The 131312-nt window shown below is 40.6% G+C and overlaps 2 protein-coding genes and 2 long non-coding RNA genes across 8 annotated transcripts; 2 read left to right on the top strand and 2 right to left on the bottom strand.

The window, feature by feature from the left end:
- Positions 1 to 16486: 16486 nt before the first annotated feature.
- Positions 16487 to 20755, bottom strand: LOC121143738. The gene is made up of 2 exons (XR_005881056.1): positions 20489 to 20755; positions 16487 to 17186 (listed from the first exon to the last, which is right to left on the bottom strand). It is a non-coding gene; the product is annotated as an uncharacterized LOC121143738 (long non-coding RNA).
- A 5492-nt stretch (positions 20756 to 26247) lies between these two features.
- LOC121143459 lies at positions 26248 to 58144 on the bottom strand. 2 transcript variants are annotated; one of them, XR_005880640.1, is made up of 3 exons: positions 58101 to 58137; positions 41311 to 41390; positions 26248 to 26728 (listed from the first exon to the last, which is right to left on the bottom strand). It is a non-coding gene; the product is annotated as an uncharacterized LOC121143459 (long non-coding RNA). The 2 variants fall into 2 exon arrangements; XR_005880641.1 differs by lacking the exon at positions 26248 to 26728 and adding an exon at positions 30210 to 30549 and having other exon boundaries at positions 58101 to 58144.
- A 9283-nt stretch (positions 58145 to 67427) lies between these two features.
- LOC106022261 (putative ankyrin repeat domain-containing protein 19) lies at positions 67428 to 79033 on the top strand. Of its 2 annotated transcripts, XM_040755250.1 has the most exons (6): positions 67428 to 67537; positions 67690 to 67863; positions 72415 to 72521; positions 73051 to 73188; positions 75114 to 75175; positions 78950 to 79033. In XM_040755250.1, the coding sequence occupies exons 1-6, from the start codon at positions 67532 to 67534 to the stop codon at positions 78982 to 78984; spliced, it is 522 nt and encodes a 173-aa protein (XP_040611184.1). In that variant the 5' UTR covers positions 67428 to 67531; the 3' UTR covers positions 78985 to 79033. The 2 variants fall into 2 exon arrangements, with proteins under 2 accessions (XP_040611184.1, XP_012978535.2); XM_013123081.2 differs by lacking the exon at positions 78950 to 79033 and having other exon boundaries at positions 75114 to 76148.
- Positions 76956 to 100955, top strand: LOC101833796. Of its 3 annotated transcripts, XM_040755248.1 has the most exons (10): positions 76956 to 81221; positions 82140 to 82227; positions 83336 to 83418; positions 86442 to 86502; positions 87310 to 87338; positions 87429 to 87489; positions 89448 to 89533; positions 93567 to 93672; positions 99701 to 99799; positions 100648 to 100955. In XM_040755248.1, exons 1-9 carry the CDS (start codon positions 81174 to 81176, stop codon positions 99703 to 99705), a joined length of 567 nt encoding a protein of 188 aa, XP_040611182.1. In that variant the 5' UTR covers positions 76956 to 81173; the 3' UTR covers positions 99706 to 99799; positions 100648 to 100955. The 3 variants fall into 3 exon arrangements, with proteins under 3 accessions (XP_040611182.1, XP_040611183.1, XP_012978534.2); XM_013123080.2 differs by lacking the exons at positions 99701 to 99799; positions 100648 to 100955 and adding an exon at positions 96263 to 96422 and having other exon boundaries at positions 81090 to 81221; XM_040755249.1 differs by lacking the exons at positions 93567 to 93672; positions 99701 to 99799; positions 100648 to 100955 and adding an exon at positions 90832 to 91089.
- The last annotated feature ends 30357 nt before the right edge of the window (positions 100956 to 131312 follow it).

Here is a 131312-nt window from a genome sequence, read left to right as displayed (position 1 = left end):
CGGAGCAGATCCCACACTCCCCCAAAGGACTTTCTTTTTTTTTTTTTTTTTTTGGTTTTTTCTGAGACAGGGTTTCTCTGTGGCTTTGGAGGCTGTCCTGGAACTAGCTCTTGTAGACCCGGCTGGCCTTGAACTCACAGAGATCCGCCTGCCTCTGCCTCCCGAGTGCTGGGATTAAAGGCGTGTGCCACCAATGCCCGGCTAGAACTTTCTTATCCTAGATCATCCACACAAATGTTACAGAAAATGGTGGGCAAAATAGATGATAAGGGTATCAAATTTCCTTGCATGGGCCTGTATTTCTTTGTTATTTGGGCCAGGACCAGGATCAGCATCATAAATGTCTGTGATAAAGAGACCATATCAAAAAGGCCAGCTGCATTAAATTCTCTTCCCAATTAGCCTTAAGATATACATTATTCTTTTCCAAGAACAATCTCTTCTCTGGCTTTGTGTGGGGAGTGGATAGAAATTACACTGGAATAACCACGTCTATATCCTTTAAGGCTTGGGAGGATGTGCCAGTTCCTACAGAGCTTCAGGAACATGCCATTATTCTTTGAAAGTCTTTTACCAAAAAGAAAGTACTCAAACAAGTTTAACTTGGTCCTTCTCATCATAGATATCCTTACTCCATGGGTCAGAGAGTGATAGGGGATTTTCCCCATTGCTGACAGTAAGACCAAAGGAGGAGGTTTGTTATGAACCTTGTCCATCTATCTCTTTCATTCAGGATTCAAGAGCTGCTTAGTCTTGCTAGTATATTGACACTTGCTTTATTGACAGAATCTTGCTGCTGACCCCTACCTGCAAAGGAAACTAGGAGACCAAGTATTCAAATTGTCTGTTCCTATAGTAGAGGGCATGGGAGGAAGCTCTGTGGAATGATACATGGACTTTTCAGGGTTCTTCACAAGCCAGGGCCTTCTCACCTATCACGGCTCCATGTCTGTTATTCTCTGGCTTGCGTGAACATTCCTGTTTATGTATGTGGCCTTGTCAACTAAAAGTTTAGAGTTCTCTATGTGTGTGTTGCAGGGTGGTGGTGGGGGCACAAGCACTTCAGGGAATGTCCGGCTATTAAGTCATGTTTTTCTGCCCTTGTACTTTATTATCTTCCCATCAATAAAATGGAGCAATGACTTTCTGTTATGCATTGTCCCTTGAGGAAGGGTGGACACAGCTCAGCACAAGTGATCATCATTTGGCTTTCGGTTTCAAAAGGAAATATTTAATTCCTTAGCTGATGCAAGGTCTGAAAGCCAAGTGCTTTTGATTTTCAAGAAGCAGGCCTGGTTAAGAAAGGAAGTACACATGTTAGAAAATCACAGATTCAGAAACTAGAGAAGGGGCACATAGATTCCTATTAAAAAATCAGCTCTACGAGCATAGGAAGTAACTCCTCTTCCTACACTTGGTGAGATAAACTTGAAGAGATCAAAGGAGGTTTGTGGAAGTGAGGGGACCCAGGAGCACCTTCCTGTCCTGCAGATTAATCCTGTCCTTGTTTCATAAGAAGCCTGGAAGGAGCAATAGCAATCTTCCAAGAGGTTTGGAGTACCTCAGGAAGGCATCCAGGCTCTGCAGTCCAAGTAGTTGATGAGTCTGGTGCTGCCTTACATGGAGCCAGTGACAGAGTAGCAGATGGAGCAGAGCTCTGGTATTGTCTCAGTAGAGGAACTTTAGAGCAGCCCCAACAAGTCCAGCACACTCATAGTGGGTAAGGAAAGCAGGAGACACAAGCTTCTTAGTTTCAGGAGGTCCCATTTATTAATTGTTGATCTCAATGTCGGTGCTACTGGTGTTATGTTCAGGAAGCAGTCTCCTGTACCAATTCATTCAAGGGTACTTCCCACTTTTTCTTCTAAGAGGTTCAGTGTGGCTGGATATATGTTGAGGTCTTTGATCCATTTGGACTTAAGTTTTGTGCATGTAGATAGATATGGAAATGTCTGCAGTCTTCTACATGCCTTCTTTTTTTCCATTGTATCATTTTAGCTTCTTTGTCAAAAATCAGGTTGTGAATTCATATCAGCGTGTTCAATTCGATTCCATTGGTCTACCTGTCTTTTTGTGCCAATGTCAAGCTGTTTTCAGGACTATACCTCTAAAATACAGCTTGAAGTCAGGAATGGTGATGCCTCCATAAGTTCCGTTATATTACAGGGTTGTTTTGGGTATCCTGGATCTTTTGTTTTTCCATATAAACTTCTGTAAGACAAAGGATTCAGTCAACAAAAAACAGAATGGAAAAAGATATTCACCAACTCAATATCTGACAGAGGGCTGATTTCCAAAATTTACAAAGAACTCAAGAAACTAGTCACCAAAATACCAAATACTCCAATTAAAATTGGGGTACAGAACTAAATAGAGAATTTTCAATAGAGGAGTCTAAAATGACTGATAGAAAGTGCTCAATATCCTTAGCCATCAGGGAAAGGCACATCAAAACAACTCTGAGATACCATCTTACTCCTGTCAGAATGGCTAAAAATAAAAAAAAAAACTAATGACAGTTTATGCTGGAGAGGATGTGGAGAAAGGGGAACACTCCTCCATTGCTAGTGGGAGTGCCAACTTGTACAGCTACTTTAGAAATCAGTATGGAGCTTCCTCAGGAAAATGGGGATTAATCTACCACAAGAGCTAGCAATCCCACTCTTAGGTGTTTAACCAAAACCCAAAAGATGCACATTCATACAACAAGGACATCTATTCAACCATGTTCATAGCAGCATAGAAGCAACCTAGATGTCCCTCAACTGAAGAGTGGATAGAGAAAATGTGGTGCAGTTACACAATGGAGTACTACTCAGTGGAAAAAAACAATGGAATCTTGAAATTTGCAGGCAAACGGATGGAACTAGAAGACATCATCTTGAGTGAGGTAATCCAGTCACAAAAAATGACAAACATGGTATGTACTCATCCATATATGGATTTTAGATATGTATCAGAGGATTGCCATCTTATAATCTCACTGCCAGAGAGTCTGGGAAACAGGGAGGCCCCTAAAAGAGATATGTATGTTCCCCCAGAGAAGGGGAATGATGCAAGATCTCCTGAGCTATTTGGGAGCATGGGGGAGGGGAGAAGGAGCAAGGAGAAAGAGAAGCAGAGCAGAGGAGGGGAGAGGAGGACATGGAGGAGCAGGAAGGTTGAGTCAGGGGAAGAATAGAGGAGAGCAAGAAAAGAGATACCATAGTAGAGGGAGCCATCAAAAAGAAATCTGGCACTAGGGAAATGTCCAGAGAGCTACAAAGATGACACCAACTGACAATCTATTCAACAGTGGAGACGCTACCTTAAATGCCCTTCCCCTATAATGAGATTGATTACTAACTTATATACCATCCTAGAGCATTCATCCAGTACCTTTTGGAAGCAGAAGCTTCCAGCTAAACACTGAGCCGAACTCTTGGAATCAAGTTGCAAAGAGGGAGGAGTGTTGAGTAAAGGGGTCAAGACCAGGCTGGAGAAACCCACAGAAACATCTGACCTGAACATGGACCCCAGATTGATAACTAGGAAACCTGTATAGGACTGATCCAGACCACTGATCATGGGTATCAGTTAGGAGGCCTGGGAAATCTATGGGGCCTCTGGCAGTGGATCCAGGATGTATCCAGACAGACAGACAGTGTACAAGTGGGCTTTGGGAGCCCATTCCATAGAGAGATACTCTCTCAGCCTAGACACACAGGGGAGAGTGTAAGCCCTCCCCCAAATGATGTGACAGACTTTGAAGATCCCCCATGGAAGGCCTCACCCTCTCTGGGGAGCAGGAAGGGGATGAGATAGGGGGCTAATGGGAGACAGGGGAGGAGGGGAGGGAGAGGCAACTGGCACTGACATGCAAAACTAGCTTGTTTCTAATTTAGATGAACAAATCTGAAAAAGAAAAAAAAGAGAGCAGGAGACAATGGACTAACAGGTACTGGGAGGATGATGTGGAGGTGCATGGCAAGGGTGCTTGGATGGAGACACAGAATGAGTTGACTGGTATGGGGTGTAGCTCAGCTGGTAGAGTGCTTAGCCAGCATGCCCAAACCAGGTGTGATTCTCCCTCCTTACCCCCAACTGCAAAGCTGCATATGGTGACACATGTTGATAATCTCCATACTAACGGGGAGAGGCTGGAGAATCAGAAGTTCAAGATTACTCTCAGCTATATAGCAAGTTCTAGCCAGCCTGGGATACATAAGACCCCATCAGAAACAACAAAAACCAAAACAAAAAAGGAGTAGACACAGTGGTATTGCTAGAGGCCATGCCACTAATGACCTTTATCAGCAACTAATGCCAGTTCTGTATGCCTGAAGCCCTGTATGCCAGCCCTGTATACCCTTTCTGAATAAGCCAGCAAGAATTGGGAGAAGGCACAACACCTCACACTTCACGTGTCAATGTAGGCTGCCACTGATGAACTCACCCAGAAACAGATTAAACAAAGAGATGGAAAGTGGCAGAAAAATGGATAAGGTCTTAAAATAGCCTGTGTAGTTATTTAAAACAAACTCAGAAACACAGACAAAGCGATCATGTGCTGGGTAAAAACCAAAGTCTTTCACATTAAGAAAACACTGTACATTTCCATCGATAGTTAAGCTTTATTGTAAATAGTACGATAGTTTCTGTTGTATTACCACCAAAATTGTGATTATCAACCTCAAGCCTTCACCACAGACACATGAACCATTAACTACAATGCAGTGTGACCTGGCCAGAGGGAACATGATTAGAAAGCAGTAGGAACATAAAAAGGAGTCAATTTCTTTCTGGAGAAAAGAGGAAACCATTCAGAGAGGAAATTGCATTTGAGACTCATTTTTTATTTTTAGCTAGATGCACATCCTGTTATTTATTTATTTTCTCTAGTTTTGGAAGCTTTGTGATTTAATGATAGAAGGATGAGGAATCAGTTTTCCAACTTAAAATATTTATTTATTAAAATGATCTCAATACTTCAATAAATTATATAAAATGATAACAAGACAATACATACATGCACACTCTTGGACCTACTGGTCAGTCCAGCCAGAACCCTGGCAAGGGACCTCCTCCAACTGTGAGGACACAGAGCAATCCTTGTTTATCAACACATCATCCTATCCAGCACAGTCAGCCTCTGTCCTTGATGATTTCCATCTGTGGTGAGTATGCAAGCCCAGTTGTTAAAGCAGATGTTCACTTTCCTCACCCATCAGAAGCAGGCCAGGGTCTAACTGATGATTCTTAGAAGGCATTCCCTGATGGAGGTGGTGGTGGGGAGCCTGCTGCCCTCCCCCATCATCATCTGAAATCACATGCACTTCTGTAGCTGCTTCCTTTCTTCACATATTACTGAGGCAGTTTTGAAAATCAATGCCATGAACTTGACTATTCTCAGATATCAGAGATAATTTCCATGGGGATTGACCCAGCTCTCTGACATTTGTCTATTGGTGAAGTTTTATGAACTTTGGTTAAAAATATAGGTGCTGTCTTAGTTACGTTTCTATTATTGTGAAGAAACACCATGACCAAGGCAACTAATTTAATCATTTAATTGGGGACTCACAGTTTCAGAGTTTAGTCCATGATCATCATGGTGGGAAGAAAAGTGTTAGGCAGGAAGGCAGGGCACAGTACTGCAGCAGTAGCTGAGAGCTCACATATGATCTGCAAATTGTAGGTAGAGAGGAGAGAGAGAGAGAGAGAGAGACAGACAGACACAGACACAGACACATACCCAGACAGACAGAGACAGACAGAGGCAGACAGAGAGAGACCGAGCTGAGACTGGGCCTGGGCTGGGTGTGGGCTTTTGAAACCTCAAAGCCCACCCCCAGTGACACACCTCCTCCACACCCCCTAATCCTTCCCAAACTTTAGTTCATAAACTGAAACCAAATATTCAAATATATGAACCTATGAGGACCATTCTCATTCAAATCATCACAGGTACTCAGGGGTTTGGGTTGAATAAGGACATCCTTTCCAGATTAAACGATAAATAAATGGTGCTTCTTGAAGCTAACTACAAAGATGAATGTTCTAGCTGTATAAGTTCCTTCACATTTCACGTCTGTATATAGCACTCTAGTCACAGACAGGATTATTTGATTGACAGTTTTTAGTTAAACTTGAACCCCAAAGGACTCTTTAGCGCCAAAGCTGCATTAGATGAACCCTTGCCATTTGGGCCAAGATAGTATGTGGAATTTATGGAAAGTTCCAGAGAAAGAGAAAATCTTCTGTCTTTCTAGAAAAGCTCCTAGTATGTTAATGGATCCTATTTAACTGAAATGTCTTTGTGTAGTGTACGTGGGGTATGCACACATGTGTCTGTGAGGGCACACACTAGTGAGTACACAAGCATAGGAGCTAGAGGAGAGGTGTCCTTTTCTGTTGTGATCCACATTATTCACTTGATAAAACATCTTTCACTAAACCTGACGCTAGGCTGGCAACCACTGAGCCCCAAGAACCCCTTTCTGTCCATCCCCCACAGCACTGGGGATACACACACATGACCATGTCTGCCTTTTAATATGTGTTCTGGGGGATTGAAACATGTTCTCATGCTTGCACAGTGATCACACTGAGCAATCTCCCTAGCTTCTGGAATTCCTTTGCAGATATCTACTCCAGCTTGTAGCTTGGGTTTCCTTACTTTGATAGTAGATATACCTTCCTACAAAGGGATAAACACAGTATAAGAGAAAGGATCACTTTTGAAATGGATTGAATAGAAATAATTGCATACTCACATGCAAAAATGAATTCCATATACAGATCTTACATCTTTTCCAAAATTTAACTCAGAGAATCACAGACATAAATGTAAATCACAAAATTAGAAAGCTCACACAGTATAACAAGAGAAAACTCCAGTTTGATAGTAATGTTTTTAGATTAAATAGACATAGGCATTAACCATGTATAAATGCAAAGTCATATATATGTATGTGTGTATACATATCATCACACACACATATACATATACTATGTGGCTTGTATTGAATGTAAGAAGGAGAGTCACAGTGGTATAAGGTCTTGGAACTCAGAGAAGATGAGTCACAGGTCAAGGGAGACACCCTAGCTGGGAAGCTGGGGAGCAGAGTGGGCTGTGGCTGTTGGTGAAGGATGAAGAGTGGGAGGAAGGGTGAGAGACCTTGAGCAAAGTATTGGTGCCCATCTTCTCTCAGTGGAGGGCCAGGCAATGGGCCCACATAGAATCAATGGGGCAAATGTACATTTATCACCACTGAGACTATATTGAGCAGCTAGAATCTGCTATGGCCCTTCAGTGTGCTTTGGGGTATGTCAGCTCTGTGTCACTAGTAAGAGTGTTCTGAGCCGAGAGCTTCAACCATGATGTTTCTCACACAGAGTCTCCCATGACCTCCTTTAGAGTTAGGTTTCTCAACCCTGGTATTGCTAACATCTAGAGACAGTTCATCCTTTGGGAAAATGTAATTGTCTTGTGCCTTAGGCTGTCTGGCTTGTATATTCTGCCTAATAAATGCCTGGAACACCCAGTTTCCTCTTGGATAATGACAACTAAAAGTATCTCCAGATATCTCCAAAAGTCCTCAGGGAAGGAAGTGGACTTTTCTTGGAAAACCAGGGATTCAGAGCTGGTGTTAGCAGTCACACAGAAGGCCTGCTTCTTAGGAATGTACTTTCTGGACACAGTTTGCCTAACCTGTCTTTGTGGAGTCTGGGAAACCTTTGCTTCAGTTCCTGCCTCCAAGTCCCTGCCTTGTGTTCCTGTCTTGGCTACCTTGCTCGGTGGACTGTAGTCTGAAGCCAAATAAACCCATGTTTCCCATGTTGCATCTGGTCAGTGTCTTATTATGCAATCTGAGAGTCAACTAGAACAGAAAACATTTGCCTGTTAAACACCAACGAGAGACATCCTTACAAATGAAACATTCCAGTATAATATGGAAACTCTCTCTCTACGTTTTATTCTCAGATAGGTCAACAACCTTTTCCTTTGATACCGACTTTTGTTCTGGTTGGGGATGAAGAGCTGAGGTCAAAGAGAGGTAAATGAGGCCTAGAGGTTGAAAACAGATATATGCCTCAGGAGTTTCCTATAGTTTTGACATAACCTCTAAACTTTTCTTCATAATTTCCTATTCTTCTTCAACATCCCCCTTTCACGTTGATATTAAAACTCAATGTTTGTGAAATTTTCAGTTTCATTTTTTTCTTATAGGTTTTAAAGTGGGATACCAATGGCTGTAGAGATGGCTCAGCAGTTGAGGGAATTTGTTTGCTGTCCTCCCAGAAAATCTACATTTGGTTCCCCTCACTCACCCTGAGTGACTCACGGCTGCCTGCGACGCCAGCTTGGGCCCCTTCTTCTGGCCTCTGTGGCCAGCGGCACACACATGGTATGTATACACACACATACATGAAAATAAAAATACATTTTTTAATAAAGTAGGCTGCCCATTCATAATCTTTGATTCTATTGCATAGGATTTCTAATTTAGTGTCCAAAAATGTATGGATGGCAAATGTTCACCTCTGAGGTGGTGCACAGCTAAGGTATCTTTAGCTAGGTCAGGGTTTGGGTTCTCTCTCTCACCTCCTCTGGTTATTTTGGCTGGAGGTTTATAAATTTTGTTAATATTTTAAAAGAACTAACCCTTCATTTATTAATTTTATGTTCTGGTCTTTAGTCTCCATTGTTGATTTCTTCCCTCGTTATTAGTTTTTGACATTTGCAGCATTTGAATCTCATTTTTTTAATGCATTGGGTTGCATCACTGAGTTATTAATTTTCTACCTCTCTGAAGTTTTAATGTGAGAACTTACAGCTATAGACTTTCCTCTCAGGACCACTTTGGCTGTATCCCAGAAGTTCTGGTAAGTTGTGCTTTTGTTTACATTTGATTTTAGGAATTTTAAATTATCTTTCCTGATTTTATCAACAACTCATTGTTCATTCAAAGATCAAGTATTTGCTTTATTTCAAGTATTTTCTGAGTCCAACCTTGGTAGTGATTTCTAGTTGTAGTGTAGTGTGGTCTGAAGAATATAGGGAATTACTTTAATTTTTGTATCTGTTATGGTTTGCTTTGTGGCTATAATGAGATCAACTTCAGAGAATGTTCCATAAGAAGAATGTGTGTGATTTTTACTTTGAAAGATTTATGTAGATGTGAGGGTGGAGTTTTAGAGTTTGTTTTGTAAAATTTGGGTCCTAGAATTCATGAAAAAAATACAATAGTTTTATAATCTTGATGAATTACTCTCTTTATCAACATACACTGGCCTTCTTTGTTCCTTCTGAATAATTTTTGCTTTGATGTCTAATTAATCAGATAGGGGAATTCCTGTGACATCTTGTTTATACCTTCTGTTTCTTTGATAGGTTGATTTCCAAACTTTGACTCTTGTTTTTCTTCAGGGGCAGGGAGTATTTCCTAGGTATGTGGATCTGATAGAGACATCAGGTGTGTTTGTGTGTGTGTGTGTGTGTGTGTGTGTGTGTGTGTGTGTACATGAATGTTCCACAGCACTATATGGAAGTCAGAGGGCAACTTGTGGGTTCTCTTCTACCATTTAGGACCCTGGGATTAGAGTTTGGTTCTCAGCCTTGGCAGCAAGCCCCTTTACCCACTGAGTCATCTTGCCAGTCCTGGATCTTGGTTTTAATCCACTTGGTTAGTCTAAGTCTTTAATTGGTGAGTTAAAGGTATTTGATATTATTGATTATTGTGTTTGTTGTTGTTAGTTTGGCTGGATGATTAATAGTTCCCTTCTTCCTCCTTTTAATGTTAGATATTTACTGTGCTGAACATGATCGATTCCTTTCCAGTTCTCCTATTTTTACATGGATAAAACTGTATTTCTTTCTTTTTTTCTGCATGTATAGCATTCTTTCCAGAGTTTTCTGCAGTGCTACTTTAGTGAGCATGAATTGCCTTATCTTCTGTTTGTTTTGAAATAGTTTTATTTATTCATCAACATTAATAGAAACTTTGTTGTGCATAGCAATCCTGGTTATAGTTATTTGCTTTCAGGGCTTGAAATACATCATTCCAGCTCTAGGGAGAGAACTCAGCAGGTAAAGTTGTTGCTATACAAGTGTGAGGCTAAGATTCAGATCCCTGTCACCCACATGGTGGCCCACTTGTAATCCCAGCACTTGGGAAGTGCCAACAGGAGATCCCTAAAGCAAACTTGCTAGACTAGATGAATCAATAAGTTATTGGTTTGTGTGAGAGACCCTGTCATAACATATGAGATGGAGCCCCATCAAGGGAGACACCTGACATTAACCTCTGGCTTCCGTATATATGCACACACATGCACATAACAAAAAAACCATGATTTTCTGGCTTTTAAGGTTACTGATGGCAGATTTGATGTTACTCTGATGTTTCACCCTGTGTGGTTGTCATGTTCCCCTAACAGCTGTTAGTTTTGTTTCTTTGCTTTGTGTCTATTTGATTATAAATATTTCCTATGTTTGAACATCTGTTTCTTTCTCTAGCCGTGGAATGTTCTCAGTTTTAATTTCATTGGATATATTATTGAAGCCATTTGACTTTATCTCACCTCCTTCTGTCCTATGGATTCTTAGATTTGATTTGTCAAATCTATCCAATACTCCTTGTAAGCTTTGGTCATGATCAACTTTTTACTTACATGTCTTTATGTGCTGTTATCTTGACTTTATCCTCCATACCTGAAATTAACTCTAATTTCTTTTGCATGTTGATTACACTTTCTACTGTGTTTTTTTTAATTTGATTGATTGGTTCTTTCATTTCAGAAGTTTCTGTGTGGTTCTTTTTCAGCTTCTCAATTTTCTTGCTGAATTTTTCTTTCATGTTTTAAAAGTTTTCTTCCAGCTTCATATTTTTTCGTCAACTTTGCTAACTGTCTTAAGAGTTTCTATTGCTGTGAGGAAACACCATGACCAAAGAAACTTGGGGAGGGAAAGGTTTATTTGGCTTACACTTCCACATTGCTGTTCATCACCAAAAGAAGTCAGGACAGGAACTCAAGTGGGGCAGGATTCTGGAGGCAGGGACTAATGAAGAGGCCATGGAGGGGTGCTGCTTACTGGCTTGTTCCGCATGTCTTTCTCAGGCTGCTTTCTTACAGAACCCAGGACTACCAGCCCGGGGGAGGGCAGGGAGCATTTCCTCAACTGAGGCACCTTCCTCTGATGACTCTGGCTTGTGTCAAGTTGAGCCACAAAACCACCCGGTACAGTAATTTTATCATTTTGGTCTAGAATTAAATTCCTTGTCGGTTTATTTGAGTCCTCACTTTGTTTATTGAACCTTTTCAAAAAAGTAGTACTTTGAAGATTTTGAAGATTTCCTAGCATGTCAGCTGTCTCACTCTCCTTGTTTCCTGGAGTTCAGAAACTGTCAGCTTGTGGGTGTCATAGTGGAATACTGTCTCAGGTTTTATACCTCTGGTAGAGTGTATGTGTCCACTGAATTGTAACTCCCCACTATTGCTTTTTTGATTTATGTGCTTTATTCATGTGAGTCCTCATGTTTAGGTTGTCTTCACTTGGACTTAAGTTCCAGGAAAATCTGGCTGCAGTAAGAACCATGATGCTTGGCCAGCAGTCTTGGTGTGGGCTATGAAGGCACTTGTGTGCTTGAGTCTCCCATAATTCAATATTTAACTGTTACACACATACAAAACACATTCTGACTGTGCTCATCTCTATAACATGTCTTTCCCCCTCCCACACCTAATCCAACATCCCGTTCTCTCTACAAATCCCTTTCCTTCATCCATGTCTTCTTGTTTTGTAACCCACTGAGTTTAAACCACACAACCATGGATTTTAAAGTACTCATTGGAGCCCAGTGGATTCACCTAGTGGGTTTGTACATACACAACTAAAGACAATAACTCTTTGAGAATCATAGACAATAGTTTTCCAAGTCAGGCTCCATGAGGCCCTTCTCACCCATGATTGACTGTTGCCAGGTCCATGCCTGAGCAGGTCTAATTCTGACAACTTAATGGCTAAATCATGCCCAGAAGGTCACATTTAAAGCCTTTCCTCCTATAATCCAGCTCTTTCATTCTTTTTTTTTTTTTTTTTTTTTTTTGGTTTTTTGAGAGACGGTTTCTCTGTAGCTTTGGAGACTGTCCTGGAACTAGCTCTTGTAGACCAGGCTGGTCTCGGAACTCACAGAGATCCTCCTGCCTCTGCATCCCGAGTGCTGGGATTAAAGGCGTGTGCTACCACTTCCCAACCTCTTCCATTCTTTCTGCCCCTCTTTTCGATGATCCATGAGTCTTATAAAGTATGGAGACAGAGTACTACATGGAGAAAATGTAGTTTGTAGTTTTCTAGCTTGTTTGGTGTGAGTGTGTGTGATTGATATTTAAATATTGGCATGGAAGATAGATTGGGGAGGGGGACAAGAGTGGGTAAAGTAAGATTAAAGGGAGAATATGTGGGTTTGAGGTATGACAAGCAGTAGAGAAAATATTCTATATTAAGGTTAGAGAAAAGGGAGACAAACACAAAAGTTTCCAATGAGATACAAGTTGCAATCTATCAACTGAACACAGAAGTGTACATTCTAAAAATTTTGTAAAGGTATATTTATAAAATTAAAAATTAATTTAAAACAATGCAAACACAAATGAGCAATGAAATGAAAAGGAAGGCGTTAGGTTCTTTATCAGTGCCTCTTCCTGGTTGGGGAAGGCCTACTCCTACTATTTCCCTAGTTCTGTCTGCCACATTTCCACACTTCCCTACTTCCTGTGATCCCCATAGTCCTTTCTGCTGTGGCAGGGATGGGGGCAGAACAATTGTGATCACTCAGCATCAGACTCCCTTGCCATGCTTTGACTCTTTTCTTCAGAGTCTGTGCAGCTCAGGGTTCGATGCTCCTATCCCGATGCTACACAATTTTCCCCATTCTGCCATGCTCTTCCCAGGTCCCAGCTGCTCCTTTCTTCCATAGAGCAATGGGGGCAGAGAGAATGATGAGCATTGTAGGTACCACAACTTTAGAGTCCCATACCTTGTCTGGGACTGTGTCTGGGTTGTTATGGGTAGATCCAAGCATGCTACATCTAGCCTCCATGGAGATCTTGCCATGGTCCAGTCACTTGATTTTCTGAACATGGAAAGAGAGTGGCATGCTGTGCTTTGGAAATCTGTCAGTTTCAGATTCCCAGTCTGCCCTTTCAGCAAAACTGTGGTTCTTTCTGGACGCTGAGGTTAGCACCTGCTTGGTTTCCTGCAGCATGAACTGTCTTTTTGAGTTCTTGCTGCACCAGATGTTCAGAATCCATGAAGGCAGGATCCAGCTTACCCCATGCTGCTTGATTTCACTGTCTTATTTCTGCTTTTGGTAGTTGTTCTGATTAGCCTTAATTGTCAGGCTAACACAAACTAGAATTATCTAAAAGGAGAAACTCCAACAGCAGAATTTCCCAGATCAGATTGGCCTGTGCCTGTGTCTGTCATATTTGTTGTTGAGTGATATGGGAAGGCTTATCCACTGGGGGCAGCAGCATCTTGATCTACACGAGAAATCTAATTGAGAGCAAGCCAGAGAGGATGCCAACAAGCAGCTTTACCCCATGGGTTTTTCTCTGCTTCCTTGGTTATGAATAAGTCCCTTCAATGTGGATTATTACCTGGGAAGTATAAGCTAAGTAAACCTTTTCCTCCTTCAAGTTGCTTTTGGTCATGACACTTGCTATACAAACTGGCAAACTGCCACAATCTTAGAGAGTCCAGATGGACCTGTTCACTAAAGGTCATCGCAGCTGGGCTTGTTGACTGTTTACCTCCCTTCTGGAAGAAACAAAGGCAGGAAAGGAGGGAGGGAGGAAGGGAGCGAGGGAGAACCATAGGGCCCTCATCTGGGCATCCAGTCACCCCTCCTAATCAGGTCTATGTGATTGTGCCTTAACTGTATATGGCCTCTGGGTCTCTGAGAGCTACAGTATGTATAGGTGGGGGAGGATGAGCAAGGGGATCCAATTATAAAGCCTGGAGGAAGCCATCATTACCTTTGGATGCAGACCCTTCAGTGTGTCAGCTTTAAGGTCACCCATGCTCTTGCTCTCCCCACACACCCCACTTCTCTGTAAGTTGAAAACTCATTGGTTCCCTTGGGGAGCTTTGGTGGAATGTTATCTCTGTTTGTCCTGGGGATCTTAGAAGAGGGTAGACTTGTCAAGGGAAGGAATTTTAGCAGTAGAAAAGTAACTAATACTGTGAGTCTCTCACATTTTTCTGTTGGCAGCTTTTTATCTTGACTTTATTCCTCCTAATCTTCTGGTCTCACAGATGTTGCTTCTGATCCATCTTGACATTGGTATCCTCGATTTGTTTCTTTGTTTGTTTAAGAAAGCATATTTAAGTTCTCTTTTCTTTTTTCAGACTTACCATTTTTTAAGTTTAGATTAGAAACAAGCTTGTTTTACATGTCAATCCCAGTTCCCTTTCCCTCCCATCCTCCCATGGCCCCCACTGGCCCCCATCCCACCCCCTTTCTGCTCCCCAGGAAAGGTTGAGGCCTTCCATGTGGGATCATCAAATTCTCTCATATCATTTGGGGCAGAGCCTAGGCCCTCCCCATGCGTCTAGGCTGAGAGAGAATCTCTCTATGGGATCCCACTAGGTATAAATACTGATCTACTACCAGAGGCTCCATAGACTGTTCAAGCCTCCTAACTGACACCCATGTTCAGGGGGTCTGGATCAGTCCTATGCTGGTTTCCTGGCTATCAGTCTGAGGTCCATGAGCTCCCCATTGCTCAGGTCAGCTGTTAATGTGTGTTTCTCCAGCCTGGTCTTGATCCCTTTGCTCATCACTCCTCCCTCTCTGCAACTGGATTCCGGGAATTCAGCTCAGTGTTTAGCTGTGGGTGTATGCTTCTGTTTCCATCACCTACTAGATGAAGGTACTAGGATGGCATGTAAGGTAGTCATCAATCTCATTATTGGGGAAGGGCATTTAAGGTAGCCTCTCCACTATTGCTTAGATTGTTAGTTGGTGTCATCCTTGTAGATCTCTGGACATTTCCCTAGTGCCAGATTTCTCTTTAAACGTATAATGGCTCCATCTGTTAAGGTATCTCTTTTCTTGCTCTCCTCTATTCTTCCTCAGACTCAATCTTCCTGCTCCCTCATGTCCTCCTACCCCCTCCTCATCTTCCCTTCTCTTTCTTTAACTCCCTCTCCCCACCCACTCACTGAACTCCCAATTGCTCAGGAGATCTTGTCCCTTTCCCCTTCTCCTGAGAACCATGTATTTCTCTCTTAGGGCCCTCCTTGTTTCCTAGCTTCTCTGGCAGTGTGGATTGTAGGTTGGTTATGTATAAAATCCATATGAGTGAATATATACCATGTTTGTCTTTTTGTGACTGGGTTACCTCACTCAGGATGGTTTCTTCTAGTTCCATCCATTTGCCTGTGAATTTCTTTTCTGCTGAGTAGTACTCCATTGTGTAACTGTACCACATTTTCTCTATTCACTCTTCAGTTGAGGGGCATCTAGGTTGCTTCCAGATTCTGGCTATTACAAATAATGCTGCTATGAACATGGCTGAACAGATGTCCTTGTTGTATGAATGTGCATCTTTTGGGTATATGCCTAAGAGTGGAATAGATGGATCTTGTGGCAGACTGATTCCCATTTTCCTGAGGAATTTTCATACTGATTTCCAAAGTGACTGTACGAATTTGCCCTCCCACCAGCAATGGAGGAGTGTTCCCCTTTCTCCACATCCTCTCCAGCATAAACTGTCATTGGTATTTTTGTGTTTAGCCATTCTGATAGGAGCAAGATGGTATCTCAGAGTTGGTTTGATTTGCATTTCTGATGGCTAAGGATGTTGAGCACTTTCTTATGTGTCTTTCAGCCATTTTAGATTACTCTATTGAGAATCTTTATTTAGTTCTGTACCCCACTTTTTAATTGGATTGTTTGGTGTTTTGGTGACTAGCTTCTTGAATTCTTAGTATATTTTAGATTTAGTGAATATCTTTTCCCATTCTGTGGCTGCCATTTTGTCTTGTTTACTGTGTCCTTTGCCTTACAGAAGCTTCTCAGTTTCAGGAGGTCCCATGTATTAATTGTTGACCTCAGTGTGTTTGCTAGTGGTGTTATGTTCAGGAAGTGGTTTCCTGTAACAATTTGTTCAATGGTACCTCCTGCTTTCTCTTCTAAGAGGTTCAGTGTGGCTGCATTTATGTTAAGAGAAATTTCTTGCTAAATTTTTCTAAAGAATTCATAAAAATAAGCTAACCATGAGAACAAAAAGCCTTGAAACCTGAAACTAAACACAGCAAAGCTGTTTCCTCCTGCAGGTTGCCCACTAAAAGGGCTGTGTCCCTAGTAAGCCAGGCTTTCCCCATAAAGTGACCTTACTTCCTGTCTGCTGATCAACATTTCTGTTCAGCCTCACAGCTAGTCTCAGAGCCAAGCATTATCAAAAAAATACAAAAAAAAAACAAACAAACAAAAAACAAAACCAAGACCTTTTCCTTTGTTCAAATTTGACCTCATCACCCTTCACCTTAGGAGATGTGCCTTCCCTCTGGGTGTGTACCGCTGAGCCTGGATAACCAGGAAGGCTCTGGGGACTCCAGTCCTCAGCATCATTGACAGTTCTATACAGGACAGACTCATTGTTGCCCATATTTCTTTCTTTTTTTCAGAATTGTAATATGAATTCCTAAATTATTATTAAATCTGTACTCAGAAAAGCTTCACTGTGTAACAGACAGCAGGTAATGCAGTCTTGTAACTTGTCAGAGTGTTGAGAATAAGTGACTGGGTATGCTCAGCCCTCACTGTGACATCTGTGCCAGCATGCTCCCCACGTTCGGAGGGCACAATGAAAGCAGCGAGGAAAACAAATGTGAGAGCAGGAGATGGAAAGGGGCATGATGAGATGGTGCCTTCAGACATGGTGTGGCTGTTGCGTCCCCGAGCTCACAACCGCGGTGATTGTTCATGTACAACCGACAGAGGATCAAGCCAGTCAAGAACTCCAGTGTGGATGGATGAGGGACTCACAGGACCTCACCCCTATCCTAGGATCTGCTGGCAGTTGACAATAGCTGGGAAGGATGGTCATTTTTCTCTGAGTGTGGCCACTGGTAGATTGCCATGTTGCATTGCATGAGCCCATACCTATGTGTCTAGAGCACGACCAATTGGATGCTGTGGGACAGAAAAGAAGATATGAAGCTAGGATACATGTTGGGAGGGTCAGGGGAAGAAGAAAGGAGGATATCAGTGGATATGAAATATATATATATATATATATACATATACATATATATCAAAGAAAACACTTTTTAAAGGGAAACTTTGCATGTGAGAACTGAGCATTCAGATAAAAATAAAAGTGAGACCCAATGGAAACATTAAATATGTAATGCGCCATAGCAGAGCACCATGTTCTCAGGAGAAATTGCCACAGCAGAGTGCTACATCTCAGTAGCCCTTCTGATTAGAGGAGAGATTGCACCTGGAAGTGTCTGAACAGCAGTTCCTAACAGAACCAGGAACATAAGATTTGCCATAAATGTTCAGATGCTAACTCAGCCAACCTCAACTTTTGTGGCTTTAAATAATGCCAGTCACTAAAATGTAATTATAGGATAATTTTCTGCTACTAGCAAACTTTCCCCTCTTATGGGCCCCTGTCTATCTTCCTGGCATCTGCCCTCTTCCTCATCGATGGTATGTCTTAGAGGAAGCTAGGGGCTAAGCATTTCCTATGACAGGGAATATTCAGTGTTTCTCTCCCCAAATCTGGACTCCCTCACTTAATATTTTCTAGTGCCATACATGTGTTTCCTTCAAATTCCATAATTCCATTTTCTTTATGGAAAAATAAAATTACACTGTGTAGATTTACCACATTTTCATTATCAATTCATTACTGGTAGACGTCTGGGCTACCAGTAGTTATGATGAATAGAGAGAGCAACAATGAACATAGATGAACAAGTGTTTCGGTAATAGGATATACTCCTTAAGACAATCGTTGTTAATAATGAGTTCCAGAACAGCCAGAACTATAGAAGAAGACCTTGTCTCAACAAAACAACAATAACAACAGAGAGGAAGACAGAAAGGAAGAGAAAGGAAGGAAGAAGGAAGGAAGGAAGGAAAGAGAAAAAAAGAAGGAAGAAAAACTATGTTAAAAAACTTCCCAGGGTAGAATACCTGCCTGGGATGTGGTGTGACTATGGGCTTTATTCTCAGCACTGAAAATTAAACCAAAACCAAAAACCTTTCTTCTACCTGGGACTTAAATCACTCTCTCTGTTCAGAATTCTCAAATTCCTCACTGATGTCTGCCATGCTGGCCTTATTATTCTACACAATTTCTCCAAATTGCTATGCTTTCCAGACCAAAGCCCTTCAAAGACTTCTTAAAATCAACCAAATAAAACCCCAGTGGTTCAGGTGATACTTGCGCCTCTTTGCAGCCTGATCCCTCTGTCTCAGTAAGGAACAAAGGGAATGGTATTCTGGGAGTTTAAGAAGACAAGGACCTCTCCTAAAGCATCCGTTGAGGTGGAAAACCTGCCAACACCTTGGTCTGAGTCCTTAGCATTCAGCGACAGACTCTGAGCTTCAGAAGTGTGGGTTTGAAAATGTATTGCTGTATCTGACAAAGTTTGTGTTATTACAGGAAATAGGAAATTAATAAATCTGCCTCTAGATATCTCAGTGCATGCCCCAACCTGGGCTGCATGCCACTCCTCTGCCAAACCCTGACCATCTACCTCATATTAGAGCCACAGTGTGCTGACTGCACATTTTTTATTTTCCTATTAAGTTGAATGTTCCTGGGCACCTTGCAAAAAAAGTACCTAGAGATGATGGGGAAGTGGAAGTGCCCCACGGAGTAAAAGGTTGGGCAAGTCCCAGGGTGAGAGAACTACTCTCAGTTCAGTACACCTCTCTCCCTAGGATTGCATCTCCAGTGCTCTAGGTAGGGCTGGACACAACAAAACAGAGTGTGTTGTACAGAAACTAGACCCTCAGGCTATAACCAGTCAGTGGGACAAATAACCAAGAGGAAAAAATCTGTACAATGGAAAGAAAAACTACCCCATGTAAGGTGGTTATTGAATTACATTTGGGTAGAGCATTTTTTAGCCCTCAGATTCCTAGGCTGTCACTGGAATAGAGTGTGAACATCTGTCCACTCCTGTTTTTGAGAAATGGACAGACACAGGCTGTAGCTTTTGTGCAAGTAGAAGGGACTATGATATGAGGCTGCAATACACAGTAACAGTTACTTCTAAGTATCAGCATGATTAGATTAATAAACAATAAACACCGAGGGCACTGGTGAGCCATACCTTTGGGTGTGACTGTTGAGGACATTTTCAGAGATGATTAGCTAAAGGATAAAGTACTGCCCTGGAAGTGAGCGGCACTGTCCCATGGGCTGGGCTCCCACATTGGACATAGCACCAGCCCTCCCATCTCTCTGGCTTCTCATCTGCCCATCTGGCCACTGTCACAGCTGTGAACTTCCTGGGCCACCACAGTGGACTGTGTTCTCAAGTCAGGAACCATAGCAAGTTCTTCCTCCCTCAAGTGGCTTTGTGTCACGTATTTGGTCACGGCCATGAGGAAAGTCAGCTAGCAAACACCCTTACACAGATTCACCGGGGTCTGAGCAGACAGGCGTCAGTGACATGAGTAGGAAACTTACTTAGGTTCAAAGGAAGAGCTGCCTGGCCACATTTTCCAAATGTCCTTTCGTTGTTCTTTGGCAATTCCATACATGTGCATAATCTATAATCTACCTTGATCCTGTCCACCCCAACTCCCTGCTCTCCCTTGCTCAGCATCTCTGAAGGGTTCCCAGCAGCGTCCTCCTGAGGCCTCATTGCTCCATGTGTGTAGATACACTAACCCCTACTTGTTTCCTGTATTGTAAAAAGTCTATGAATTGTCATTACACGAAGCACTGTAGTGGTCACTTATGATCAGCCCATCGTTTGCTGCCTTTATAAGTTCCAGATTAATAAGATTTTCTTTTAAAAATGTCTGTCTTAGATGCAGCTTGACTACCTTGTGCCATAGGAACATGATATTTGCACTGATTATAACCAAGTCAGTAATGCTGGTAATGCTCATCTCTATCTGGGTGGGCCACGAATCACCAGAGCAGATTTCGGGAGAGTTCGCTGGTTCTCATGGCCACTGTGACCCTCATTAGTATCCACCCCATTAAAAACACAAACAAGAAAATTCTGATTCTCATACAGTTGCCAGAACAACAGAAGAAACTTTAGTCTGCCCTGACCACACTGCTGCAGCTTGCAGCTGGGAATGTAATCGCTCAGTCTCCTGCCGCCATGCTTGCGGATCACTGCCATGCCTTCCACCACGATGTACTTTTAGCCCTTGGGGATTGTAAAGCAAAATAAATTCTTTCTAGCTTAAGTTGCCTTTGGTCATGTTGTTTAACCCAGTGACAGAATACTTACTACAGATGTGTGCCTTGTCTTTATAACAACAAAATATGGATGGGGGAATCAGCAGACCACAGTGATAACTTCATCGTTGTTCCCAAGAAAGGGTCCATTTTCCACTTCATACTGAGGAAGGAGCCTGTGCATATAATTTGCAGACTGTTCAGTTGCTATGCTTATCCATGTAGGGCCTTCTATTTATTTAGTGAAATCTGGAGATGGCAAAGGAGTGGTTCAATATACTGCAGCTTCTGCAGAGACAGTGAAGGCATGGGATATGAATGGGATTCTAGCCAATGAATCTGAATCACAATGGTGTATTGATCTACTAGAACCATTAAGTGTTCTATGTTCCACAATACTTCCCATTCTGCAAGAACACCATGGATTTTTAAAATTGAGAATAATAATGAAGACACACTTTCTTGAGATTTAGTTATATAAGAGACACATATATGTATATACACATACATATATACATATATATATATTTGCATTGGTGTGAGGAAGAGAAATTGACAGCAAAAGTAATTAAATTGGTATGCGAGAGAATGTGTGCTAAAGTTTGCTCGCACTAATTGGGATAGAGGTCAGCAAAGCAGTCACAGAAAGAGGATTGACAATAGTGTCCATTACTGCACAGGTTTAACACAAACAGATGTGGGAAACCAGGAAAATAATCGTGCTAATTATTTCATTAAGAGTTCATGTTCCAAAGGAGAAGCCCTTACTTCAGACTTGGGGTGCTCTATCAGGTGCCTAATATGCTTAGACACTCAACAAAACTAAGTTAACATTTTAAGGCATTGAGGAGGAAATGCATTATTCAACATTAGAAGACACATCTGTGTTTGGAGTCTGATGACTGTCTTGAATTATTTTGAAAGTGTTTTGTTTTGGTAACATATCTGAAGCATCCTCTCCCGTTCACTTTCATACCCATGTGTATTTAAGGGAGAATTTAATCTGTATGTCCCTTATTCAATTATACTTGACTCATCCCAGCATTGCTTTGTGAAAGCAATTTGAATGCCAAGAATTTTGTGTGTTTCCTAACAAACTCTGAAAGGTTTTATCCCCTGAGGAACTAAGAAAATTACTGCTTTTTTTCCACCCAAAATTCTGAGAAATTTTAAAAGAAATATGTTTATGGTTCTGTTAGTATTTAGTTGCAACTTGGGATGATAAGTGTCCAAAATGATGAGATAAATGAAATAGCACTAAATTTTGGTGTTTTCCTATCGCATAACTGTCCCCAAAGATACTGACCTTGAAATGATGTCATCGCAAGAATTTAACTTTTGATTGGCTCCCACCAATTAAACATGTGGCTTCTGCTTGCAGGGCAGACAAGTTCTGGGACACTTACTCCATTCACAATTTAACTGCCTCCCAAACCCTCCTTCCTCCTTACCATTCACCAGGGTGGCTTCTGCCCACCGTGTTGATTATTGAGCTGGGTGGGCAGTTAACTGGAATGGTGTCCTTCAAAGTCTCTTGACAGTTTGACATGGGAAATAGGGGATAAAAAGAGAGAAGAAGCAAGAGGGAGACAAAGAAGGAGAGAGGGGAGGAAGGATAAAAAGAAGGGTTTGTTTCATCTGTTTATGTGATTACTGTCTGTACTATGTAAATACAAGAACCAAAAGTAGGCATTGATACCATGGTGTGCATGGCACAGAGAAGTCAATACACCAAAACCTAGCATAGAATGAATTAAAAAATGGATGTTATGAATGTTTCTGCCCCCTGATACAGTCAGTTCATTACTAAAGCTGAGAAATTCAGTGTGCAGTATTACATTTGGATGAATAACAAAGGATGTTATTTTCCCTTCAGGAAATGGGAACTAATGTAGTAGTACTTTCTTGTTGGGACCACCAGCCTGAAAATGACATGGAGATGTATTATCAATTATGAAAGTTTGGCCTTTAGCTTAGGCTTGTCCCCAACTAGCTCTTATAACTCAAATTAACCTGCTTCTATTAATCTACTTTCTGCCATGTGGCTTTTGCCTTTCCTCAGTATTGCATATTCGACTTACTCTGAGTCTACTGGTGAAATTGCCTTTCCTCTTCCCAGAGTCCTCTCTCTTTCCTAGGCAGACCCGCCTATTCTTTCCTGCCTAGCTGTTGGCCACTTAACTCTTTATTAAACTAGTCAGAAGGCATCTTACGCAGAGACATGTCTTTATAGGATAAACAAATACTTCACAACAGACTAAGGGTTTTAGATGTATAGAATATAATTTGTTTTTTCATGTATAAAATATAATTTGTTATAAAAACATTGAGATACATTAGGCTAGATAAATTCAATGAAAGTAGTAAGATATGCATAGTATTATGAAAATATCAACCTACACAGTTGAAGGAATGATGTTCATTGGCAAAAGCTAAAATTAGCAAAACATCACAGACAGCTCCATTGAACACAGGCTGAGCCACACCCACTATTGTGCCTTCTACACCATGACAGACAAATCTCTCTGACATCATGACCCCTAAAAAACCTTCCACTCTTTAAAAAATAAATTCTATCGCTAGAAATTCCTCATGGTGTAAATGGATTGGAATTCCTGGAAAAAGAAACACAGCAAGATAAGCTGGCATAACATAATACGTCCCACTAAACCATCAACTTGCCAGGATTCTGATGATCATATGGTATGTGTTGTCTCATCTTTCAGCAAGTCACTGTGGAACCTTAGCACTGGAATAGGCTAATAGAATGGCATAAAATGTTGTTTTCACGTCCAAATATAAAGATGGCTAAGACAGACATGAATGGAGTAAGTACTGAACATTTTCTCCCGTGACTTTTTCCAGGAGAATGAAGGGGGAGTCACTACTGTGACCAGAAGCTCCAAGCAGACTGAGGTGTAAGTCAGAGAACCGTACTTGAAGGACATTCTAATAATTGATCATTGATTAATGGTACCTGAGACCTGATGGAGTAATGTGCTAAGTAAGCCAGGAGTGTGGTGGTGAAGGAAGTAAGTCAGGTATGGTGGTGCACACCTACAATAGCAGCTCCTAGGAGGCTGAGGCAGGAACAGCGTGAGTTCCAAACCACCCCAAACATGGGCCATGCCTTCTGCTGGCAGCCTATATAAGCATGGAAGAAGGAAGCCCTCACTCTTGGCTTGTTCGCCCTCACTCTCACTGGCAGGTTCACTCCTTCACCGGCATCAGAGCCTACTTCTTCAGGATTCTGACACACATTGAAGACCAGTGAGACATCAGCCTCATAGGCCAAGCAACTGTTGGAGTCTTAGGTTTTCCACTGGGAGACAACCAGTATTAGACTAGCCAGACTACAGCCTGCAAACCACTCTAATTACACACACACAAACACACAGACACACACACACAGACACACACACACAGACACACAGACACACACACACACACACACACACACACCAGTCCTAGTTCTAGAGAACCCTGACTAATACATATATACATTGTCTTTAAGCATGTGTTTCCATTGTGGAAAATTCATTAATTTGAAAGTGTAGAAGAACATTTTAGGATGTCCCCAGAATTTATTAACTCTTGAAGTCTGGATTATCAGCTATGTTGGTTTTCTTATTTATTTAGATATTTTTTTTCTGTACCTGAATTTTTGTTCTGTTTTGTCTGGTTTTAGACAGAGTCTCCCTATGTGTCCCAGGCTGGACTGGAACTCAATATCCTCTGCTTCCGTCACAGAGCAATGGTTAGGCTGCTGCCCTTAACGCAAACAAAGGTCACTATGAGTCTCATAAAGAAGAGTTAAATACACTTTATGTTCTTTCAGAAAAAGTTTCTCAAACTGTGACCTTTAGCCCCTTCCAACTGCAAATATTCTATACTTTCAAAGTATAAAAATTTATTGATCTGATATGCCTTATTTATTTACTTTTTTTACATTCCAATCCCTGTTCCTCCTCATTCCTCTCCTCCTGCTCCCTGCACCCTCCCCCACAACCTCCCATCCACTCCTGGAGAAGGTAAGGCCTCCCCTGTAAGTCTGCGAAGTCTGTCCCATCATCTCGTTGACGCAGGACCAAGGCACCTCTCCACCCCCCTCACCCCTATGTCTATGCTGGGCAAGGTATCTCTCTGTATAGAATGGGCTCCACTAAGTCAGTTTGTACATTAGTGTTCTGATATGACTTTTACAATTGTTCTAAATTCATTGGTTGAACCAGCTTCATGGGATATAATATGAACACATTTTCCCCTATGTTCCTGGCCTACACTTCTTGGCCATACTATTTTGTGGATTTACATGTAGGTCCTTGAAGACTCTCTGCCTCTGTACTAGTCAGTTCTCTAGAGTCACAGAACTTATAGAATGAATCTCTCTCTCTCTCTCTCTCTCTCTCTCTCTCTCTCTCTCTCTCTCTCTCTCTCTGTGTGTGTGTGTGTGTGTGTGTGTGTGTGTGAAATTATTCTAATGACTTACAGGCTGCGGTCCAACAATGGCTAGTTGTGAATGGAAATTCCAACAATCCAGTAATAGCTTGGTTCCACAAGGATGGCTGTCTCAGCTGCAATTCTGTATATGCTGAAATCCTTATGAAGTAGTCTCCAGTGCCAGTGATGTAAACAGATGTGCTGACAAGGCCAGGGCAAGCAGGAGAAGGACAAACACACCTCCTTCCTTCTTCCATTGTCCTTCCAGCAGAAGGTGTGGTCCAGATTAAAGGCGTGCCTTCCAGCCTTAAATTCTGCACTAAAGGCATGTGTCATCCAGCCTCAAGTTCCTATCGTCTTCATGCCTCAAGGATGGGATCACAAGTGTGCCCTCTACTTCCGGATTATAGTTCATTCCAGATAGAGCCAAGTTGACAACCAAGAACAGCCATCACAGTCCCTACCTGGATCTCTTCAGCTGTTTTCCCCTAATTCAGCAAGTGACCTCCAGTCCTCTGATCATTGAATGACTGCCCCAGGGTTTCTAGGCTGAGTCTCCAGTTTAACTACAGAGTCCCACAGTGGGAAGGGAAACATTCCCTCAGACTTACCACTAGAGGGAGCACGGGCTCTTCCCAAACAGCCTCTGTCGGCTTCTTTTTTAGATGGTTTCTTTCTGAAGCTCCTGTGGAATAGACACCATCTGCTTGGGGGCAGTCAGTCATTCAAGCCTCCCATTTGCCAGAGGGACAATCACAGCACACCAACTTAATATTATTTAATCTTCAGCTGCAAATATTTTATACTTTCAAGGTGGGAACTGGGTTAAAGACCAGTTTGTGAAAAGGAGCTCTACAAGCTCTGACCTGGTGGCCACGCCTTCACTTTGAGAATTGTCTGCGGTTTGCAGCTGGAGAAGAGGCACAGACATGGAATCATTTCAGTATTTTTCGTTACACTTCTGGAAAGAAGCGGAGGGATAGACCACAGAGGGGACTATTAGCAAGTGGTCCTCAGGCCCAGGGTGTGAGCATCCTTGCTTTAGAGAGACAGTGGATGTTGTATTTCCCCAGATACTTCCAGAGTTGGAGATAAGGAGAAGACTTTGCTACTACTCCACTTATTAGCTAAAGGATATGCAAGAGCTGCTGGGGACCAGGCCCTGGGAATCTGCGCATTTGAGGAGTCCTGAGCCTGTAGTTTACCAGGCAGCCACCTGACAGAAACTCCCAGACAAGAAGGAGCTTGCACAAACTTATACTTGTCAGAAATGATGGGCTCCTGGTTCCAGCTGGCCCTAAATCTGGCACTCTCACCCTCCAGACAATTCTTTCTGTACTGTTCTAGCTCTGCCTGGCAAACCATGGCTTAGTTTTGGTGAAAAGCAACAAAATTGGTCCAAAGTCTTATTCTGAAACATTTTTAAATGTGTTCTTCCTAAAGAGGAAAAGCATGGCAGATGAACATTGATCATGTCAGTCCTACCACCAGAGACAAGTGACCAGGCCATTCTACTGTCCTTTGAAACCAGCTGATGAGCAAAAATTTTCAACTTCTGAACTGGCCTCTTGGCTAGTTTCTTGTTGCTATTCCAGCAAACCCGCTGTGGCAGAGAGCCTTAAACTCATGATTGTGAATGCAACGGGTGTTGTCTTTGTTAACAGATGAGGATAGGACTCTGGTGGGATTTTAGTTTTACAGTGTTTGCCATGTATATGCAAGACCCTGGGTTCAGATCTCCTGCACCACAAAGCAAACACACACACACACACACACACACAGTCGAACAGTGCTTGCCTTAGAGGAATGAATGAAGTAGTCATAGAATGTGTGGCTCTGTACAGAGGACTCCCTGTTAAAAGAAGAAAGGCATGGGGTGAGACATTGCTCTCTTGAAGTTGAAGATCCGAATCATTATACTGTGTCCCTGGGAGAGCAAGACATACTCAAAGGATAGGTTGTGTCTGTCAGAGTCCTAGCCTAACTGGGGTAAATATAGGGTATCTAATGATGGACAAAAGTCCTCTAAATTGTAATGGTAGAGGTGCCGGTGTTGTCTTTTGTCTTGGAAGCTATATAGAAACAAACAGAACTGGCCATGCAGAGAGGGCTGATGAACTAATGGTGCCTCCTCCAGGAAACTCCATGGAGAAGTACAGGAAATGAAACCCCTGACTTTAGTCTCCTCCTAACCACAGCAGGAAACCAGAGGACATCTTAGCCTCCCTAGCCTCTGGATGGGAACAGAGAGTGGGGTAGGATTGCAAGGAGCAAATGGCCATCTCTAATAGGGTGAGAAAGGGTCTTTGTCTTACAGCAGGAGAAAAGGTGGCACAGGAGTGATCCAGGGTGAGGAGCGAGGGAAGCCAAGGCAACTGGGACATTAGGGCCCTGGACAGACCAGGTGGGCATAGTGCTTGAGAAACTGAGAGAATGAGCAACCAGTGAGGGTATTTTCCTGGGCTGGGCCTAAGAGAGGGGCCGTTCTTCTCTCCAAAGTGCTTAAGGGAGAGAAGCAAAGAGGTTGCTTCTTCCTCTGCCACTCCCAGGCCTGGCAGGGCATGTCTACTGGAGTACCCAGTCTCTTGTCATGGGGTTATATAGAAAGTATTTCATCACGGCTGTGCAAAGCCTTTTGTGGACAAGTTCGTAGTGCCAGAGGTCAAGAGACACCACACGCTGCAAAGAGAGCAGGCCAGAGTCGCCCTGCAGACGTGGGGGCTGTGAGGGGAACGCCTGACACGAAGGGTGTCACAGTCTGTCCACATGCCTGGAGGGCCTGAGGAAAGAATCCATCACAAGCAACTTCAAATGAGCAAGAAACAAGCCTGGCCAGACAGACATTTAAAAGGTTTAACTCAGGAAAGAACGGAGCATCCGGGATGTAATGGAAGCTCACAGTCATTAGTGGAAACTGAGGACAGCAATGTCCAGCGACAGGAGTACACACAATGTGAGAACACTTTGTATCTTGTATCATTCCTCTTTAATCAATATTCTACCCAGCAGTAAGTGTGAACTTTTAAAAATAAATTTTTAAATGACATACATCTGCTTAGCTGCTTTCCCCTAAGCTTTGCATAAAATGCAAATCCCCATCCCCATCTGTACTGCTGTTTCAATTTTTGAGACATGATGTCACTACATAGACCAGGTTGGTCTAGAACTGGCAGTAACTCTCTAGCTCATGGTCTAGAACTGGCGGTAACTCTCTATCTCATGCCTCCTAAAGGCTGGTCTTTACAGATGTGCGCCTCCAATCCCTGACTCATCACAGTCCTGATGAGCCCTGCATCCCTGTGCGCTTGCCGTCACAGCCCCTGCGTGTTTCCAGCCTCTCTTGCTGTGTTCCGTCAGTGTTCAACACTCCTCTCATAAAGTTGCCAGATCCTGACAGTGTCTAGAGCATCACACTTGTGCACCCTTCTGTCTGGGCTGCCGGACATTTCCTCCACCAGCAGACACAGAACCGAATCTTTCCCTGACTAGTCAGTTGCCCTAGCTCAGCAATCTAAAATATCAACATGTAGTTTTTGTTTAGTGGGTTATTTATTGCCTCCTGTACTAGAATATTAGTTCCATGAGTGGGACTGAGGGATAGTGCATAGGTAGATATGTGGATGGATGGATGGATGGATGGATGGATGGATGGATGGATGATGGATGGATTGATGGATGATGGTGGGTAGATAGGCGAGTGGATGGATGCTAAGTGAGTGGGTAGATACTAGGTGATAGATGGATATTCTGCTTCCTGCATAGGCAGATGGATGGATGGTGGGTAGATGGGGAGGTAGAGGTAGATGTATGTATATATGTACATATATATATATATATAGTGCATAAGTGCAGAGGTAGGGTGATGGGTGGTTGTGTCTGCCCCCAAATAGTGCTTGGTGTGTTTTTGCTGACACTAGAAAACTGCTGTTTGCATGTGATTTGTTTAGACTTTGGTCTGCTAGACATTGCTAAAAGTTTCTTGGCACTTCAAAACTCAAGAGAACCAAACAATTAGATGCAAAGCAGAAAGTGATTAGACACGGCGGGAAGGTCACATTTACCCATTCCTGAATAATTGTTCCAGAAGTAACAGCTGTTATGTTACTCATTTTAGAATTTAATGTTTGCCTCACAAAAACTTAAAGGGCAAAAGCCCATTTCCCATGAGACAGACTATAAATGACTTTCTGCATGCATGTGCTTGTATACATGTCAAAACCTCACATGCACACACACACACAACAGAAGAATCTGAGGCATATAGAATTTTACCGTGTGCTTTTGTAGGAACAGAATGTTCCCTCTTTGCAAAAGACCAAAAATTTCCAAGCAAACCTGGAAAATCTGTTTTTGTCTGAAACGTCTTAGAGCACTTTCTCAAGGATTTATGATGTCTGAGAAATTTTATACTTTGGGACACTTAAAGCCAAGATGGACAAAAGTTGGGAGTAGTTGGGAAAAATTCTTCTTCTCTATGCCATTCCATCTCCAATTTTGTCACTTAATATGGGTCTAGGAAAATGTTTTAAAAAAACCCTGAGTTACAGCAGGGTTGCCAGGCATGGTGATGTGCCTGTAATTCCAACCCTGAGAAGGTGCAGGCAAGAAGATCACAAGTTCGAAGCCATCCTGGGATGCATAACAAGAATTCATGTCAGCAACAGGAGGCAAATAAAATGAGAAAAGAATTTGCAGCAAGATGGTTGTACAAGAGACAACTTACAATAAAGCCATATATTCAGTCAGGGGACAGAAGGAAGGAAATCACATCAAAAGAAGTGGCCCTACGTGACAACAGAGACCTTGGTGCTTTGGAGAAAGGCTCTGGGTTCAAGTGAGCCCAGACCTCCAACTGTGGTCCCTGCTACCCCTTAGTCTCTGTCACCTGCCTTAAGATGGAATGATAACAGTGCACATTTTATTATGGTTGCTGTGACAACAGCTTTAGTTAACATGGAGTGTTGTTTTAGAGAAAACACAAAGGGAACCACAGGACTTTGGCCATGACAGGTCAAGCTTGGGCATGTGTGACAAGAAAATTATTTGAGCAATGCCTGTCATTTAAAAGTTTTTCTAGTAAGCCAGACATGGTAGCTCACACCTTCTATTCCCCCACTCAGGAGGCAGAGACAGGCAGCTCTCCTCTCCATTTCTTGGAGGCCAACTTGGTCTACATGGTGAGTCCCGGGCCAGGCAGAGCAAGAAAGCAAAATGAAAATTGTCTAGTGGCCACATTAAAACATGAATAGATGAAATTAATTTAAAAAATGTGTTTTATTCCATTAGGCATATCCAGAAAACTATCAACCTTGGGAGTATATAATAAACACGAATAATGGAATTAGCAAGGCGTTTTTGTTTGTTCCTTTCACGATGGTACTCAGTACCTTACATGTCCAGCCCATCTCAATTCAGATAGGTCACTTTTCATACAGAACCACGGTCTCCTGCGGCCAGTGACTACTGAATTGGACAACACAGATCTCGCATCTGTGCCCGAGTCCTTCAGTTACCCCCTCACTGCACACAGCTCCGTTTGGCAGTCACGCAGAGTCCAGCTGGAAACATCTCCACACTCTGCAGCCATTCTCATCGAAGGGAGATGACAATGCTGACACAAGGGTGAAGCGTCTTCTCGTTTGCCTCACACTGATCACGCTCTGCACACACGCTCTGTGGAGAAGGGCTTTGTTTTATCTTAGCCTTAAGGAGTCTGTTACCATTTAATGGTATGGGAGTGCATTGTCGCCTTACTCAAGAATTTGTCAAGGATCCAGAGTTAGAATTGTGCTGCACAAAACCCAGAGAAAATGTTTTCCCACTGCCTTCCTCAAGTTTAGGATTAGCTAGTCTGGGAGATTAAGGAAAAAGTGGACGTTTCTTTCACCATTAAATGTGGGTCTTGTGGATGAATGGATAACAAGTGAACGAATGGGTGGGTGGATAGTTGGCTGGCTAGCGGGCCTATTTTAACCTCATTTTCTGAAAAATTACAGGAAAAGTGAAAGTTTCCCTCTTTTGTATTCCATTTCTTTCCTATAAATGTTGGTGGGAACCAGCAGGTGGCAGTCTGATGCTTTAGATTCTGAATTCAGCCATTGGACCTGGGGAAGTTGGCAGCCCTCCCCTTACTGAGCAGAGCAGTGGTCAGTGTTTGGGGTTTTGCTTGGAGCTTATAATTACAGAAACATAGCACCGTTAACTCTGGTTTGTAATTGCTAATAAAATTCCATCTTCACTCACTTGAAATCTTTGGTTTTTATTTCTCACTTAAAATCTTGTTTGGATTGTTATTCTTTCTCACATTTTAATTTATTTATTTGTGTGTGAGGGGTATGTACGTGTCACCACAGGCATGCGGAGATAAGAGAACGATCCACAGGAGCTGGTTTATTCCTCCCTCTGCATTCTAGGATTGTTTTTTCACACTTACTTCAGTTTGTTTGTTTAGTTATTGTGTGGCTGCATGCGCCATAGCATGAGCATAGAGGTCAGAGAGCCACTGTGATAGTCTATTATCTCCCTCTACAATGTGAGTTGACAGGAAGGAACTCAGGTCATCAGAATTGGGGGCAAACACCTTTGCCTGCTGCAGCCTCTCACCAGCCCTCATATTTGCCCCTCCCACTCTGGAGATGATGCACTTGATTGTAATTGCTGAATTCACATGCACAGAGAACCGAAGTGTTTCTGCGGTGATATTTTATTTGTGATCCAACAAATAAAGCTTGCCTGAGAGTGCAAAGGTAGCCACACTAGCTAGCCATAGAGGCTAGACAGTGGTGACATACACCTTTAATCCCAGAAGCCACACTAGTTACATAGAAGCTGGGCAGTGGTGCTGCAAGCCTTTAATCCCAGCACTAGAGAGGAATATAAAGTGGGCGGAGACAAGAGTACAGTGTAGTATTTAGTCTACAGTTTAGGCAGTTTGAGAAGCAGTGCAGTTTGGAGATACAATCATAGGATATAATCCCCCTTTTGTTCTGAGCATTGGTAGAGATAAGAACTCTCTAGTGGCTGGCTGCTTTGCTTCTCTGGTCTTCAGCTTTAATCCCAATATCTGTCTCTGAACTTTTATTATTTGTACTACATGCTTCTCCAGTTAGTACCTTCCCCATCTTGTTAGCTTTCCAACAAACTGAAAGTATTTCTTGTGTATGCTTGAAACTATGAAACTAGGTTGAGACCTACTACCCTCAAGACAAAGTTTAGAATTCCAAGCAGTGTACCTGCCCATGGCTTCTTCATTTTCCATAGTTACACAACCGCACTGACAGCTGTGTGAATGTGAGTCCTGCAAACCCAGAAGACAGTGTGGTTGAGAGTTCTGCAACCCCAGCAGGCAGTGTGTAGACAGACCTTCACACATATGTAGAAAAGCTTCAGGAATAAGCATTCACTAATGCCACCCTTTAGGTTTTAATGAAAGATGTTGTCTTATTTTAACTCAATGGAACAATTAGGAAGCAACTAAAACATTACCCAATTATATTGGTTCATTATTTTGGTTAATAGAGACAGGTAGATAATTTATATATGTTTCCTTGAAAATTTTCAAATAGAACTTAGAGAAATTATGTAGTAATTAGTGAACACCAGTTCCAGAAGGCAGAACAGTGAGCACCCCTGACTTGTATTCTTGTATAACACTAATATCTCTCACTCAAGCCTTCAGTGCATTGGCATTCTGCCCAGTTGCTGGCTTGGCTAGTTTGGGCAGAGAGAAAATGTCTATTCTGTGAAAATCAATGCACTCAGCATGATGGGCAGAGGAAGATGAAGGAGGATGTCTTTTTTCAGATCAATGAAGAAAGCTTAAATGTCAAAGCCCACATCTTAAAAGATAAAAGCCCATCCCATTAACAGATGAATGGTTAGGATAAATGAGGTATAGCAAGCACTTCAAAGTTATTCAGGCAGAAAAAGGAGAGAGAGTGTCCGAAGGCAGTCTTGAAAATACTGAGCTAAGTGAAACAAGCCACGTGGATAGCTTATTTCACGTTGGCTGGGCAAAGGCTTAACTGGGAATGTTTACAGGAGTGTTTCAGGATGAGGTTAACATTGAATCAGGGGACTTAGTGCAGTAAGTGTTCCTTTCCAACATGGAAGGACTTCATTTATCCACTGAGGGTCGAAACAGAGAGAAGACTAAGGAAGGAGAACTACGGTAGTCTCGCTTCCTGCCTGTGTGAGCTGGGGCCTCAGTCTTCTGTGCTTGGACTGGGACATACTCCAAACTATTCTCTCCCTTCTTAGCCTGTATAGTCACATGAGCAGTATCACATGGAACATCTTGACAAATACATAGATACAGATGGACAAATCTTACATGGTTCTTTTTATACACGGTTCCTAGAAAGGTCAGATACATAGAACCAAAAATCAGACTTAACAGCTGAAGTGAGGGAAATAGATGATTGTTGTTTAATGAGTAGCATTTCTATTTTGGACGATAGTCCCATGTAGACCAGGCTGGCTTCCAACTCACAGAGATCTGCCTGCCGTGCCTCCCAAGTGCTGGGGCTAAAGGCATGTGTCACCATGCCCAGTGGATGACAGCTCTAGCCGTGAGTAACAGGACAACTATACAGCTCTGTGAATGCACTGGGTGTCACTGAATTAGATACTGCAAACTATTTAAGTGGTAATATTGATATTATGTATATTTTACCACCATTTTTAAACTACAAAAAGCAAGTCTCTGAAGAGATGGCTCAGCAGTTAGTAGCACCTGTTGCTCTTGCAGAGGCCTGGATTCAGTTCCCAGCACCCCTGGTAGGCTCATAATCATGAGCAGGCTCAGTTCTAGGGGATTCAGTGCTCTCTTCTGACCTATACAGACAGCAGACACACAGCAGACACACACAGAGCAATACACTCAAGCAAAACACACACACACACACACACAAACACATACTCACACAAACACAAAGATAAGCAGAAATGTCTTAAGTGTTCACTGGAGTGTTCTGGGCAAAAGAAATGGTGTCACCAAAGGCTTGGGGGGGCACAAGGAACGATGAGATCATAGGAAGTACCCTAGGTCCCTTATGTAAAATTTTAGCACCCTAAGGCTGACAGGGAACAGGGCAGGTCTGGAAGGGCAGTGTGAAGCAGGAAACCAGGGCCAACATAAGAACTTCAAGTCATTCTCTCTTTAGGGCTGTAGGTCCTAGGGCAGGAGTCTGAGAGTCCAAGTAGGTGCATTTTAATGAACATGGCACCATGAAGGGAAATTCACTGCTAGTGTAATGTAAAAAGGAGAGAGCTGCAGAAAATCAGTCCAGAGTTGAAGACATCTTTTCTGTTAGGGACATAAATGGGGGGACGGGTAGAGACACAGAACAAATAAGCCCATAGACAAGGCTACCTCTAGCCGAGAAGAGGGCCTGGCAGTGCTGACTGAGCCTCCCTCCAGACTCGATGGCTCTGTTTTGACAGATTGTGAGGGCTAACAGACAATGCTCGGGAGCCAGGTGCTCTGCCCAGGCTAGTGATCTTGTGCCACCAAGAATCAAGTCTAATTTCCAAGGACACCAGGGCCTGGGCTGAAGCAGCTGGCTCCCTTCTTTCAAGAATGCATTGGTACCTAAGCTATGTAGAGCTTGGAAGAATAAGGAAAAGACAATGAGACAAGGCTGATATGATCATCTGGAAGAAACACAAGGAATAAGAGGGAGACCAGACAAATGTAATCCTAGACAGAAGAGATTGAGTTGAATTCTCTGACTTTGAATGGCCACCCAGAATACTATGTCATGTAAGTTATAAAATCAACCCTTACCTATAAATTGCTAAGCCCACAAGTTAATCACACACAATTCAATATCCCACTCCTTTCCATATGTAACTGAAAGATAAACAAACAACTAGTAAATAATTTACTTCTTTAAAGATAATAATTTATACTTAAAAAATAGAATGAGGTAGAATTCCCATGTCTTACAAGCATTTCTAGAGTCACTGAAACTTGTTTTACAAGATGATGGTAAAATCATCCCCGTGGACTGTACCAGAAGGGAGACAAGAACACAGGGCAGACGTGGGTTATTGCTCAGCCCTGGCTTCTTTCTCTTCTGCTTGTGAAACCCTTGGCTAGCCTTGCTTTTAGCATCTCCCATTTGCAGGTCTGTCTTGTTTCCTACTTGGGTAGCCTGTTCTACCTTTTGTTGGCACTGTCTAAGGAATGCCCTTTCCCACTGCCTTACTTCTGTTTTGCAGGAGCAAATGCCCTGCAAACCCATCCTGGCTCTTCCTTCACTGTTCATTTAGGTGTCTCCATAAAGTTCCATTACCCCTAACCTCGACTGCCCTTAAATATGATTTCATAAGAGTTGCTTTCAAATGTGGATATCTGACACGAGTGTTAACTGTCTGGGTGACCAACTGTTTGTCCCTTTGTTTTCTTAGCAGTAACTATATTTTAATCCCAGCACTCAAGAGGCAGAGGCAGGTGAATCTCTGTGAGTTCGAGGCCAGCCTGGTCTACAGAGCAGCCTCCAAAACAATACAGAGAAGCCCTGTCTCAAAAAAAACAACAAAAAAGATGGTAACTATAATTACCAAGGACTTCATGGAGTTGTGAAGATTAAATGATCCAGCTGTGCTGAGACACAAGCATCTGACCTACAACGCATACACTGCACATTGCACTAATTTGTTGTAAAATTTTGGCAACATATTAAGTGTGAGATATTTGCTTTTCTTACTTTTTAAAATAGCAGGTGAAATCATAAATAACTGCAGTCTCTGTAAGCATTTTGGACAGGTCGGGAGGGACAGGTATTCTGGCACTCGGGAGTCACAGAATACTAAGTGTTTCACAGAATACTAAGTGCTACACAGCTCAAATGGAAAGGTATCCTGGATCTCAGGAGCCAAGGACTACCACAGGTTGCAGTAAGCATAGCAGCTTACAGCCCTGTCTCAGGTAAAGGCTTTCCCAGTGTATCCGCTCTGCTTCTGCAGAAGAGGGTATTCCACCTGGGGATGTTTGCCAGGTGTGGCAGTTTTACTCAGGCAGGAGGTTTCCCAGGAGAAGTTGCTACAGTTCAGCTCTGCTCCCGGGAGTGGAGAGCCAGGGGAAGGTTTCCCTGCTGGCTCTGCTCTGCCCAGGGTGGTCTCTGCTCTGCCACAAAAGAAGGTGTTCACCCAAAGGGGTTTATTGGAAAGGAAGAATCCAGGAGAGGGGCTGCCCTCTGCCAGGACAGCCCGGTAGTACAAACAGCCACAAACTGAACAGACATAGAGCTTACATAGGGCTTCCAGGGTGGGGATTGGTTAGATTTTAATCTCGTGCTCAGGGATTAGCTAGTTTTCTGCACATGGTTAGGGTCAGATTTGGCTCTGGTTTCAGGGCCAAAGTGTGTTTCTTTCACTGGTCCTTTTTAGCCTTTTGGCTCTAGTTTTAGGGCCAGGGTGTATTTCATTCACTGGCTCTGATTTAGGGACAAAGTGTGTTTCTTTGGCACTGTTTTCAGGGTCAGGGTGCATTTCTTTGGTTCTGGTTGCAGGGCCAAAGTGTGTTTCTTTGACTCTGCTTGGGGTGTGTTTCTTTGGCTGTTCCTTTTTCCCTACAGTCTCATCAACACCTGGAAGAAAGCAGGGGCAAGTTTAGGAGGAGGAAGAGTATTGTTGAGGTTTCAGGGTGTCCAGTTTTGGCTATAGGCAAAATGTACTTGGAGAGCCAGAGAGTCAGAAGGGGAGATATGTAGATTTAGGGGACATTTGCCTAGAGGTGAGAGTCAATATAAAGATGGGATTGCTACCCTGGGTTCACTGGCCAGTCTAGTCAAACCATGACAGTCTCAAAACAAGGTGGATTTCTGAGGAATGACTCTTGTGACTGGTCCCTAACCACCATGAAAACATATGTGCACACTCACACACATATCACACATACACACACACAAGATCACTTAAAGAAAAGTGAAAGTGTTCAATTCAAAATTTGAGTAAATACAATTTAAAAACTGAAAGGTTGAAAAGATCAGAATGGAAATGATTAAAGGAAGAGGGGGAGGGTCCAGTGAGGTTTGGTCATGGGAGCCGTATTTCTCTTGTTGTAACTGAGCCCTAGAATGGCAGAGTTTGACTACAGAGATGAGCCCCTCAGGACCCTGGATGAACTTTGTCAAGAACCTCTTCTAATCCTCTTGCCCTCTTGGGGACAGCTGTAGCCAATCGGGTGTTAGGATATAGCTCTGCCTGGCTTCAGTTCTGTTCTCCTCACAGCCCCTGTGTCTCTTTCTCTTTTCTCCAGGCTCTCTGTGCCCTGAACTCTGCTGAGCCCCAAGTTGACTAAAGTTTCCACACAAAATAATGTATATATGTTTGGGTATTTTGCCTGCATAATCGTGTGTGCACCATGTTCATGTAGTACCTGAGGAGGCCAGAAAAGGGCCTTGGAACTGGAGTTACAGATGGTTGTGATCTACTCTGTGGGTGCTAGAACTCAACCTTGGATCCTCTGTTAGCAGCTAGTGCTCTTCACTCCTAAGCTGTCTTTCCACCACCACCCCTGATTATTTTTAATGTAGACACTTACAGCTATAAACTTCCCTCTTAAGACTGTACTCATTATTTCTCATGTGTTTTGTTATTTTGTATTTGCATTTTCATCCCACTTAGGAAAAAAAATTCCCTTCTTGATTTCTTCAATGATTCATTCATCATTCAATCATCAGTCATTTACTTCCCATGAGTTGGTTTAGTTTCTGTAGTTTTCTCTTGGTATTGGTTGTTAGCTTTATCCCATTGTGCTCCCATAGTGGAATACAGGACATTGCTTCAGTTTTCCTGTATTGGTTAGATTTGCTTTGTGTCCTAATATGTGACCTAGTTTAGATGATGTTCCTTGGAATGTTAAGAAGAAAACATACTGTGTTCAAGTGAAATGTTTTGTAGACATCTACTAGGTCCTTCAGATCTATAATGTCATTTAATTCCATCCAGAATTTCTTTGTTCATTTTATTTTTTGTTCACTTGGTCTAATGGTGAGTGTGGTATATAGCAGTTACCCACTATTACTACATTGAGGTTTGCCAGTGACTTTTATTCTAGTAGTGTTTATTTCAAGAGTTTTGATGAGCCTGTATTTAATATATATATATGATTATAATTTCATTTTGCTGGATTGTTCTCTTGATCCCTAAGAAGTGACCCTTTTGTGTCATCTGCCTTGAATTTGCTTGAAACCAGTCTAAGTCAGATACTAAATAAGAACACCTGATTGTTTCCTGGTTCAATTTGCTTGAAACACCTTTTTTCCATCCTTTCACCCTAAATTAGTGAATAATATTTATCTTTGGTGGTGAGCTATGTTTCTTGGAAGTAACAAAAAAATCTTAACATTTTGTTGGTTTTGTTAGTGTTTAATGATTTCTTGGTCCCTTTTTGCTTGAAGAGTATCTTGGTGTTGCTTATATTTTCCTGCTATAGCCTCTTAGATGTGCTTGTCTTTGTCTTCAATCTGATGTATTCCATCCAGTATCTTCTGTAGGGTGACTTCATGGTAACATTCTGCTTTTATCGTGGAAATTTTTCTTTTACTTCAGTTATGATAGTTTTGCTGGATATATTAGTCTAGGTTGTCAGTTGTAATCTTTCCACATTTAAAATACATCATTTCAGGCCCTTTTTATGTGATCATTAGTTATTCTGATAGGTATCCCTTTGTATATGACTTTGCCCTTCACTTTTTCAGATTTCAATATACTTTAATTATTCTGTATATTCGTATATAACATGAGAAATGTCTTTATTGGTCCTGCTTGTTTGGTGAACTGTCTGCCTCTTATATTGTATGCGTGGAAGGGCTTTTCTTTCCCTAGATTTTCTTCATGACTTCATTAAAATATTTTGTATGTCTGTTGTATGGAATTATTTTACCTCTTTTTTGTGCATAATTACCAACTTTGCCTTTTCATGGTGTTCAAAAGTTCTTCTGTGGTCCATTCCTACTTATGTTATTATCTTAACTGAATGACCAGTTCCTCTATTTTGTCTTCCAAAGATGATCTGTTCTGCTATGTTTTCATTTCCAGTATCATTTTAGTTTGGGGTTTATTCAGTATTTGTCTTTATTGAATTTTATTTCTGTGTCATGAGTTGATTATTTTATTCAGCTATTTGTGTTCTCTTAGAAAATATTCATGTCCTCATTGGATTGTTTAAACATATGTTTAACCATTCTCTGAGCCTTTCATGTGGGATGTTATATAAGTAATTTTCATCAGGGACCATTGCATTAGGATTGATAATTCTGGAGGAAGTATGTTGTCTTGGTTTTTCTATGTTACTTGTGTTTTGAAGTAGGATCTGCCCATCAGGATTTATATCTTTGGTTAAGATTTGTGTTGTTACTTTTGCTCTTTTAACTCATGACATATCTTTTTCAGTTGAGGGACAGTCTAGAGACAATAGGGTCTAGTACTCTTGTGTTGATGTGTTAGACTGGTAGCTGATACACTACCTGCAGCAATAGTTGCTACCTAGTGTTTAACTCACTCTGAACAGAGTAGCAGTTGACTACAAAACAAACACTTATTAAGGACCAATTTTTGTTTGGGCAATAAGGGACCCAAATAATATTTTTTATATTAGATATGTTCATTGTTGTGGGTAAGAGTAGAAAGGAAAAGCAAGTAAAAGGAAGTGAGCAATTACAATGGAGTCATTGATTAATATAAAGTTATTAAATGGGTTTTAGGGAAGGGAGCATACAAAGAGTGGGAATAATGAAAGCAAAGGAAAATGAGAGGTGTGGAAGTTCTGCTTAAAGGTGGAAAAGAAGATACAGTAAAGACGTGTACTCTGATCTCAGAAACCTGGTCAGCCTTGGGCTATGAGAGAAGTCACGGTAAAAGGAAAGGATATGTGGAAAAGATAAATGTTGTTGCTGTTGTTTTTATTAGCATTAATTGAAGAACACTGCTCTTAGTTTTATGGACATTTTTCATCAGGCATATCTTTTGTACGTCTCCAAAAGATCATATAGTTGTAGTGTTTTCTTCAGTTTTACTTCCATCATTGGTTTTATTTATGCTCTGCTAGTAAGAAGTGAATGTTAAATTCTCCCCACTGTGCTTACAGATCATTCTGTGCCTCCTGGTGGGTGTGGCAGATTTGTTTGCATATCTGGAAACTAGAAAATCCACGTGTGTTAACTAGTTATATGTAATCTACAAGGTTGTTCTCTGTGATGAGATGCTAGACTATACTGCAGTAGGACTGCTGTGAGCATTCAATTTGATGCTGACATAGCTATTTATGCTTTTGTGTCTTTTGTTGCCTTTTTTCCTTTATTATTTTAATATTTGGTGTCTTAAAACCTAAGTGTGTCCTCCCATACCCATGTTTCTTACCTCTATTTTATGTCATAATTTCTTATACACTCCTTAATAAACAGTTCATGCAGAGGTTCCCATGTTATCAAAGACCATAGGAAAAGCCTGGCACTTTCTTGGTCAGTTAATTATATCTAACATCTTAGCACTTGCTGGGTTCTACACACAGTTGTAGGGAACACAAATAAATACCAAAAGGCGTCATTGCTGGATCGTGTGCTTAGAGTGTATTTGACTGTGCACTCTTGAACTGTCTTACAGTGTCTGTAGTGTGTTCTAGTCCCACCAGCTATGGTTGCACATTCCTGTATTTCACATCTTTGCCCCCATTAGTGTTCAGGGTGTCTTGGGCTTCAGCCTTGGAACAGGGTATATGTTAACAACTCAATATAGACTTAGTTTGCAACTCTGCAGTGATATATATGTTGAGCATCTGACTGTCGTCTTGTTTGTCACAGGTCTTGCTGAAGCATATCTTCAACTCTTCAGCCCATGTACCCATGTCGTAATGGGCCCTGTGTCCAAGCACCTTCTTCCTGCCTATGGCTTGTGTTTTCATTCTTTAACACTGTCTTTCACAGAACAGAAGCCTTTTATCTTAAGACGATGTAACATGAATTTTTTCCCCATGGTTGTGGTTCCTGTATTTTCTCCTGTGTTAATTTCATGGAGCGTATAGGTCTGCATTTTATATTTATGTTTGTGATCCATTTTAAATTAATATATATATATATAGATATATAGATAGATAGATAGATATATCAGGTCTGTGTCTGGATGTAGTTTTTTGCTGGTTGGTAGTTATCTGTCACTATTTGTCCAAAAGATTCCTTTGCTTCTTTGTCAAGGGTCATTGACCATGGTTGTAGGTTTGCTAGTTTCACTGTAGTCAAGTTGAGTCATCAGTCTTCCACTGGGCATGCTGGTTTCTATCACTGAAACTAGGTATCTGAGATTAGCAACTTAGAAAGAAAAGAGGGTTGTTTAGAGGTGTAATCTGTGATGTATAGGCTCTGTAGCTTGGGGTGTGGTAAAGCAGCATGCCCTCAGTTCCCAGTGAATAACTCAGACTCCAGGTCTTACCTTTAACATCTGTGCCCGGGAAGGTATCCATGTGGTTCTTGACAGGATGTGGAGGCTGTTGTCTGAATAGCTCCTATGATCTGTTGGCAAACAAAATTTAACTCCCACTTTCTGGTTTTTTGAAATGGCGCTCTTAATAGTCATCATGCTACAGTATCTGAATAGCTCCTGAAAGAGGTAATTTGTCCTCACCATACAACTCAGGAGAGAAGAGAGAGTACACTGGGCACAATTATGTAGCTGTGGATCCTAGTAGCCTGTGTACAACATGATCGTTCCAAGCTTTTACTATTCAGAGAGTCAACCGCCAGTTAATGGGACTGTGTATTTATGAAGAAGCCTTTTCCTTCAGAACAGTCTTGGCACCAAGAAAGAAGCTTCTGTCCTGTAGAAGAGTACATCAATTGTTTGTCCAGTGCCAAACAGTCAGTCCTGAAAACATACATACAACTAACATTATATGGACTTCATAGGTTAGCTTTACAAATTACGTATCTGTATGTATATACAAATACATATATGCTTACAATAACAATTAATGAAAAAAGAAGCCATGAATTTAAAGGAAAGCAAGAAGGTTTTGGATGGAGGAAAGTGATGAGAGAAACTTTATAATTAAATTGCCATCTCAGAAATAAACAGCAACATATAAAGAAAATCAGGGTGTGAAGGAGGCTGTTGGTGCAGCGAGGCCAGAGGAGGGGTGCTCTCCCAGATCTTGGCTACTCTGGTCTGTCAGGGTCACACATTTGGCCACAGTCATGGGGGCTGCTTGAAGATGAAGTCATAATTATTCATTTTGTCATCCACCTGGACTCGAACCTCCACATCTCCCAGGTCTAAGACACTACAACACTATTTTTGCTTCAATGTGGCAAGCTGTGTCACTCAATTTTCCCGTTCTGGAATACAATCAAGGATGCTGAAGTTTCTACACGGTAACCCTGGGATACTTCATAAAACACTCTGTAAGCTGACTGGATAATGGGTCTCCTGTACCACATCATCTTAACCTCATATGAAGTTTTAACCAATTCCAACATAGCACTTAATATCAGCCAGTGCATCTCAAGAGGGAACATGGATCAGTGCTGAGGGTAAAGGCAACATATTACAGCACCAATCTGCTAAGGAGTAATAGTGGCCCTTATGCAAGCTGGCATCAGTTTAAAAAACTAGGAAGCACAAGAATGTTTAAACCTGCAAAATGGACTTCAGGCTCCGAGTGACCATTGTGTCAGGTTTTGAATACACTTTGTCCATATCTTCACAACCTTTGGGGTTGGTACTGAGCATGAAATAGATAGTCCTCCATCTTAGTGATCTCATCCTCCAGACTCACCTTATGGGATTTTGGTGCTGTGTTTACTGGCATCACACATGGTGAGCTTCTGAGAGTCCCACCACAGTGTTTGCAGTTTCCCTGCCCAGATTACCAGTTCTTCCTTAAACATACACAAAGTATCTACTGGATACATCAGTGCTGACTTCCAGGAACAATGTGTGTAATCACCCTGTGATCCTGGAGGGTCTCGGCTTGCTAAACACTGGTTTAGAGTCAGGAGTTTTGTAATCCTGAAGTATAAGTACAAATTTCTGGCCATCCCTCCTCAACCCCTATGGCCAAACCTCTCCCTGAGAGACTAAGCCACCTTCTAATCTCAGCAGGTCTTCTGAAGAATGCCCACACTTGGCCTGTGGTCATGGGCTCACAAGGGGATTTACAGTGCCTCCTGGAGGCCTTGTCCTCTCTGACCTCCTCAAACAGAGCAATAACTCTTCCTTTCCATTCATCTGTGGAAGCAACTCCCACATCTTCCTGAGTGGAGCAGTTCCTGCACCTTCATGCTACCGATGAGCAAACCCACGTCTGCTGGCTGCTTAAAGTCAAACCAACACTTCAGTCTTGCTCTGTATAGGTGTTGGGAGTTCTCCGGATATAGTGCTTACAGTTGGCACCCACCTCGAGTTCTTCCTGGATGCTCTACACACTCAGCTTTCTTCTTCCCGTGTCTCCTCTGGTTCTCCTTCCCTATCTAGGAAAGACAGCTCCAGGACAGCCTTTCAAGTTGCCAAAACACATACAGATGATTGTAGGAAGAAACGACAAACTCCTGCTGTACTTTGGTACTGTTCCTGACCAGCCTCATCCCTGCCCCACCACACACACCTTGTGTTATCAGAAAGACTGGCAGCCTGTCCTGGCTGTGCTGGCAGTTCTGAAGGGTACGTTATATGTGCACTGGGCCTGCCACTCCTCCAAGGACTCCCCATTTCCAGGGAGACAATGGTGTCACTGGAATTCTTTACAGAAGAGAGTGTAGACAAACTGCACGGATTGACAGTCCATTTGCATTAAAAGCACTTCTTTCACCCAAAGGACTGCTAGGCAACTCTAGACAACACTCTGTCTGGTCTGGGATCACATAGTAAGGGACTTATGTAGAAGTCCCATGTTGCTGTAGGTAACTGCCAGCCAGACCCACCCTAGAAAGTAGCAGCAGCAGCAACCTTTCCTACTTTGATGACATGCCAACAGAGCTCCACCCTAGCTGGTCACCCAAAGAGTTGGAGGCACATATGGAAGGCAGTGAACGCCAGGCCTGACCTCCCCCACCAACCTCACCCAACAGAGCCACTTTAGGTGTCTTCCTATATTGTTTAGCATTTCTAGTATGATGGAGAAGAGGAATGACAGGGATGCCCTCACTCTGTTCTGATCTTAGAGGAAACACCTGTTTTTTCACTAGTAAGAAGTTCCCTATTCTGGTATGTTATTTATCATATGAGGTTCTTTCGGTAGAAACAGAGGGCACAGCTTCCCACTGTTACCCACAGCAGCCTAAGCGTCCCCTAGACTTTTAGAAACCTTGATAAAACAGTCCAAACCAGAGTTAAGAGCTTCAGCACAGAAAAGTATCTCAGACTAAAACAAAGCTGGGGGTTAATAAAGTCGTTTTCTTATGGACACAAAAGCCATACTGAGCCATACTGAGAAGAAAGTAAGACACACCCCAGAGCCTGGCTGCGGGCTTCTCAGAATCAGTGCCCCTTGTTTCTTACAACAATCACATGTAAGGTTTGGGTGAGGTTTGGAAGTTGCTATCCTCAAAGTGTCGCTGAGGAATTAAATGGCATTATCAGGTGGCTCTTGAGGGCCCCCCTGTCAGGACAGCAATGGATAAAGTAAAAGTCTAGCTCACAAAAGGTGGGATATCCTTACTGCAAGCAAAGTTAACAATTTTGGTTAGGATTCTCGAGAGATGTCTGGTAAAATGAACAGGGTCTTACACAAGCCCAGGCATTCAGGCCATACGCTGGTCCATTGTTCCATTAACCTAGGATGTCAGAGGTGGAGCTCTGCCTGACTTGACAGCTGTGAGGCAGGGGGCTAAACATGTCCTAGGGCATTTGATCATTTACAGATGTCTGCAGGTGAGAAAGTGTGAGCATGGAGGTGACCATGAGCACATGGTTGGAGGAGACCATAGCAAAGGGGAAAATCTTGGTGTCTTTTTTTAAAAAAGATTTATTTATTTATTATGCATACAGTGTTCTGGCATACACACCAGAAGAGGGCACCAGATCTCATTACAGATGGTTGTAAGCCACCATGTGGTTGCTGGGAATTAAACTCATGACCTCTGGAAGACTAGCTGGTGCTCTTGACCTCTGAGCCATCTCTCCAGCCCCAATCTTGGTGTCTTTAAATGCTGTCTGTTTCGTTTTTGTTTTTGTCTTTAAACAACCCAACTCAAATAACAAAGCAGTTGTATTTCTGAGATGGCTAGTAACGGTATCCATACAGGTAAGACTGGTCAATGGAGAGCCTAGGGGGCCTATGCTCTTTCATCCAATGGTCTAGTCCCACAACTTCCTTTACCTGTTTCTGCTAATGACTACCACTCTCTTTTGGTGGCAGGGGCAGGGGGCAGGGAACTTGTCTCTAACCACCTGGAGCCCCAGTGGGCTCTGTTCACCTATAGTTCTGCAATTTAGACAGGATAATTGGGACCCACCTCTGGGGGGTTTGAACCCACAGTAATGATGACGTGGATGAAGCCAGTATCCCAGAAAAGCAAAGGGTGTAAGAGCAGACTGTTTCTCTTGCTGTTATTGTGAAAAGTACCCTTGATGACCTTGGAGGCTTCAGGCCTTATGCGTGTTACACTATTTCTATTGTGTTCATTGGGTAGAGTGACTATTATGATCTTTCTTCTTATCCTTATAGTCTGGTGGGGAGCATTGCTGTGAACTGCCCCTGGACCAAGAATGGAGATCCTGAACATCTAAGAATAACAGAGGGTGGGGGATGTATGGAGTGAAGGGACTCGTGGGGGAATGAAGTCCCAAGTGAATGTGTGCTGGGGACATTAGCTTAGCCATATCAAGAATCCAATACTTCAGCCCATGGGCAGTAGCAATGTCTCCCCCAACCCAGAGTGAAGCTCAGGGAGGATGGCAAAGCCTTCCTCGGAGAGTCGAGGAAATGTTGATATTGTGTGCAGAAAATGCCCACCATAGCTTTCTTCCACCAGATACGTACAGGCTAACGACAGCTCTCCTACAGAGACCACCACTACCAAAATTAGTTTAACCTGCCTCCTTGATTCAGCTGTGTGCAACAACTCCATGTCCCTGGTAACTGTAGATAACAAATACGCTGAGCTTCCAGGGTGCTCTAGCTTCTCCACCAGAGCCCAGGGCACCGGATCCCGGCTTCGCTCTGTGTCTGTGAGTTCGTCTTTTCTTTCCAGTCGGATCTCCATCATCCCTAGAGACATGCTGGTTAAAGCAGATCAGAAATTGCATCCTATATAACTTTTGAAACTTGTTAGACAATGTCCAGAACTCAAAATGAGTGAGTAGCATATGGAGTAGGATTGTTAAAATTTTATACTCTTCCTGTTCAGTGTCACAGCTGGGAAAGTCCATTAAGTCTAATTGATAGATGATGATTTTTAATCGCATCAGTGATAAATGAGGCTTTATATTACTACATCCCCGCTGGCTTGGAGGGTGGCAAATTAGGGCCATTGTAATGGTATTTCACTGTTGTTTTAATTCATACTTGTGGGCTAGATCAATGACTCAGTGGTTAAGAGCACTGGCTCCTCTTGCAGAGCACTTGGGTTCTGTTCCCAGCACCCCCATGGTGCTCACAGCCTTCCTTCATTCCAGTTCCAGGGCATCTGATGTCCTCTTCTGGCCTACATGGTGCCAGGCACATATGGTGCATAGACATACAAATGAATTTTAAATTTTTTGGGGGGTGGGGCTCAAGACAGGGTGGCTTTGGAGGCTGTCCTAGAACAAGCTCTTGTAGACAAGGCTGGTCTCAAATTCACAGGGATCCTCCTACATCTGTCTCCCAAGTGCTGAGATTAAAGGTGTGTACCACCAATGCCCAGATGAGTTTTCAAATTTAATTTAAGTTTAATTCACACTTAAATAGTACATGTATATCGTTTGGGAAAAAATGAATTAAAACAGTAATAAAATGCCACTGTGACTCTTTATTCCACACAGATACGACAATCTTTGTACACAAATTGTTTTTCCTTTCCTATGTGTACACTTCTTATTACATTATGTGGATTACCTTATGTTGGATTATCCAAACATCCTTTATGGATGCTGAGAAGCAACTATGTTTGGGATCATCCCTACCTTGCTCTTGATCTTAATGAAAAAGCTTCTAGTTTCTCACTATTAAGTACAGTAATAACTATAGGTTCCCACATTCACTGTTTAGCAAGTGGAAGAAATCCCCTTCTCTTCTCCTTTTGTTGGTTGTATATTTTGTGAATGGGTATTAAATTTTAGCTAAGGCCTTTCTGCATCTATGGAGATTATCATGCGATTTTTTTCCTTAGTCTGTTACTAATGATAGATAAATAATATTCAGATAAAGTGCTTCCTTGTTAGTCTGAGTTAAATCCCAGTGGTTTCTAATTCTTTGTGTTTTTGGAGTCAGTTTATTCACATTTCATTGAGGGTCTATATTGCTGAGTGGTATTGCTATGTAATTTTCTCTTATGTTAGAGTAGTGCTGGCTTCAGAGAAGTAGAAATGGGTCTATCTTATTCTGTCTTCTAGAAAATGTGGTAGAAGTTTGGTATATGGCTTGAATGTTTGATCGAATTAACCAGGGAATCCCTTTGGCTCTGCTATTTTCTGTTATGAATAGTTACTACTTATACATTCAGTTTCTTTAATAGATTCATTTTAACTATGTTTTTCTTGTATTCTTATATATTTCTGGTAGCCTGCATGAGATTAACCTAGGCACTTTGCATATATGTTACAGTTGTGTAGATTGGTTCTCAGCCGAGACTCCTAACAACAGGAACATTGTTTGTTTCCAACTGATTAATTGGCTTTTAGGACCCTACTACTAATACAAGGTGGCCTTTGCACAGCCTTAATAGATGTCGAGGTGTTTATTCTTACTGCAACTTGATATGCCTTCTCTTTTTGATACTCATGGAAGAACTGCCCTTTCTTGGATGGAGACAGATGAGAAAGGTTTGGGGGCTCAGAGGTAGGAAATGGGGAGAGGGACTGTGAGGGGATGATGGGAGCTGGGAAGCAGATGCTGGGATGAAAAAAATTGATGAATAAGGTGCCTGGAGACTGCCACTGAGTCTCCCCTTGCAGTGGGAGCCTACACACCCCAGATTCCTGGTCTTCTCCACCCAGGGGACCAGGCAATTCAGGGCCTGTTTATGGGCCCACATTCCAATGCCTGGAGACTGCCACTGAGTCTCCCCTCCCTGAGGGAGCCTATGCACCCTAGCTTCCTGGTCTTCATCCAAGAGACCAGGACAAGGACCAGGAAGAAGAGTATTGGACTTGCTTGCAACCACTGAAAGGGAACTCTGGTTCCCTAACCACCAGATCAGGAAGAGGCTCTTTCTGCACCCACTAGAAGAAGGGATGGGAAGGAGACAATACAAAAACACACTCAGCAACAAAACAACAAACATGACACTTTCAGATTCTAGTGACCCCACACCAGCAAGACTCCAACATTCCATTGCAAATGAGGCAAAAAAGAATGACCTTAAAAACAACTTCATGAAAATGATAGAGTCCCTCAAAGAGGATATGGGAAAATCCCTTAAAGAAATAGAAGAAAAAACAACCCAAAAATGCAAGAAATAGAAGAAAATAAACCAAAAATCAAAAAAAATGCAACAAATGGAGGAAAAGACAAAGCAAAAATTGCAAGAAAAAATTCAAACAGTTCAAGGGTTGAAATCAGAAATAAAAAAATCAGTGATACACCCTTCCCCCGTGGGGGTCTGTTGACCGCTTGTTACTAGGAGCTTTTAGCAAAACACTTCTTGTCCCCTCCTCCCAGTAAGTCTTGCATGCAAGTTCCTGTTTATTGTCTAAATGCTAATTCCTGTTTTTGGCCCACCCCTTTGCTGGAGAGTCCTGGGAACGTAGGCTTCTGACCTTGGTGTTTTTCTACCATACCTGACTTTGGTATATAAGGCTCTACCCTTGTAAAAATAAATGCCATTCTCTTTGTAAGAATGAGCCGCTGTCTTTGTCTTTATTTTCATCCTTAGCACTTAGCCTCAGATCGTTGTGAAGTATGGTAGCACTGTAGCTGCAAACGCACTGGCAGCTCACTACACACAGTCTGAAGAAAGGCTGGAAATAGAAAATCTGGGCAAACGGTCAGGTACTACAGATGCAAGTATAACCATCAGAATACAAGAGATGAAAGAGAGAATCTCAGGAGTTGAAGATATACTAGGAGACATAGATTCATTGACCAAAGAAAATCTTAAGCCCAACAAATCCCTAACACAAAATACCCAGGAAATATGGGACATCATGAAAAGACCAAACCTGAGTAATAGTTATAGAAGAAGTTGAAGATAACCACTTCAAAGGGGCAGAAAACATATTCAACAAAATAACAGAAGAAAACTTTCCCAACCTAAAGAAAGACATGCCAATGAAAGGACAAGAAGCTTACAGAACACCAAATAGAGTGAATTACCAAAAAAAATCCCCTTGCCACATAATAATCAAAACCCTAACATACAGAATAATCTCACTAGATACTGAAAAAGCCTTTGACAAAATTCAACACCCCTTCATGATAAAGGTCTTAGAGAGATCCAGGATAATAGGAACATACCTAAACATAATAAAAGCTGTATACAGAAAACCAGCAGCCAACATCAAAATAAATGGACAGAAACTCAACATGATTTCTCTTAAATCAGGAAAAAGACAAGGCTGTCCACTCTCTCCATACCTCTTCAACATTGTACTTGAGGTTCTACCTAGAGCAATAAGACAACGAAAGGAGATCAAGGGCATACAAATTGGAATGGAAGGGGACAAACTTTCACTATTTGCACATGATAGTTTGTATAAAACTCTACCATGGAACTCCTAAAGCTGATAAATACCTTCATTAAAGTGTTGGGATACAAGATCAACTCAAGAAAATCAGTAGCCCTACTCTATACAGTCGATAAAAGGGCTGAGAATGAAATCAGAGAAACATCACCCTTTACAATAGCCACAAACAACATAAGATACCTTGGGGTAATGCTAACCAAATAAGTTAAAGACCTGCATCACAAGAACTTTGAGTCTTTAAAAAAAGAAACTAAAGAAGACACCAGAAAATGGAAAGATCTCCAATGTTCTTGGGTAGATAGAAAAAATGGCAATCTTGCCAAAATCAATCTACAAATTCAATGCAATCCCCATTAAAATCCCAGCACAATTTTTCACAGACCATGAAAGAACAATAATCAACTTTATATAGAAAAACAAAAGACTCAGGATAGCCGAAACAACACTATTCAACAAAGCAACATCCAGAAGCATCACCATCTCTGATTTCAAGCTCTATCAAAGAGCTTTAGTCCTGAAAACAGCTGGGTATTGTTACAAAAATAGACAGACAGACCAATGGAATTTAATTGAACAACCCAATATTAACCAATACTTGTATGAACAATGAAAAAAAAAGCATCTTCAACAAATGGTCCTGGCATAACTGGGTGCTGGCATGTAAAAGAATGTGGATAGATCCATGTCTATCACCATGCACAAAACTTAAGTCCAAATGGATCAAAGACCTCAACATAAATCCACCCACACTGAACCTCTTAGAAGAGAAAGTAGGAGATACCCTTGAACGAATTGGTACATGAGAGTGCTTCCTGAACATAACACCAGTAGCACAGACACTGAGATTGATAATTAATAAATGGAACCTCCTGAAACTGAGAAGCTTCTGTAAGGCAAAGGACACAGTCATCAAGACAAAAAGGCATCCCACAGAATGGGAAATGATATTTACTAACTCCACATCTGACAGAGGGCTTATCTCTAAAATTTACAAAGAACTCAAGAAGCAAGTCTCCAAAACACCAAAGGATCCAATTAAAAAGTGGAATACAGAACTAAATAGAGAATTTTCAATAGATGAGTCTAAAATGACTGAGAGGCACTTAAGAAAGTGCTCAGTATCACTAGCCATCAGGGAAATGCAAATCAAAACAACTCTGAGATACCATCTTACTCCTGTTAGAATGGCTAAAATCAAAAACACCAATGACAGTTTATGCTGGAGAGGATGTGGTGAAAGGGGAACACTCCTCCACTGCTGGTGATAGTGCCAACTTGTACAACCTCTTTGGAAATCAGTATGGAGATTCCTTGGAAAAATGGGAATCAGTCTACCACAAGACCCAGCAATTCTACTCTTAGACATATATCCAAAAGATGCACATTCATACAACAAGGATGTCTGTTCCACTATGTTCATAGCAGCATTATTTGTAATAGCCAGAACCTGGAAACAACCTAGAGGCCCCTCAACCGAAGAGTGGATAGAGAAAATGTGGTACATTTACACAATGGAATACTGTTCAGCCGAAAAAAAAAAACAATGGAATCCAGAAATTTGCAGGCAAATGGATGGCACTAGGAGAAACCATCCTGAGTGTGCTAACCTAGTGACAAAAAGAAAAACATGGCATGTACTCACTCATATATGGATTTTAGACATGGATCAGGGGAGTGCCAGCCTACAATCCCACTGTCAGAGAGTCTGGGAAACAGAACCTTCAACCAATGACTGATGGAAGAAGAGGCAGACACCCACAGCTAAACACTGAGCTGAACTCAAGAAACTGGGCTTGTTTAACCCACAGAAACACCTGACCTGAACAAGGGGGGCTCTTGAACCCGACTGATGGCTGGGAATCCAGCATGGTAATGATCCAGGACCCCTGAATGTGCGGGTAAGTGAGGAGGCCTAGGCAATCTATGGGGCCTTGGGTAGCAGATCAGTATTTATCCCTGGCATACAAATGAACTTTGAGTGCCCATCCCACAATGAGAGATGCTCTCTCAGCCTGGACTCTTGGGGAAGGACCTAGACCCTGCCCTGAATGAAATAACAGACTATAGATACCCCCTATGGAGGGCCTTACCCTCCCTGGGTAATGGAGTAGGGATTGGGTGAGGGGGGATGGAGGTTTGCTTGGAGGGTGTGGGAGAGGGGAGGGAAAGGGAGCTGGGATTGATATATGAAGCAACCTTGTTTCTAATTTAAATTTAAGACTAAAAATTAAATAAATAAAGAAAAAAATAGATGAATAAAAAATTAAAAATTAAAAACCAACTAGCAAATGAGAGGAAGAAAAAAGTCTGAAACTTTCTCATTAATCCATTATAATGTGCTAAGACAAAAGTAGACAAGAAAACACAAAACAAAAAGTCTGAAAATCAACGATGGATAATGGGATTTATAGAAGGATGGAAATTGCTGTGAGTTCAAGACAAATGTCATGCTCTTTGTGTTCAAATAAAGGCACTGGGCTAGAGACCTCTCTCAATGAATGAGCACTACTCTAGCCCACAACAGCCAATGGTTGCATTCCAATGTAATGAAAGTTCTGTATGATGAATTCTTCTAATATCGTAAATAATAAGAAAAACTAAATAACATTTTTGAATAAAGGTAAATACTGGTTTATGGGGCATAGTAATTAAATGTTATGTAATGTTTGCAAATACTTGAGAGACTGTGCATCTTGACATAGTCCTCTACCATTTCATGAGAAAATGGTTCTCATTCTCAGAAAACTACACTCCATTCTGCATGTTTTCATGGACATTTGGATCCTGTTAGTTTCTGTATATTTAATGACTTCCAGATAAATGTTCCTGATGATAAGAAGTCTGCTGTAGTGCTACAACGTTTCTCACAGATTTGGGCGAGGGGCTGGGGATTTCAATAAACACAGCAGGTCCTTCATGCAAGGAGAATGCCCTTTATTGCAACAAGAGGGGAGCCTTGTATACCAGTCAGCACGCACAGTGGCAAACTACCCAGGTCGGGATTTTATGTTCCCAGGCCCATCTGGCAATAACAGGAACTTGTGTGGTCAGACCTTCTCAGAAAAAGGGAAACATTATATACTTGCTAGATAAGCTCCTAGTCACAAGCTGGTCAGCAGATCCCTATTGGAGAAGGGCCCAACAGTCCCCACCATTAATGAAGGTCTTTCAAAGCCTTCAATTCCAGGTCTATATGTGGCTCACTTAAATGTAAATCATAGTGAAAATTGTGGAACAGACTTCATAATAGTTTTTATAAATTATGAAATTTTAGTTCAATTATTGATTTATTGTGAAATATTACTCACTTTATATTGCTTTACTTTTTAGTATAGCACATTAAGAATGAATAAAAGTTAAAATGTTAGGCTGTAAGATGGGTTTTTATTCTGATGAACTTCTTGAAGTTTATTGATTTCACTATAAGATGTTGTTCAGGTTTTTTCCTCTTTTTCTCAAATAATTTATTATGTCTTCATTTGGGGGAGCATTTCATTGTTTATGGAGCTTCAAAGTCTCAGAATTTATACAAATAGACATGACAGAAGTAGCTGTTTCAGGTCATTAACTCTCAGGATAACATCAAAGATTTAAAACGTGGACAAGAACAAACGAGATCATATTTATATTAACTGACCCTGGATTACTTTCAAAAGTATCTTGTGTACCATGTTCAAAAACATGCAAACACACACATACACACACATACACACACACACACACACACACACACATCAGGTGGGTCAAGAAGCTTTCTGCTTGTTTTCTTAGCCTAGAAGACAGAGCTGTACATGTGAGCTCTCAAGATACTAAACTTGTTAATAAATTGTCAATTGTGTACACATGGGTACATTTAATTCTCATAAAATAAATTTGTTTAACAATTGAAATCTGTTATCTCTCTGTAACTGTAGAGCAACCTTCGTTTAAGGGATTAAGTAATTGGAAAGAAATTTTGGAGTTCATCTTGAAAGAAGATGTTATTCTCACGTTAAGGAATGTAATTGGGGTGCAATTCATAATGCTTAAGACAGACAATGCAAAGTGTAAGTGTACATATTAGAATGGTAATTAACACTAAATTTAGGCATAAAATAATTGCAACTCTTGTATTTTACGAGGTGAGAGTTCATTGTTCCACTGAAGTAGCTTTAAGTATGTTGGACAAGTCCACCTGCCAAGGAGCCAGCTAAGGGATAGATTAGTCAGAAGTAGCAATGTGTGCAGGACATTTTATCTCAGGGCTGATTTAGGTTATGGTGATGGTGGGATTCACATCCAGGGACCTGAATGCCCTGTGCATGTGTTCTAGCTCTGAGAGACACAGTGGCCTCTCTTTCTGATGCACAGTTTCATAGAAAATCCTGTTGTTTTCCTCTGGGGGCTCTTTTATTTTATCTATCCTACTCCTTGATTTCCAACAACATAAGAGGTTCCCTAAGTCCTAGGAAGGGAAAACTCTTATGTAGTATCAGATATCTGTGGCAGACATGAGGAGAACCTAATCATTGTTTGTTCATGGGGATTTGACTTCCCTAGGAAGATAAAAGTATTGTATCTCTGATTTCTTCATCAGTACATTTGTATTTGTGATATTAAAGTTGCTGTTTTTCATGTGCTAATTTTCTATGCTGCTAGTTTCCTGAAAGTGTTTACCATGGTAACTCGGTGTAGAAGTTTTGGGGGGCATTTCTGCATGTACTCAAATCATCAGCAAATGAAGTTACTTCCGTTCTTCCATTCTTAAATGTATCTGTTGATCTCCATCAACAATAAGAAAGGGTTAAGCCTGACCTTCAGTTTGGTGCTGATTAACCTTGCCTATTAGGCTACACCTACTGATAGTGATCTTTGAGTCTTCATCATAATAGTCATGGAGCAGTGAGAGCTAGGTAATTCACATGCCCATGTGTTTATCAATTCAGAATTTACCCCTTTATAATAATACTGTACTCTGGTAGCCAAGACTCTGAGATTTCCGAAGACCCATTGCTAGGCATCTGAATCTGACCATTCATTCAAAACATTCAGCATCCTAGAAGATAATCTCTTTTCCTCTGTGAGATGGGTTTGTGGATACACTGAATTGTCACACAGGTCCAAGCATTTGCAGAAAGAGTTCAGACATGCCTTCCCTCTTTGACAGTAGAGATATGAACACAAGGCTTTCTTTGTATCCTCCTCTGTAGCACAGACTGTGGTTGTGACAGATGTCCATCACCTTCCTCAGGAAAGGTGACAGGAAGTCATTGGTCTACCAAGTTCTCGTCCATTCTCCTATGCTGAGCAGAACAACATTGCTGAGTCATCCCTTAAGGGGACTGAGCAGAAAAAAACCTTGCTAAGACTTTCCTTTTGGGGTGCTGAGAAGGTTGACCAGAAAAAAGTAACAAGTTTTCTCCGGAGCTGGAGAAGACTTCTACATTTCCCCAGGGGCTTCCTCTCTAGCAGAGTGCAGCAGAAGTACCATCTTTGACTGCAGGGAAGAAGCAGATAACTCTGCTGGGACTTTCTCTTAGGGAAACAGGGCAGAGCTCAAACTTCAAGGCTCTCAAGAGCAGGACTGCTATATCCTGCAGCGAGAACATCCCCCACCTCACCCTGACTTCAGGGAGCCTGGATTCCTGACAAGTCAGGACACCTTTCCCTCCAGGGCTGAGCTGTCCTATTGAGGGTTCAGCCTCCAGAGCTGTCCTGTTGTGGATCTACCACCCAGAGCTGTCCTATTTCAGCTCTAGGATAGCCTGGCTTCCTGATAAGTTAGGATATATTTGCAGCTCCAGAGCTGTAACACTCACTCTTAAAAATATACTAGTGGCTATCAACCTTGGCTTAAAAGAAGCTATTCTGTGAAATCATACATAGAAAAACTGATATAGCCATATTCATGCCCCCTTTAACTGTGTTTTTTCTTTATATCATTTTTATAGTTCTATGATCTTATATGAGTTAATAGGCTTTGTATCAAGATTTTATAAATTACTCTTCTTTGAGAACTAGAGGTGGGCAACCAAAATCACAGCATAACACACCCAAATGGCCGCCATGGAGGGTAACTTTGCAACCTGACTTGTATTCAAAACAAAACAAAACAAAGAGAGATCAGAGAGAAACCACACCCACCCCAGAACCACAGCTGTCTGTCCAGACTCCATCCACACATGGACCTGTGTGCACGTATATATCCATGGTGGTTGCAGGCACGCCTGCCTTTCTCAGATTCTTAGGACGTGGCCCCACCAGCTCCCATGCCCCTAGCCCGGTCCACGTGGGGTCCAAACCCGGAGGTCCCCTGCCTGCTCCTGGCTAATGTGAAGGTGATGGAGACCCCCAGGACAGGCGCCCCGTTCCTTTCTCATTGGTTTTAGGGGTCTTAGACAGACTTTAAATTCTCTCTGTCCACAGTAAGTGGACATCAAAATGGTCCCCGGCTCCCCACCCTCCTTCCTCAGGGCACTTACTAAAGACGGGGTGTCCCCTTTGCCATCCTGCTCCGGTCCTGCCTGTCGCCTAGCACCTCTGCACACCCCACCCTGGGCACCACTGATATACAGGTCTATTTATTTCCAATCTGGGTGGCCCGTGCTGGGATTTGGGGGACAGCCGAGGTCCTGCCATCCTCTTTCACTTCACTCGCGCCTGGCTGGGTCCTTGGAGCCACTGCTCCGGGTGACACCCCACCCTCCCGCCTCAGCTAGCTGACCCCTTCACCCCACGCCCTACTTTTTAACGCACTTTTTAGATCTATTTCCCCTTTTCCTCCTTAAAGACTATATATATATATATATACATATATACATATATATATATATATATATATATATTACTCAGAGTAGCACACAACAAACAGTTGGAGGAATGTAGCCAAGATCAGAGGGAAACCCAGTGACTCAGGCAGGGATGTGGGAGGGGCAAAAGAGGCCACCATTTAATAACACAAAACAACAATAAAAATGAGCAAAATTGCACCCAGTTTCTATGAACAATTGCAGAGAGAGAGAGAGAGCAGTGGAAAGTAAGCCAATTTATTTTGTATAAAATAAAAGAAACCCAACCCATTGGAGAAAAAAATAGGTGGGGAGAGAAGTCCCCTTGTATCTAATTACATGACTCCTACACATAGTCAATGTTACACATACAAAAGTGTCAAAGTTAGACAACATGTATCATTTGTTTTTCTGAGCCTGGTTGGCCTCAGCGAGTATCATTTTTTTCCAGTGCCATTCATTTCCTTGCAGTTTACATTATTCCATTTTACTTCACAGCTGAGTGACAGTCTATTTTGTACATGTACTACATTTACAGTAACCATCCATCACATGATAGATATATAGGTTCATTTATTTTTCGGTGTATGTCAAAGTGATTTTTCAGTATGTTTGTTCTTGGTATATAAGGCAGCTACTGATTTTTGTGTGTTAATATTGTAGTCTGATAATTTGATAAAGTGATTTTCAACTCTAAAGTTTTTGATAGAATCTTTACAGCTTATAAAATCATGTCTACAAATATGGAACTTTGAGTTCTTTTACTATTTGTATCCTTTAATTTCCTTCTTGTCTTACTACTCTAGTTAATACTTCACCTCTTTACTGATAGACATGGAGAAAGCTAACATCCTTGTCCTGTTTCTTATCTTAGTGGGAATATTTTTACATAAAACTATTTTATTAAATCAAGAGTTAAAGAAAATTTCAAAGATGAGCCACTTGCTGGCTTTATAGTTCCGAAGCTCTGGAGTTTAAATATGCCTATGTTATTTTATAAGAAAAGTTACTTGTGGTTTCAAAGGCAACAGAATCAAATGAACTTGGACACATTTTGCTTTAAAAGGCAGTGAAATCAGACCTGGGATGCTGTTTTAGAAGCAGAATGGATGGTCAAAGAGAAATGTACCAATTAGATCTTAACTGTGGGCCTGCAGTTCAGCCATCACCCGCTCTTCAATCAAGAACAAGTCCTATGTGCCAGGCTGCTCCAGCTCTGTGAGTCTTTCCAGGACAGGCAGAAGCAGGGTTTAACTCAGCTGCTTTATGAGAAGGTGAGGGGCCTCCTGTCAGCTTTCTAGGGCCCAACACTTAATACTGGAGCAGGATGCTCTTGGAATAGAGCAGTAAGCAGAGAACATTCCCCCTTAGTGCTTAAATATTTGACCCATTACAACAGTGATCTGAGAACAAATTGGAAGGTTTGACTTGCTGAGGAGACAGCCTCAAGCCTGCCCCACTGGACCTTAGCCACAGTTAAAGCATCTACCAGTCAGTGCTACTCTTGGCCCTATGATGCAAGAATAGCATGTGAAATTACAGTGGTGTCTTAGTTAGAGTTTCTATTGCTGTGACACCATGACCATGGCAACTCTTATAAAGGAAATTATTTAATTGTGGTGGCTCACTTACCATTCAGAGGTTTAGTCCATTATCGTCATGGTGGGAAGCAAGCCAGTGTGCAGGCAGACATGGTACGAGAGAGGGAGCTGAGAGTTCTTACATCTTGACTCACAGGCAACAGGAAGTAAGTGTGGCTTGAGCATCTATGAGACCTCAAAGCCCACCTCCACAGTGACTCACTTCCTCCAACAAGACCACACCTACTCCACTTAGTGGGAATATTTTAAGTTTTTTTCTCAATTTACCAAGATGCTGATCACAGGCTTGTTGTTCATAGCTTTTATGATATTGAGGTATGTCCCTACAATCCATAGCTTCTCCATGACTTTTAGCATAAGGATCCAGACACTGAATTCTGTTAGTGGTCTTTCCTGCACATATTAAGATGAACATGTAATTACTTTTATTCTGTTTTGTGAGGGGGTAATATTTATTTATTTACATATGTTGATCTCCCCCAATATCTCTAGGATGAAGGTGACATGGTCATGACATGATGTGGCCTTTTTAATGTGATTTCAAATTCAGTTTGCTATTATCTTTCCCCCTTCATACCATTTTTAACCTACAATTTTCCATAAGATATATTCTGATCATTGTTTCCCTTCCCTGATCTCTACTCAGATCCTCCCCATTCCCCTACCCACCCAACAACATGGTTTCTCCTTACAAATCATATGGGGGATAAAAGAAAAAAAACACAAACCAGAATAAAAAAACGAACAAAGAAAATTCATTAGCTAATATACATACTTAGAGATACACACACACCCACCAAACTCTCAAAAAGATAAGAGTTGGAAACCAAAATATTTATGGTAAAACCCTTAAGATTAAAAAATGTCCAAGCAAAGCATTATGAAATAAAACATGTACAAAAATCCAATCGAGTTCATTTTTGTGTTGGCCATCTACTGCTGAGCATGCTGCCTGCCCTTTAGTGTGGTCTGTATATCCTGTGAGGCTCCATTGCAGGCAACTGAGCGTTTCCATGCAAGAAGTTGTCAATTGTCAATAATTTAGGGGTTAAAGATGAGGGATTCTATCCAGTTTCCCTTTCAGCATTGGGACCCCACTGCAGACTCTGAGCATGCCCTCTCCATCTGTGTGAGGTCATGTGTGCATCAGACTTCGAGTGTCTGTGAGACACTATTTCCCGCCTATCTTCCATCCCCACTAGGTAATATTATCCGTCTGGTTCCTCTTCTGCATACCTCTGTAAACCAAGAAGGGAGGGATGGGATGACGATATTCCATTTAGGGCTGAGGATCCCAAGATCTCTCCCACTCTGTACATTGTCTTGTGGGAATCTGTATTTGTCCCCTTATACTAAGTGAGGAAGCTTCTCGGAGAGGATGGTGGAATGAGTCACTCATCTAAGGGGATAGTCGAATTTCATTACATTTCTTCAGCAGGTTTTCCCTCTAGGTCCACGGCCTATCTAGTCTTGGATTCTTGGCCACCTGAGCAGTATAAGGAATTGGTTCCATGACAGAGTAGGAGTGAATGCTCTAAAAGACCACCATTACTGAGTAGAAGTAAATGCTCTAATTAAGTTCCATTACAGAGTAGGGGTGAATGCTCTAACTAAGCACCATTTGACATCTCTGTGTTCAATGAGGGATATTGATGTTGATTTCAGGATGTGCCATTACAATAAGTTTGTAGAAAGCAACAAATATCCTTAATAAGAGCCTGAGTTGTTTGGGGCATTCCATTGGTCCTCTAAAGATAATATCTCAATTAGATATAAACTATTTTTGGCAGTAAAGGCTACATTTTGTAGTAAGAAAAGACTGGTTGGAGCCTTTTTCCCTTGTTAATTGGTGATTCTGTTTAAATTTCTCACATACATATGTATAAAATTTAAGAAGCTTTTACTATTGTATTCCTTAAATGACACACTTCTTTCCTTTTCCTCTCCTTTTGATCATTCCAGTATTCCTGTCTGTATCTCCATAATCATGTATTCTATTCCTCTACCTTATCAGTTTCTTCCTTCCCCACTCTATCCTTATTCTACACCTAACCAGTGTAGTTATATTGATAGTAGCATCCCTATGGTATACTTAAAAGCTAACATCCACATATAAAAATACATATCATATTTTTCTTTTGGGTCCAGATTACCTTAGTCAGTGATTTTCTTCTTGCTTCTTCCGTGTACTTGCAAAAATCGTTATTCAATTTTTTTACTACCTGAGTCATATTCCCTGGTGCAAATGCATCACATTTTCTTTGTTCATTTATCCATTGACAAACAAGTAGCCCATTTCTCATTTTTGGCCATTATGAATAGAGCAGCAATGAACATGGATGAACAATTATACTTGTAGTAGGATCTAGAGTCATTTGGTTATATGACCAAGAGAGATATAGGTGGATCTTCTGTAGATCTATTCCCAGCTTTTTGAGGAACTACCACATTAATTTCTATCTTGCCTGTAAATATTTACATTACCACCAGCAATGGAAGAGTGTTCTCATTGCTCTTCATACTCACCAACATCAACTGTCATTTGTTTCTTGGTCCTTCTTAATTGTGTCAATTTAAATCTCAAATCATTCTTGGTCCTTCTATGAGTTGAAATCTCAAAGCAGTTTTGATTAACTTTCCCCTGCTGATTAAGAATGATGAACATTTATTTCTCGGACCATTTGTATTTCATCATTTGAAAACTGTTTAGTTCTGTATTTCATTTTTTAAATTGGTTTATTTGTTTTCTTGATGTCCTTTGTTTAAAAAAAGTTTTTAAAAATATTTTAAAATATATTAGCACTCTATTGGATGTTTGATAGGTAAAGATCTTTTCCCATTCTGTAGCCTGCCGCTTTGTCTAAATTTTGGTTTCCTTTGATGCACAGAAGATATGCAGTTTCATGGCATCTCATCAATTGGTTGTTTTTAGCAACCTATGCTATCAGTATCCTGTTCAGAAGGTCATTTCCTGTACCAAGGAGTTTGCAAATATTAGCCACTTTCTCATTTATGAGATTCATGGACCTGTGACCTTGTGTTGAGGTCCTTGACCAATTTAGAGTTGAGTTTTGTGAAGGGTTATAAATATAGATCTTTTTGTATTCTTTTACATGAGACCATTCAATTCAAACAGCGCCATTTAGTGAAGATGCTGTCTTTTTTACAGTGTGTACTTCTGGTTGCTTTATCAAAAATCAGGTATCCATAAGGTGTATGGACTAATGCTTGGGTCTCCAATTGGATTCAATTCAACGTGTCTGCTTCTATGCCAAAACTGTGCAATTTTTTAACTACAACTCTGTAGTATAGTTTAAATAGTCAATACTGATACCTCAAATGCTTCTTTTATTATCAGGAATGTTATAGCTACCCTGGGTGTTTCCTGTTTCCAACTGAAGGTAAAAGTTGTTCTTTCAATTTTTCTGAAGAATTGTGTTGGGATTTTGATGGGGATTACTTTGAATCTATAAATCACTTTTAATATATTTATCCTTCTAATCCATGAACATGAGACATTTTTCCATCTTTTGATATCTTCCTTAATCTTTTTCCTCACTGTCTTAAGGATTTTATTATATGGGTTTTCCCTTGCTTGACAAGAGTTACCCCCAAGACATTTTTGAGCCCATTTGTAAAGGTACTGTTTTCCTGATTACTTTCTTAGTCCATTTTTTATTTTTATGTAGGCAGGTTACTGAGTTTTAAGTGTTAGTTTTTTATCCTATTACTCTACTGAAAGGATTTATCAGCTGTTGAGGTTTCATGGTAGAGTTTTAAGGTCACAAATACATAAAATCATATTGGAAATCAAGATGCTTTGACTTCTTTGTTTCTTATTTCTATCTCCTTAAATCTTCTTTATTTTTCATATTGCTCTAGCTAAGATTCTAAGTATTTATTCAATAAAGTTGGTATAAAATGGACACCATTGTCTTATTTCCCAGTTTAGTGGAATTGCTTTGAAGTTTCTCTTTAGTTTGGTGTTGTCTGTCAGCTTGCTATAAATAGCCTTTATTATATTTAACTATGTTCCTTCTAGCCCTAGTTTCTCCAGGAACTTTATCATGAAGGTATATAGGATTTTGTCAAAGGCTTTTTCTAAGTCTCTTGAGATGATCGTGTGGTTAATCTCAATGCTTTCCTTAGTCTTTTGAAGCACTGTGGTCCCATTTTTGAATTTAAGACTATGTTTTGTGGTATGATTAGGACTAAGGTTAGATGGTTGAAATTAGAGTCCATTCAGAATTTGATCTGAGGGTTAGGATTAAGGCTCAGGCTTGCTATAATGCTGCACATAGACCAACAGTGAATAATAAACGAGCTAGTTAGTAGACAGAATCTGCATGTGGTGGATCAAAGACAAAACACTCAAGGGCTTTTCAGAGAATTCCCCATATTTACAAGTCCATGAATTTTAAAAATGAAATGCAATTACTTCATTTTCTTCCCTCCTCACCCTTTAGTGACTTACCTTCTTTTGTGCACTCTCTCAAATTCATGGCCTCCTTTTGTTAATGGAAAATATATAAATGCGTAGTGCTGAGTCTGTTTTGTGTTCCTAGTATGTGTATGTTTTTAAGTCTACTAGATAAACTGTCAAGACACTCATCTCTGGAAGTGACAAATTCTTTTTGTAGTCCTTAATTTCCTGTAGCTTCTTCTCTATAAATGCCTATGAGATTTCCCCATTCACATTAACATGTCACCTGATGGTTTCATTATTCATGTCTTCTTTAAGCATCCATATTGTTGACATACTAGCTGTCACACATAAAAGACAAACGCTTATCTGACTTCTTTTTACTCTTACTCTTATAACTTTTCCACCTCTTTTCTGGTGATGTTCCCTGTGCTGTAGGTGTAGAAATTGTATTGTGGATGCTTTATTAATATGTATGTATTTATAACTGCATTTTATAAATACTCTATCCAGCTCCTTAAACCACAGTGTGTACAAACCTTTAAAGTGCTATTGATTATATGTGAATGTAAGATGGACATTTCTCCTTTGAGGTGAAAGATTTATCACAAAATGTTTCCCATGAAATGGAAAGTTCTTCTCTAATTTCCTTCATCACTGGTACTACATTTCAGAAATGTCTTCTTTCCACAAAACCAAGTGGTCACAGATGACCTGTAATGGCCAAAAATGAATGCACACTCATAAGAGTAATCTGTTTCTCCTATGTTAGTGATGAATCATAACAAAGCTTGTCTAATTGGATGGGACAAAATGCACACTCTTCTCTAACTTTGTAAGAACTGCATTTTATAAATTCTCTAATTTATAATGAATGTATAATGAGGTATAGGAAATATCTAGATCTGAAATAGAATCTTGTTGAAGCATTCATCATAGACTCTTAGCTCATGGACTGAAAGAATGCCACATCTTTGCAACTTCTGTTTGGAAATCAACTCTAAGTCTTCGTGTGACAGTGCATTTGGCTGATAATCACATAAGGAGACCATGTGCTTGGAAAATATATCTTTTATTCCTAGACAATAGATCCTCAAAGTAGGTCAATAGTGTGTAGTAGTGAGTATGCATTTACAAAATAGAATTTACTCATCCTGTATGAGCCATGCCTCATAGACAACACTTCAACTACTGAATGGAAGTTTCTTACAACTTTTTATGTATCCCATTGTAAGTTCCTGCACTTACTTACTGAGCCAAGGTTAACTGCTATGACTGATGAGAAATTAAACTTAACCAGGTAATGTTGGAGGGAACCCTGCAAGACTGAGGCTATGACAAGTTTAGTGCAAGCAATCAGACTTTTTATAGCCTTAAAGACTCAGAATACAATGGATGCTGCCAGGACCAATACAATGGTAGTTGCCAGGATACAATGATACATGCAAGCTATACAGGGTAAGAATGATGTTTAAAGACATCATTTGTTGTCCAGCAAAGTTTCTTTATGCTTTATGCTTTGATGACTTCCAGGGAACACAAAGAAACAGGGGCAGCCGGAATGCTTCATTGGGACTTTTCCTCCAGGGACACATGTCCTCTATCAACACCCCATCTCCGAAATGCACTGCCACCTCTCCAAATAGCACCACCACCGGGGACCAAGTGCTCAAATATCTGAACCTGTGTGGGACAGTCTCACTAAAAGCACTGCAGTGACCAAATATAAACATCTGACCCTAGAGATACTCAGGGATAGAAAGCATGTTCTATGAGATAATAGCAGAAGGTTCCCCACATCAAGGGAAATATATGGACCAGGCTATAGAGAAGACATTTAGAATTCCAACAGCCATGGCTGGAAATAACATCTCAGCAGTTTATTATAATCATGTTAAAAGCATGTGCCTCCACTCCCGGGCTCACAAAAAGTATAACTTCAAAGCTTTCAGTACACTGAAAATTCCAAAAACACCAAACGAAAACCACCCAGAGAGAATCTTCAAGAGAGAAGTTCCATTTTCATCGAAAGGCAAACTCATCCATTACCTCTTAGAGAAGAAAAAAAAAACAGACAAGAAAAGATTTTAGAATGAAGATTTACATGGCCCAAACAAGTCAACTGCCATGCAAGATTGCTGTAGGGAATAAAACAACCCTTCGACTTTGGAGAGACAAAGACCTTGCAGACTAAGCATAGACTAGCCAAAGAAGACTGCGATGCTTACACTGCACATGCGCACTGAGTACTTTGCCTCCTGAGATGTTATCCTCGAGGAAGACTAGACAGGCTTTTGTTTACCAATGTTCCTTAGCAACGGCTGTTCATAACTGTAGACTTCCATTAGACTGGTCAAGCCAGAGCTCATCATTTCTGGGACTCACAGAGTTAGGCTCTGGTAGTTTGACAACCAGTAGTTAAAAGTTCACATTTCTTAAAGATACTTAGTGTTGAGCAGACAAAAGGTAGCCACAGTGATGTTCACCACCTTCAGGAAGCTCTTCTGCTTCAAGAAAGAGACAAAAACTCCTTTGGGGTTTTGTGATGGCCCGAGCAGTGGAAAGGGGAGCTTGTCCTGTTGTGACTGTAGTACGGAGGATAGATACCAACATCCCTATGACCCGGAGAATAAGTTTCATGAAGCAGTGTGTCAAGGAAGGACCAAACTGGTGTTGCGTCTCCTCTCTAAGAAGAAGTTTCACGTAAATGACCAGGACGAAAGGAAACGGTGAGAACGGTTAAAAGCTAAGGATGATGGACCATGAGAAAATCCGGTGACGGGAGAATCCTACCTTTCCTAGCTCCATTGAGGACAACAAGGCTGGAATCTGTGCCGCAGTCTCTGTGGCACCTGTGATCACAGAGCAATCCAGTGCCCAGATCATCTTCTGGGGCAGGAAAGCCTGAGACCAACTTTCCAGCAGGTTTACCGTCTCCCCATAACTCCCCTAGAGGGCATTGTATTGAATATGCACTAGAGTAACATAAAAAATGTAAAGAAAAAAGATTTAACTTCAATGTACACAATAAACACAATGTTTATAAATTGCAAAAGCTCCCGCCCCCTCCAACTTCTAGGTTCCATCACAGAATACTCTAACTGCCCTAACTGCTAGGCTCTGCCCCTACCGGCCGGAGTAAAAAGCATAATCTCTGGACTTGAATTCCACCAGGGAAAGCTTCACCCTGAAAAGTTCCACCTCCCTCACCAACAAACTCTATAAATTCTTCCTTTGGCTCAGTTCTCTGTTGTTCCTTGCACAAAGCAGAGGAAGCTGCCCTCCTGGTTTTTTCCCATCCCAATCTCTTGTGTCAGACTTGTTGTATGATGGGACTTTGTGATGCTCCTTGCTCCTGACTGCCAGGATACTTTTCCATCCCAGATGTAATGTTTACATCTTCTTTCACCTAAAGTTGTCCAAATAAAATTCAATATGAATTTTACATTAATGTGTACTAACATTTATATTCCTTAGTGAAGAAATAATACAAAAAAGAATCTTGAAAGATGGCTGTATGCTCCTCCCTTATCATTTTCTTGTTTTTTCTCACTAATGTCCTAGAGGTGTCATCCTTGTATGTCCATAGATTTCCCAGATTTGTTGTTTCTCTTTAGCATCCCCCTTGTTACTTCATATCATTCTGAAGGGTTAAGTTCAGCACTGCCTTGATTAGCCACGGTTTTCATAACACCAATGGCTGACAAGCTCCAGGCTATCTGCAAGTTACTTCTGACATCTTTAGTTACTCCTGGTAGAGGAGAATAAAGCTTGGTAGGAGTTTCATAACTTACAAAGCAGCAAACTCATCTTGCTTTTCCAATTTGGGCCCAACTTGAGGTGGCCCACTGTGTCCTAAGTCTCCCTTGTGAAATTACTATTAGATACTGCCATTAGGCATAGCAAATATCTGATTTTCTTATGGCGTATGAATTTAACTATTGTAAAGAATGAGCCACACTTACTGATTTGAACTCCAATTTCCCTTTGGTTTGAATTCCTTAAAAATCAAGCAAAGCTTTCTGTGCATTTAGATTTTGCTATTATCCATAGTACTTTCATAGCTAGCATTAAAAAAAATCAGTGTAAAGACTAGGAATATCATGAGTATCTGTCACATTTCACTTAGTGTAAGACACCATGGATTGCATGATGACACTGGACTTGTTTTTAAGTATTGGCAATAATTGTTGTCATTATGAATTGTAAATGATTTTCCAATTTTAAATGAGTTAAAAATTGAGAAAAACAGAATCCTAAGCTGGGTACTGTGTCAGATCTACAATCCCAGCTACCTGGAGGTTATTGCAGCAGGAGCATAAATTTAAAGCAAACCATGCTTCAAGTTTTGAAAAGATTATCTTAGACCGTGTGAAATATATAGTCCTTAATATATTTGCAAAATAGATATAATGGGGCTAACATTGACTTGGAATATATTACAGAGTTAACATCAAAGAATTAAATATCTAGCAGATTTTTAACTGTTATTCAAGAATATTTTCTGACTCATTGCAATGATTCTTATTGATGCATCCTAATGTGATAGGAGAGAAGTACTGCTTTTAACACCCACTTGAGGGACAAGGAAATCACAACACAGAAAGACTAAGAAGTAGTTGGTCTGTAATGGATCCTAGAACAGGATAGGAGTTTCAACCCGATAGTCCTGTTCATTCTGTTCAAATAGGCTGCTCTTAGCTACCTAGCTGCAAGAGCTGTGGGTTGTCTTCACACTACCATAAAAGTTATATATAGTGAAATTTCCCAAAATAGTAAATAATAACCACAAACAAATATAAATTTATAAAAAATTAAATATTTGTTTGTGGGTCAGAGACCCTAAATGTTATATGATATTTGCAAATGCATGAGTCTATGTTGACATAATGCCCTACAGTTTCACTAAAAATATGTATCATTTCCACAGAACTGCACTCCACTTCGCCTGTTTTTATGGTCATCTTAATCTGGTTCAATTACTTTTACAAAATGAGTGCAACATAAATGCATGTGATGACAACAGGTCCACACCACTGATGAAGGTACTTCAATTTCAGGAATGAACTTTATATAAATAGCATACAAGTAAAATTAATGTCACTTAAATATAAGTCACAGTGAAGAGGGGATGTTGGGGGCCATTTTTGTTGAATTCTTTGAATTGACAATGTTTTCCTTGTTATAATACCCATAGGCTGTACAAAGCTGGGAGACAAAGATTGTTTCTGTCCTCCTTGATAACGAAGCAGATCCCAACATTAAAGATGCCAAGGGAGAAACAGCATTACATCACGCAGTGTATGTAGACAGGCCAGACATTGCCACCTATCTTATTGAATCTGGGGGAAATATCGAAGAAACTACAAAGGTAAAGATTTTCCAAATTGAATTCGCAAGTACTTGAAAATTAAGTACTTTAAAAACGCCATGTGTAGGGGCAATTTTCCATGTTTAGAAGTTCAACTATCCTTGCCTGACACTTTGAAATAACTTGACAGATATTGGTCTAAATATTGACACTTTGTTACTGTTTGTTTCCTAACCTATTGAGTCCCACTGTGCAGTCCATATACTCTTGAGTATTTAACCATCCACTTGAACATGATCAGCCTATAAGGGGCCACACCTTTAATAAAAATGACTAGCCCCTCCCAGCAGCTGTTAATTGTCAATAAATCCTCAACTAGGAGCAGAATTTCATGCTAAATTCCTGTCTTCATACTGAATTTTGTATCTCTTTACTCGGACAGTTTTTGTGAATGTTTTCACAGTGACTGTGATGTCTTATCTACCTCTGCTCTGTTGTGCCTAGAAGACACTGTTTCTTTGTGCCCATCCAGTTTCCCTGGCTCTTAGTCTTTCCCCTGATCTTCTGCAGTGACTCCTGAGACTTGAGGGGAGGGTTCTATCAATGAGGACATAAAGACAGCTGGGTAGAGGAATGGGTTAGATTTGGGAAGTAGTTGAGGAAACGGGTTAAATGTGAACAAAATCGTTGTGTGGATATCTTCAAAAATGATTTTAAATGGGGAAGAAAATAAATGTTGACTTATTGAAAGGATTATTGGAGAATACAGCTTACTTTTATGCATCTGTGGAAAATATTTGTGAAAAAGTTTCTGTGACTAACAGTTCCAGGTTACTGTATATTACTGGGGAAATCACAGAGGCAGGATCTTGAGACAGCTGTTCACAACTCATGTAATCTCAAGAGGGCTAGAAATGAGTGAATTCATGCTGCCTGTTTGCTTAATTTAGCTTGCCCTCTGAAATCTTACAAAGAGCCCTGTTCCCAAACCGGACTATGGTGCCAAGCAAAATAGACTGGGGCCACAATAGATCATCAGTTAACCATCAAGATAATTTCTCAGAGCCATATCCATTTGTCAAACTGATGTAGACAATCCCTCAACTGAAACTTTCTTCCTAGGTCACACTAGTTGGTGTTGGTAAAAAGTAATCACCACAATGACTTTACTATACTAGGGTTATGTTACAGTATGGTAGATTGCACTACCAATACTTGGTTTGCCCACATACCAATGGATGTGTGCACATGCATCAAAGGTTAAATTTTTAACAAACAAACTAAAGAGCTAGGGAGACAGTGAATTTCATATATACCCTCCATAAATCTAATGCATACACAGTCTCCAGAAAGCTCCGTCCTCCTCCTGATCTTAAGAAATCCAATCCTATCTCCACTGAGCCCTGCAGGGAACACCTCCAGGATCTAGCATCCAAGTGTTTTCTATTTGCTAACAAACCACAGCAATAGCTCCTCATTACACATGTTTTGCCTACACAAGTGTTTGGGTCTACTGCTCTTGTGTCTTGATGCTTTTGGCATCAATTTAGGATGTCTGATGATTAGTTTACTCCCTGGGCAGCTTTCATAGAACCCTCTCACTCTCTATGAGAACTAGTCCTTGGGAAAGAATCCATGGTTAGTTCCATCTCGATTCCTTCCAGTCCTTTGTCTGTAACAGGATCTTACATTCAAGTTATGGGAGGCAACCAAGAGCAGTGGCAATAGCTTATATTGTTTGGGAAACCTTTGGGAGTGGCAATAATTCCAGAGAAGTTTTCCATTGCCTGGCTTTGGCTATTTTATTAGTTATGGGTTTAAGGAAAGCTTTTTCACCCCTTGTGGCATAACATCTATGTATACTACAATAGATGATTTTAATATCACTGACAATGATAATCCTAAAATCATGATAGACTTCAAGTATTTAGGTTTTTAATTTAAGTCTCACTATTTAGCCCAGATTAACCTAGAAGTCATGATCCTCTTCAACACCCTTCATTCCCTTGATGGGTTTACAATTTTTCCATCACATCTGAATCATCTACTGTTTATTGCTCCATTTTGATTACTGCTTAAGTTGTTTTTCTAAATAAAATATAAATCAGAAATAAAGCAATGCTTTGTCTATCACTAAACCCTTGATTTCACTGGTCTTGATGTTCTATCTTTAGAACACTACAGTCACTCAGTAACTCAGACTTAGGCACAAAACAGACAGAATGCGGCAGATAGAGAGCATAATAGAAACCTACAACATCTCAAAATGCAGAGAGTACATGCCCATGAGAGCCTAGACACAATGGTCACATCTATAATATAATGCCTAAGGCTCAGGGAACACTGAGAATGGAGGGGTGTCCTAAAATACTGTGAAGTCTACAGACCAGGATGGCTGCTGCAAGTAGTGTCTTCTAGATGTGACAAGGATATTGCACCTATGAAATCTCAGTAAATATGGTTGCCTAAATAAGACCAGCACAATGTAATCACCAACTGACATGTAAACACTGATAGTAGAAACTATAAAAGCTCCACCCCCTAAATGAAGAGTTGCCCACTATGCTAGATTTATGAGAGAAAAATTCATTGTTCTTCGGGGATAAACTTCCTTCCTGATAGGTTTTCTAACCCCAAAGTTCAGTTGTAAACACACACACACACACACACACACACACACACACACAGAGAGAGAGAGAGAGAGAGAGAGACAGACAGACAGACAGACAGACAGACAGACAGAGGTGCAACATTAAGTGGAATTAGTAGGTTGTTTATATACACACACGTGTGTGACAGTAATAAAAAGGTCATGAATTTGAGAGGGAATGGGAAGCACAGAAGAGTTGGAGAAGCAATGGGGTAGAAATCATATAAATATAGTCTTCATGTAAGAACTTATAAAACAAATAGCTTAAATGAAAAACAGTTTTAGAAATTATGTTTTGGGCTTTTGAAACACTTAGAGGGCTTTCATCTTATAAGTAGGCAGAATCCATTTTAAGGTAAGCAAAGTTTCTCTGAGGCCTCACTCATTTTGAGTCCATTTATTCAGTGACCTATTTGGAGAAAGAGCCTGACATTGTTACTCCAAGACCTTTCCCAACACAGAATCAAGCAGAGCTTCCTCTGTGTCCTCAGGAAGCTTCCATGTCATTACTGGTCTCTAGTAATTGTGCCTCTTAAATTACTTCTGCTGTTGCTAATGGTGGCCTCACAGAAGGCTTGCCAAACAGTATTTTGGAAAACATTTTTCAAATGTTGGACAATTCCACAGTTTTGTCACAATTTTTAATTTTTATTTCTTCCTTTATTTCAGCCACATCTTCCTTTCCCTGTAAATCTCCAAGTCCCCCTCCCCTTTTTCTCTCCTCCAGATCCACACCCCCAGCCTCATCAACACCACCCTCTTCCCCTCACCTCCATGTGGCCCCTCAGAAAAGAGCAGACCTCTCAGGGATATGAACCAAACAAAGCACAACAAGATACAATAAGACCAGGCACAAAACCTCATATCAAGACTGGGCAAGGTAACCCAATAGAAGCAATAAGGTTCCAAGAGCAGGCAAAAGAGTCAGAAACAACCCCCCACTCCCACTCTCAGGCGTCCCTCCAAAACACAAAGCCAACAACCATAACGTGTATGCATCGTATCTAGCACAGACTCGTGTATGCACCGTGTTACGCTCTGTGAGACCCCATGAGCCCTACTTAGTTGATTCTTTGGGCCTTGCTCTCCCTGTGTGCTCAACCCTTCTGTCTCCTACAATTCTTCCTTCCCCTGTTCTTCAGGGTTCCCTGAGCTCCAGGTGAAGGTTTCCAATGGAGGCCTTCAACCTGGGTTCTCTCTCTCTACCTAAAGTTTGGCTCCCACTAGCTGCTGAGGCAGCCTCCCTGATGATGACTGGGCTAGGCACTGAGTAGAGCAGAATTAGGAATCATTCCACTGATTTTTTTCAAGGTCTTTGGGCTCTCCAATCTCCAGTTTCTAGTCATCCAGGCTGTGTCAGGCATGGGTTCCCTCTCATGGCCTGGGTCTCAAATTTTACCTGTCATTGGTTGGCCTCTCCCACAAACTCTGGATCACCATGGTCCCAGCGAATCTTTCAGGCAGGACAGATTGTAAATCGAACATTTTGTGGCTGGGTTGGTGCCATCATTCTCAATCAAATTTCTCTGTTGGAAAATGGTGCATCTGCCACATGTCTTTTGAAATGCAGAACTTCTGTCAGTGAAGAAAATGTAGCCCATCCATGTAAAAAAGGATTGAAAACCTTTGCTGCTTGCTTTGCATCTCTTGAGATACACTCGGGGAAACTTTGATTAATTGGGACTCCAAAATACCACGACAAATACTGTGACAGGAACCAGTGTTTCAGGGGACAAAAGTGTTTCACATGAGTATTGGAGAAGACTAGATGTCTTGAGATAACTGTAAAGGGTTGGTTGGATTACTGCAATGCTGAGAATGTGAGAATGCACAGTGGGCCAAGAAATAAAATTCTACTGCTCTCTAGTCTATGGTAAACATGTTCACAGGGTTAGCCATGTGGTTTTCAGTTCAGTTACAAAATATGCAGTATTGTGAATTATTCATTGATGTAATTGCAGGATGGATTTACACCTCTGTTGCTAGCACTCAGAGAAAGGAAACTCCTCATGGCAGAACATTTAATAACTCATGGTGCAAACATTTATGTACATGATGCTTATAAAAGGTACTGTGTTTTGACTTTTTAGGACACTACTTGTGATATAGTAAAAATCACTAAAGCATAAATATTATAGGAATATGCTAGATATATCAACAAAACATCAGTTATAATAAAAAATATCTTATTGAAATGATTATAGCAAAGAATATATATTCAGGTTCATATTCCCTATTATGAGGTTTTTCTTATTTAGAATCTTACCTTGTCTGTAATATCCTATATGAGCAGATAAATTTCATATTAGTGTTTTAAAAAACACTAATTGAACACCATTATGTCATCATGAAATTCTTAATAACTTTGTAATTTAATTTCTTCTATTATGTATAAAAGTTAAAAGCATAGGTTGGATGACTCTTTGCTTTAAATTTCTCTCTTTGAACAATACTTTAAAAACTGAACTCTGAGCTTTCAAGATGCTTAAGCATGGTTAGTAGATGTTCAGTGCTACACACACAAAGGCCATACATGGAACTGGTAAAAATATACTAAATTTGCTGTTTAAGTAATTTAATTGTCTCTGTCATTCTAGAACAACGCTCATGTATGCAGTTAAATGGGATTCTGAAGCTATCGTTGAGCTTTTACTGAAGAAAGGTATTGATCATACCTCAACGGATGCATTTGGATGGAACGCTTTGCAGTATGCCAAAGCAGGAAAACGCAAAGTGTAAGTATACACATTAAAATACTAATTAACACTGAATTTTGTTACAAATTATTTGAAAATGTTGTATTTTACACTAGGTGAGACTTCATTGTTTAAATAGTTTTGGAATGGAGGTATTTTAGTCAACTCCACCTCCCAAGCAACAAGCAAAAGGATAGGTTATTCAGAAGTAGCAGTGAGTGCATGGGATTCTATCTCATGGCTGATTTGTGTTATGGTGAGGCTTAGAATTACACCCAGGGACCTGAATGTACTGGGCACATGTTTTACCACTGAATGGCACCCCTAGCCTCTCTTTCTGAAGCTTAAGAACTTTCTTTACCTTTGGAAATACCAGCATCCTCCATTTCATTCCAGTATAATATTCATGCATGGTGTAGAATTTTATTTTTTGAATTATTTCTTTGAGTCTCAAAGTCTGTAGTTAAACTTAAATCCTGCTACTTTCCTCTGGGAAACATTTTGGTCCTCCTACTCCCAACAACCTAATAAGTTCCCTAAGTCCTAGAAGTCAAAACTCTTACATGTGTCATATAGATGTGGCAAGCATAAGGAACTTAATCATCATTTGTTCATGGGGATTTAATGTGATTAAGCCTGTTCTTCAGTCTGGTGCTGATTAACCTCAGCTATCAGGGCACACCTCCTGATTGTGATCTCGTCTATTACAATATTTATGGAACCTTGAGAGCTGGGGGTAGTCCATGCTCAAGTGTTTGTAAATTCAGAATGACTCCCATTACAATAGTACTGTACTCTGGCAGTCAAGACTCTAAGATTCCCCCACACTCATTAATAGGCAACTGAATCTTACCACGTATTTAAAACATTCCAATGTACTATAAGATCATCACAGTACGTTCCTTTGGAGAAGTCTCCTGTCCTGAAATGGGTCCAAACCTTTGCAGAAAGAGGCCAGAGATGCCTTCCCTCTGTAATAGTAGAGATCTGAACACAAGGATTTCTTTGTATCCTCCTCTGTAGCACAGACTGTGGTTGTGACAGATGTCTATCACCTTCCTCAGGAAAGGTGACAGGAAGTCATTGGTCTACCAAGTGTTTCTTCCATATCAAGGAACATTTCTCAAGACACTTTGAATCTGTGCCTCAAGAGTTCAGGATCTTTTTCAACTCTGCCCTAGAGGGAAGGCAATGAGTGCAATTCTTTGAATCTAGATTCTACAAAATGTATTTCATAGCTAAGTCCCATTACATCTTGTTAGTATGCTTATGCACGTATGAAAGATGACTTTGTCTTTTGTATCAGCTGGGGATAAGCATGGAGATTCAGAATCAATATGACAAAAATCAGCTACCTTAGTATTTCATTGTCAAGAAAAGGAAAACAGCAATAAACCAACCCATGTCTTGAAATTCATTATTGTTCTCAGCTTGAGCTAACTCTTTAGTTCAGTAATAATAATATCTTACATTTGTAGCATTTAATATTAGGCCCATTGATGAAATACACAGTGATTTTCATTTGAGATTCTAATCATTTCAATATTGAGAAGAAAATTATATACCATTTTACTACTTCTGTGCATATTTTTAGGTGGTGAAATTTTCATAGCAACCTGGTGAACTCAAGTAGTAAAACCTGCAATTTGGAGCCTAAGAAAAACACTGTCCCAGAACAAGAGACTTAGGAACCCTCCTAGTATCAGGGTACATTCTATCCTGTCAAGATAATCTAGATGGTTTGGGCTGGATTGACATTGACTCAACATTTCACTTTATTCTTTCCTTCTTCAGTGAGAAACTTTATAAAAAGTTTTAGAGCTTATAAACTTGAAGGATATAGCAAAATGTTCTGACAAAAATCCCTGATACTTGTTAATACTTAAGAATTTGATATATTGATAAATGTTTTCCTATCAGTATTAAATTAGTAATGTTATTACAAACATTTCTGTTCATGGAAGAAAGAGTATAATTTTAGAATATGAGGACACACTACTCTCAAGTCAACACAATATCTCCTTAGGTAAGTCTTCATCAATTTCATTCTCTATAGTCCTTCCTTAGATTAGAAAGGTTGGAGTAAGACATGTTCTGATTTTCTATAATAGTATATTATTTGGGAATATGCTCATGAGTGATATAACTGGATCTTAAGACAGATCTATTCTCAGGTTCCTGAAGAACTGCCACACTGCATTCCCTAGTGACTGTACAAGTTTGCACTCCCACCACTAGTGAATGAGTGTTCCCTTTACCAGTTAGGGGGCTCAACCCTGATAGATACTAACTCTTACGGCCTCAGCAGTTGTTAATTTTCTGTAGTTCCTTATCCAGGCACATGACCCTCTGAGATCCCCTCACTCCTTCTTTGCTAGCATGTCTTTTGTTACTGTATTTGTTAAGATCTTTTTTATAAGGCCATTTCTATGAAAGATTGTTTCACAATAAGACTTCCAAACTTTTACATTCTTTCCACCTGACTCTTCTGTGATGTCCCCTGAGTCATAAATACAGGAGTTGTGATGTAGGTGAGTCCATTGGGACTTGGGTCCATACATTCTGCTTTGTGTCTATCTATTGGGAAAATTGTGGTTTTGAAATCACATACTACTATTGAATTCATGCTCTTCTGTGCCTTTAATTCTCTCAATCTGATTCTTAAGAAGGTGGATTCACCAAAACTTGGTGCATTTATTTTAAGTATTGTAATATTTTCTTGATATAAAGTGCTTTTCCTTGTCTCTTCTGTTCATTTAGTTTGAAGTCTATTTTGCCAAGTATTAAGGTGGCAGTACCTGCTTGCTTCCTGACACTGTTTTCTTAGAATACCTTCTCCATTCTTCCATTGTAAGATGGTGTCTGGTATTAAAACCAAGATGATTTATTTTTGCTTGTTTCTTAATCTATTTAGGTAGATTTTGTCTTTTTCTTGGAGTGTTGAGGCCATTAATATTTGAACATTATTGAAAGGTGTGTGTAGTTTGTAGTCTTTTTTTCTTGCTGTCTTGTATTGTTAGCTATCCTTTGTATTTTATTAAATTAAAGCTTTTTCTTTGCTTTCTAAAGGTTTCTAGTTAAATTTATTCTTCTCTTCAGTTGAAAGTATTCTACGTACTATTCTGCTTAGAGGTTTTTTTAATTTGATGTGATTATTTTAGGATGTTTCATGTAAAGGTTTTCTTTCTCCTTCAGCTATGGCAGACAGTTTCACTGGGTCCAGGAGCATTGATTGGCATACATGGTCTTTAGTATGTGAAGTGCATTGCTTCAGACTCTCCTTGCTTTCAGAGTTTCATTTGAGAAATCAGCTGTTATTCTGATGGGTTTTCATTTCTAAGTGATGTGTGTCTTTTTTCTCTTGCAGCTTTCAATATTTTTCTTTGTCCTGTATATCAGGTGTTTAAATATCATATGCTTTGTGGTATTTCTTTTCAGGTCTTGTCTAGTCATGATTCTGATTGCTTCTTGTATCTTTACTTGATGGGTGAAGTCCTTCTGTGTATATGTTTTCTTATTGGTTGATAAATAAAGCACTGTTGGCCAATAGGGAAGCAAGATAGGTGGGACTAGTAGTTGAAGAGGAATCTGGGAAATGCAGTCAAGAATAGAGAGTCACCATGTGATCCTGGGAAGAAAGGACGCATGAGGTTGGCGTCCTTGGTAAGATAAGACTTTGTAGAACTATATATTGGTAGTTATAGGTTAATAATTAAGTCAGAGCTAGCCAACAAGAAACCATAACAAACAGCCAACAGCTTCATAATTAATATAGTGTCCTATGTGCTCATTTGGGACTGATGCAGCTCTGGGACCAGACTGGTGGGAAGAATGCTCATTACACTTACTTGGGTAAAGTTTTCCTCAGTAATTTTGTTAAAAATGTGTTCTGTGAAATTGACCTAGAATTATTCTCCCTCATCTATTCCTATAAATTCAAAGACATGACTCTGATGATGTCTCATATTTTCTTCGTGGTTCTTTAATGTGCCTTTTATGTTTTCATATTGTTTGTTCATTTCATCTAGACCTTCTACTTTATCTTCATATCCTGATATTCTGTCTTTTGCCTGATTCCTTATATTGGCAAGGCTTTCCTCTGAGATTTCTAACTGGATATTGAATTTTCTTCAATTTTTGTCTTTATTTTAGACATTGATCTTGAGCTAGGCCTTTGGGTATGGAGATGGCCCCAATAGGAATGGTAGGGGGGACAGGAAGTGAAAGAATTGATTTATCCAGCAAATGTGGCTCACAAACAGAGGATTCATAGCCCTGGTTCCAGAATAGGCTTGTGAGTTTGCAGAGAAAGTTGAGAAACTAGGAAACATGGAGGCCATGCCTCCTGCATGTCTAAAACAAGGCATATGGATTTGGAGCTAGAAGTAATGGGGAATGGGATGGAAAGTAGAAGAAACTTACCCAACAATGGTTACTGTTTTACAATTTGTTACTGCAATGAAACACCATGACCAAAAAGAAAGTTGACCAAAAAGAAAGTTGAAGAGGAAAGGGTTTTTTGGCTCACACTTCCAGACCATAGTCCATCATTAGTGGAAGTCAGGACAGGAACTCAAGCAGGCTTGGAACCTGGAGGCCTGAGCTGATGCCGAGGCCATGGAGGGGAGCTGCTTACTGACTTGCTTCACATGGTTTGCTCAGCCTGTTTTGTTATGAAACCCAGGACGACCAGTCCAAGAGTGGCCACACCTACACTGGGCTGCACCCTCATTGATCACTAGTTGAGAAAATACCTTACAGCTAATGTCATGGAGGCATTTCCTCAACTGAGGCTCCTTTCTCTCTGATGACTCCAGTTTGTGTCAAGTTGACACACAAAACCAGCCAACAGAATGAAAGTACTTTCTCGAGAGTAATGCCAATACAATCTCACTGCATTGTCTTTTTTGCTTCATATAAAAGAAAAACTAATTTTCTATCTCAATGGAAAGAATTTTAGTGATTTATTAAATGATATATATGAACACACCTAGGTATGCACCTATAATTTTATATCATTTCACCTTCCATAGCAACTTTCTCTGACCTTGTCTTCAAGTGCATATTTTTAAACTTCTTCTTATGCACAATATGCACAGTGGATGTGTTCTGAATGAGGTGATCTTACCCATAGTTATTTCCAAGGGTGGCAACAATAGCAATTGAGTTTCTAAGTTATTGCATCATTGGTTAGAATGAGAATTACAGCCAGATAAAAAAGTGCTCATGACCACCTAACCCCAGAAGAAATCAGGGAGGGTGGGCAGCATTGATTTTTGCTTTAGCTGTCTTTCCAATTCCTTGAGTATATGTGAGAAACATTGTCTCGAACAGTTCCCATCATTTCAGGGGAGATTGAAAGGTACAATGCTCATTGCCTCAGCTTCTCTGATAGCTTCTTTTATCCTTACCTGAACAAATTCAGCTTTATACTTGGAGAAGCATTGTTGTGTCACAAGAAAATATTTATTTTGTATTCAAGTGACCCTAGACCATTTTTCCAGACAAACTACTCTCTTTGCTGGTACTGATTCTGGCAATAGTAGTATTTTCCTTCAGTCTAATAGTTCACTGGGATTATGATCACTGTACATGGTCATTTGATTCTAGGTATCAAATGCTAATGATTGTTTCCATTCTTTTATTCAATAAATTCAAAGGAGGTGAAGATTTCTTGATGCATTAATTATGTCAGCAGTGTAGTTATTACTTACCCTAGAAGCATCTTCAGATATAAGTATTGCATTTTGTAGAGTAATATCATCTACTTAAATATGTTTTACTATTGCTTCAATCACAGATAATCAGCCTGAAGACATCCCTTCATCAGGGTAGGATTTTGAAGTGTTTAAGAAGGAATGTTAAGTTATAATTTGAACCAGGGATAAGAAGCTATTATTATTGAATGTTCTATTCTTTACTGTATTCCATGTGATTCACTTAATGAACTTTGTGTCTTAGTATAATCATGTTTTAAGCATTTATATTATTTAATTAAGTGTATCACTAGTTTAGCAACTGTAATCCAAAGAGTTGATTAATTCCATGACCCCATAGTGTACAAGTGGCCAGCTCATGAATTGTCAATCTGTGCATTCTCTTGCTTCTCTAACTATATTGAGATGATCCCACATAGAAAGTCAGTGTTTCTTAGGTGCCTGCTCTAGGTTAGAGTTTTCCTGAGAAAACTATCTATAGCTCAATAGCTTATCTTAACCTTTTGGCAGTTGCTGCTAGTCAGTTCATGGTACTACCATCAAAAACTGGAGGGAAAAACTTCACTTAACTGTGAGCATAATGTCATAGGTTTGAAATGAATAAGAGAAGTCTTGGAATTATTTTAGTGGAATTGTACTGCATGTGCACATAAACGTTGTATTTATCACATCCAGCATCTATTTAAAGAGCATTATTAATTTGTCCTCAGCTTTGTTTTCTCTTCAAACTTCCTGAGTAAAGGAAGGTTTTCCTTCTTACCAAATCTTGGTTTCCCCATGACACCAGACTTCTTGAAATTTTAATGTAAATTTTACTTCAAGTTACTTTGTATGTAGTTTAGGATTTTATTAGCCATGTATTGCTTCTTATTTTTAGTAGAGAAGCTCAGATTCCCAAAATTGTGAGTTTTCAGGGAACCTTGAAAACTAGTAAAAGTATCCTGAACATTGCAAACTAGATTCAACATCCTGGGTAAAAAGTTGTTCTGATGGAGTACCTGAAGCTAAAAGACAGTTCTCTGTGAGGTGGAAATAGAAATGGCCCAATTTGGATGTACATATTCCTTAACTAAAAGACCAGGCATCTTCCTTACTGACCAGTATTTGATTGAGTGCTTCTGTAGGAGAACAGGGGAGTGAATCAAGTGTTCCAAGTGGAGGAGAACAAGAATGACATTGAAAAGTGAGCCCGATGGAGGAAGATTAGAATGGCTTTAACAGGGGAAGGGCAATATCGAAAGGAACAACATGATGGTCAATAGAACTAGGAGTTTGGCCTTACAATTAAAATAATAAAGTTATTTATAAGTACACAGGATATTGAAAATCATGTATAACTGGATGTTAAAACAGGACTGAAAGCAATTTGTAAAACATGTTGCCTTTTGGTTTAATTGTAAGAAATGACAAATTCCAGGTCTCTATTGAAATTTACTTGAGCCACAGTGAAGTCTATTTAGAAAACAGAAATATATCACAGAGGGTGGGCTAGAAGGAACAGAAAGAAATGTATCTGTGACCCAGGGCAGTTTTACCTTCCCTGTGTATATTTTCCCAAGTCATATAATATATCCTTTATAGATTTGAATGTGCACCATCTTCGTAGAAAGTAGTAACATGTATTGACTTGGGGGTGGATACTGCTGACCATCCATTTACCTCATTTGCCTGGAGCAGGGAACTAGTTGCTACTCAAGTTCTTTGAGCCCCTGTTTTCAGGAATCTGCACCTTCCTGGGATGAATATGTAAAGGCTGGAGAGCATCACTGAAGACTGCAGAAGAGGGAACATGCAGTGGTATCCTATAGAAGAAAGACATCTAGAGAATGTAGAGGGAGACAGAGGAAAAAGTACAAGGGATCTGCTTCTCCAGAAGTCTCTGATGTCACCTGGGCACATTTGAAAGAAGGTTTTTAAGTCCTTGATGGTGGTGGAATAATCCTGAGCCAATTTAGGAAGAGAAGCTGAGTTATCTACATTGTAATGGCTAAACCTCCCTGAGAAAAGCATTCCTAAAATCATCAGGACAGACAGTTTCCAAAATAAAGGATTTTGGCTTCCACCAATTTATTAGTTGACACTATTTGATGTGGGACTATGTGCCAATCTGCAAGTGCAGATTGGGAGAAGTGGGAGCAGAAAGTAACAACTGAAAGAATTGTATAAACCAAATGTTTAATAACAATATAAAGAAACACCATTTGCTAATCAAATAACTAAACTTTCAGAATATTTTATAGCCCCATTACTCACCTGTTGTGTTGTGTGTTTTTGCTTGAAAGAAATTACTTCGAATCTGAGTCACTGATGTCTGTGTGTTCAAGAATTGAGGACAAAGCTAGTTTTAAAACTCAGGTAATCAGAGCCTGTTTGTGATTCCTCTGTTACCAAGTATAAGTAAGTTCCTGGAACATTCCAGACATAGAATGAATGTTCTGATTCTTCCCTTCATATTAGGGCTTATTGTGATCTAATGACAACCTCTCCTCACTGTTCTTAGTATTTCATTGAATTTTTACATACTTCATGAAAACATAAAAGATTAACGTGCTGCTTTTTAATTCTGTTAAACTATTTTCTCTATCTCTAGAATTTCCACAAAAGCATTTATGTTTTGCACATCCTTTTTTTCCTCAATAAAACTGATTCTAAAATATTTAATTTTTCTCTGCATGGCATAGTCTGTATTTCCTTGCCAAACTAAGCATCTTATTTTACTACTAAATTCATTTTCTCAATATAATTATTTCTAGAAAATCAAGAGCTTTAGTATAACAAACATAATAATAATTATTACATAAATATGTATTGAACTATTTCAGTTTTGGTGAGGAATGTAAGATTCATATCATGAGCTTAGTTTCTTGTTGAATTTTACAGGTGAGAACTTTTCTAATTCTGTTTTCAAGGTTAGTTTTTTATCATATGTGACCATATAAGGAGAACAGATAAGTTGATCTCAAGAGCATGCAAAATATTTTCTATGAAAATATGCTCATTTGGGAGTGGCGGGAGTATTTGAGATAGGTTTTTATCTGTGTAACAGTCCTAGCTGCCCAGGAATTCACTGTGTAGACCAGGCTAGTCTCAAACTAACAAAGATCCCACCTGCCACTGCTTTGACATTGGTGGGATTAAAGGCATGTTATACCATGCCTAGCTGAAAATATACTGATTCTGAATTACAGTCTTATTTTTAAGTTTAGCTGAATTCAAAATAGGAAATTCAGCTGTGTTTTCATTACGATGTCTCATTATTGTTATCAATTATAGCAAGACATTCCTGAGGACATTCTCAAAAATGGTGCAGATGACTCACCAATACCTTCCAGACAATACAAAAGTATAGAAGCGCAAGAAGGTAATGTACACACTTAGCACATAAGATCATGGTAGCAACATCCAAGTCATGCATAGAAGATGCCATGTAGCAGGAAAAAGTGCTGCACAATCTATCTGCACCTAATTTTGCTATTTTCCCCGAACCTTAGATTTAGTGTTTTATAAGTGGGGGCTGGGCACCTTATGGTCGCTTCTTGCAGTTTTACTAATTAGAGATATTTGTAATACCTCTGTCTGCTGAGTAAAGGACCATCTTTGATGAGAAATAAGAGCTACATTTGGATATAACTGTGGCTAAAAGAATCATATTTAGAACACAGTAACTATACTGATATAAGAAAATGATAGTAGTATATTATCCCTAGGGTCAATGATTTCTTCAATCATGGGTAGTTGACTAGATTTACAATATTAGGCATGAATTGCTCATGAGTGGGCCTTAAGACCAATAATACAGCTGTTGGTTACTCCAAAAATAAAAGTACCACTATCACACCACTGGGGATATCTTGGGTTCCTTTTTCTGCTGGTGGAACTATGGATTGCTTATCTCTACTGGCACTTTGCACAGTACTATGAAAGCAGGTTTTCAAGGAATTTAGTTTCAGCTAAATCCCTAAAAATCCTGTGTCTGAAACAAATGGCATCTTCAGAAACAGGGTCTTACAACTAAAAATGTTTTACTCATTTCAGTGAAGAAAATCAATTATTTCCAAATTCTTATCCAGTGTCCTTTGTGTGTGTGTGTGTGTGTGTGTGTGTGTGTGTGTGTGTGTGTGTATGCTTTCAAGCACTTAATAGATGTGTTCAATTCTATGATACCTTAAAATGTGGATTTTAGAAAGCATTGTCACTTATATGAGGTTTATTAATTTCTAGATTAATTGGTCAGATAGTTATATTTCTTGAACCTGACAACATGGAGTGTCCACACAAGTGATTACTAGTATTTCTATAGTTGGGACATTTATATAAAGATTTAAGTATTCATCTACAGAGTACATTTAATTGAAATATTTGAATAAAGATTTTTTTCTAAATTCTAATTTATTTCAATCTAATGTCATAGAATATTATTTAGCTAACTGCTGTTTATATTTTTTTAATAAACTGCGTGGATTTGCCAGAAGAAGCAGAATTAGAACCAATACAGGATTTAAATCTGGAAAGTGAAAATGTTTATAAAAAGAGTGAAGGCTATCAAAAATTGGTATGTAACTGTTCAAATTAAAATTTCTATAATACTGTTTTGTTTAATGATATTACCACAGGCCAAAATAAAATACATTTCAGGGTACTATATGCAGTCAATAGATGATAGTTTAACATTAAAATGAAATTCTTTTACCTATCATAAAACACATAGTGTTCTTAGAATCCAGTGACACAGATAATTTTCTTTTTTTGTTCAGTAAATTATGTGATTATTATCTGTGCTTTGTTTTAAGCTCCTTATATGGCTGGAGAGTCTTGAGGCTCTCCATTTGGAATAGTAGGTGATATAAAATTAATGATTTCAGAATTGGATTCATTTTGTAAAGGTTATTCTTCCTGCAGAAGCTAAATATGTGATATAATGATTGCACTCGGTTACACCAAGGAGCAATTTTTAACGTCATTGGATTATTTTAAGGTCTTCATCTGAGGAGATATGGTCATATAATCAACTAAACTGCCCACTAAAAGAATGTTTGCTTCCACAATGGAGGCCTAATTGTAAAGGAACAACTGAGAATATTTTTTTTCGTTTCAAAGAAGAAAATCACTTATTTCTCAACTCTACTCCAGTGTCTTTTTTGTGTATTTTTTTATTTTAATTTTAAATAGCTTGTTTTACATGTCAATCCCAGTTCCCTCTCCCTCCCCTCCTCCCGCACTCCCCTTCCACCCTCCCTCCCACCCTATTGCCAAATCCTTCCACATAGGGGATGTCTAGAGTCTATCATTTTACTCTTGGTAGGGTCAAGGTACTCCCCTAAGAGTCCAGGCTGAGAGAGCATCTCTCTTTGTGCTATAGGCACATGAAGACAGATTGTATACCAGGGATAGACACTGATCCACAGCTCAGGGCCCCATAGGTTGTCCAGGCCTTCTCACTGACACTCACATTTGGGGGGTCCAGATCAGTCCCATTCTGGCCTCCCCACTGTCGGTCTGGGGTCCAAGAGCACTCCCCTGTTCAGATCAGCTGTCTCTGCTGGTTTTGCCAGCCCATTCTTTGCCAATTTGCTCATCATTCCTCTCTCTCTGTCACTGGGTTCCTTGGGTTCAGTTCAGTGCTTAGCTGTGTGTTTGCCTCTGCTTCCATCAGTCCCAGGATGAAGGCTCCCGGATAGTTATAGACATCAAGTTCATTATCAGGAATGGGCATTCGAGGTGGTCCTTCCACTATTGCTTAGCTTGCCAATTGATGTTATACCTTTAGATCACTCGAGGTCACTCTGGTGCCTGATCTGTCTTCGATCCTATGATTCCCTCTTCCCCCTATTCTACCCCCACCCCTCAACTTCCTGTTCCCCCATGACCAACTCCCTTCCTCTTTACCCCCTCTATTCTTCCCAGGTCCCACTACCCCCCCTCGCCCTGTTCCCCATCCATTCAGAGGATCTTGTCTCCATCCTCTTCTCTTGGGTACTATGCATATATGCATATCTTTTAGGTTCTTTCCTGTTTCCCAGACTCTCTATCTGTGGAAGTGCAGACTGGCACTATCCTGATCCATATCTAAAATCCATATATGAGTGAGTACATACCATGTTTGTCTTTTTGCGACTGGGTTACCTCACTCAGGATGGTTTCTTCCAGTGCTATCCATTTCCCTGCGAATTTCAAGATTCCATTGTTTTTTTCTGCTGAGTAATACTCCATTGTGTAAATGTACCACATTTTCTCTATCCACTCTTCAGTTGAGGGGCATCTAGGTTGCTTCCAGGTTCTGGCTATTACAAACAATGCTGCTATGAACATAGTGCTCCAGTGTCTTTAATGAAGATATTCTGTTAGAAATTAAGTTAATGTAGAGAATTCACATAGATTCAAGACCACTATAGGTTTCCCTTTTCCATGATCTTTTCAGAGACACAGCACATACTAACATACTTACTGCAGTGTGAGGATGTGAGTATTTGAACTTACATAAATCTTTATAGTGAATATCTACTATATTATGAAAAATTAAGCGCTGACTCTTCCAGATGGAAGCCTATGCTATAATGACAGGACACAAAACAAGTAAAAAGCAACTGTTTGGGGTCAAAGAGGTGCATTTTGGTGTAAAGAAAACATGGTAGTGAGGACACAAAACAAGTGAAAAGCAACTGTTTGGGGTCAAAGAGGTGCATTTTGGTGTAAAGAAAACATGGTAGTGAGGAGGGTGATTTAGGGATGATTGTAGTTAGTACAGGGTAAGAGTGAGAATAGTATTTTGTCATGAGAGATCTAAGAGTGAAGGCCAAGATGGCTTAGAAAATGAGTGTGGGTCTACTCGTGGATGTCAATTAGGATGGCATTACTGAACACATAGAAAGCAAGATTTGGTTATTCTTGTAAACATAATAAAATGTGGGAATTTATATTTGGGGAAGATTTCTGAGAAACATTTGCTTACTACTCATATTAAGTATTCCAATATTATTCTTTAAGGATAATGTAGAAGGACTTTTTGGTCTTCTTCATCATTTTGTTCCAGTTTTTCTCTTTCTATAAGAAATTAACAAAATGTCAGTTCTGTCAGCTCATTTTTACTGAAATTAAGCATCATCTGCCTTGTTCCCTTCACACTCAAGATGACAAGATAAATACATTTAACATGATACATATCTTCAATTATGCCTAACCACAAAGTTGTCATTGTTATAAAACTTCATGGAATGGAAACATTTATTAGTAAACATCCTCCAACTTTACTAGGAAGTACAAATTAGTTTGATGTATTGTAACATAAATATAATTGCCTTATTGATATATACACATCAGATATTACTCTTCTATAAATGTGTTTCCTCCATTCTATATTTCTTATACATATGGCTGTCATGAGATATGAAAGAAGAACTTAAACTTGAGTGTATACATAAGATCTCCCATTCAAATATCATGGTCTTCAATATATACTGTATATATTCTCAAGTACAGTTTTTTTAAGTCAGAAATAAAGGTATATTCCTGAAAGAAAATATGAGCTTTCTGATACACATTACTAATACCATTTAACAGAGTGTCTTTCCACTGCAGGAAACTTCCAGAAAAGTTACCCATTCATTCAATATAAGAAATGATACAGAAAAAAACCAAGGTAAGATTCATCATGAAAATATTTTATGTCAGACAAATACTAGTGTGTTACACCATCCAAAGATATCATCGAATAATTTTGTAGTAATATAAAAGACAATCAAAACAGTAATAAGACCCATCTATATATTACTAAACTTGAGTAATGTGTAAAATTGAAATAGTCACAGAAAGATCTATGGGTTCTCTTATATCTGCGATATTTAGGAGTTTTCTTGGGGTCCCTTTGTCTATTCACTCACCTAGGTGTAACTGAAGGTTTCATATGGTGGCAAAAGATGTTTAGTTGGGGTATGTCTCCCCTGTTATTTGAAAACTCCATTTGGATTTATTCCATATGCATATATATACATATATACACATATATATGTATATATATATATATTAAGAAGCTTCTACACTAGTAGGTTTCCATATGGTTTTTGGTCTTTAGTGAATTGTCCCTCCCCTTATCCCCACCTAATCCCCTTCTTCCATTGTCCTTCCCACTGGGGTGGTGATGCCTACAGTCGTTTTTACTATTCAGGATTGTGTTAGCTACTCTGAGTTTGTGTGTGTGTGTGTTTCTATATGAAGCTGAACGTTTCTTTTTCAATTTCCATGACAAATTACTTTGTAATTTTGTTGGGGATTACACTGACTCTATAGACTGCTTTAGTATATTTCAGTATATTTCTGTCAGCTGCTTTCCTAAACAACAAAATAACAGATGGAATGAGAACTCATTGCCATCCACAGCCTTCATATAGGTAGTTTTGGAGCTGTCATTGTACATGGGATTGATTATTATATATCCTTTCCCTTTCAGTATGGGCCTACAAATGTCTGCACCCAGAGGTAATTTCATTTTAATACTTATATTGAATAACTACATATTGACGGAAGTCCAAAACATTGATTAATTATCTCATTTTAAAATCCTTTCAGCTGAGAGATTATTCTCATCCAACCTCCAAACCTGAATCTGAACCACAGGAGTCTCAACCAGGTAAATTTCCTAAGTTGCTTTCTTCTGATCGAAATATTTTAATACATTTCAAATTGTTCACAGTCTTCTTGATGCCAATTATTTCTTGTTGATAGTGACAGTTGGGTTTTACATAAGCAATACCATCTCACTAGTGGTATACATGCTTCAAAAATATTCACAAAGACGACAATATGAAATATTTATAAATGTAAACTCAACATCAATATTTAATACTCAGGTTTGATCGCCTTACCTTTTCCAGTGTGCAATTCCTCTGTTTACTAGTGACTTACAGAAGTCAATTATGAGACTTCCCCCAAAGTCTAAACATGATTTCTGGATACCTGGATGTCAGAATGTACACCTATATTCAAAGCTGCCTGGAAGGCCAAGGCAAAGACATACTTGAACTCAGAGATTCTATTCCAGCCTGGACAAATAGCAATATACTACATCTTCAAAAAAATAAAAACAATGCTTTGTTGTTCTAGAATTTCATGTGTAGTACATTGTATGTTACTTACAAGGAAAATGAATGGTATTTATAAAGCATGTCTATAATCTGTTTTAACAAAAGAGATTACACTGTTATAAGGTGAAGCAGCCATTTGAAAATCCCATTACTCACTTACACACATCTCATTGGCCTTTATAGTTTTCATTTCTCTGAACTCTATTGTCTGAAACTCAATCTATCTGTGTCAGAACAGGCATTGTCAGTATAAAAATGTTTTGTATGAAATGTCTTGTTTACTTCCAAATTCCAATTTCAGAACCTATGAGGAAGCAAAAAGTAATTAAAGCAAAAAGCAAAAACAAAAGGGAACTGCTGATATAAAGTGATCCAAAATACAGTTCTACTGTCTAGGGGAAAAAGACACACCGGGAACACAGTGCATTTTAACTGAAGTAGGAAAGAAAAGCTTCAACAGTAACAACAGACTAGGGTAGCCACAAAGAAAGCAACAATGAGAGATGCTCTCTCACCCTTAACTCTTGGGGGAGGGTCTAGGCCCGGCCCTGTATGAAATGACAGACTATGGACACCCCCATGGAGGGCCTCATCCTCCCTGGGCAAATGAGGAGATAATGGGGGGGTTGGGGGAGGGCACGGGAGTAGGGGAAGGAAAGGGAGAGGGACCTGGAACTGACTTGTGAAGCAACCTTGTTTCTTATCTAAATTTAAACTGAAAAATAAATAAAAAAACAAAGAAAGCAACATTCATTTTTTCTATGAAAAAACACATAGAGTCCATGTGCTGGAATGAATCATAAAAGGGTAATTTGTCAATAAACAATATCGTTCTCAACCTGTGGGTTGTGACTCTCTCATAGGGGTCACCAAAGATCATTGGAAAACACTGTATTTACATTATGATCCATAGCAGTAGCAAAACTACAGTTATGAAGTAGCAACAAAAGATGATTTTACTGAGGGATCACCTAACATGAGGAACTTAAAAGAGTCACAGCATTAGGAAGGTTGAGAACCACTAGTATAGAGCATACATATGTTATCCTATTCACAGATAAATATGTGGTAAACTAATAATAGTTTTGATGAAGTAATTGGTGAGTTATTTAAAAGCTACTATGGTAAGGCAGAGAATAGTTCACAGGATGAATGTGTTCTCCCGTAGTATTTTCAAAAGCAGATATTGTAAGCATATATGTCCCTTATGAACTTCCAAACAAATTATATAAAGGCATGTATGACTCAAAACAGGCCAATATGTAGAATCTGTACATGTAAAGTATTGATTTTTCTACAATTACAAGTTTATCTAATGATCTAACTATACAATGTGGTTAATTGAAATATATTTTTAAAAATAACATCTAATTTTATTTTTTTATAGAATACTGTTTTGACTGGGCTAGAGACATGGCTCAGCCATTAAAGACTAGGGTCACAACCAAAATTACAAGAATATTGTTTTGTCTAATTGTTCATATTTTTTTACATGAAAATACAGATTTGTCAGAAGAGCTAAAAGAAGAAATACCCAAATCTGAACTGCAAAATGAGAGTTTTGATAAGAGTGCAAAAAATCAAGAATTTGTATGTAAAATTTTTAATTTAAACTTCTCATTTAATGTTGTTTGCTTTAATGATATTATTATAGGTCAACATGCTACATTTAAACTACCTTATACAGTTAACAGATTAATAATTTAACATTAAAATTAAAGCATTTAATCTATTATTTTACCATCTATAAAGCTGTCTCATCAATCAAATGATGGTGTCCTTTGCTGAATAGAATTTTAGTTTTATATGGTCCCATTTATTACTTGTTGATCTTGGTGTTTGTGCTACCAGTATCATATTCAGAAAGTCTTTTGCCGTGCCAATGAGTTAAAGATTATTCTGTACTTTCTCCTTTATCAATTCGAAGCATCAGGCCTTATGCTGAGATACCTGGTTCATTTAAGGTTGAATTTTGTGTAAGGTGAGAGATAGCGATCTAGTTTCCTTCATTTATCTATATTTATCCAATTTGACTAGCACCATTTGTTTTTCACAAAGTGAATTGATGGGCTCTTTCATAAAAATCAAGTGGTTGTAGGACTGTTTGTGTATATGTAGGTCTTCAATTTTCTTCTATAGATCAACATGTTTGGGGGCCACTGCCATCCTGTTATTACTATACCCGTGTAGTATACATTGAAGTCTGTAATGATGATGCCTCCAGCAGTTTTGCTTTTTGTTCTTTTTGTTTTTATGGTTCAATATTGTTTTGACTATACTTAGTCTTTTGTGTTTCCACATGTAACTCATATTTTCTTTTTCATTTTCTGTGAGCAAGCACTGAAATTTATTTTAGACAGTTCACCTTATTTTTTCTTATTCTTATTTATTCTTCTCTCATATGTTACATCCTGACTGCAGTTTTCCCACCCACCATTCTTCACAGTCCCCCACCCCAATGCCCCAAGTATTGGTGGGACAACTGGAACTGGGGGGCACTTGGGGAATGATGTAGAAATCTAGTACAGGGGAAACTCCCTGGGACAAACGGTGACACTAGTGAAAACTCCTAGTAAGGGGGATACAGAGCCTGAACCAGCAATCTTCTGTAACCAGGCAAGGCTTCCAGTGGTGGTACTGGAACATCAACCCAGCCTAAGACCTTTCACCTACAATTTGTCCTGCCTTCAAGATGTGCTGGGGTAATGGTGTCACAGAATTTGTGATTTGTGGAAGCATTGGAATTTTTATGAGACTTGTGTTGAGTGTGTAGATTACTTTTGTTAGGATGTCCATTTTCAGAAGAATATCCCTATGAATCTGTGATCATAGGAGGTCTTTACATGTTCTGATAACTTCTTCAATTTATTATTTTCACTGTCTTACAGATTTCATTGTACAAGTCTTAGACTTTTTGGTGAGATTTGTTCCAATTTATTATACTCTGGAGCTATTTTGAGTGGCATTGTTTTCTTGGTTGCTTTTGCAATGTGTCTGTTACATAGGTATGATACTGATTTTTGTGTTTAAATTTTATATCCTGTTAATTTGCTAACTATGTTTATCAGTTATCAGGGTTTCCTGGTAGAGTTTTAGGGTCTTTCTTTCATAGAATCACATCACCTACAAATAAAAAGTACTTTCAATTCTTTGTTCCATTTTGAGACCTTCTTTCTCTCCTCTTTTCTTACTCTAGTGAAGAGTTTAAGCACTATATTGAACAGGAGGAGAAGGAATGGTCATCCTCGTCTTGTTCCTGACTTTAGTAGAAATGTTTTGGGTTGTCTTTATTAATGAAATGTTGGCTGCATGTTTGCTGTTTATTGCCTTTATTATGTTGAAAATATGCTCCCTTTCCTTCTCAGGCTCTCTAAAACTTTTATCATTAAGTAGTGATGGATTTAAAAAAAAGTAGTGATGGATATTGTCAAAGGCTCTTTCTGCATCTAATGACATTCTCATGTAGTTTTTGTCATTGAGTTTGTTTCGGTAATGAATGATGTGAAAGTGCTAACCTGTGAATTGAACTCACTAGCAAGGTTATAATTCTCACTGAAAAAAAAACAACTTGTAGCTCCATATTTGTAGCCAGTCACTGTAAGGTTGAAAGTTCATATTTTAACTCGGGTCACAGAATGGTTTCAAGATCTTAATTTGAGGAAAGAATGGGATCATATACTCAATAATTGCCTATTTAAAGAATGTTCACTTCTGGAATTGGAGGCTTTATCATTATTGTACAACCAAATATTCTTTTGCTCATTTCAACAATAATTATTTCCTAGCATTATCCACTGTCCTTAATGGATACAGTTTTTTAGGAATTAAGTAATGAAAAGAGTTCACATAGATACCGAACACAATATGTTTGCATTTTACACAAGCTTCAGAGAAACAACATATAGTAACATGCTCACTGCAGTCTCAGGACATTGTGAAGACATTTTAAAATGTTTGAGCCTATATAAATTTCCTTTTGTGAATATATACTATATGCTGAGATATTAAGTCCTGATTATTACAAGTGAGGGAATATGCTACAGTGACGATGCATAAATCAAGAAAGAGGAAAAGGTTTTAAGTTGGATAATGCATTTCCATGTAAAGAAACTGTAAGGTGTTAGTATGGAGAAATTTAAAGAAGGCTGTAGCTCACACTGGGTGGGAATGAAAATGGTACTTTATGATCAGCGATCTTTCTCCATGTGAGGCTTATGATATTGACCTGAGCATTAGCTCACTCAGTGAATGTCAAATAAGGTGCCACTACTGAACAGAGGCAACAGTGGAAAGCAAATGTCATGATGACTTTGTTTTACAATTTTACTTTAATAGAAATCTAGTTTTTGGAAACTTATTTCGTACGTGAGAACTGTATCTGCTTTACTCTCCATAAATTGCCTTTAAAACTCTGAGATCATAATATCATGGATATTTTAATTTGAACATTTGTCCTTTCTCTTCCTTCATTCATAACCTCCCATACACTCTTTCCTGCTCTCCTTAAAATTCACAGCCTCTTTTTTCATTAATTGTTACTGTATGAGAGAGAACACTCAACATTTATCTTCTGGGTCTGGGATACCTCATTCAATATCTTTTCTGGTTCCATCCATTTACATGAACTTGAAAGCAATATAGGGGAAGCTTCTACTTAGGCACCACTCTAACTACTCATGTTAGAAAACGTAAGTGTTGTCTTCTGCAACAAGTGCTTACCATAATGTTGGGGAAAACAACCAATAGCCCTCATGTTAGCCTGTGGATAGGGATTCAAAACTGCTCAATAAAATAACATGAAAACTGAAAACAGACACACATCAAAAAGACAACCCACCATGACCAAGTTGTTTTTATCTCAGAGATGCAGAGATGGTTCAAAATACACAAGTCAATAAATCACATAAAACATATAAGTGGACCTAAGAGACAAAAATCACAGGACCTCCTCAATAGATGCAGATAAGGCCTTTGCCAAAATCCAACATACCTTTATGAATAACAGTCCCAGAAAGAGTAAGACAAGAAGGAACATAACTCAACACAACAATATATATACATATATATTACATATATATATATATATGAAAAACTCACCACCCACATCATCCTAAATAGAAAAAACTGAAGCAATCCCACTGATGTCATGAGTGAAACAGGGCTCACTCCTTTTCAATGTTCTGTTCAAAGTACTAACTGGAGCGATAAGCAAAGAAAATTAAAAGGAGACAAATAGGAAAATAGAAATCGATACTGTTTAAAGACATTTTCCTGTTTATACAGTGGGTATTTATTTGTTTTATAAAGGTCCTCCAAATTCATTTGTGAATAAAAATTAGTATTAAGCATTCTTAATCTAAAAATAATTACCTTTGTTTATATTACACATCAGATCCTACTCTATGAATGTGCTATCTTTCTTCTATATCCTTCTAACACAATGAGGTGCTATGAGAAATGAAAGATAGATTTAAACTTCAGTGTATATGTTAGATATTTCATTAAGCTATCTTCAACATATACTTCATAGACTTTGAAGTTTTTGTCAAATTAGGAATTCAGGCATGTTCTTAGAAATCATATAAGACCTTTCTAAAACATGTTACCAATACTTATTTAATAGGGAGTGTCTGATGCTAATGAACTACAGGAACTTTACACAGAAGTCCCCTGTTCTTCCAATACGAACAATGATGCAGGAAAAAATGTAATGCGGCACCTGGAGAACAGTAAGTAGTACATTTTTAAAGATACTCGTTATATAGAATTGTTGTGTAGAACAGAACCCTACCTGTTATAAGTAGACACAAAATTACCATCTTAATATATAGTAAACAAAAGGACACATAGAATGGTAATAATACACAAGTGTTATCAAATCTGAGCAACAGTAAGATTTAGACAGTCAAGGAAGGAGTCCTCCCTCCCCTGCCTCTCAGGTGTCCATATACAGTTTGCATTATCTTCAGGAATATATGAGATAAATATGAATATTTAAGAACAGGATTGTTTTTGTTTTGTTTTGACTTTTATTGATTCCTGTGGATTTCACATCATGCATTCCAATCTCATTTATCTCCCTTCCCTCACATCTACCCTCTGCCCTTGTAATCTCCCCCTAAACTAAACAAAATTTAACAGAAAAAAAACAAAAAGCAAACAACAACAAAAACAAAGAAAGGAAAAATGAGAAGAATCTTGTAGAAGGTGTAGTGTGACCTGTTGAGACATACAGTTTACACTTTTGTCCATTCATCTTTACTTGCAAGTGTTCTTAGCTTGAAGTCTCTGGTTTCTTGCCACACCAATAATAATGGGCTTTCACTGGGATTCCTCCCCTCCCGAACATCCTTGTTGTCCCTTCCAGTGTCATGGAGAGCCTGCTATTTTGGATCTGTAGGTTTGTCCCCTTCACAAATTCCAGCAGTTCATAAATGGGATGGATGTTGGAGTGGACCAACTCATAGCCCTGGTTCTGGGCCTGTGGTCAGCCCCAGCTTTCCCTCAACATCACTACCCAGATGAGTTCTCCAACACTGTCTTGGCTAGTGTGCCCAATGCAGCTTACAGCAAGGAACAGGGTCAGTTCTCCTGCTTTTGTCCAGAGATCTGGGTCCACTCACTTATGTCACCAGAGCCATGTTTACTGTTTTGCTCAGACAAGGTGCGGCTCTCTCTCTCCTGATTGCTGTAGGGGGTGTACAAGGTAGTGGTGGGGGTGTATCAGCTCTCCTACTCTCACACCCTTAGTGCTGGCTCCCTTGAGACCCTGAAAACAGGGTCAGGTCTAGTATGCTGTCCTGATGGAGTGTAGGACCCGCTCTTCTGTGTACTATAGCTGGCGTGGGGCATGGCTAGTTCTCACTCCTATTACCCCAGGACAAGTTCTTGCCTGCCACAGATAACAAGGGGCAGAGCGGGTGAAGGGCATCTTTCACCTAACCCATGACCACATAGGAGACTAGGGGGTTGGAGGTACGATCAGCTCTGTTGCTCTCACATCCTCAGGGCTGGCTCACTTTTATCTCCAACAACCAGGTCAAAGACTGCTTTCTCGTGCTCTGCAGTCAGTGAGGGTCAGGGGTAGCTGTCCCAGTTTGTGACCTCAGGGCCAACCCTCTCACCTGCTGCACTGGTGAGGGGAGAGGGCAGATTTCCCTCACCCATACCATCACATGGCAGACAAGGCCGGGCAGGGTCAGCTCTCCAGAAAAGGATTGCTTTGCATTAGCTTATTTTGTTTTGTCACAAAAATGGTATCAGAGTAAATTAGCATGTAGTTTTTGTAAATGAGAACCTTCAACTATTGCTTGTCCGAGTCTGTGTGTTGCAATGTACATGTCAGTTCCGTGCTGTTGTTCAGTTATGGACTCAGATCGGTAGCTATAAATGCTACAATGTAACGTTAGTACATGTTTTCTTGTGTCCTTATCTTATGTAATTAGCATGTTTTAAGTACCTTTTCCTAAACTCCGGTAAAGCAACTCATGCAAACTCTAAGTGCAAAGTTCTCAGATCCACACAGCTTACATACTCTCGTGTCTTTATAAATGCTTACACTTTTGTTTTCATTTTGTTGCTCTTTTTATTGTTGATAGTGGTTTCGTTTACGGAAATTTTTTAGTTATGTGGCATAACACAAAGCACCTAATGAGGTCTTTCGCCATAGGAAAACATGCAACAGAAAAAGGACAATGTAACACAAACAACACAAGAGTTCATATGGGTCATTCAGATCTAACATCAAGGAATAAGGGAGTGCAGTTCCGCACAACTTCAGATCTGCACATCTAGTAATTCCTTTATTTGCATTCTACATTGGATACTCGGCTGTGATAATTTTACATATTCAGTATTTCAGAAAAGTTCCTTAACCCAGACTGGAAACACCTTCACACTCCATCCTTCCCTTCCCTCAAACCATTCCCCCAACTTACTCATTGTGTCACATTCAGGCTCCAACCACATGGAGAAAGATCCCCCTTTGCACTGCAATTGTAAACACGAAGGTCCAAGTATGCAGAAATTACACATTAGACTTGCATAACCTGAGTCCTTCCCAACACTGCATTGTGAGCCCTTTATCTACTTGTGCTATCCTAAGCCAACCACAGGGAAAACAAAACCCATTTACCATTCACATGTTGATACATACAGAACACTCTGACATGTAGTATGTGACACAGTGTGTAGTTTGAAAATTACTACTTGAGAAAATGAGAATAATATTTTCTCATCCCTAATTTTTATAACAACGAATAGCTTTTACCTAAAGGCTCATTGAAGTTAACTTAGTGAAATATGTGTACTTGTCAACAGTAACTGTTATGAGAGGCCAAAAACAGACCTCAGAAGGGCGGAAACAGCAAAGTGGTAGAAAAATTAAGCAACGGTTTGTAAGTAAATATTTAAATTTACTACATACTTTATTGTTTCCACAATAATGTTCCGTAGGCCAAATAAGGTTAAATTTAATATAACTTTTAGAATTAATACATCAAAAGTAAATGCTTTTATAATAATATTTTTATTTATTCTTTGAAACCTTCATACACCAATGTCTCCCTCCAAATCATCCTGATACTCATCAATCTTCTTCTTCTGGACTTAATGTCTTTTTAAAATTCTTATTAATAGCCTGCTGAGTCCAGTTAGGGCTGAGCATTCTGTGAATGTGAAGACACCTACTAGGACAGGAGCAACCTGCCATCAGTCACAAGCCCACAGATAACAGTCTCCTCCTCTCACAACCATCAGTTGTCAACTGTTCCTCATCTAGTGCTGGGGCCTTGGGAGATGCCTTTTTATTATTATTATTTTATTTCATTTTCTCTGTAGCTGAGTAATAATCCATTTCATGCATATGCCATATTTTCATGTATATACCACATTTCATTCATTCATCTGCAGATGGATATCTAGGTTGAATCTATATCCTAAGGTTTGTGAATGGGATTCTTTCCTTGATTTCTTTCTTATTCATATATTTATTATTGATTTTGGTGTTAATTTTATATGCTGCTAATCTGCTAAAGTGTTTATCAGTTGTAGGATTGGGTGGGTGTGTGTCTGTGTGTGTGTCTGTGTATGTGTGTGAGTGGAGTTCTCACAGTCTTTGCAGATGATAAAAACCTACATCTGTAAGTTGAGACCTTTTGAGTTCTTTTACTGATGCCTTACATTGCTCTAGCTAGGAATTCAGCTCTTTATTGAATATGTATGGAGAGAGTGAACAATCTTTATCTCCTTTCTCATTTTAGTGGGGATATTTTGATTTTTCCCTCTATTTACCAAAATGTAGGTCATAGACTTATTCTATATAGCTTGTATAATTTTGGTATATTCTTTATCCATACCTAGCTTCTCCACAACTTTGATCATTAATGTCCAGATGTTCAAATTTTGTTAGTGGTTTTTCCTGAATATACTAAATGATCATGTGGTTTCTTTCATTCTATTTTTGTGATAGGTAATATCTATTAAATTACATACATTGATCTTTCCCTTCATTCTGGGATGAAGCAGATTTGGTCATGATAAGTATCATTTTGATGTGATCTTAAATTCACTTTGCCAGTATCTTTTTATTTTAATTTTTGTGTGTATGGATATTTTGTCTGCATGTATTTTTGTGTACCACGTGAGTGCCTGGTATACTCAGAGGCCAAAAGAGAGCATCAGATTTGCTGGAATGCAGTTACAGACAGTTGTGAGCTGTCATGTAGATGCTGGGAATTTAATCTGAGTCCACTAGAGGAGTAATCATAGCTCACAAATGCTGAGCCGTGTCTCCAGCCTATAACATGATAAATAAAAGACCCAGATACATATATTGGGGTTCAAGCTCCAAGCTGAAGATCAAATAAGCAAAGCAGCCAAGCCAGTACATCTTACCTCTACCCATCTGAAATGGCAATCCTGTGCCCACGAATCTTCAGAGGCAAAAACCTCTCAGATTCTGTCTCCTCCTTCTTATATCACCCTTATCTCCACCTCCCAAGTGCTGGGATTAAAGACCTGTGATCCCAGGTGTTGAGATCACATTTGTGTGAGCTGTTTCTTTTAGGACTGGATTGATTTTGTGTAGTAAGTGTGACCTTGAACTAACAGAGATCTGTCTATGAGTCCTAGGATTAAAGGTGTATACCACCAGCTCCTAGCTGTATGGCTACTGAGATTAAAGGTATGTGCCTGACTTCTATGGCTAACTTACTATGGTTGCTTTGCTATTTTGATCTCCAGTGGCTTTAATAAATCATAAACAATATATCACCACACTAGTCCCAATTTGTCAGTATCTCATTTAGAAGTTTTGCATCTATGCTAATCATGGAAATCTGTCTGTGGTCTTCTTTTCTTTTTGTGTGATATCTTTATGTAGTTTGGCTATCAAGGTAATACTGGCTTCATAAAAGAAATTTAGGAAATGTCCTTTCTTTTTCTATTTCATGAAATAATCTGAGTAACAAAGGTGTTAATTCCTCTTTAAGTTTCTGTTGAATTCTGCAACTAATCGGTCTGGTCCTGGGCATTTTTTTTAGTTGAAAAATATTTTTGCTACTTCTTCAGTCTTGGTAGTGATTATAGACATACTTAAATCATCTCTTTCATCTTGACTTAATTTTGTTAAATACTACAAATCTAGAAATGCATCCATTTCTTTTAGATTCTGCAATTATATGGAATGGAATTTTTAAAGAATGTGTTTGTGTTTTCTGAATTTCATTGTAATTTGTTTCAATGCCTCCTTTTTTATTTCTCACTTTACTAATTTGTGTCTTTCCTTTCATTTGAATAAGGATTTTTAATCTTATTTATCTTTACAAACAATCAAGTTTTTATTTCATTATTTTTTTAAAATTTTTGAACTTCTTTTTATTAGTTTTAACCCTGATTTTGATTATCTTAGTTGAAATATAGTTACAGTCATTCCTATGAATTCTTTCTCCTGAAGTTCATCCATGTTATTCTCTTTGGATGTCTCTATTACATGATCCGCAATTTTTGGAGAAAATATTTTAACTTGTTAATCAGATTTTTCTTCGTCCTTTCCTTTTTTTCAAGTCACTTTTTATGTTCCAATGCAGGCATTTAAAATGATCAGGAGGGACTAAGATGGGCTGAGATGTGATATTTCTTCTTTGTCACTGATCCTAAGGGCCACAAGCTCCCTCCCTATCCTTCTTCTGTCTAAGTCTAGAGCAGGGTTCCTGTGTCAGTACAGGTGGTGCCTCGCAGATGAAACCTAGCCACCTGGAAGAATAGCCCCAAGCAGTATAAACAGGTCTATATTGACCACGTGGAGGTTGCTAATGTCATTGGTGGCACTAATCTCTAGAAAGCAGGGTACCTAAATTTCTGCAAGAGGTCACGCTGCCAGGGATCCTGGAGGAAAACACCTGCCCTGTGTTGGTGTAGGAGGCCATCCAGGCCAGGACCCAAGACAAAGTTCACAGGATTCTTATGTGGCTGCAAAGAGAAGTCAGGATCATTCATATGGTTCTAGAGTTTCTGGGACAACAGAGGAAGGCCTAGGCCTAGAAGCTAATGTCCCTCAGTGAAGGAGTCCTAATGGGCTCTGGAGCCTTAAATACTTAATTCTAATAATACTGTAATTTATTCTAAATTTGAAAATATACTTAAAATATGCAATAACTCATACTTGTACTTTTCAGTTGGTTGGAATGGTTCAAATATTTCACAATATTGTTTGAAGTTTGATTTTATAAACTCCTTATTTTGCACAATCTCTTTCAGATTGATGCTGTAAGAGCATGTTTTTGTGCATGTTGTACCAAAAAGCATACCTTTTCCTCCCACCACCAGAAATAGAAAAGAAAACATAGAGAAAAGAAGGTAATAATTATATTTATTTTATCTAAAACATATACTCAGTCTTTAGCCTATGAATATTAGTATTTAAATATGTCTTGAGGGATAAAGAGAGTTAACTATCAATGGAATATATATCCTACAAGTCAACAAAGGCTAAAGCAAGACTACCAGAGAGAGAGAGAGAGAGAGAGAGAGAGAGAGAGAGAGAGAGAGAGAGAGAGAAGTATGAGTGTGTATATGTTTTTGAATCACATTTCAACAGTTCAGGGATATAGGAAACAAGGCAGGAGAAAGACATGGGACAAAGACTATGAACCATTTCAAACACATGAAATATATGGAGGAAAATGTAGCAGCATGTATGTCGAAAGGTAAGAGAATAAATTCTGCAGAAAAAGAATAGGAGGGTGTTTGAAATTTAATGAGACTATAAATGAGTTTCTAGTACAAAGCTTTCATAAGGAGAAAGTTATCCCTAAACTCTCTCCATGTTTTCCTTATTGCTGTTAAGTACTAGATTTAGGATCTAGTTTAGTGTTTAAGGCTAGGTTTACCACTATGATTAGGTTTCAGGATATATAGTTAGAGTAGATTTAGGGTTAGAGTTGGGTATTAGGAATAAGGTTCACAGCTGTTGTCATGGTGCATGTAGGCCTGTCCTGAGCACTATGGGAATATATAATTGTTAAACAGAGTGTTCATCATGGATACAAGATGGACCTTACAAAAGCAATTTTATTACACTCCCTGCATTTTATCTATAACTGCATTTTATATGTGCTCTGAATAGCTCTTTAAACTAAAATGCATATCATTTTATAAAGCGTAAGAGAGCACTGTGAATTTTAAATGGATTATTCTCATCCTAGAACTAGGACAAATCAGCCACGATTGCCTGACAATTTCTCTGACCATCCACAACAGGACAGCTGAAGAAGAAATCTGTCCCCACCTCACTAATTGGTTCAAGAAAAACCATGTGTTTATTTTGTTTTGTTATATTATATACTATACTATTATTATACTATCTCTAGTGTTCATTTCCATGTGTTTATGTTTTGTTGCTATATTAATTAATAGTTATCTTCAGTGTTTATTTTATATTTATCTTCCTTCCCTTGATGTAAACATTGTTTATGTATATATGTTTATTTGGTTTATAATATATACTTTTTTAGAAGGCATAATTTTGAGTGTCTAAAGTTATTGAATAAATATAATTAAGTTATGCATTCAAAGTTGTTGAGTCCACTTGAATTCTGCAATTACCTTTCTAGTTGCTAATGCAGTCATACAGTACTTGATGAGGGTCACTGATGGTTCAGTCATACCTTCTTTATGTAAACAGGTACTGCTTTAGTTAAACCACTGCATTGGAACATGTTTCTACATCATCATTTACAATTTTGTATAAATATATACACAGGAATTTTGTTTCAAAAGCACTGCTATAAATGAAAAATTGTATGCAATATGTCAATATTTGGTTTTAAGACTGTTTAAGACTTAGAACCAAGCCCTGATGATAATTTATTTTGAACAGTATTTGTACAGTAGAATTCTTTCTCATTGGTGGCAAGGAAAGGAGGGGATGAGGAAATTTACTATGGAAGTTTTTCTGTTTTCTGATACTGTATTAGTTAAGTCATATAACAAACATCCATTTGACAAAGGATGATTTGGGTACATGATTTTAGGGAGTTTAAATTAATCTGAATGAGGAAGGCATGGTGTAGTGTAAATCAGTGGAAGATGGCCAGACTGTGAGGTGGCAAAAGTTCACATTACGGTAAACCTGTAATCTGTGAAGTTCTGAAACTAAGGATTGGGAATAATTGTCAAAGAGGTGGCTCTAGTGATCTACTGTATAGAGTATGTTTCACCTTTTAAAGAATCAACAGCTTTACAAATATGGCACCACCCATTAGGGAGCAAGCACTTACTGTGGAAGGCATTTCACAAATAAATGAGAACATTCCATACAAAAGGTGCATGGATAGCTCATAATGTAAACTGCATTTAGTCCAACTTGGAGTGACCCCATATGATTAACAATTCCCACAGTGTGCAAAAGTCCAAAGTTCCAAATATTTTCTGAGTGTCAAGGCCTTGATCCTTTGCAAAATCAAAATGAATATTGCACCTTTATACCACACAACATCACAGAATAAAGGAAAATTTTGATAATAGGAAGGAAAAGCTTGTCCAACGCAAGACCCAATGCCAATGGAAAACCACCAAATAATGTAGCTCCAGGTCCACCAACTGGAGACTATGCTTCCATGAAAAGAATACCAAAATACGTAGACAGACCCTCTTGAGCCTTGCCTTCTGCAGTCCATCTGGCTTCTCCCAGGCTTTCTCTGCTTATTGACTTCTGCTTTCCTTACACATATCCCATATTCCTGGCATCTCCTAACATAATCATGGAAACTTTGACCTCACCATGATGCACAGTCTACTCTAGAGCTGCCAGTGTGGAAACCTACTACATATTACCTGAACAACCTGGATTTTCTCAAAATCTTGGTACAAGTCTTCATGTCTCCATAACTCTTGCTATCCTTGTTAACTTTCGCTGTCAACTTGACACAGCCTAAATGTGCATCTCAACTGAGTGATTGTTAAAATCAAGATAGTCTGTGACCATGTCTGTGAGAGATTGTCTTCACTGACCAATGATCTGAGGAGAATCTAGCACACTATGGTCTCACATCACTGAAGAGTTAGTCCTGGGCTGTGTAAGAAAGCTAGGTCATCAAGGCAGAGTGAGGGCCAGGAAGCCATGCTCCTCTATATTTCTGGTCTTGAGTTCCTGGCCTATCTGTTCTCAATTATTGGATGACATGGAAGCAGAAGTGGAACCTAAGAGATACACTCTTCCTCAAGGGTCAGTGTATTTTATAACAGCATCAGGAAAGGAGCTAGAACACTTGCTTTCTTTATATTTGAAAACTATGGCAGCACAGGCAAGAACTATTCTGCTGCCAACTTGAGCAGTGGCTGGGATTTTAGACCACAGCTGTAGTGGATTCTGAGTGCTGGGGATGGAGAGAATGTCCCCACACACACAAAAACACACACTTCTCCAGTTTCCCTATTCTAGAATAATTCACAGAAATATATCTCATCTGAACCATAACTTTCTTTTCTACAAAAGGAAGCACATACTTGGTACCCATTACACAGTCATACAAATAAAATAGGCTAACATACATGGGAGAGGAAAGTACATAATAAGTACTAAGGTTTTATTTCTAACTGCAACTTTCTGTAAGAACTTACACTGCTAAAATTTAAACTGCTTTTACAGAAACTAAATTAAGATTTTTACGACATTAAAATCATGACTGCCAGACAGTGTGTTTTAAACAGATTATTCTGTGTTCATTAACATCACTAAAAAGAAACAAGACACAGATATCACAACTAAAGCAGAATTCTGTTCCTTGTAACAGTTCCATTAACTGAAGTTATTTGGATGAATGCCTGTGAATTCTCATGGGATAAAATTCATATAGCTGGCTCTCAAAATCAACAAAATTATGACTATAGAAAGTGACTACAATAGCAGAAAAATTCATGAAATTTCATGGAGAGTAATATTGTTAAAGGATGAGAATAGTAGCTCTTCTACTTAAATAGGGATTACTCTGTTCATTCTGAGGGTGACCGTAGTGGGAACTCATAGCAATTGAGGATGCAAAGCTTGAACTGGCCACCATCTGTAACCATGCAGAGTTTCCAGTGGTAAAACTGGGACATCAACCCAGCCCTAAAACCTTTGACCTACAGTCTGTCCTGCTTTCAAGATGAGTTGGAACAATGGTGGCCCAGAACTTGTGGGAGTGACCAACCAATGCCTGTAAAGCCCAGAGAGCTAGGGTAGAACCAAACATGACTGGTTAAAAAAGTGCCATGAGCAAGTCTCATATATTGAGCAAAAGCCTGGGATTTAACTGGAAGACAAGACATTGGGTCATTTGTGCTAGGTGGTCTCTTCTTCTCTGTAGAGAGGGATTAGCCTTATATACAGACTTACAACACAGTAGAGAAAGCACAGATGGAAGAGATCATGTTTTCACAACTAGATGTTGATGTCAGTGGGGCAAGGCCAGGGCATTAAGCCAGGACTAGAAAACAGGATATACTTGGACTGGAAAACTGGGTCACAGAGACACCGCGGGGGCTGGTACCCAACATCTTCCCCCTTTTTATACATAAATTAGTGCCAATCTTAGGTGACTAAGACATTAATTCCAACATTACCCCATCAATGGAGAAATCACCCAGGTTGTATGGCTCTCCTGTTTTAGGTTGGCTGGCATCCCCTTAGTCTCACCTATCATTGGCTGCCTAGTTTTTCTGTTTAAGGATTCTCTGTGGTCACCAAGTGACAAATCGAGCCTGGTCTTGTCTAGTGTGGAGGCTCCTTAGCCAAATGAAGCATATGATAATAAGTCCTATGGCTACAAGGCCTAGAGATAGGGACACAGCCCATTCTCTGATTAAACAGCCTGACATCTATAATCCCCCAAGGAGGATCTCTCTAGAGGACGAAGGAACCCAGGTCTGATTTATCCTAATAATTTGATTGGCTAATTGATAAGTATTAACTTTGGCAGGGGTAACACAAATGTGCACCAGGGTAGGCAAACAGGTTTAATTCCTACCTGGACTAAGTTATTTAAGGAGCTCTGAGTGCTGAGAGCCTCTATCACTTTCCCAGCTGGTTTATCCACTGTGCTGGCTGTAGTTACAGACTGTGAGATGGCAGTCCCAGATACAATGGCTGCTGTAGCAGCAACAGCAATAATTACACTCACCCCAGCAGTGATACCAAAGTCTCTTTTTTGTCACCTTAGGGCAAGTTACATTTCTCCAGAGAAATACACTGGCATAGGCGCCATTCCAGGAACACCAACCACCAAGGCTGACATTTCACCACTCCAACAGCTTTTCAAGCGGCCATGTCCTGTTCAAATACTAAAAAGTGGATTTGCCACTCATCATGGTCCATACTAGTGTTCAATTGTTTTAAATGGGTCCCTTCTTCCCCAATGGGAAAAACTGGCAAAATGAATTCTGTGTTTCAAGGTGTGTCAAGGGCAAACTGCTTGTCATCTGGTTCTTTGTAGGCTCTACGATGAAAACTCACAGGTCTGAGAAGTTGATGCACCAGGCCTGTTGAGAAACTGGAAATCTCTTGTACTGACTGTTTCCTTTCTTTCTCAGACCATAGATTCAATGACATCAAGGGTCAGGAACACTGGTTCAGGAGATCTCACTCAAATTGACTTGGGCAGAATTCTGCAGTCTCAGGTCCAGTTTTTCTCTGCTCCATGCATCTCACCAAATGTTCTGGCAGCCATTGAGCTTTATTCTTTTCCTGCAAGAAAGCACAAACACACCAACACACCCTCAACCACAAATTAGGGTAGAATCGGGTCTTCTCCACTGTCTAGTGCATGGATGTCCCCATTTGACCTGAGCAAAAGTCGCTTGAGTTCTATCATGGCAGAACTTGTCTGCAGCAGATTGCTCACCAGCATCCACATTTTAAAAATTTAAAATGAAGAGTACATGATTTAATGCATCATGTGGGGACTGGGGGCATGACTCCCTCCTTTTTTATCTTTTCAAGTTACGTTTTCAAGGGGCTATATTCTGAGCCTTTGTCTGTTTTTATCATTTTTGGAACTCCCATGTCAGCAAAACACTTCTTAAACAATGACTTACCACATTTTTGGTGGCTTTTTTAGTTTGTGCAGTGACCATCAAGAAACCCGAATGCCTATCAACTGCCACATGCACATATTCTAACTTGCCAAATCCTGTAATATGATTAACAACCACTTGCCATAAATGATTAGGAAGCAGGCCTCAAGGGTTCATTTTTAAATTAGTTACAGATAAATACTGTGGACATACTTCATTGTTTGACAGTTTTGATGAGTAGTCTCTTCAGTTAAACCAAATTGCTTTCTTAGACTTCTGCTATTTTGATGGTGAAACTTATAAGATTGTAGAGCTCTTTCTACCTGAGATAAAGCAACCAATCTTGTTAATCTATCTGTTGACATTCCCCTTAGCCAGTGGGTCGGGAAGGTTTGAATGAGCTCTCATGTCACCCACAAAATGCGGCAATTTTCTTAGGTGAATTGCATTTTGAATTTGCTCAAACAATATTCTAGCCTGATCATTGCCAGTTCCTATGCACTGAACTGTCTCTATTACTTGAAGAGCTTTAAAAACATAATTATTATCAGTAAATGAATTATTTGCTAGAAACTACAAAATCATTGCTACAGCTTGTAACTTGAATATCTGAACTGAAATCGGGTTATTTACTGAATGTGGTTTTTACCATCTATAACACAAGCTGCTCTTCCATTAGAGGAACCACCAATAAAAACTAACATAGCATGTTTTTACAGGACTTCTCTTTACAATTTTGAGAAGGATGTATTAGTGCAAGTTGTAACAGTCTATAAGCTGGAAACTGATTATCAATTCTCCCTGAAAATTGAGCAAAAGCATTTTCCCATGAATCACTGTTCTGAAACAATCAATTTGTTGCTTGGTACAAGGAACATGTATCATACTTTGTTCTCTGTCAAAATGTCTCCTAGATTCCATATAGCATTTCTGTATTATACACACTGCTGCTTGAAAATAAGGATTTAACACTTTGGCTGTGGAGGCAGTATAAGCTTCCCATGGTTTTGTACTGTTAATATAACATCTGTTAATGCTGACAGTAGAAGAACTTGTCTACCCTCCTTGGTTAAATGTCTAGGTGAATTGGGATCAGTATTTTCTTTTAGAATCTCATTTAAAGGTTTTAAATCACCGGTAGATGCCCTGAAAAAGGACGTAACTATTGAATATTTCCCAACAATTTCACTCAAAGACTGCAAACTATCCTTTCCAATTTTTAAGGCTTAATTTCTTTAAGCTATAACATATGTCACAAATAACTTTTGAAAATTACTTTAAGTTTGTAAATACTATTTCTAATCCAATTTGTAAAGCTCCTGCTAGCTGACAAGGCCTCATTTGTATTTTAGCTGACATGGCCTAATTTTTATCTACACTGACTCCCTTGTAGGTGAGGTCTAACAGGGAAGCAGTTTTTCTGAGGCTTCTTCTCAAAATCTTTTTAAAAATCATGTATTAACTTCTATTCTTTAGATTTCTTTTTATGTTTTTTTTTATTTTAAATAGCTTGTTTTACATGTCAATCCCAGTTCCCTCTCCCTCCCCTCCTCCCGCACACCCCCTCCATCCCCCCCATCCTCCCACCCTATTGCCAATTCCTTCCGCATAGGGGATATCTAGAATCTATCATTTCATTCAGGGTAGTGTCCAGGCACTTCCCTAAGAGTCCAGGCAGAGAGAGCAACCCTCTTTGTGTTATGGACACACGATGTCTGTTAGTACTCAAGGGAAAAACACTGATCCACTGCTCAGGACCCCATAGGTAGCCCAGGCCTCCACATTGACTCTCACATTCAGGGGGTCTGAATCAGTCCCATGCTGGCCTCCCAGCTGTCCTTCTGGGGTCCAAGAGCACTCCCCTGTTCAGATCAGCTGTCTCTGCTGGTTTTGCCAGCCCATTCTTTGCCAATTTGCTCTTCGCTCCTCTCTCTCTGTCGTTGGGTTCCTTGGGTTCTGTTCAGTATTTAACTGTGGGTGTTTGCCTCTGCTTCCATCAGTCACTGGATAAAGGCTCCAGGATAGTTATAGACATCAAGTTCACTATCATGAATAGGCATTCGAGGTGGTTAGCTTGCCCATTGGTGTCATCCGTTTAGATCACTAGAGGTCACAATGGTGTCTTCTAACCTATGATTCCCTCTTCCCCCTATCCTACCCCCCCAGTCGACCTTCCTGTTCCTCCATGTCCTACTCTCTCTTCCACTTCTCCCCTCTCTATTTCCCAGGTCCCCCTCCCCCACCCCTCACTGTGTTCCCCATCTGTTCAGAGGATCTTGCAGAAGCAGTCATCAAAAGTCTCCCAAACAAAAAAGCCCAGGCCCAGATGGCTTCAGTGCAGAATTCTACCAGAAATTCAAAGAAGAGTTAACTCCAATACTCCTCAAAGTATTCCACACAATAGAAGCAGGAGGCTCACTGCCAAACTCTTTTTATGAGGCTACAATTACCTTGATACCCAAGCCACACAAAGACACAACTAAGAAAGAAAACTATAGACCAATTTCCCTCATGAACATCGATGCAAAAATACTCAATAAAATACTAGCAAACCGGATTCAAGAACACATCAGAAAAATCATCCACCATGATCAAGTAGGCTTCATCCCAGGAATGCAGGAATGGTTCAACATTAGAAAATCTATCAATGTAATCCACTATATAAACAAACTGCGAAAGAAAAACCACATGATCATCTCACTAGATGCTGTAAAAGCCTTTGAAAAAATCCAGCACCCCTTCATGATAAAGGTCCTAGAGAGATCAGGGATAACAGGAACATACCTGAATATAATAAAAGCAATATACAGTAAACCAACAGCTAACATCAAACTAAATGGAGAGAAACTCAAAGCAATTCCTCTAAAATCAGGAACAAGACAAGGCTGTCTACTCTCTCCATATCTCTTCAATATTTTACTTGAAGTCCTAGCTACAGCAATAAGACAACAAAAGGAGATAAAGGGGATACAAATAGGAAAAGAAGAAGTCAAGCTTTCACTATTTGCAGATGATATGATAGTTTACATAAGTGACCCGAAAAACTCCTCAAGACAACTCCTAGATTTCTTTTACTAACCATAAAAATTTAGGTACTCTCCTCTGCTAAATTCTATAGAATCAACCATACAGATTCTCTTTGCTGTTAAGTCAATGCTGTAGGCTTCTGCTGTTTTTTTCACTGACTGGCTCTGAGGATACAAATTGCCAACCTTTCCTGTTAAGACATTGACTGGCTGTATGCTCTTTTGGCTATATCCAAAGCAATTTAGGTAGCTATTTAACTATATCTGAAGCAATTTAAGTATCCTTTTAATCATATCCAAGGCAATTCTAGCAATTGCTTTTGTCAACATTCACACATTTGCAATCACATTTCATACATACCAGTATGGCCACACCATACATACAGAAATACATACATCCTTTTTCCCTAGGTCATGATTAGTTTGTTGAAATGAAATTTCCTTAATTGTAATCTCTTGTGACAGAACAGCTCCAGCCAATCCTTGAGTTAAAACATAAAGTTAAAAAAAGACCCTCATGGCCTTCACCATCAATATTCTGTTGTAGCCAGGCAATTTGAAAAGAGTTGTAAGGGGTAAAAATAACTTCAGGTCCTTTGCCAAAGATTTGCAAACTTATCTTACATTCCCTAAGAATAAATTGTATAACTGCTTGTGGGTATATTCTAACTGCCTTAGAAGGAGAGGCATGGTCATGTACCCAAAGAAGGGGTCCAATCTGCCAAAAGATCCCAGTGGAAGCATGAGTGAAGGGAAAGAACAAAAAGGACAGGGAAATGTTGTTAATCTGTCTAGCCTTAAAGTAATTTTTTGAGGATGAACACCAGGTTTTAGTAAGTGAAAACAACAGTCTTTTAGATCAATGACCAATAAAAACCAATCTTTTGGAATTCCTACAGGAATGGGCAAACCTGGTTTTGCAGTACCCTTGACCATCATAATTTTGTTGACCTCTCTCAAATCCTGTAACAGGCACCATTTTGCTGATTTTTTTCTTTATAACAAAAATCAGTGTATTACAAGGAGAACTGGAAGGTTCAATCTTGCACCAGCTGATGAGCAGCCTCCAGTTTTATTTTTAGATAGCAGCCATTGGTCTACCCACACAGGTTGCTCTGATTTCCATGTGATTCAAATAGGCTGTATGGGTGGAGGCTTAGTCACAATGACCCCAGCTAAAAATGTCCCAGTCCTGTCCAATCTCCTGACATAAGGAGTAACAGAACTTCTTAAAGCAACTAGTTGAGTGATAATAACTGGTTGAGTGGTATAAAGTCCTGTGTGCCCCCTCATCATCTCTCCATTTGAGAAGTTCTGAGCTACACTCAGGAGCTATAGCCCTACCCACTCCTTGTAATGTGGCACGGCACATTTGTAGCCAATCGCTAAGAGTACAGTTTAAGGCTAAACATGGACAGTAATTTACTAACTGTTCCTCTTGGGCATTTTTAAATGTTTTTCAAGGTTGTGAAAGACCTCAATACACCCCCCTTGAGACTCAGAAGGTTGCCTCAATGGAAAATTCCCCAAGGTCTCCTAGGCAGGGAACAAGGTCAGATTGAAAAGAACATCTGGTCCAGAGTGCTGACACAGGGAACCAGCAGGCTGTTAAGATAAGCTTAATTTTGACCTTGTGGTTTCTCCAGGAAGGCTAAGTTATGCCTGCCTGCATTTTTTACAATACCCCTATTGCTTGCCCATATCTGCACCTGCAGTGGCTCTGCTTCTTACAATACCCCTATTGCTTTGCTTGCCAAAATTATGTATATAAAAAGAAAACTGTCCTAAAGCCTGGTGTGCTCAGCTAGCTAAGGCTGCTGGAGTGCCCGCAGATACCTGTGTAAACAATAAACCTCTTGCAGTTTGCATCCAACTGTCTGGTTGTTGAGCTCAGGACGTCACAGGGTATTCAGCCTGATTACTTCAAGTCTTTCATTTGAAGGTCCCACCAAGATCTGGTGACCCCTCTCAATAACCTAGACATCGGGAGGTAAAATAATTGGGTACCCATTGTCTGTCTGTCTGTTCTTCTGCCTCACTGTTGTGGTCTGGTGTGCACTCTTCTGAATCTGAGGGGTGTCCAGTGAGGGAATTGACGAATTCCGTACTCATTTGGAGCCGCCACCCTGGGAGACGTCCCAGGGTGTCCAGGGTCCTGATTCTTTGGGGCCTGCTTTGTATCTGGGGGTGAACAGGCCACCCTATTGGAGGACAAGCTAAGATTGCCCATCCCTCCATCTGTAAATCCGATTTTCCATCGGTTCTGTGCCATGTGGCATCTGGCCTTCTGTTTGTTTGTTGTCTCTATTGTTATTGTTTGTCCTTTGTTGTTTTTGGAAATTTTTTTTTTGGTATGGGACAATCTCTAACCACCCCCTTAAATTTGACTCTAGACCATTGGAATGACATCTTAGTTCGAGGGAACAACCTATCCATGGATGTTAAAAAGAAGAAATGGCAGACTCTCTGCAGTTCCAAGTGGCCAACTTTCAACCTTGATTGGTGCCAGGACGGCACATTTAACCTGAATGTTATCTTGCAGGTAAAAGACAAAGTTTTTGATGCAGGACCCCATGGACACCCCGACCAGGTCCCCTACATTGTCACCTGAGAAGACCTGACCCGCAATCTACCTCCGTGAGCCTGCCCATTTGTTCACCCCCAAAAACCCGACCCCCTACCCAGCACTTCCAGCACTTCCAGCTCCCCTTTACCGCTATCTACCCCTCTTGTCCCTCTCCCCTCCACTACCCCTCTTGTCCCTCAACCTCCACATCAACTGCCCCCCCTCTGTCCTCATCGCTTTATCCTCTGGTCGATTCCGACTCCAAGAGGGAGAAGCCTAATCCCCCTGTCCTTCCCCCTGACCCCAATCTCGACCTACCTTCCTTTGAACCTCCCCGTCCATATACCCCTCTCCTGGGTCCAGTCAGGGCAGGAGGACCCAGTCCTCCCTCATTGCCTTCCCCTGATTCCTCGACCCAGGACGAATCTGACCCGCGCTCCACTCCTATTCAGGCTCGCTTACATCTCCGCAGAGAGAGACCAGCGTCAGGAGGGAAAAGATGGACCATGGTTGTAGGGGGGCCAACATCAGTACTGGCCATTCTCTGCAGCTGACCTCTACAATTGGAAAACCCATAACCCCTCCTTTTCCCAAGATCCCCAGGTACTGACCGGGCTCATTGAGTCCATTCTAATGACTAATCAGGCCACTTGGGATGATTGTCAACAACTTCTCCAGACACTCTTAACTACGGAGAAAAAACAAAAGGTCTTTCTGGAGGTGCGGAAGAATGTACCAGGCCACAATGGGGCCCCCACCCAACTCCCCAATGAGATCAACACAGCCTTCCCGTTGGAGAGCCCTAACTGGGACCACACCACCCAGGCTGGTAGGGAACAACTCTGTCTCTATCGCCAGATTCTCCTTGCGGGTCTCAGGGGCACTGGGAGGCACCCCACTAATTTGGCCAAGGTAAGAGTAGTCACTCAGGGAGGGGAGGAAACCCTGGCGGCGCTTTTAGAGAATGTTAATGGAAGCATATCATAGATATACTCCCTTTGACCTGGCGAGTCTGGAACGCCAAGGAGAAATTATCATGGCCTTTATAGGGCAGTCAGCCTCAGACATCCGGACTAAGTTGCAGCAGTTAGATGAATTACAAGGCTATACCCTTCAGGATCTCATGAAAGAGGTAGAAAGGATTTATAATAAGAGAGAAATCCTAGAAGAGAAGGAAGAAAGACTAAGAAAGTTGCAGGAAGAGAAAGAGGAGAGGTTAATAAAGAAACAAGAGGAAAGAAAAGGCAAACATAATAAGAAATGCACTAGGGAGTTAAGCAAAATCTTGGCCATCGTAGTTCAGCCTAGATCAGAGCCAGGGAGACAGATGAGAAACCAGGGAGACATCAGGTACCCACGGCTTGGCCGCGAGCAATGCTCCTACTGCAAAGAGAAGGGGCACTGGGCCAAGGACTGATCGAGGAAGCAAGGAGAATGCAGGAGGCACCCCCCAGGTCCTTTCCCTTGAGGATTAGGAAGTCAGGGCCTTGAGCTCCCCCAGCCCAGGATAACCCTCAAGATCTGGGGGCAACCTGTAACCTTCCTGGTCGACACGGGAACTCAACACTCATTGTTAACCAAAGCGCTTGGTCCTCTGAATAACAAGACTTCATGGGTGCAAGGCGGTACTATGGGGGGGTGGGAGCTACCCATGGACTAACGAGCAAGAAGTGCATCTGGCCACAGGTAAAGTGAACCATTCCTTCTTACATGTCCAAAATTGCCCTTACCCTCTCCTGGGGAGAGACCTGCTGACTAAAGTGGGAGCCCAAATTCAATTCAATAAACAGGGGGCCACAGTCACTGGCCCAAATGGGAGCCCCCTCCATGTCCTCACCCTAAAGTTAGAGGATGAATACAAGTTGCTGGAACATCCTCACAACCCCCCCCCGGAAAGCATCCAAGCCTGGCTCAAAGAATACCCCAAGGCCTGGGTAGAGACTGAGGGAATGGGGCTAGCCGTGAACCAGCCACCCATCATCATCGACTTAAAGACATCTGCTACCCCCATATCTGTTAAACAGTATCCGCTATCCAGGGAGACCTATAGGGCATCCAACCCCACATACAGCGACTGCTAGATTTGGGCATATTAAAACTTTGTCGTTCCCCTTGGAATATACCCCTCCTTCCCATCCAGAAGCCGGGAACTGGGGACCATCGCCCTGTGCAAGATTTAAGGAAGGTTAACCAAAGGACTGAGGACATTCATCCTACGGTGCCTAACCCATACAACCTTCTGAGCACCCTGCCTCCCTCCCATTCCTGGTATACTGTGCTAGATTTAAAGGATGCCTTTTTCTGCTTGAGGCTCAGCCCCCAGAGTCAGCCCCTTTTCGCCTTTGAATGGAAAGACCCAGACTCCGGACGATCCGGACAACTAACTTGGACCAGGCTGCCACAGAGTTTCAAGAATTCTCCAACTCTCTTCGACGAGGCTCTACACCAGGACCTGGCTGACTTTCAGAGGCAACACCCCGACCTTGTCCTCCTGCAGTACGTGGATTTACTCTTGACAGCCAGAACTGAGGAAAGCTGCAAACGATGTACTGGGGCCCTACTAGAGCAGCTGGGAGCTATGGGATACCGCGCCTCTGCCAAGAAGGCGCAGATCTGCAAACAGAAAGTAACTTATCTAGGCTATACCCTAGAAGGGGGCCAAGGATGGATGACGGGGACCCGAAAGCAAACGGTGGCCCTCATCCCCCCACCGCAAACCCCACGACAAATGCAGAAATTTTTAGGAACCGCAGGCTTCTATAGACTCTGGATCCCCAGGTTTGTGGAAATGGCCATCCCACTATATAACCTGACCAAACAGGATGCTGAATTTGATTGGGAAGAAGAACAACAGGTAGCATTTGACAAAATCAAACAGGCCCTCTTGCCTGCCCCTGCCTTAGGACTCCCAGATGTCACAAAATCATTTGACTTGTTTGTCGATGAGCGAAAAAGCATTGCCAAAGGGGTCCTAACCCAAATGTTGGGCCCATGAAGGAGGCCTATAGCTTATCTATCCAAGGAACTGGACTATGTTGCATCAGGATGGCCCCCTTGCCTTCGAATGGTGGCATCTATAGCGGTCCTAGTCAAGGACACAAACAGGCTAACTCTGGGGCAGCCCCTCACTGTCATTATGCCCCACGCTGTGGAAACCATCATCTGCCAGCCGCCCGAGTGCTGGCTGTCAAACGCGCGGATGGCTCACTACCAGACGCTGCTCCTGGCACCCGACAAGATACAATTCGGGCCAGCCACTACCTTGAACCCAGCTACACTTTTGCCAGACTCAGAGGAGTCAGGAGGTGACCCATGATTGTCAACAAATACTAGCCGAGGCTCATAGGACTCACCCAGACCTGACCAACCAACCTTTCCTGGACACGGATGTTACATGGTTCATGGATGGGAGCAGTTTTCTCCATGAAGGTGAGCAAAGGGCAGGGGCGGTGGTTGTGGATAAGCGCCAGACTATCTGGGTGAGCGCCTTGCCCCCAGGAACTTCAGCACAGGGGGATGAGCTCATTGCCCTCACCCAGGCACTAAGAAAGGCAGAAGGAAAGAGGGCTAACATTTATACTGACAGCCGGTATGCATTTTCAATGGCACATGTGCATGGAGAGATCTACCAGAGGAGGGGGCTGCTGACCTCAGGAGGTAAAGAAATTAAAAATAAGACTGAGATACTGGACCTGTTACAGGCCCTGTTCTTACCTAAAAAGTTGAGCATCATCTACTGCCCAGGACACCAGAGGGGTAATAGCCCCATCGCTTTAGGCAACCGCCTGGCGGATGAAACAGCAAGGAGGGCAGCATTTGGCTCACAGATTCTATCCCAGCAAACTAAAAAGACTCAAACAGCCCCTCCTCAACCGAAATACGCCAGTACAGCGGAAGACCTGGCAGAAGTATACAGAATAGGAGCCAGATAGGACCCGGAGGTCCAAGGATGGAGGTTTCAGGGGAAATTGGTCCTACCCACCTTAGTAGAAAAAAGCTATCCACTCTACTAGAAAGGAAAGAGTTCTTCTTTTACATACCACATGTGTAGAATCTCATTCAGCAGGTTATTGATCAGTGTGTTCCTTGTGCAAAAGTCAATGCAGGAAGACTTAAACTTCCAGAAGGAACCAGGACCAGAGGACACCGCCCCAGTGTCTATTGGGAAGTGGACTTTACAGAAGTTAAACCTGGCCTGTACAGTAACAAATACCTGCTAGTTTTCATAGATACCTTCTCAGGATGGGTTGAGGCCTTCCCTAACAAGAGAGAAACTGCTCAAATGGTAGTTAAGAAGATTCTAGAAGAAATCTTCCCTTGATTCGGGCTACCCAAGGTAATCAAGTCTGGCAATGGGCCGGCTTTTGTCTCCCAGGTAAATCAGTTGGTGGCCAAGTTACTGGGGTTTGATTGGAAATTACATTGTGCTTATAGACCCCAAAGTTCAGGTCAGGTAGAAAGAATGAATAGAACAATTAAGGAGACCTTGGCAAATTAGCATTGGAGACTGGCACTAGAGACTGGGTTCAGCTCCTGCCCTTGGCCCTCTACCGGGCCAGGAACACCCCTGGCCCCCATGGCCTCATCCCATATGAGATCTTCTATGGAGGACCTCCCCCTGCTATAACCTTCTTTGATTCTAATATTTCTGCCAATGCTACTACCCCAACCCTGCAGGCACACCTCCAAGCCTTGTAGATAGTCCAGGAGCAGATTTGGAAGCCTTTGGCAGCAGCATACGGGGAGAAGGGACCACTTTCCAGGCCCCATCCCCACCAGATTGGTGACCAGGTCTATGTGAGGAGGCACCAGTCCAAAACTTTGGAACCACGCTGGAAAGGACCATACACCGTGCTGTTGACCACCCTGACTGCTCTAAAAGTAGACGGTATCGCGGTCTGGGTACACGCATCACACGTGAAGGCCACTCCCCAAGAGGACCCAAAGGACCTGCCCACCACCACGGCATGGAAACTCCAGCGCACCCAAAATCCCCTCAAAATAAGACTCCTAAAAGAGACCTAACCTTGCTTGTAGTCGCTTTAAGTATGCTCCCCGTAAGCCTCTGGGGCCACCCTGACTCTAATCCCCATGCTCCCCAACTGCTCACCTGGCAGGTGACATCACAGACAGGAGATGTGGTCTGGTCAGCATCTAAGGAGGCTCCCCCTGGTACATGGTGGCCCCATCTGTCACCTGAGATTTGTGCCCTACTGGCGGGAACAAGCCACTGGGACATCCTTGAACTGACACGTGAAAGGGCGCCCCCGGAGGAACCACTAGATAAGTAAAGTGTCGGAGCCTACCCCAGCTGCAAGTACACAGGTACCCGAAAACGCCTACAAGTAACTCCATTCTATGTCTGCCCTAGGGATGGCAGATCAAGGTCAGAGGTACATAGATGTGGGGGGCTCAGGGACTTCTTTTGCAAACAATGGGGTTCTGAGACCACAGGAGAGGTTCCATGGCACCCCTCATCAAGCTGGGACTTAATTACTATTGGCAGGGAAAACCAGACTTCAAACACCTTAATATAACTTTCACAAATCCGGGAAAACAGTTCAATGGATGGGTCGGGGGACGAACCTGGGAACTAAGATTCTACATGCCAGGGCGAGATAAGGGACTTTCATTCCAAATTAGACTCAAGATAATCAGTCCCCTAATGGCTCCCGTAGGACCTAATGATGTGTTGTCACAACAAGGGCTGCCGAAAGCCCCAAAACCCCAACTTCCCCAGTCTCACCCTTCTCTACCCCCGTGCCTCCTTCAACGGGACAGAGACTCTTCAGCTTGGTTCAGGGGGCTTTTTCGGCCCTCAACAATATCCAGCCAAACCTTACTACCTCTTGTTGGCTATGCCTAGCGTCTATGCCACCACCGCCTGGCTGTCCTCTGGTTATTTTGTTGCTGTTACTTACTTTTGGCCCCTGTATTTTAGATCGCCTTATGATGTTCATTAAGGAATGCCTATCTGCCGGGCGTTGGTGGCGCACGCCTTTAATCCCAGCACTCGGGAGGCAGAGGCAGGCGGATCTCTGTGAGTTCAAGACCAGCCTGGACTACTAAGCGAGTTCCAGGACAGCCTCCAAAGCCACAGAGAAACCCTGTCTCGAAAAACAAAACAAAACAAAACAAAAAAAAAAAAGGAATGCCTATCTATCACCCAGGCCCTGGTTCTCACACAACAGTACCAAGCTCTTAAACAACAAGAGGGACCATAAGCTTTAGGATTAAAACTTCACAAAAAGAAACGGGGGAATGAAAGACCTCAATACACCCCCGTTGAGACTCAGAGGGTCGCCTCAGTGGAAAATTCCCCAAGGTCCCCTAGGCAGGGAACAAGGCCAGATTGAACAGAACATCTGGTCCAGGGTGCTGACACAGGGAACGGGCAGACTGTTAAGATAAGCTTAATTTTGACCTTGTGGTTTCTCCAGGAAGTCTAAGTTATGCCTGCATTTTTTACAATACCCCTATTGCTTGCCCAGATCTGCACCCGCAGTGTGCCTGCTTCTTACAATACCCCTATTGCTTTGCTTGCCAAAATTATGTACATAAAAAAACTGTCCTAAAGCCTGGCATGCACAGCTAGCTAAGGCTGCTGAAATGCCCACAGATGCCTGTGTAAACAATAAACTTCTAGCGGTTTGCATCCAACTATCTTGTTATTGAGCTTGAGACGTCACGGGGTATTCAGTCTGATTACTTCAGGTCTTTCAGTCGGTCATTTGTTCCTTCATCTTAGCACTACCACCCAATAGGGCATCTTTCACTAATCTCCAAAGGGAAAAGGTGGCAATAGGAAAGCTTTCCAGTCCCTCTGTCTGAAGAGCCATTTGGACGTCGTTTTTAACTTGTTCCCAATCAGGGATATTAAACCCTCCCAAGTGTATAAACTAGGAACATGTGTTTTCCAATGTTAAAATAAAATCTTAGTCTCTCACTTAATGCTGGAACCTTGTCTCTCTAACAATTCTACTAAGTGTTCTATCAATACAGCCTAAGAAGCTGAGGTACCCATTTTCCAATACATCCTCAAAAATCCTTACTTGCTGACCAGAATCTAAAGGTAATCTCTCAGATTCCCCTTTCTTTCTGGACCTCAGCATCAGGCAAAAGCCTGGAGATTTAAATGAACTTGTTTTCAATTCACCTTCATAAACCCTTTGAAGGCAAACTCGCAGGGTCTTTCTTTCCCAATCTCGGTGGAACCTTCACTTGTGATACCCACGCCACAAGTGAGTCTCATATATCAGGTGAAAGCCTGGGGATTTAACTGGAAGGCAGGACATCTGGTCATTTGTGCTAAGATGTCTCTTCTTCTCTGTAGAGAGGAAGCAGCCTTATATACAGGCTTACAGCACAGTGGAAAAGCCCCAGATGGAAAAGATTGTGTTTCCACAACCAGACATTTATGTCAGCTGGGCTAGAAAGCAGGATGCTCATGGACTGGAAAACAGGATGCACAGGGACCCCCGTGGGGGCTGGGGCCCAACAAAAAATAAAATAAATGAAACGATGCCTAAAGATGTTTTGCTATTCTTGTAGAATGTTGCCTAGGCCATTCACTGTCTCTAGGAGCTGATGCAGAGACCTACAACCAAGCATCAGACAGACAGACAGAGAGTTGTATGAGAGTTTTCTTGGGGAGACAAGACACACATCTGTTTGTGTCAAGTACCAGAACCAATAATAGATAAAATAATGAATATATGTGATGTGTTCTGGGCCACTAAGGAAAATGGATGGAAAAACACAAAAGAGAATAAAAGTCCCCAACTAAGTGAGGACAGTTATGTGAGGTTACATGATCAGAAGCCCAGACCCATAGGATTGTAGGCTGGCACTCCCCAGATCTATGTCTAAAATCCATATATGAGAGAGTACATGCCATGTTTCTCTTTTTGTGACTGGGTTACCTCACTCAGGATGGTTTCTTCTAGTGTCATCCATTTGCCTGCGAATCTCATGATTCCATTGTTTTTTTTCTGCTGAATAGTACTCCATTGTGTAAATGTACCACATTTTCTCTATCTACTATTCGGTTGAGGGACATCTAGGTTGCTTCCAAGTTCTGGCTATGACAAATAAAGCTGCTATGAACATAGTGGAACAGACATCTTTGTTGTATGAATGAGCATCTTTTGGATATATGCCTAAGAGTGGAGTTGCTGGGTCTTGTGGTAGGTTTATTCCCATTTTTCTGAGGAATCTCCATACTGATTTCCAAAGTGGCTGAACCAGTTGGCACTCCCACCAGCAATGGAGGAGTGTCCCCCTTTCACCACATCCTCTCCAGCATAAATTATCATTGGTGTTTTTTATTTTAGCCATTCTGACAGGAGTGAGATGGTATCTCAGAGTTGTTTTGATTTGCATTTCCCGGATGGCTAAGGATGTTGAGCACTTTCTCAAGTGCCTCTCAGCCATTTTAGACTCCTCTATTAAAAAGGCTCTATTATGGCCAGAGAGTCTGGGAAACAGAAACTTCATTTAGTGGCTGATCGAAGAAGAGGCAGACTCCCTCGGTTAAGTACTGAGCTGAGCTCAAGAAAGCCAGTAACAGAGAGGGAGGACTGATGATCAAAGGGATTAAGACTGGGCTGGTTTAACCCCCAGAAACAGCTGACCAGACAAAGGTTAACTCTTGAATCCCAGGCATCAGCCTGGGAATCCAGCATGGGACTGATCAAGACCCCCTGAATCTGGGTGTCAGTGAGGAAGCCTAGGCAATCTATTGAGCCTTGGGCAGCAGATCAGTACCGATCCCAAGTATACACACAGACTTTGGACTCCCATAGAACAATGTGAGGTGCACTCTCACCCTGAACTCTTGGGGAAGGGTCTAGGCCCTGCCCTATATGAAATGACAGACTATGGACACCCCCATGGAGGGCCTCACCCTCCCTGGGGGAATGAGGGGATAACGGGGGGGGGGGGGGTTGGGGGAGGGAACTGGAACGGACTTGTGAAGCAACCTTGTTTCTTATCTAAATTTAAACTGGAAAATAAAATAAAATAAATAAAAAATTAAAAAAAAAGCCCAGACCCATGAGCAGCTGCAACAGCATCGGCAGATACTCGCTTAGTCCAAAAACATAGGATGTGCTCTAGCCATGGAATCCCAGACCACAGATGTGCCAACTAGTTCCCAGGGCCCTCCAGCAAAGGGGTGGGCCAAAACCAGGCATTAGAATTTAGACAATAAACAGGAACTTGCATGCAGGCCTTACTGGGAGGAGGGGACGAGAAGTGTTTTGCTAAAAGCTCCTAGTAACAATTGGTCAACAGACCCATGGGGGAAGGGTAAACAAAGGCTGAACCAGTTGGCACTCCCACCAGCAGTAGAGGAGTGTTCCCCTTTCTCCACATCCAATCCAGCATAATCTGTCATTGGTGTTTTTGATTTTAGCCATTCTGACAGGGAAAGATGGTATCTCAGAGTTGTTTTGATTTACATTTCCCTGATTGCTAGGGATGTTGAGCACTTTCTTAAGTGTCTCTCAGCCATTTTAGTCTCCTCTATTGAAAATTCTCTATTTAGTTCTGTATCCCACTTTTTAATTGGATCCTTTTTTTTTGGAGACTTGCTTATTGAGTTCTTTGAAATTTTTAGAGATCAGCCCTCTGTCAGATGTGGGATTAGTGAGCATCTTTTCCCATTCTGTGGGCTACCTTTTTGTGTTGTTGACTGTGTCCTTTGCCCAGCAGAAGCTTCTCAGTTTCAGGAGGTCCCATTTATTAATTGTTGATGTCAGTGTTTGTGCTACTGCTGTTATGCTCAGGAAGCTGTCTCTGATTTCTTGCTCAGCCCTTTTTTCTTGAGTTGATCTTGTATCCTGACACTTTGCTGAAGGTATTTATCAGCTGTAGGAATTCCCTGATAGAGTTTTTCAGGTCACTTATGTAAACTATCATATCATCTTCAAATAGTGAATGTTTGACCTCTTCTATTCCAATTTGTATTCCCTTGATCTCCTTTTGTTTTATTTTTGCTCTGGCTAGAACTTCAAGTACAATATTGAAGAGGTATGGAGAGAGTAGGTAGCCTTGTCTTGTCTCTGGTTTTAGAGGAATTGCTTTGTGTTTCTCTCCATTTAGTTTGATATTGGCTGTTGGTTTGCTGTATATAGCTTTTATTGTGTTTAGGTATGTTCCTGTTATCCCAGATCTCTCCAAGACCTTTACCATTGAAGGGGTGTTGGATTTTGTCAAAGGCTTTTTCAGCATCTAGTGAGATGATCATGTGATTTTTGTTTCTCAACTTGTTTATATATATTACATTGATGGATTTTTTGTGTTGAACTATCCCTGCATTCCTTGGAAGAAACCTACTTGATCATGGTGGATGAGTTTTCTGATGTGTTCTTGGATCCGATTTGCCAGTATTTTATTGAGTATTTTTGCATCAGTGTTCATGAGGGATATTGGTCTGAAGTTCTCTTTCTTAGTTGTTTCTTTGTGTGGCTTGGGTATCAATGTTATTGAAACCTCATAAAAAGTTTGGCAAAGACTCTCTGCTTCTATTGTATGGAATACTTTGAGGTGAATTGGTATAAACTGTTCTTTGAATTTCTGGTAGAATTCTGCGCTGAGGCCATCTGGCCCTGGACTTTTTTTGGTTGGGAGATTTTTGATAACTGTTTCTACTTCCATAGGGGTTATAGGTTTATTGAAATTGCTTATCTGTTCCAGATTTAATTTTGTCAGGTGATGTCTATCCAGAAAGTTGTCCATTTCCTTTAAATTTTTGAATTTTGTGGAGTACATGTTTTCAAAGTATGACCTGATGATTCTCTGGATTTCCTCAGTGTTCATTGTTATGTCCCCCTTTTCATTTCTGATTTTGTTAATGTGCATGTTCACATTCTGGAAAGGTTTGTCTATCTTGTTGATTTTCTCAAAGAAACAACTCTTTGTTACATTGATACTTTGGATTGTTTTCCTAGTTTCTACTTTATTGAGTTCAACCCTCATTTTGATTATTTCTTGGTATGTACTCCTCCTGGGTGAGTTTGCTTCTTTTTGTTCTAGAGCTTTCAGTTGTGCTGTTAATTCTCTCATGTGACTATTCTCCAGTTTCTTCATGTGGTCACTTAGCGCTATGAACTTTCCTCTTAACACTGCTTTCAAAGTGTCCCATAAACTTGTGTATGTTGTGTCTTCATTCTCATTGAATTCTTGGAAGTTTTTAATTTCTTTTTTTATTTCTTCTGTGACTCAGGAGTGGTGCAATTGTGCATTATTCAATTTCCATGAGTTTTTATGGTTTCTCCAATTTTTGTTGTTGAATTCTAACTTTAAAGCATGGTGGTCTGATAAGATACATGGAGTTATTCCAATTTTTGTACCTGTTGAGGTTTGCTATGTTGCCAAGTATGTGGTCTATTTTTGAGAAGGTTCCATGTGGCACTGAGAAGAAGGTATATTCTTTTGTGTTTGGATGGAATGTTTTATAGATGTCAGTCAAACCCAGTTGGGTCTTAACTTCTATTAGTTCCTTTGTTTCTTTGTTAAGTTTCTGTCTGGTGGTCCTGTCTAGTCGTGAGAGCGGAGTGTTGAAGTCTCCCACTATAAGTGTGTGAGAATTTATGTGTGGTTTGAGTTTTAGTAATGTCTCTTTTATGAACGTGGATGCCTTTGTATTTGGGGCATAGATATTCAAAATTGAGACTTCATCTTGGTGGGTTTCTCCTGTGATGAATATGAAATAACCTTCTTCATCTCTTTTGATTGATTTCAGTTTAAAGTCTAGTTTGTTAGATATTAGGATTGCTACCCCTGCTTGTTTTTTTGGCCCATTTGATTGGAAAATCTTTTCCCAGTCCTTAACTCTGAGGTAACATCTGTCTTTGAAGCCGAGGTGTGTTTCTTGTATCTAGCAGAAGGATGCATTCTGTCTTCGAATCTATTCTGTTAGCCTGTGCCTTTTTATGAGCGAGTTAAGACTATTAATATTGAGGGATATTAATGACCTTTGATTGCTCATTCTTGTTTGTTTTGGAATGGTTGATTGTGGTGGAATTTGTGTTGATTTTTACCCTTTTTCTCTTTTGGCTATTCATAAAGTGGGATTATCTATTACCCATATTTGTCTGGTAGTAGCTAATTTCCTTGGATTGGAGTTTTCCTTCTAGAATTTTCTGTAGGGTTGGGTTAGTGGATATATATTGTTTAAGTCTGGTTTTGTCATGGAATATCTTGTTTTTTCCATCTCTATTGATCAAAAGCTTGCTGGGTATAGTAGTCTGGCCTCTCTTAGTGGTCTCTTAGTGTTGATAAAATATCTATCTACCCAGGACCTTCTGGCTTTCAGAGTTTTCATGGAGAAGTCAGGTGTAATTCTGATAGGTTTGCCTTTATATGTTATTTAACATTTTTCCTTAGCTGCTCTAAGTATTCTGTCTTTATTCTGTATGCTTGGGGTCTTGATTATTATGTGGTGAGGGGACTTTCTTCTGTGGTCCACTCTATTTGGTGTTCTGTAAGCTTCTTGTACCTTTATTGGCATGTCTTTCTTTAGGTTGGGAAAGTTCTTCCATGATTTTGTTTAATATTTTTTCTGCCCCTTTGAGTTGGGTTTCTTCACCTTCTTCTATACTTATGATTCTTAGATTTGATCTTTTCACAGTGTCCCATATTTCCTGGATGTTTTATGTTGGGGATTTGCTGGAATTAAGATTTTCTTTGATTGATGAATCTTTTTCTTCTAGTGTATCTTCAACACCCGAGATTCTCTCTTCCATCTCTTGTATTCTGTTGGTTATGCTTGCATCTGTACTACTGAGCATTTCCCCAGTTTTTCTATTTCCAGCATTCCTTCAGACTGTGGTTTTTTTTTATTGTTTCTAAGTCAGCTCTCAACCCATGCACTGTTTGAATGGTTTCTTTTAATTTTTGCTTTGTGTTTTCTTCCCTTTCTTGCATTTGTTGGATTTTTTGGTTTGTTTTTTCTTCCATTTTTAAGGGGATTTTCTCATATCCTCTTTGCGGGCCTCTATCATTTTCATTAAAGTGTTTTTAAGGTCATTCTCTTCTGTTTTATCTGCACTGGGTTGTTCAGGTCTTGATGGTGTAGAATCTAGAGATTCTGGTGGTGTCATATTTGTTTTTAGGTTGCTGAGTGTGTTCTTATATTGCCTCTTTCCCATCACTTCTTCCAGTAGGTATAGTAAGAGCCTCTTCCTAGCCCAGTGGGTAGGCAACCAAGGTTCCCTTTCGGTGGGTGCAAGCAAATCCAATACTCTCTGGCCTCTGCTCTCTGCTCTCTGCTCTCTGTCCTCTGTCCTGAGTGCAGGCAGGAGTGGACCAGCTCTCTCTGCAGGCTCTTGGTAGCTTGGTCGTCAGTCCTGGGGCAAGTCGACCTGGCTGCAGTCCCCAGGTCAGAGGATCTGAGAGAGGGTAAGCGGCAGGATTTTGGGTCTAAGATGGGGATCCAGAGCTCACCTCTTTCCTCTGTCCTGAGTGTGGTGGAAGGTTGGTGATAATTCTTCCCTAGCAAGCCACATAAGCATTTTCTGACACTATGGATGCCACCCAGCAAGTAGGGAGTTCCCAGTAACATTCAAACTTTATTTCTCCATGTCATGAAATCAAAACATGTGTTTTCTTCAGCAAAAAGGTGCTGTTGTCTATTCCTGGAACATATCAAACAGCAGTGGCAGCCGCCTGTACAGATTATGGGACTTTGAGGAACTTCTTTGTTAACAACATGCCTACCACTGGGATTTTCATTGGGCAGTCTGATGGCCTCTGGGAGTTTCGTTTTCACATATGCAGGGGTTCCTCTGAACTTAAATGATTTGACCAGGTTGAGTTTTTCTGCACTGTTTTGTTTTTAAAGATTTTTTTAATTATTTGATGATATGTATGCATTTGAGTGTGCATTTGTACACTTAAGTGTGGGTGCTCGGGAAGGCCACAAGGGGTTTCTGATTCTGTAGAGATGGAGTTATAGGCAGTTATGAGCTACCAGATATGAGTGCTAGGAACCGAGTTTGGATACTCTACAAAAGCAATATGTACTTATAACGGCTGAGACATTTCTTCAGCCCATTTCTCTGCTGCTTTAGTAACACGTTCTTCCTGCCCACTAGTCTGCTCCATCCTGGGACTGGAGGGTACCTAGGAGAAAGATGGGGGACAAACGATATGAGAAAGGACAACAAGGTAGGATTCTGATCAAGTTGGCAACCTTTATTCATCCCAAAGGGATTTATATACAGGAAGTGAGGAGGGGAAGGAATGGGGGCATACTGCAGCTGCAAGGACGCTGGTAGGGCAAGAGGTCAGTGGGAGAGGTAGCCTCCTGTGTTGCCTGGTAACCTAATCTGCAGAGCAAGAGGTCAGGGGTAAGACCTCCTGCATTGCTTGGTAGTAAGGTCTGATCCTATCTATTACAATTTGCTATTGCTCAGACCTATCTCCTGAGGACTTTTTTCCAATTAAGCTAATCTTTAACTGACAGATAAACCACAGGCCTGTTTCTTGGAATTTGCTTTATGTCAGAAGAGGTGGCAGGGTGGTCTGGAGGACGTGATGCTGCCGGAGCTGGCTTATGACCAGAGGCCCCTGACACTAGTCCTGTCCCACTGGGGCCCTAAAGTAGTTGGAAATACCATTGACCTTGGTTATATTCAGCCCAGTTTATACATCTGTGTCTGTAAAATGGCAACACTGTCACTAGCAAAACTTTGTAGGAAAATGGTGATAGGTAGTTTCATGTAACCTTGCCTCACTGAAGTCATTTGGAAAGAGAATATCTTCATTAAGAAAATTCCCTCACCAGTTTGGCCTGTGGAAAAGCCTGTGAAGCCTGTGACACATTTTTTCCACTGATGATTGATGTGGGAGGATCTAACTTGCAGTGGGCAGTGCCACCCCTTGGCTGGTGACACTGGGTGTTATAAGAAAGTAGGCTAAGCAAGCCATGGAGAGGAAACAGCATTCCTCCAAGTAAATCCTTTCACCCATGTTCCCTTGGGTCATGGGATTTTAATCATAGCAGTAGAAACCCCAAGACAGAACCTATATATAACAGTTGGGTGAGACTGTCAATGGTGGCGCTACCTGGTTTAATGCTTCCTATACAGAACACTGCTAGCAGTGTGTACAGAACTGAAGCAAATTTCCATCTCTGAGTATAACCTCAGTGGAACTGTGAGCTGGTGTGTTTTACTACAGCCTCCAGCTACCCATCTCTGAGCTTCTATTGACTTCTAATAGAAGGAACACTGGGGCAATGGGGCACACAGATGTTTAGCATATCCTTCCAGGATCTCAGTCTGTTCAAAGCCCTCATGAGGCTTTTTGTCCTGATCCCACATGTCACCACTCTTTACCAAGTTCTACAGAGGACAGACAATTTGGATAAGGTAGGACATAACAATATTCCAACAGGTCTGGGAGTACTTGCAGTTCTTTTCCATCTGTAGGTAAAAACTTGTGAAGACTTTTTAGTAACTTGGTCAGGTCATCATACATAACTAAATTATTGTATTTCCAGGGATATTAGCACTATGTCTTGTCCTTGCTCCTTGTATGGATTGATCTCCCATCCTCATTGCTCTAAATGCAAATGTATATTGTCTTCTAAACGCTTTTGGAAATCTCATAAATGTGGCGCCCATGCCATGAGCAAGTCCAAGGTATTGGGAAATGAAAGACAAGATGTGTAGTTGTTTGTGCTAGGAGAATTCATGTGAATGCCTTTAATTAATATGTGAGCGTGCGTGCGCGCACACGAGAGAGAGAGAGAGAGAGAGAGAGAGAGAGAGAGAGAGAGAGAGAGAGAGAGAGAGAGACTTTATTGCAAGTGCTGAAGGTCTCTCCCTATTGGAGAGAGGGAGAAGTCTTATATTCAGAATTACAGAATAGTGGAAAAAACCACAGGTGGAAGAGATTGTGTTTTCCTCCTGCTAGATGTTGATGTCAGTGTGGCAAGGCCAGGGAAGTAAGCCAGGACTAGAAAACAGGATGCACTTGGACTGGAAATCAGGACAGACTTGTTGGCTGACCAGTGACTCACAGAGATCCTGTGGGGGCTAGACCCAACAGATAAAGAGGGGGGGGGGAAGACTTCTTAGGTCAGCAAATCCCATCTATGCAATGAAAATATTTTATAGAAAACAGGCAGGTTACCAAAGCAAAGTCATAGACTAGGAAGGGTAACTTCAAGGGAGTAGCCACTGTTTACCAATGCAAATTTGTCTTGGGAACCAATTGCTTAGGGAATACCTAAAGTGCTAGCAAGGCCTAATGCAGTGTGACAAGATTCATCCACTGTCAATTGTCTGAGTTCCTCACTACACCTTCTAGGGGCCTCTATGTTATACCTGTGACCGCCTTTCTGGTGGATGATGCGGCAGATGCTTCCCCTGTGCTGCAGCTGTAGTCACTCCAGTGCCTCTCCTTCAGACACACTTGGCTGCCATGACAGCCTCACACTGTTGTGCCCACTCAGAGAGGACCCCAAGGCTTCAAGGAGAGTAATGACACCGAGTGCAAGTACAAGAAGGTCTGTTTATTTCTGGAAAACCAGCTAGCTAGGGCTCAACTCTGTTGCTACAGTTGAAGCCCAGAGCCACAAAAGCAAGCCACTTTTAAGGAAAAAAGGAGGGGAGGTGGGGGAGTCCCGAGTCTGCATGTCCCAGTCCACAGGGTTCCCATGGTTATAGAGAGTACTTAGCATACCAAAGGTTATCAGAAGAGAAGGCCTTGAGACAAAGGGGGGAAAAGCCCTGAGACTCCAAGTCTCAGTAGGGTTCCCATAGTTACAGAGACTATTTAGCACAGTAAGTCTTTATACATAGTTATAGCATACCAACTTTTCATATAAAGTTATAAGACAGGGGCCTTGAGAAGACAATGACTGCCTTTGGTTAGGTAGAATTAGTTGGCACATCTGTGGTCTGGAATTCCACGGCCAGAGCACATCCTACGATTGTGGGCTAAGGGAGTAGCTGCCGATGCTGTTGCAGCTGCTCATGGGTCTGGGCTTCTGATTACATAACCTAACATAACCCTCCTCACTTAGTTGGGGAATTTTATTCCCTTTTGGTTTTTTTTCTATTCAGTTTTCTTAGTGGCCCAGAACACATCACAGACTAGGCAAAAAATTCCTTCCCAGTGTTTAGATTCCAAGGGAGAAATGTATACAATTTACTCTAGAAAGATTATTGCTCATCTTTAGAGCAACCTTGTTCCTTTTTACATGTACTGTTTTATTCCATATTCAGCCACTGCTGTACATTGTCCCTGGTAATTTTGTGGGTAGCTATGATTTAAGATTCATTTATCTCCCCTGTGTGGAGTCCGCACCACAAGCAAGTCTAATATATCGGGTGAAAGCCTGGAAATTGAATTGAATGACAAGACGTCTAGTCATTTTTGTTAGGAGGTCTCTTCTTTTTTTGTAGAGAGGGAGCAGCCTTATATACAGACTTACAGCACAATGGAAAAACCCCAGGTGGATGGGATCGTGTTTTCACACCTAGATGTTGGTATCAGTGGGGCAAGGCCAGGGCAGTAAACCAGGACTAGAAAACAGGATGCACTTGGACTGGAAAACAGGGTGCACTTGGGCTGGAAAACAGGGTGCACCTATTGGCAGTCAAGTGACTCACAGAGATCCTGTGGGGGCTGGGACCCAACATCTCCCTCTTCTTTACATATAAATTAGTACCTGTCTTAGGTGACTAGGATGTTAATGCCAACCTTACCCATCATTGGAGAGATCACCCAGGCTGCATGATCCTCCTGTCTTAGGTTGGCTGGCATCCCCTTGGTCTTTCCCGTCATTGGCTGCCTAATTTTTCTGCAGGCTCAATCACAGCTGAGCTGAGAGATTCTCTGTAGTCATCAAGTGACAAATTGAGCCTGGGCTTTTCTAGTGCTGAGTAGCCTCAGTCAAATATAGCATCCTACAGCTACAAGGCCCAGAGACAGGGACCCAGCCCATTCTTTGATTAAGCAGTCTGCCATCTATAACCCCCTAAGGAGGGTCTCTCTAAAGGATGAAGGAACCCGGGTCTCATCCTAATAATTTGATTGACCAATTGATGAGTATAAACTTTAGCAGGGGTAACACAAATGTGCACTAGGGTAGGAAAGCAGGTTTTGTTGATTAAGGTTTAAAATTCCTATCTGGACTCTGAGTAGTGAGAGCCTCTGTTGTTTACCCTGCTGGTTTATCCAAGGTGCTATCTATAGTTATAGCCTGTGAGATGGCAGTCCCAGATACAATGGCTGCTGTAGCAGCAACAGCAATAGCTACAATCACCCCAGCAGTGATCCCAAAGTCTCTTTTTTGATGCATTAGAGTAAGTTGTGTTTCTCCAGAGAAATACACTGGCATAGGCATGATGGGGAAAGTCATTTTGTGTATATGTTATCTTATTGGTTGATTAAATAAAGCATTGTTGGCCAATAGGGAAGCAAAATAGATGGGACTAGGATTCGAGGGGGATTCTGCGAAACAGAGGCACAGTCAGTCATGATGTAGGACACCAGAGAACTAAGAGGTCTGGACCCTTTTCTCCAGTAAGAGAAGTCCACTTGGAAATACTCAGATTAGCAACTATGGGTTAATAAGTAAGTCAGAGCTAGCAAATAAGAAACTAAGAAAATAGCCAACAGCTTCATAATTAATATAGTGTTTTGTGTGTTATTTGGGGGCTAGATAGCTGTGGGACCTAGGTGGCTGATGAGAAGACTACACGTTACATAAGTGCCATTCCAGGAGCATGAACCACCAACGCTGATATTTCACCCCTGCGACAGCTTTTCAAGCCGAGCACTGGTTCAGTGCATCTCACTCAAACTGGCTTGGGTAGGGTGTCACATTTCTAGGTCCAGTTTTCTCTCCCTAAACAATCCTGTAAGAGACCACAAACATTCCCTCCTACCCAAATTGGGTCTTTTCTGCTGTCTAGTATGTGGATTTCCTTATCTTACCTGAGCAAAAGTTGCTGGAGTAACATGTCATTAAAGTATACACCCTGGTGCAGGGCCAGAAGTCATGCTAGCAAATGTGGGCGTGACCCCATCTAGTAGTGGGTTATGGAGATGGGAGGCCTCAAAATTTAGGAAACTATTCTTAAAAGGTGGTTATGTCCCCACAACTAGAGATCATTTCTACCTAGCAGTAACCAGGGCACCATAGTAATACACTTTCCACAAAGGATGGGAAAAGCAAAGTCAAAATACTATTTTATTTTCCTTAATCCCTAAATTGATTGTTCTACTGAGTCTATTGATCATTTTAGGAGAGTAATAATAGTGTATTAAGTCAAAGCTGCATACAGTTATTTTTTCAGTTATGTGTCATTTCCAAAATGACATAACTATTCATAATTGTTTCTAATTAAGGAACAAACCATAATCCTGCCTTTATATTGGCAAAATATATCAGCCATTAAACATTTGTCACTGCATAGATCATGCAAGAGGTGTGTTTTTGATGGATTCTTGGATGGAAATCTTTTTAATAGTCTTTTCATCTGTCCCTATTTGCCTAACAGTATTGGGATAACAATAAAATTGAAGTTTAGTTACTAAGTTTGTCTATACTACTACTTACTATTAATACTGATTTATTCCCATGTACACTTAGGTACAGAATAATTTACTTTGACTAATACTAACAATGTTTATTGCACAAGAGAATACAGCTGGAGTCCTAACAGGGCAAAGGCTTCTTTAATGATATCAGGCAGGAGCTCACTTTCTCAGAACCTGCTATGCAATCACGATACACTATTCTAGCACACAGATTCAACTCTTTTCATCCTTTCTCACAGCCAGCATCCTCAGAACAAGGCACAGAAAAGCCAAGTTAACTCCCTCACTACCAGACTTTAATCGCAGAAACTCTAAGTCCTTTTCGTGTGTTTCATAATATGCTTTGCAAGTAATATTTATCGTTTAGTGTTTTAAGCTTTCTATCAATATATAAACCTGCTGTATTGTTACATTTGTGGTTACAAATGATCACCATTCATCTGTCTTCCAAGGGTCCTTGAAAAATAAAACTTTCTATACAGAAAACTTCAATAAACTGAATATTGCTTTATCTGACATACTTTAGCAGCCGTAAATATCTGTTTATCTATGCATCTACAAATACTTATTAGCACACAATTCAAGTCAGTGACCCTGTTGCTACCTCAGATTTCATATTCCAAAACAATCCCTGCCCTGCTCATTTTCTACTGCACATCAA

Source organism: Mesocricetus auratus, unplaced genomic scaffold (genome assembly GCF_017639785.1).
Source record: "Mesocricetus auratus isolate SY011 unplaced genomic scaffold, BCM_Maur_2.0 Super-Scaffold_100013, whole genome shotgun sequence".
Taxonomy (NCBI): Eukaryota; Metazoa; Chordata; class Mammalia; order Rodentia; family Cricetidae; genus Mesocricetus; species Mesocricetus auratus.
The sequence above is the reverse complement of the archived record's forward strand: the minus strand, read 5'-3'. Positions and strand labels throughout refer to the sequence as shown.

Excerpts from the sequence above, each read along its gene's own strand:
- LOC106022261 (XM_013123081.2), top strand. Across the intron at positions 72,522-73,050 it reads GTACATGATGCTTATAAAAG|AACAACGCTCATGTATGCAG; the intron begins GTACTGTGTTTT and ends CTGTCATTCTAG. Across the intron at positions 73,189-75,113 it reads AAAGCAGGAAAACGCAAAGT|AAAGAGTATAATTTTAGAAT; the intron begins GTAAGTATACAC and ends TGTTCATGGAAG.
- LOC101833796 (XM_013123080.2), top strand. The coding sequence starts at position 81,174 with ATGTCTGTGTGTTCAAGAATTGAGGACAAAGCTAGTTTTAAAACTCAG. Across the intron at positions 87,339-87,428 it reads ACAAATGTCTGCACCCAGAG|CTGAGAGATTATTCTCATCC; the intron begins GTAATTTCATTT and ends AAATCCTTTCAG. Across the intron at positions 93,673-96,262 it reads AATGCGGCACCTGGAGAACA|TAACTGTTATGAGAGGCCAA; the intron begins GTAAGTAGTACA and ends ACTTGTCAACAG.